Source organism: Garra rufa, chromosome 13 (genome assembly GCF_049309525.1).
Source record: "Garra rufa chromosome 13, GarRuf1.0, whole genome shotgun sequence".
In the NCBI taxonomy this organism is placed as follows: domain Eukaryota; kingdom Metazoa; phylum Chordata; class Actinopteri; order Cypriniformes; family Cyprinidae; genus Garra; species Garra rufa.
The window spans coordinates 20,927,825-21,071,460 of record NC_133373.1 but is presented as its reverse complement, the minus strand read 5'-3'; the positions used below and the strand labels follow the sequence as shown (position 1 = coordinate 21,071,460).

The following is a 143,636-nucleotide window of genomic DNA, read 5'->3' as shown; positions in this document are numbered from 1 at the left end:
ATGAGTTTCGGCAGACCGATTATACTACAGCACCAACTAGCGTTCAGACAAAAACAAACCACAGTGAACATGGACAAAGAAGCTGATGAGACTGCTTTGGTTGGCCCTGTGGATGGGAAATTTTGTTATAAAAAACGAATGTATGGAAGCGTTGATAAGAGCATGGTTGTGTGCAAGCTATGCAACAAGGAATTCGCATATCACCGTAGCACATCGAGCCTATTGCTACACTTAATGGCAATATTGCACTGGTCTGTTGGACTTGGTTGAACAAAAATAAACAATATTTTGTTGCTTAAGCTTATGTATTCAGTCATTATTCAATGGTATACTAAAAATCCATATGAAAAAAAAACTTACTTCTCACTGTTCTCAGGTCAAATATTTATATGCAATTAAAATGCAATTAATTTCGATTTATTAATTACAAAGCCTCTAATCAATTAGATTAATTTTTTTAATCGAGTCCCGGCCCTAATGTATATTTAAGTCTGAAGGGCGTTGTTAGGCATGGCGCGAAGCGGAGTGCCTGCAACCCCTTCAGCCGTGATTTATTCATGATACAGCACGGCCTCAAGTACCTTATTGCTTTTATAAAACGGTTACCACACAATAAAAATATTAAAATCAAAAATATATATTAATTTATATATATTAAGTTGTACGTTTTCATAAACTGCCTTCCGCTGTAAAAAGTAGTCCCTAACTGCTGCAGCTGTGTTTACGTTGCCAAGGGTGGTTGCTAAGGGGGTTCAATGATACACAAAACCGTTGAGTGAAGCGGTCATAGCAGTGCCGTATCATGAATACGACACAGCTGCTGACCAATCAGAATTGAGGAATGGAACTAACCGTTTTATAAATATATATACAGTCATGTGAAAAAGACATTATTTCCGTTTCAGGACATCATAAAAAAATGGTCCTTGGCTGCTCTTAAAACAACAACACATGACAAATTGCACAGTGTCATTATTTATTGAACAAAAATAAAGCCAAAATGGAAAAGCCGTGTGTGGCAAAGTTAGGACATCCTTACTGTTAACATTGGAATTAAGAGGGTAAATAACACTCAAGTACTGCTAATCAAATACCTTTGATTAACTGAGCGCCTCTATAAAAGCAAAAGCTTTGGCAGTTCGCTGGCCTGGAGCCTTCAGGTGTGTGTTAACACAATGCCAAGGATGTAAGACATCAACAATTATCTTAGAGAAGCAATTAGAAGAGTAATATGACCATTTCCAAACAATTTGAAGTTTATTGACAAGTGGAAGACATTTAAAACAGACACCTTTCCTTCCAGGAGTGGATGTTCCATAAAATTCACCCCAAGGTCAAACCGTGTAATGCTCAGAGAAATGGCAGACAACTCAAGAACTACACCCCAGACTCTACGGGTCTCAGTTAACATGTTAAATGATCAAGTTCATAACAATACCATTAGAGAAATATGGGACAAAAATGGCATGTTTGGAAGGCTTGGCAGAAGAAAGCCTCTTCTAAAAAAAACAAAAAAAACATTGCAGCATAGTTTAGGTCTGCAAAGTTGCATCTGAACAAGACATAAGTCTTCTAGAATAATGTCTTTTGAACAGACGAGACCGTAGTGGTGATGTTTGGCCATAATGCACAGTGCCAAGTTTGGTGAAAATCTCACCACAAATATCACCACAACAACCTCATACCAAAAGACAAGCATGCTGGAGGAGGGCTTATAATTTTAGGCTTGTTTTGTAGACACAGGACCTGGGCAACTCACAGTCATTGAGTTGGCCATGAACTCCTCTGTATATCAAAGTATTCTAGAGTCAAATGTAAGGGCATCTGTCCGACATCTAAAGTTGGGTCAAAATTGGGTCATGCAACAGGACAATGATCCCAAGCACACCGGCAAATCTACAACAGAATGGCTGAAAAGCAAAGAATCAAGTTCTTGCAATAGCCCAGTCAAAGTCCAGAGCTCATCCTGACTCAAATGCTGTGGTGAGAGCTGTGCATAAGCAAATGCCCACAAACCTCAATAAACTGGAGCAACGTTGAAAAGAAGAATGGTCCTAAATTTCTCCAGAACAATATGAGAGATTGATAAAGTCAAATAGAAAATGAATGCATCAATTTATTGCTGCTTAATGTGGATCTACAGGCAATTGACTCATAGTGTGTCCTAACTTTGTCACACATGGTTTTCCCTCTTGGCTGTATTTTTCTTAAAGGTGCCATAGAATGGAAAACTGAATTTACCTTGGCATAGTTAAATAATAACAGTTCAGTATATGGACATGACATACCATGAGTCTCAAACACCATCGTTTCCTCCTTCTTTTATAAATCTAGTATTTGCAAAAGACCACCGAAAAATAGGTCAATTCCAACATAACAGGTCTGTTACGCAACTTCCCCGGGATCGTTAATAGTTACGCCTAGGGATGCACCGATACGAATCGGCCGATCATGCTTGCGCGTTTTGTCAGTAAAGCCGGTTCTGTAATCAGCGGTAAATGCCATCAGGTGCGTGATTTCACGTTGAGCCGTATATACTACACACAGCCGTTGTTTACCAAATCAATGTTCATTATCAGTGTGAATGTGCGCAGCTCGTCAGTGAACAACGGCTGTGTGTAGTATATATGGCTCAACGTGAAATCACGCACCTGATGGCATTTACCGCTGATTACAGAACCGGCTTTACTGACAAAACGCGCAAGTGATCGGCCGATACGGATCGGTGCATCCCTAGTTACGCCTCCAACATTTACATCGCCCAATCATCAGTAACATCAGCACCTCAGTTAAACAAGGCGAGTCACTCAAGGGACACGGTTAGCTTAATGCTAGCCTGTTGCATTGCTATACATAGGATTTCACTTACCACATAAACAGAGAGATGACTGCGCTGATGAAGGTGAATGATGGAGAAATAACTGCGTTGATGATGGCGAATGATTTACAGATCTGGAGAATCACTGACGAGCTGCTCAACTTGTGTGGTAAGAAGCACTCCCTCTGCATTGTAACTTTACACAGGACACATGCATCACAGTAATCAGACTAATATATCCGCGATTCAAAACGGCAGATTCAACAAACCGCATATTAAAAGCGGCTAGAGCTCCTAATTAAATTTGTATATTTTTATCCATGTGCGAGCTATTGAGCTTTATGAAACAGCCAATCAGAGCATAGCTCATTAATATTCATGAAGCTTCCAAATAACAGAGCATTTCATTCTGGGGCAAATCCTAGGGTTGTAAATGGACCTGTAAAACCATTTCTGGAGATTTTTTGCCCTTTCCTATGCCATATACTTTCTATGTAGATATCAGAGAACAATTTAAAAATATTGTATAAATGCATTCTATGGCACCTTTAAATAAATAATGACACTGTGTGATATGTTATGTGATGTTTATCTGAGGATTTATTTTCCACATTTTAAGGACTAGATAATTTCTTTCATAATGTCATTATAATTTTTTTTTATTATGTCCTGAAATGTAAATGTAATTAAAAAGTAATGGAGGCTGTCTGAGTTATGTATGTAAACCTGGTTCCCCTTCAGTCGTTTACTACGATGTTACATAGGGGAACTCGCTAGAGAGACCTATCACCTCTGAGCTAAAGAGAAAAAAACAATGGGAATTGGCGAGTGAGATTTGCATGCACAGCCACTCCCCCGTACATACGGGTATATAAGATGGCGGCGTGCGTTCACTCATTCAGAATTTTCTGCTTCAGAGCCTCGCCTCTTTTTGCTTTGATCTAAAAATACTACTGAGAAACAACACTCTCTATTACCCGCTGCTGTTGTTGCTGCTGCACCGCTGTGTGGGAGGAGTTTCCACCGCCGCCACTGCCACCACCACCACCAGCCGATCAGCCTGCGAGCCTTTTTAAAGGATTTTCACTTTCCAGCGAGCCACCTGAGTGCACAGTTGTGCCGCTGCTTCATAAAAGAGCAAATTTCTACACGGTCGTTGAGAGATATTCTACGGGATGTCTTTCCGACCTTGTACTTCTTGGTGCGGTAGCTTCCTCACCTCCCTCAATGGCCACGATCGCTGCCTTACGCATGACCATGGCTACGCTGAGCTCCCCCCTCCCCCTCCCCTCGACGTCTACCCGGGTCAGTTCGGCGAGCCGTAAAGGCTTCTTGGCTGCCTTGGCTAGGCACTTGGGGGACCTCACGGTAACCGTTCGGAATGCTCCGCCGGGTAAAACCCCATGGACTTCCGTGTTACCACGTAGCCCCGTGGTGTTTCCAGAGCAGACTGCTCCCCCGCCTGGCGGACCTAGCGTCTCCTTTGGGGCACCCGAGGAGGACAGGATGTCCATCGCAGCATCAGTGGGGGAGTGATCGGCAGCAGAGTAGGAAGCCCTGGCTGGACAGCACCCGTTCGCGGTTGCTGCCCCGTCCGAGGCAGACCCCGAACTGTCGGCTATGCTCTTCTGGGCCGCCAAGGGGATCCTAAGGCCCAAGGCGCCTTCGCCCGATCTCTCAAGGCTGGACGATTGGTTTCTGGGGGTCGAAAAACACCCGCCGCGCTGCAAAGCATCCCTGACACGGGCGATCCGGAGGAGGGCCGGGAGCTCCTGTGCACTCAACTGCCACCTTTTCACATAAAGAGCAATTTCCAAAATCTCTGGGCCTAAGGCCCTGGGATCTGTTCCTGAGCGACGCTGCGCCTCCTCGGATTCAGTCTCGGAGCCTCCAATCGCCAGCGCGGGAACCAGGGATGAAGGTAAGCGCTGTCCCGTGCAGCCTGACTTTTCTCCAGAACTCTCCTTCTTCTGGGACCAGTCCCTTCTCCCTTCCCCCCCTGGGCTGCCCCACCGTGGTCACGTCGGTCAACGTCCAGTTGATCCCACTAGCACGTCGGCTGGGGCCTGGTTAGAGCTCCTCAGCCCGTCTTGGTGGTTGATCCGGATGGTACGTCTCGGCTATGCGATTCAGTTTGCCAGGCGTCCACCCAGGTTCAAGGGCATCCTCTTCACAACTGTCCGCTCGGACTCGGATGCCTCTGTCCTGCCTGCGTGCGGACGCCTCTGTCCTGCGTGAAGGACACGATCGAGCCAGTCCCTGAGCACATTCTTTCATGCATTCGTCACCAGGATTGGTTTGCAGCCATCGACCTGAAGGACGCGTACTTGTCTCGATTCTCCCTCGACACAGACCGTTTCTTCGGTTTGCTTTCGAGGGTCGGGCTTATCAGTACAAAGTCCTCCCATTTGGCCTGTCCCTATCTCCCCGTGCCTTCACAAAGGTCGCAGAGGGTGCCCTGACCCCTCTTTGGCGGAAGGGCATCCGCATCCTCAACTATCTCGATGACTGGCTCCTCATAGCTCACTCGCGAGATCTGTTGTGCTAACACAGGGACCTGGTGCATCAGCACCTCAGCCATCTGGGGCTTCAGGTCAACCAAGAGAAGAGCAAACTCTCCCGTCAACTTGCTGCGCCACTCCTCACGGATCCGTGCGCCGTTTTTCCAGTTGTTCCCCCCTGTGTGAACTCTGGCTCCTCCATGCCCCGCAGTCTGGACTAGACGGAGTAGTCTGGTCTGTGTGCCAGCTGGGTCTCCTTCGCACAGCCGGTTGTGGCACTATGTCTCAGTATCCATGGTCATCACGAGACCGTGTTCTCTCATATGTCTATAGCCAGAATAGATGTAATTTCCCGCTATTCCACATGCCTAACCACATGTGCTCCACCCCCCCGACGATCTGCTTCAGTTCCAAAGTAACTGGCACCCCTGGTGGGCCCCTGTCCGACCTACAGGGCGTCGGGCAGGTTACGTGTTGAGCCCATTTGTTCTGACACGCTTGCCTGCCAGCATTTGGTCCTCATGCGTAATGCGGCTTCAGGATTGTGGCATTTTCAATGGGTCAGTTCCCATATGTAACGTCGTAGTAAACGACTGAATGGGAACGTCTAGGTTACGTAGGTAACCCACGTTCCCTGAAGGAGGTGAACGGAGACGTTACATCCCCTTGCCACAGTCCTGAGCTGTGCTGTACGCTGGGCTCCGGCTCGGCTCTTCAGCAAAAAAAACCTAAATGAGTGAGTGCACGCCGCCATCTTATATACCCGTATGTACGGGGGAGTGGCTGTGCATGCAAATCTCACTCGCCAATTCCCATTGGCTTTTTCTCTTTAGCTCAGAGGTGATAGGTCTCTCTAGCAAGTTCCTATATGTGTTCAGGGAACGTGGGTTACCTAAGTAACCTAGACGTTCCCTGAGTAGGATTCATTGCAAAATTATTAACTGATGGTGCAAGTGCCCCCTTCAGAGATGCCATATCACCAGTGAATTAAAAAGACACGCACTTCCGAATTTTCTATGTAGGATTCATAGCAGTAACAAAGGAGTATGGCAGAGCTGAGCAGCATCTCCTTCTTTATAGAACCAGGGTTACATACATAACAGAAACTTTCCTTTATATAGCGTGGTGGGAGGAGCAAACAACAGACAGAGTGGTTGTGGTGTCAGGCCTTGGAGAGGTTTTATTAAACATAAAATAAACATAAAATGTCCAAAAAGGGGAAAAAGTTTCCAAAATGAACAGGGGATCTGGTGTTCTTGTCATGCTAGGGATATCGTGAAGGAGGGGCAGTGTTTGAAAAGGAAGGGTCCAAGTAAGGGGTGGACTCGGACGGCCCCACGCGCTCCCCTTTTGGGTCCAGGGCGCGAGGAGCGGTGGCTTCTTCCAGCGGCTTCGTCCTTCTTGGCTTGCCGGTATAAACGGCCCTGCAACCTGGCATGTTAGCCTTATCACGGGTGCGGTTAAGGAATAAAGTGTCCCATATTTGTTCAGTCCATAAATTGTCATTTAACGCAAAAGGCATGGCAACAGACAAAAAAAAAAAAAAAAAAAAAACAGATTGCAGAACAGGTACAGCTTCACAGTAAATGAATAAATAAATAAATATTAATAATAATCATAAAAGAACTAGAATTATTGGTAATAGACACAGATATACATACATAAATATATACACAAACCTAAATATTTGAATAAATATTAAACTTTAAGAAAGGAAAAAGGAAAGAAAAAGGGAGATAATTATGAAAACACGGAGAGGTTGAGGATGACTACTCCATCTTAAAGGCCAGGAAGTTCTTCAAAGTATTTAATAAAGGGGGACCATTTGTCTCGAAACTTACGTTTCGAACATCGAATCGTATATTTAATCTTTTCCAATTGAATGTAAGACATTACTTCTTTCATCCAACCACCATGTGTTGGAGGGTCTGCTCTTTTCCACTTAAATAATATTAAGCGCCTTGCTAGTAGTGTAGTGAAGGCAATAACAGAATGTATATCATTCCTGAGATCTATACCCTCAGGCACCACACCAAAAATGCCCATCAAGGGATCAGGGTCAATCTGGATGCCGTATATCTGTTTATATGATTTAAAGATCCCCTTCCAAAACTCCTCTAGCTTGGGACACAACCAGAACATATGAGCAGTGGTAGCAGGTGTTTGTGAACACCTACCACATATAGGGCTAACATTTGGGTAAATCTTGGCTAGTTTGGAGTTAGTAAAATGAAGCCTATGGAGAACCTTAAATTGAACTAAGCCATGCCTCGCACATGGCGAGGAGGAATGCACCTGTTTTAAAGCATCTTCCCATTCTTCATCTGTAAATTCTCTGCCCAAATCATTTTGCCAAGCTTTAAGAATATAATCCAGGTTTTGTGGATCTATAGATATTATAATAGAGTATATACTTGAAATGAGTCCCCTGCCGTGTGGGTCTAATGCCGAGTTCAGACTGCATGATTTTAGCCCCGATTTTGACTCGCCGACAGGTTTTGAGAAATCGCCGACAAATGCTCGAAATCATAGGCAAATCGGTGCTCGTTCACGCGAGTGACAATCACACAGTGTGAACTATCAAAGACGCGATCTGAGAGAATCGCCGACGTGTCGCAGACACCCGTGAGATATTTGGCATGCTAAATATCTGGACCTGTCGGCGATTCAAAATCATGCCGTGTGAAAGGTGATCTGACTGAAAATCACATCGGCGATTACCTACAGCCAATGAGACAGCAACATCCAGGCCAGCGGGAAGGTGGGGGAGGAGTTACGAAGGTATAGACCACAATATCAACAATAGCTTCGGCTTATTTTCTATTCGCTGCAAATGAGTGCACATGCAATTGTATGACAAGCTTCTTGCGGGCTACCATTTTTTTTAATAATAATATCCTATTGTAAAGTCATGCAGTGTGAAACCCCCTGTCGCCGATCCATCGTGCAGTGTGAACACAGCAGTGACGGAATGCTACCCCAGATAGTCATGCAGTGTGGAAACATCTGTGACGCGATTGCTTTGAAAATCGTGCAGTCTGAACTCGGCTTAAGTCGAGCAATTTCTCAATAGGTGATGTAGGAGGCAAACTTGGGAAGGAGACAAAAACCTTCTTAATAAAACTCCTTATCTGCAAATATCTAAAAAAATGAAATCTAGATAAAGCAAAATGATGACTAAGATCTTCAAAAGAGCAGAAAGTATTCTCTAAATATAAATTTTTTAGAAGCCTAATCCCCCTCTCCTCCCAAACACAAAAAGCTGAATCCATGTAAGATGGTGGAAATAAACAGTTAGAGACAATAGGACCCAAAATGGAAGCTGACTGTAAACCAAAATATCTTCTAAATTGGGCCCACATTTTTAAAGTGTGAGTCAATACAAGATTAGGGAAGGAGACATAACTTTTTCCCACCAGAGGGAGTGACGTGCAAACTAGGGAGCTAAGTTTGAAATTAGAACATGATTGTTCCAGTTGTACCCACAAAATAGTATTTTGGGGACCTACATTAGATAACCAATAGATTATTTTCTGAATGTTACTTGCCCAGTAATAAAATAAAAAATTAGGAAGTGCCATCCCTCCGTGACATTTAAGTCTCTGTAAAAAAGACTTCCTAATGCAAGGGGTCTTATTACCCCACAAAAAGGATGTAATTAGACTATCCAGCTTAGTGAAAAAATTCTTCCTGATAAAAATGGGTATATTGGAAAATAAATACAGAAACCATTGTAAAACAGACATCTTAATTAGATTAGCACGACCTGCTAAAGACAAGGGCAAAGAGGACCATTTTGCAAAGTCTTTTTTACATCGATCCAGTAGTGGACAAAAATTGGATTTAAACAAGTTATTAAATGACCTAGTGACTTGTACACCTAAGTATTTGAAACCGTCACAAACTACTCTAAAGGGGATAAGAGAAGAGTCTCTATGGGAGGTTGGAGTGATGGAAAAAAAAACTCACTTTTATTCATGTTTAGCTTATAGCCAGAAAAATTGCCAAACTCCTTTAGTAATGAAATAATTTGAGGTTTTGAGGAGGTTGAGTTTGATACATAAAGCAAAACGTCATCTGCATATAATGAAATTTTATTCTCTATACCATGCTGTATGATACCTTTAAAGTCAGAGGATTGACGGAGTGCAGCAGCCAATGGTTTAATTGATATCGCAAATAACCAATGAGAGAGGGGGCACCCTTGCCTGGTGCCCCGGTGTAAAGGGAAATATTCAGAGTATACATTGTTTGTGCACACTGAAGCGACCGGAGAAGCAAATAACAATATGACCCATGAAATTAAATCTGCCAGAAATCCAAACTGTTTAAGAGTGTAAAAGAGGTATTCCCACTCTACTCTATCCAACGTCTTTTCAGCGTCAAGGGATATGACTGCTTCATGTTCGCCTGGGGAAGAATTTGTATACATTACATTATATAGACGTTGCAAATTATTAAAGGGGTTACAACCTCAAATAAATCCTGTTTGGTCATTTGAGATAATAGTAGGAAGAATGTGTTCTAGGCGTAATGCGATCATTTTAGATAAAATTTTAAAATCCACATTCAGAATCGCGATTGGCCTATATGATTCACACAAAGTAGGATCTTTGCCTTCCTTTGGCAGAAGGGAGATTGAGGCCTGCGTGGGTGTTGAGGGGAGAGTTCCTGTATAGAAGGACTTATAAACTGCTACAAGAAGTGGCCCCAGTAAGGTTGCAAACTTCTTGTAAAACTCTATCGGGAACCTGTCTGGTCCCGGAACCTTACTGCTCTGCATTGCTGCAGTGGCCTCAGCAACCTCTGATTCAACCATATGTCTGCCCAGATCAGAGTTAAGGTCAAGATTTATAGTTGGTAAATCTATTTTTTTTTTTAAAAAGCAGTCTAAAATTGCAGGATCATTAGGATACTCTGAAGTGTATAGGGAAGAGTAAAAATGAACAAAGCTCTCATTAATATCTTGAAAAGTATATGCCATAGATCCAGATGGGGCTTCAATGTGAGTTATTTTCTTTGAATTATTTAATTGACGAGATTGGAAAGCCAGTAATTTGCTGGCTTTATCCCCAAATTCATAAAATGTATGCTGAGTTTTTAACAACCTCTTTTCTTCATGTGAAGTTGACAGCAAGTTATATTCAGACTGAAGACTTATTCTTTCTTTATATAAGCGAGGACAAGGAGTGATGGCATACTGTTCATCCAGCTTATTGATAGCTTCAGAAATATACCTGAGCTTAGAAAGTTCTTGCTTTTTAACATAAGAAGAGAAAGAGATTATTTTGTCACGCAGATATGGTTTCAATGCCTCCCATAATATAGATCTAGATATATTGTGCGTGTCATTTAACTCTAGATAAATCTTAATCTCATTGGTTAGATAATTAATGAATTGGGGCATAAATATTAACGAGAATAACTTGTTTGTTCAGCAGGCGGTCTACAACAATCACATAGCGACCATAGGTGTCACTAATACAGTTTTCGCTAGTAAAAGAAATGTTTTTCCTGATGAGAATAGCCGTACCTCTGCCTTTTGCTTTAAAGCTCGAATGAAAAACCTGTCCTCCCCAACTCCGCCTAAGTTTAATTATATCTGAGTTAAGAATATGGGTTTCTTGCAGAAAAATAATGTCTGCGTTTAATTGCCGTAAATAAGAAAATTTTACTTCTTTTAATAACATTGTTCATGCCTTTCACATTCTACGTTATGAAATTAACGTCACATTTATTAAACTTGGACATGTTATCAAGAAATAACTGTAAATGAACAACGAAAAAATACAGGTTTCATTATAACAAGCCACACAAGCATCTTGACTCCGATCAACAGATCAATACATAACAAAAACTGAGAGAAGAGAAAAAGAAAAAAAAAATTGTAATTGCAATTGTACCCTCACCACCACCCTTGTCGCAAACGACATTAACAACCTTGAACAAACATCCGCTGGTATACTAAGAACCATAACTCACCAGCTTGTTTTCCTGCTCCATTGGAACTAAATACGGATAGCAGAAACAAGTGACATTTTTATTTTAAATCAAAGAGTGTGGATTAGACCAAACCTAAATTAGTCTCTTCAGTTCTCCGTCCTTTCGAATCATAAGGTTCCCCGACTTCAGCGGAGAGCTGTATGAAGCAAGAATAGAGACACGTTCTTTGCCGTAATGTGTATCCTACTCACTCGCGGAAGGGGGGAAAATTCCCCTCACAAATTCCAGAGCTCATTGCGGACAATCAAAAAAATGTTTTGTTCCATCAGGATTGATCCGTAGGCGTGCAGGGAAAAGCAAGCCGAATTCAATGCCCGCTCCTCTCAATTGGGCCTTAGCCTGATTAAAGGCCGCTCTCCGCTTCGCGACCTTAGCGCTGACATCCGGGTAGAAGTGTATACGCGCTCCTTTGTATAACACCTGTCCCTTTTCCCTTGCCAGACGGAGAATCAGTTCCCTCATCTGGTAGTGATGCATTTGAATGATGAACGGTCTGGGGGCTTGATTAGGTTTCGGCGGGGGTGCTAGGGAACGGTGAGCCCTGTCCACCTCAGGCTTTTTGGCGAAGCTTTGCTCCCCGAATACCTCGAGTAACAGTGTTTCAATAAATGCAGAAGGACGAGATCCCTCGGAGCCTTCGGGAATGCCGATCACACGGATGTTGTTCCTCCTGGACCGATTTTCCAAATCATCTAGTTTGGCCCTCAGTTTTTTGTTATCTTTCGACAGCGCTGAGCACGTAGACTCTAGGGCCGTGACACGGCAATCTACGTCGGTAAGGGATTCCCCCACATCTATCAGTTTCTGTTCTTGCTCTAGCATTTAAGTTCTGCAAGGATCTCCACTCTAAGTGCGGCTACCTCCCATCTAATACCGCCAAGGAGTTCTCTGATATCTCCCTGGCCCGAGACCGCGCCATCCCCGCTCTGCGTATCATCAGTATCCTCAGTAATATCAGCGTTTTTTGTTTTTTTTGTATTGTTTCTCAGCATGTTGTTTTATTAAGGTTCGCAAACAGTATTCTCAAACTATGTCACTCAATAAGTGATAAATAAGGCGTAGGTAATAAGAAATGTGCGGAGCAGAAAACTTTATGACTTCTCACGCCGCCATCTTTTTCTCCGGATCCCTGGGCATTTAAACAGCGGCAGTGGTGAGGCTCCATTCAGTTCAGGTGCGCCTCATCACACACCGCCAGACCTACCTGTTTCGGCGCCCCTCTCTCCTCTCTCACACACCCACTCCTGTCGGGAGCCTGGTGAAAGACGGCGATTCAGGGATAGGGTGATGATAATAATTAGGGGGGAGGCAGCCGACTCGTCACAATAGGTTCACATAGTGCTATGTCAGTAGCTTATGCTGTGGGGACACCTTTCCACAATGGCATACTACAAAGTATCTGCCAGTTTTTCAGCCTGTGAGGATTATGTACTGAAACAGAATATACCATTGAACAGATGAATGTCAAAATCCAATTTCTATAATCTAAGAGACCCATTCAACCACCACACCAGTGTCCTCTAAAAATGTACCAAAGACAAAACAACACTTCTAGTAGAGTGAGCTCAAATGCCATGAGGCAAACTTAACCCATGTACCTCATAAACAACAACAATCACATATTTCATCCAATGCTGATCCATTTCTTCCAAAACAATCAGATCAAATTGAATAATTATAGCTTCCAAAACAAGCAGATCAGATCAGTCTTTGCATCTGTAACACCCTCACAGTGCAAAGACTGTGCAGCCTCTTGCGACTTGAGGTTGGAATGAGTGCTTGTTTAAAGGGGCTAAATGCGACCCGCAACTAGTAAATAAATACAAATACATTTTAATGAGTTATAACCTCTAGAGAGTGAGAGTGCACAAACTTAACATGAAAGATGAAACTTTTTAATCTGCATCTATCAAATAAAGTATACTTAGTGGCCATGTATGTTATGGATTGGATTATAAGCCATAATATATATATATATATATATATATATATATAGTCACGATTTGAGCCTCCGTCGTCCTGTCATCACAAACTCTTGCACTACACATCATGGACTTCATCCCCCACAAGCCACTGCACCAATCACTGCTCACACCTGCTCCTCGTGACCCACTGCACTGATTGCTGCACGCATCTGTTTCTCATCACACTGACTGTTCATAAACCACTCACACACACAGCTTCTTCGCAAAGTCTTGTATTGCCCCAGCTGCATTTTTGAGCGTTTCTTTCCGTGTTTGTTTTCCCGTGTTTTGATTCCTGGACTCCTTCCCGTGTTTGATTCTCGCTGCCTGCCCCGACCATTCTGCCTGTGTTTGACTACGATTTCTGCCTGCCCCTTTGTGTTTGTTTGCCTGTACAATTAAATGCTGCATATGGATCCTCTCGTCTCAGACCATCCTTGTGACATATATATAATATTTATTTTATTCATATATTTTTTCTGGTCTGCATTCAATCACTTTGATTAGTAGGAACAAACTCTAACTCAAAGACATGCCCAAATAGAGGGGGATCTAAGATGATAAATTTCATAATGCAAATTAAACTAATGATATACTTCTCAGATGAGGATTTAGGTTATAAGGAATAATAATGAGGGCTTTAACATGACCAACAATATGCCAATAGTGATCACACATCAGTTTATTATTCAAATGCATTTGAATTCATTTGATTGTGTTCACATTATTTTATTTTATTTTTACAAAATAATGCATGCTAAATCCTTTATGTTGGCTTGAAACATATGAAGTGTTTCATTCTCTCATGCCTTCAGTAACTATAGATACATTTTGTCATAATGGTTTAACAATAAAACGTTTTTCTTTGCACCAGAAGTGCTGCCTACTTTATCATCATCAAGTTGATGAGCGTGAAGAAATTGTTGATTTGTGTCTGTGCAGGCAGTCTTGTGCTGATGTATTATTGATCTCTATTACGTAGTATAAAGGAGTAAAATCACTCATTTTGGCAGCTTGGTTTCAATAAAAGCCGTTTTTGGACTAACAAGGAAGCTTCGGTATGTTTTTACTGTACAACCACATTAATGAACCTAGTCAATTTTTGCAAGTCAAGCCTAGCATAACAACCTCACTTGCATAGACTTTTTATGCCATTGATACGACTGGAGTCTTTATCTCTTTGGGTGCAAAAATTAATGAGGTAAAGTAGTCATTGCTAAATGAGGCATGTCTGACTAGCATGCTAATTTGAGTTCTTGATGATACTGATGCATAGAGATGTGAGGTAGAATGCTATATAAAACCATATATTCGGAACAGGGCCCGTGTGTATAAAACTTCTCAGAAATGTTCTTAAGAATAGTCTTAGGCTCAATCCCAATTCTACCCCTTACCCCTACACTTTGCCCTACCCCTCCGTTTGGCACGCTCATGTGAAGGGGTAGGGGTGTCTCATTTCTCTTTTGGTTGGAGGGGTAGGGGGAAGGGGAGGGGGAAGGGGAAGGGCTAGATAGCCCTCCAAATGAAGATTTTTCGGGACCTCACTTCAAACGAAGGGCTAAGATAAATTTACAACATGGCTGCTCACTCGAGCAAGCAGACCCCAAATTGCAAGTAATTTTTGCCTTTAATAAGCATTTTTATGACAATGTTTCATTATATGTATATTACCTTCAATCCTATGTTTGTGTTTTTGGTGTTGTTTTGTAAATAAACGTTTGCAAAAAAATTGCTAAAGTTTGCTAGCAGATAGCACTGATTGCATGATATTACAAAATATATTTTTATGTCATATACATTTGACTGCATGTTAGAAACCAGTTAAAAGACCAGTTAAGGCAATTTGCAACGGTGGTGTAGTGGAGGGTATACGCAGGTAACGTTATACAGTGTTTACCCACTTCTTTATCAGGCTGCTTTGCGTATACCCACTTTTTAAATCCCCTCTGATACGCATTATTCAGTAGTGTCCTGCATTCGCCAAAATCATGGCAGTCCACCACATCCAGTCATATGTGAATAAATGTAAATATTCGCTAAAAACACCCAATAAAGACAGTGATGATGCAGTCAGGACCGTGGCACCGGCTTGCTTTGAAATGTATTTGATGATTGCGCCTAATGCACTTGCGCCCGCTCCGTCTCCCGCACCCCAGTAATCTGAATCAGTACATATGAAAACAATACCTTACAAATAAAACGAAGCAGATTTTTACAATCAGAAATTTCTTAAACCAGTGAACCCCTGTAAACATGTCAGTTCAAGGATCCAGTAAATGAATGCATTCAAATAGAAAGTTCAAAACGAAATTCACAAATGAAGCATATACCCACTTCTCCCGGTATCGTACACCACTGATTTGCAATTTGCCGCGCATGTGATAACGCATTGTTTGTTTTGCTTACGGCCATATGTGTACATGTAAATGAACGGTGCGTACACCGTACATTTGTACTTTTTGCAACATGACAACATTTTTGACATCTTGAAATGTGTGATAAACATCTGCGCATGTCCTCTGACTTTTTTATAAAGAAGCTAAAAGCAGCTTACAATAAAGTCTAAGACCGATTCTTAAGTGTTGACTGTGGTGACACTTAAGTGTTAAGTGTACCTAAGGACTACAATGATGTCAACCCAAAATGGCTGCCCTTTGACCTCTGAAAAAGCCAATAGTAAGCTTGCTCATGTGAAGTCACAGAAGCACTACGCCAATCATTTAATAAAACTACAATAAAATAATTTGATTAAGACACTATTTAATATTTCAATGTATTTTTTTAAATGCTTTGCATTGTGCAAAATTATCACTAACAATTATTGATGTTTTAAAATCCTTTTCTATTGGTATATCTGCTTGTTTACAGTTGGAGCAATGATGTGAAAATGAGTTCCATCAACTGCTCCAATATAACTCCAAGAAAGCCCACAATCCTCATAAAAGTGGCTTGTTTTTGCAGCATGGTTTGACGGTCAGTTGGAAAGTCAATGAACTGCCATATAGTAGTGGCCGAGGAAAAAAAAAAACTTAAGACTAAAATTTTACTCTGAGCAGCTTTATACATACAGCTCCAGATGTTTATGCTTTAGCCAGATAAAAATCATTTGTCTAGAACACAAGAATACCTTGTTAAGAAAAATATTTATTCCCTCTTTTATGAGATGGCTATGGCCTCGTTTAGACATTGTAAGATGTTTTAGTTGGTGGACAATGCTAAAGATGGTTGTAAACAAGGTCTAAAATGATTTGAGCGTGTTCACTTTTAACCATATTGGGTCAAAACATGTGATCACACTGCATTTTAGATTTGTAGCTTATAAGCTCAAGTAGTCAATGCAACTTTTCGAGTCAGCTACTGTAGTAAAACAAGGCTTTAAACTTTTAAAGCCAAAAAATGTCATCTTAATAAGGAGGCTGGGCTGACCCAGGGGTATTTCTGCGTTCACGCAAGTGTCATAATTCCGAGATGAGAACACGTGACATTCTACTCAAACTGAATTAAGTGTTTCTATGGCAAAACTATCAACGACAAAGCCTTCACGTGTTACTGAACTCGTAATTAAACTGGGCCTATGTTACTATTCCTCACGTGGTTGACACACCCCTGTATTTTAATACTTCAGAAGCTCCTGACAGCCTCCAGGCATGTTACTGAACAGTCACACTTTATAGTTCTTGACTGTTTAAGTGGTTTTCCATGTATCAGTGCACAAGGTCAATTGCTTGTCATTTTAAACAGATATTCAGAAACTTTTATTTTGATTGAAATGACACCAGCCAGTCATAGCCTAAGGCCAAAGTTGAGTCAAACAGATTCAGACATTGTCATGTTGGCTTGCAGTTGTAGTGTTAAAAAACAAACTTCTGTTCACCAAAATCATAAAAGGTTTTAATGTTAAAGGGCCATTCCACCGAATGGGTGCCATTTATGTTCCCAGGACATTATATACAAATATGCATTAAAATTAACTATTAAATACATTAGATTATTTAGCAAAGTGTTCTGCACATTAATCTAATTGCAAAATATATATATTTTTTAACTACCTAAAACACTGAAAATATAGTATTATATAGTATAAAAAAAATGGGAAAATTCTACATTTTTAACTGGATATTGCCACATCTGGATCTTCTGAAGGCAATGAAATGATCAAAAGCATGCGTCCCTTTTTTCTTTTCTGTATATTTGATAATATTGTAATGGTGGTTGTGAGCATCATTATAAACATACTGTCCTGTTACCTAAATTATTAAGTTGGCTTGGGAAAGCCAACTTACTGAAATCCTATACGCCTTATTCAGCCAGCCGCCATTTTGAATCGAAAACGAGGCTGTGAGGGATAGCAGTCCAGCAGCGCCCACTGTGGCGTATTGTTGCGTACCGGTATGTAGATTGTATAACCGTAAAATAATACGTCATTTCACATTTTTCCACAGGACAAAGAACTCCAGAAAACGTGGATTGTTCGACAGGACATATAACCTAACTTTCAGGTAACAATATTGCATTTATTTAAGAAAATGACTGTGGAAAGACTGCTAATTTCTAATGTGAGCATGTTTATCTTCCTTTAAACGCTTATACAGAGTTTTTCAAATGATGTTATATAGATTAAAATGCTTAATGGTTTGTGTTAAGAGTCTGCAGCTAGGTCATAAGCGTCTTCCCGACCTTTATTATGAAATTACGATAAACATGATGTTTTCCTTGTCTAAAGCAAAACAGAAACAAAAAATAATGTTCTGAATATCATTTTGCGATTTTAAAAGGGGTTGACCCCAAACTCTACACGGCAAACTAATTAATAAATGTTATCTTTTGATCGCTTTGCATAAAAATAAACTTTCTACCCACTGTTTTTTGTATGACTTAACATGTTCTCTGAAAGAGGCTTACGATCTAACTGCAGGCTCTTAACACAAACTATTAAGCATGTTAATTTTTAAAACATCATAAAAATAATATCTTTTTCATTTACGATCGCAAGGTTTTCTTTTCGTGAGGTCTTTGAGTTCAGGTAAACACAGACGGAGCTGAACCCTCCTTAAGCTTCCTAATTCCAGTCAGTGTTTTTGAAAAACAATCCTGAGTAAAATGTTAGGAGCACACTCTTGTGTTCTTTGTAATCTATACAAAATGTAGATATTTAGTTTAGTTGTTGTAGTAAAACATAACATTTTAGCTCTGCGTAAACTTTTAAAGGAAGATAAACATGCTCACATTATAAATTAGCAATTAGCCAACCGGCTAGTTTCCACAGTCATTTTCTTAAATAAATGCAATGTTGTTACCTGAAAGTTAGGTCCTATGTCCTGTCGAACTTTAATAATACACATTTTCTGAAGTTCTTTGTCCTGTGGAAATTAGTGAAATTATATTTTCTCTTTATTTTTATGACTAAACAATCTACGTCCCGGTACGCAACAATATGCCACAGTGGGCGCTGCTGGACTGCTATCCCTCACAGCCTCGTTTTCGATTCAAAATGGCGGCGGGCTGAATAAGGCGTATTTAAACTTATTCTTCTTCTTCTTCTTCTTCTTTTTCTGAGCGGAAAATATTTAGACACCTACTCCTCCTAGACCGTTCAAGCTACATACTCCAAACTCGGGTCAGATCTTCATACTGTTCTAACTTAGATTGCTATATCTTTTCAGACTGTTTTGAGTTATGGTTTTCTTAAAAATTAATATTAAAAATCATAAAAAGGTCCCATAGACTTTCATTGACCAAAAGTCCATGTCTGTTTGAACTACGTGTAATGTAAACTGCTTGAAGCCATTGATACTCAATTAAGCTTTAAGCTATCTATCTATCTATCTATCTATCTATCTATCTATCTATCTATCTATCTATCTATCTATCTATCTATCTATCTATCTATCTATCTATCTATCTATCTATCTATCTATCTTCAAACCTTATCTATCTATCTATCTATCTATCTATCATCTATCTATCTATCTATCTATCTATCTATCTATCTTCAAACCTTATCTATCTATCTATCTATCTATCTATCTATCTATCTATCTATCTATCTATCTATCTATCTATCTATCTATCTATCTATCTATCTATCTATCTATCTATCTATCTATCTTCAAACCTTATCTATCTATCTATCTATCTATCTATCTATCTATCTATCTATCTATCTATCTATCTATCTATCTATCTATCTATCTATCTATCTATCTATCTATCTATCTATCTATCTATCTATCTATCTATCTATCTATCTATCTATCTATCTATCTATCTTCAAACCTTATCTATCTATCTATCTATCTATCTATCTATCTATCTATCTATCTATCTATCTATCTGCTAAAATCATGCTAGCGACTTCCTAGTAATGTTAAAATCATGCTAGCGACTTGCTAGTCATTGCTAAATAATGCTAAAATCATGCTAGCGACTTGCTAGTCATGTTAAATTCATGCTAGCGACTTGCTAGTCATTGCTAAATAATGCTAAAATCATGCTAGCGACTTGCTAGTCATGCTAAATTCATGCTAGCGACTTGCTAGTCATGCTAAATAATGCTAAAATCATGCTAGCGACTTGCTAGTCGTGCTAAAATCATGCTAGCGACTTGCTAGTAATGCTAAAATCATGCTAGCGACTTGCTAGTCGTGCTAAAATCATGCTAGTGACTTGCTAGTCATGCTAAAAATCATGCTAACGACTTGCTAGTCTTGCTAAAATCATGCTAGCGACTTGCTAGTCTTGCTAAAATCATGCTAGCGACTTGCTAGTCTTGCTAAAATTATGCTAGCGACTTGCTAGTTTTGGTAAAATCATGCTAGCGATTTGCTAGTCATGCTAAAATAATGCTAGCGACTTGCTAGTCATGTTAAAATAATGCTAAAATCATGCTAGCAACTTGCTAGTCATGCTAAAATCATGCTAGCGACTTGCTAGTCGTGCTAAAATCATGCTAGCGACTTGCTAGTCGTGCTAAAATCATGCTAGCGACTTGCTAGTCGTGCTAAAATCATGCTAGCGACTTGCTAGTCATACTACAATCATGCTAACGACTTGCTAATCTTGGTAAAATCATGCTAGTGACTTGCTAGTCTAGCTAAAATTATGCTAGTGACTTGCTAGTTTTGCTAAAATCATGCTAGCGACTTGCTAGTCAGGCTAAAATAATGTTAGCGACTTGCTAGTCATGTTAAAATAATGCTAAAATAATGCTAGCAACTTGCTAGTCATGCTAAAATAATGTTAAAATCATGCTATCGACTTGCTAGTCGTGCTAAAATCATGCTAGCGACTTGCTAGTCGTGCTAAAATCATGCTAGCGACTTGCTTGTCATGCTAAAATCATGCTAGTGACTTGCTAGTCATGCTAAAAATCATGCTAACGACTTGCTAGTCATGTTATAATCATGCTAGGGACTTGCTAGTCATGCTAAAATCATGTTAGCGACTTGCTAATCATGGTAAATCATGCTAGCGACTTGCTAGTCATGCTAAAATCATGTTAGCGACTTGCTAGTCTTACTAAAATCATGCTAGCAACTAGCTAATCATGCTACCACCCTGGGTACCCTAGTAACCTCATATCTATCTATTCACATTCAAACTATATCTTCTAACTATTTATATCTATAAATCTTTCTATTTTCAAACTATTTATATATATCTAGCCTATCTATCTTCAAACTTTATCAATCAAACTAAAACTATTTCAAACTGAAAACCTTTAAACTTTCTTTAAACTAAAAGCTTTTAAAACTACTTAAAACTTACTGGCTAGGCTTTCTCAAGCCAACTTAAAGTTTGCTAACAAACTTTTTATCTAGTTTCTTAGATGTTACTTGTTTATTTTAATAATAGAAATCTTTTGTGAATCACTATAATTTGCCGAGTATCCTCATAATATTAGCATGTACTTCATGTGGCTAGATTATATGTATTTGCTAATTTTATCCTAAAATCTTAGCCCTGTTACTCATATACTCGTATATCCTATACTTATCTATAGTAACTGAGCAATAGTAACAGGAGTGAGTAGTGTCATCTGATTTATTAATGGGAAAATTAAGGAAGTTGTTGACATATTTTTAAACATGATTTTTAAAAGACATAAGAGTTTTGGTAACAGGACTAAGAAACGATGTCTTCCTCTTAAATAAAGTTACCTGAAATGGACCAATAAAGATTTTGAATAGTTAAATATATGTATTACTAGATTCAGTCTTAAAAAAAGGTAGAAAATGTTTGTTTGTTTGTTTGTTTGTTTGTTTGTTTGTTTTTTTGGAAAATTTTCATAAGCAAATGGCACCCATTCGGTGGAATGGCCCTAAACTTGGTTATTAACTTTTAAAACAAATACATGCTAAACCTAGTTAATAAACTGTCACATTTTTATGCATCAATTGTTTATACTTAAATACATTTGTAGATCTTTATAAGATGACACTGTTTTTAATTGCCCTGTTCCAAAAACTGTTGAGCTGTCTGCTCAGGTAGCATTTAATTCATGTACTGTAGACTGATGTAAAATTTTATTATAACAAATGATTAGTTCCAGTTTTCCAAGGGTTCTGATTTTTAATATGTATCCTATTCTTTAGTTAATGACAGAATATTTTTGGTTATGCATTGGTGTTTTTTTGACTGTTATTCAGTGCCTGGTAATGTGATTCGTCTATGACTCTCAGGGCAGTCGGGCATCACACATATGGCTTGGCCTACAGAGAGCAGATTGTGGATCAGGTTCGCAAGGCTGCAGAACACTGTGATTGCCTTCAGTGCTTCTTCCTCATTCATTCTATGGGAGGAGGTAAGCTTTTGATGTCTGTCATGTTATCCATGTTGGTGGTTGAGAAATATGGGCTGACCTAAGGATACATTTGTGTGTTCAGGTACTGGTTCGGGGTTAGGCACTTTTGTGTTGAAGCTTCTAGAAGACGAATTCCCAGAGGTGTATCGGATAGTGACCTCAGTTTACCCGACAACAGAAGATGATGTCATCACCTCTCCTTACAACAGTATCCTAGCCATGAAAGAACTCACAGAACACGCAGACTGTGTCTTGCCGGTCGATAACCAGGTATCCCTACTGTTGGCATCATAGCTCTCAAATCCTAATTGCGGTCATGTATATTCTGATAAAGCATGTGAAGATACTTTACACCACATTTGACGTCAATGATGCTAAGCAACATTGCTCACATGTCTCATTACCAAACTAGACAGACTGGATGGAAAGATTTAAATAATGTCTTAAATATCAATCTGTTTATCATACAAAGCTATTGTATTGTGCCTTAGGGAAAATTGGAACAGAACATACAAGTCACATGGACTGCTTTTATTATGCTTTTTAATCTGTTTAAAACTTAACAGACCTTGTCACTGCTGCTTTTCCTGTTTGGAGAAGAGCTGTATCAACATACTCTAATAATGATTCCTTTTGTGTTACCAGTGTCTCCCACAGACTTGCACTCTATGGTGGGAATTACAGTTACAAGTTATAATACGGACGGTCTTCAGATTTTTTCGGTCACTGCAAAAAAAAATTCTGTATATAACAGGACATTTTCGGTTGACGAACAATATCACACAAGTAGACACCTGTGCTTCGGCCACAGGCCGAGTCCCATAGGTAGTCACAGCGTGTCGATATACAGCCATATCTTACGTCTACAAGTGTGAAAATGCATTTATGCAACAGTTCAACAGCACGATTGTGTAAATACATAAAAACAACAACGGAGTGTCTTTAAAAACCCTCTTTTGTATAGAACTACTTCCGCCACGAATTCAAAACGGTTCAAATTGGTGGCCCGCCAATCATCTTCATCCAGGTCGCACATAAACCTTAAATTGTTTTTGCAGTAATTAGTTTGTCCACAAGGTGGCAATACTAGCCTGGCCAGCCGAAAAAAAGAGACTCAGCAACAATGTACCGGAGACCGCAACATCAATAGACGGCAGCACTGACAAGTGCTTGTGTCAGTGAGTTATGAGATATCTAGTATAAATCGTGTTATCGGTCATAATGTCTGATGAGAAATAATGCAAAAACTGGACGAAGATTATTATCAATTACATCTTACAATCTTTTCACTCTGCGTTGCATTTCGGGAAGGTGCTGTCATGTTAGCAGGATACGCTATTTGTTCCCATTATTACTTCTCATTCTCTGTAGGGATAACTTCTTATCTTTTGTTTCGTATTTGTATTTTTGTTATATTTCTCAGAGCCTATTAAATGTTAATAATAATGGCATTTAATTATACTGCAGTGTTAAATGGCTATAATTAATAGCTAAAATTGAAAAATGCATTTAATAGAGACACCAATAGCATTGGTATCAATGATACTTGTCTTCATTAATAATAGGCTACTTAGTAAAAAGTGGCCATTAATTACATAAAATATAACATTTTTATTTTGTTTCTACATTAATTTGGAGACTACTATCCTTTTATAGATGTTGGTAATATTAGTTAATTTTACTGCTGAATATGCATTTCAATTTAATTTTTAATTTTAAAGTCTCCCCAGAAAGAAATCAGGATGGCCCCCACCCCCCTTGGCCCCCTTCAATTTTTTTATTTGGACTAGAGGTCGACCGATTGATCAGCCGGCTGAGGTGATTTTTGGAATTTTTTAATGAATTGGCCGATTGTGCTGCAAATTAGGTTGATTAATAGGCAGGCGTATCTGCGGGCAGCTAAGCATTGTTGTGGAACTGACTGATGTCAAAATACACCTGTGCATTAAAGGATAACTGTTGCCAAAATGCAACCTGGGATGTTTTTTTTACTGTAAACGAGACAAACTTATATCTAAAAGCATAATTACGACAAACGAGCCGTTTTTGAGATTGACCGTGATTTAGTTTTGTGGTCAGTGGCCGGTGAATGGGAGTACTAGGGGCATACATTTGAGCGCATCAAAATCGATATTCTTACAACACTAAGAAGGCTCGACCCACCATGACACTTTGCTTGAATTATCGCCTTGGTCTCTACACATTAACTCGAGCATTGAGAACATTGTTTGTGTACACAGAGTTTACGAAAAAGAAAGTTTTTGAACAACTCACTTACACTGTTTGGGTTTCCGCTCGCAGCCATCTTGCCAGTCAAGAGGTGTCGATCTCAGAATGCGAATGAATGGACTCCGTAGGATGAAATATTAGGCTTATATGAGGCTCTTTTTACAATTAGAAGTTTAAAGGTTGTATCAGCGATTTCTAGCCTAAAACATAAAGTGTCGATTTCAGCTTACCTTTCATCACGATCCGCTCGCTGCCTGCCCCATAAATTGTCTGTGAAAAAACCGCGTCTCTCTGGTCAGCCTAGGGTCCGAGATATGCCAAAAAAAACAATCGGCGCTATCAACACACCACAGATAACCAAACAGTGTTCCAACCAATCAGCGTCAGGGGTTTGGTGTTGTGGACTTTCCTACTGGTGCAGGGATGTGAGGGAGGCGGAGCGAACGTCCACAACACCAAATCCCTGACGCTGATTGGTTGGAACACTGTTTGTTTTTGTGTGGAAAGGTTGGTAGTACCGATTGTTTTTTTGGCATATCTCGGACCCTAGGCTGACCAGAGAGACGCGGTTTTTTCACAGACAATTTATGGGGCAGTCAGCGAGCGGATCCTGAAGAAAGGTAAGCTGAAATTGACACTTATGTTTTAGGCTAGAAATCGCTGATACAGCCTTTAATATTGTTTTTCGCTTGCGACAAAACAATGAATTAGCCGTGCATTTATATGGAAATATGCTTTAGGAGCTATCCATCCTCGCACTCGGAGATTGACACCTCTTGACTGGCAAGACGGCCGCGAGCGGAAACTCAAACAGTGAAAGTAAGTTGTTCAAAACCTTTCTTTTTAGTAAACTGTGTGTACACGAACAATGTTCTCAATGCTCGAGTTCATTTGTAGAGACCCAGGCAATACTTTGAGCAAAGTGTCATGGTGTGTCGAGCCTTCTTAGTGTTGTAAAAATATCGATTTTGATGCGCTCAAATGTATGCCCCTAATATTCCCATTCACTGGCCACTGACCACAAAACTAAATCACGGTCAATCTCAAAAACGGCTCGTTTGTTGTAATTATGCTTTTAGATATAAGTTTGTCTCGTTTACAGTAAAAAAAAAAAAAAAAAAAACAGCCCAGGTTGCATTTTGGCAACAGTTATCCTTAAATTCAGAGTAACAAATCTACAGCAGCAACAAGTCTATGTTAGCTGAATATATAGCAGCTTTTACAGTTATGGTAAAACTTAAGGCAGTGTTTAAAAATATAGTTTTTAAATTAAATCTCATACTATACTATACTTTACTGCTGACTCGTAAAAGTTTCTACAACAATGTAACTAAAATCACCATCATAAACACCCACCAATACTAAACACTATTATTAATACTATTATATTTTAATACTATTATTATTATATACTACTTTTATTTATATAGATTATTATTTATTGAATGATAAAGTTTAAAAAACAGCAACAACCATCATAAAAGTTGCTAGGCAGTTCAGTCAAAAGTACACAGGCGTGCTGATATACAGCACTGAGTTTACGTAAACATGATGAGATTTTGTCAAATCTGTTTGCCCTGGAACACATAATAGATGAATGAGACCAAAGACTGCTCGTTAGATTTACCCAAAATGAATTATATCTCATTTTTAACCACTATAGAGACATAAGAGCGAGCGGTAAATTCCTCAAGATCTGGCCGAGGTGAGACTTCTCTTGGCAGATTCATTAGCACTGAACAGCCGCTGATGCCCTGGAGCTCACAATTTTCAAAATTATCTTTATAAACAAACTGCATATTTTAACTATAAAAAATTACATTCTTGCCTGAAAACCTCTTAAAAATACATTCCATGACGCAGAAACTGTAATAATAATATTGATAATTATAGCGGATTTAGGGGTCCGCCATGACACTCGCTGTCAAGTCAAGTTAAGTCACCTTTATCTATATAGCGCTTTTAACAATACAGATTGTGTCAAAGCAGCATTACAGTATTACATAGGAAAATTACAAAAGTCAATAATGCAAAAGAACAACAGTAAACACACAATTTTCTGTTAAAAGCAGTTCATCATTGAATTTGTGAGAAGTACCGCAAACGGAGTGATACAGTTACAAACGGCTGTTGAAGTTTTGTTGGACTCTAATATCGATTGAAAATGCAAATGAATTCTTTGCCAGGAGGAGGCGCTTTTGGAATGGCAGAAATAGTTGTTTTTCACGGTAATGGCTGTACACAAAGCAGCACTGTGCTCACTAACAATAGTTTATCAGGAATTAAAAGGAAAAATGAAATGAAAATGACATCAAAGCTTTCTCTTCAAAGATACATTTATATAAACCTACTTTCCCCTTTTTGATTTTGAAGCGTGCAGTGCTCATGTTTATACAACGAAGTCAAAGCCTAAAATATATTTTCAGTGGCCAGTTTTTATATCGTGGCGGACCGCCACAAATAAACAAATATATGGGAAACACTGGTTTCACATGAGGAGGACCGTCATACAATTTTGGCATGGAATGGCATGAGGGTCGATATATCATTAGTTTCAATTTCAGTTACCATTCTGTACCATTATTCTAGTCTCTGGTGGATATTGTTGGTAAGATACAGCATATGTCCAACACTGGCAAACCAGGCTGTACCGTTAAGAAGGACTGTACCATTATCTCGGGACAAGGAAGGGTGGTGAAGGTCGAGAAACCATTTGATGCCATGAACAACATTGTGGCCAATCTACTTCTTAATATTACCAGGTACTAAATTATCTGCTGAGCTGTTTTGCTCTGGTTTATAGTCTCTGATTGGTGGATAAATTGTAATATTGTTATGACGTTAATTAATTCGAAAGTGTAAAAGTATAGAAAACAATGCTAGAAAACTAGACATCTGGTGTCTTTGACTCTTTTAAAAAATGTAAGACATTTGATCACTAATTAAATTATATTTTCTCACTAATTAAATTATATTTAATTAATTTCTCCTCTTGTAGTTCAGCACGGTTTGAGGGCTCTCTCAACATGGATCTGAATGAGATAGCCATGAACCTGGTTCCGTTTCCACGGTTACACTACCTTTTGTCCAGTCTAACTCCTCTATACACACTTGCCGATGTCAACGTACCACCACGCAGGTTTGTCATTATACATTTGCAGAAATTTTTACCCATTTTTTTTATTGTCTGCTCTTATACCTGCCTCAAATATCCTGAGATTGTATTATATCTAGACAACAAATTATTTATGTGTAGTTCAAGTAGGTTTATGAATATTGTTATTTTGTAGCTTTTCCAGAGAAGTCATGTAAATTAATAAAATCTGAAAATGCCATGGGCATTTTTATAGTGAATAAATACACTGATCAGCCACAACATTAAAACCACTGATCGGTGAAGTGAATAGCATTGATTATATAGTTACAGTGGCACCTGTAAAGGGGTGGCATATGTTAGGCAGCAAGTGAATAGTCAGTTTGTGAATTTCATGTGTTGGAAGCAAAAAATCAGCAAGCGAAAAGATCTGAGTGACTTTGACAAAGGCCAGATAGTGATGTCTAGATGACTGGGTCAGAGCATCTCCAAAACAGCAAGTCTTGCAGGGTTTTGCAGATTTTTTTCAGGTATGCAGTTGTTAGCTACTGAAAGTGGTGCAAGGAAGAACAACCAAATAATTAATCCATCAGTTAAGTAGATCATTAATTAAGGAATCTTTGATTGTATTTATTCAAATTACAGGAGGGCAAAAATTACTTTAACATAATGATGCCATTTTTCTATTTTTACACAGATATTGGTAGGTCTATTAGTAAAGTCTGTTCACTTTAGCAATCTTTGTTGCATTACATGGGAAAAAGCACCCTTCAAGTTTTTTTGTTCTCCAAAGTTTGCATGCCAATAACTCAAGAACATAACAAAGAATGCTTTTATATTTTTTCCTTTTGGTATCTTCATTTTTAAGGCTATATATGGTTCCATTCCAGTGATATTGTAATGTTAATATGGCTTGAAAAGTAAACTGGTAAACTGTACACATTCAGTGGCCAGAAACCAAATGTGGGTCACTTTGAATACAGATGATACTTTATTTTTTAAAAAGAATATCTGACGAACAAATTATGTTTAAACTAGAAATGTATCTTGTTTCCCTCTATCAAAGCAATTGTATAGAACAGGGGTTTTCAAACCTGTCCTGGAGCCTCCCCTGCCCTGCACATTTTGCTTGTCTCTCTCATCTAATACACCTGATTCAAATCATCAGCTCATTAGTAGAGACTGCAAGACCTGAATTGGGTGTGCCTAATAAGGGAGACATACAAAATGTGCAGGGCAGGGGAGGCTCCAGGACAGGTTTGAAAACCCCTGGTATAGAACATACCTGAGTGCCATAAATATTATCTTTCCAAAATTTGCAGACCTGTAACTCAGAAAGTAACATATCTCAATATAATTTGAAATATTATATAAGATGCATTAGGACTAGCTTTTTAGACACCCTAAACTCTAATAAAGTTAGATTACGGCCATTCCTTGCCATTGTAACCTTTTGGCTTGCTTAGTTGGGGTCTGAAAGGTTCAGTAATTTAACTGTGTTGACTGACAGTACTGAGCTTAATTATGTTGGATGATGGCACTATTGTCTTCTGTAAAGCTGATTTACATTTTAGTTTTGTCTTGCAACATTGACACTGCTCTGAGCTGAATTGATTCAACATTGGACTGACTCGAGCTGAATAATGTAAATGCTTCCTTTTGTAGAACTGTTTATAGCGGACCAATTAACTTTACACGGTTACTGATCTGAACCAAAGTCCCTTTAAGACGAGTCATGTCACTCTTTGAAACACCTCTCGGGCAGGCAAGTGCAGCTCCTATCTCTTTGAACGGGTAATCATCAAATTCTCCAAAACTGTTCACCAAGCTTACAGTTAAATTTCATATTTTAAATCACCAAATAAATTTGACAAGAACTGCCTCATAGATATGGTTCCTTGTGCTCCAATAGCATTAAAAACGCTTATTTTTCAGGCTAGATCAGCCAGTGTGCATGTGCAGTACTGAATGCACGTCTTAGAGTGCCGATTGTTTCTATAGCAACCGGGACGACTGCTGCAGTGACGCGCTGACTTTACTAATCAACGATTGGCTCTTTCATTAAGAAGGTGGGGCTTCGTGGCCATAATGAGCGTTGCATTTTTCCCCATTCAAAACTATACACGTCTTGGGTATTCTATAGTCTTTGTCTGAACTGAATAAATAATGACACAGTTGTCTTTCTGAATCTGAACTGTGCAATAGTTGAGCTTCCATAATTGCTTCTGCTGTCTCTATGAAGCAGCTTTGACACAATCTGTATTGTATGAAATGCTATAGAAATGAAGGCGACTTGACTTCAGGTGTGTTTGAGACTGTGCAGGTGTGTTTGAGAATGTGCACTGTTGGAGGTGCTCCAGGAACAGGGTTGAAATCCACTGGTTTGGGGAATGCACTTTAGGGACTCCAGATCTGCAGCATCTTTCTTTAAAGACATACATTTGTAATAATATTATACAAAATACACTACTGTTTTGTTTCATGCAGCACGTTATGTTTCTGGTCTTCCACATGTGCATGCATATGAAAGCAAGTCAGTGAAACAAAAAGTGCAATGTGCTTCCCTTTAAAGCTAAACTCTGCAGGACAGTGACCTTCCAGGATTGAAGTTTATAGCTCTGCCACAGAGAACCTTAGAGGGTGCCTGCTCATTACAAGTCCTTCCCTCCTCATTTGTGTTTTGTCATCACCAAATGGATGCTGTGCTGTATTCTGTAGGCTGGATCAGATGTTCTCAGACGCATTTAGTAAGGAGCATCAGCTAATCAGAGCTGACCCCAGGCACAACCTGTATCTGGCCTGTGCTCTTATGCTGCGTGGAAATGTTCAGTTGTCAGATCTGCGCCGGAATATTGAACGGTTTGTCTCTCCCTTATTTTGATTTACTCTTGTTTAGTCTTCATTTTTTTCCATTCTAATTCACATTATTCTAACTCTGTGGCTCTGTCCAATCCCTAGTAAGCTGCCTTGTATACATGCCTCGTACTGCATGATCTCATGAAAGGGATGTATAGTGCAAGGATTAAAGCTGTTTGTTTCTACGATGGATTTACATCGTAGCATCGTGGATGCATGATAGAGACCATGTATCAAATCATTAATGGGGGCTTGCAGCAAATTCAAGATATGGGGGAACAGAAAATCTCAGCATAATTAAACTAATTTGAAAATAAATCAAAATAATTAATATAAATGTAATATTTAGAGAGTCATTGGCCACTTCAGTGATTTGAATAGTTTGTAATATTCTTATTGTTTTTATTCTGTTAAGATATAAGAACCAAGTTTCACTTCAGAGTTTCGCTTAAAACATTGTTTGGTGTTACAAGATTAAAAAAAGTGTTAACTGTTGCAAAAAGTATCAGTTTTATTTTTTAGAGATTGAAAGCTTTAAAATTACACAAACATACTTCTACCGGTAAAAGAAAAGCTTCTAAAATAGAAAAGTTTAGAAATAGAATAAGGTAATGGAATGGTTAGTTTACCCAAAAACAAAATGCTGTTATCAGTTGCCCTTACAGATTAGGCTATTTCATTTTTAAGTTAATTGTCCCCTTTAATACCAGGTGTAAATGATAATGTGTCTCGTTTGACCACTTATGATCGGATCACTGAAGACTTATGCTGCATTCACGCCATGTCATAATTCCGAGATGACAACACGTGACATTCTAATCTTAATTATGTGTTTCTATGGCAAGACTATTAACACCAAAGCCCTCACGTGCTTCTGAACTCATAATTACACAACTTGTAAACTCTGAATCTTTCTGAGAGTTACGACTTGGACCAGTGACAGTTGTACTACGTGACCGCCGCCAAGTTCATTTTATTCACTAAGGTGCTACCTCTGGGTCTGACAACATGAAAAGCTGTGAGTAAAATGTCACGTGTTGTCATCTTGGAATTACGGTAATTACGACATGGCGTGAAGGCAGCATTAGTGCCAGGTGTAAACGTGTTTATAGAATGTGGGTGAAATGGCCATTATTTAAACTATATAGATCATTTTTGTACTGCTAATTTTTATGCTTTTGCCTTGCATTTCTTTAGAGATTTCCTAAGCATTTAAGGAGCACTCCTGTGATACTATAAAATGCTAAATAGGCAGCTTGCAAGGTTTTGTAACAGCTTATCTCTGCATGTAATATAAATATATGATCTGTAAATGATCCATGATGACGTATTTGAGTCTCTCTTCACTTTCAAATTTAGAATAATCTGTTCTGTTTATTTTGTTTTGTTTTTTCCTTAGGCTAAGGCCCACCCTTCCATTTGTCCCATGGAATCAGGAAGGATGGAAGACTAGTCTGTGCTCAGTCCCTCCTGTGTGTCACTCACATTCTCTGTTGGCCTTAGCCAACAACACTTGCGTGAAATCCACCTTCTTTGAACTAAAAGAGCGTTTTGTAAAGCTGTATCGCAGAAAGGTTCGTCTGAAAGCACCACTGCACAGCATATCACAAGGAAAATAACATTACATTTAGATAATTTTTAATGCACAGACATACACTGGTTCTCTCAACAGTGACAGAGTTTAGGGGAGAGTAAAGGTTTCATGTTATTGGGCTTTTAATAAGTTTAAAGTGAAGTGTGTAAACTGAGCAGCATTAATCTTACCAAGCATAGTTTAGGGACATAATTCTTAAATATAACCAAACATTTTTTTTATATATATTAAGAGGCCTAAATTTAGGTAAGGAAAACAGACATACAAGAATACCTCACAAACCTTAGCTATGTTTCAATAAAAGCTAGATGGTTTGTAGGTCTAGATGTATGTTTGGATAACACTTCACAATATCTGCACACTATGAACCATAAGTTAAGCATTAGTAAATAGTCAATTAATCATTTATAAATAATTATATCTACATTAATAGACAGTAGTAAGCAGTTTATAAATGCAGCTAATAATGGTTTGTTCTTGATTTTTAAGCATATCTATAATGTGTTTAATAATTGTATTTTCATACTTTAATTTATCATTTCTAAATTAAGTATTACATTTACAAACCAGTTATTTAGTTGTCATCAGTGGTTGATGAAATCATTTAGAAAGTGTAAGTAAATGATTAATAAACTATTTAAGTGTACATTTATACATATTATTTAGAAATATAATAATAATGTTAATAAATGCTTTATTAACACATGTTCCTACAGTAATTTATGATTAGTTCAGGTAGTTATAAAACATTTAGTAGTTGTCAGTTTTCTGTTTTTGTGAGCTCATAAAGTGAAGACTATTTATACTTAGTAAAGCTTTTACAAAGAAGATTTTAAGGCTCTGTTATCTTCTAAAGAGAAAAAGATAACAAACACAACACGGAGTAATACAGAACACACACATACATCTGAATTATACCTGCAGTAATAATTACAGTAAGAGTAGGTGTTAATAAACACACTGAGTTACTATTACTGTATGTCTAAATAATATGTATAAACGTACATTTAAAGTTTATTAATCATTTAGTTACTCTTTCTTAATGATCTTATGCATTGCTGACAACTCCTAAATAACTGGTCTGTTAATAATATAATAATTAATTTAGAAATTATTAATTGATTATTAATCAATTATGAAAATACAATTACATTATGCCTAAATCAATAACAAAACATTTATAGCTGCATTTCAAACTGCTTACTACTGTCTGTTAATGTGGGGATAATCTTTTATAAATTATGAATTGACTATTTACTAATGCTTAAGTAATGAGTCATAGCATGCAGTTATTATAAAGTGTTACCGTGGTGGGTATGAACATAGCGTTGTAGATATTTGTGGGCACTCTATGCTAATGGTGTTTGTCGTGCTTCTTACAGGCTCACTTGCATCACTATCTAGCAGTTGATGGCATGGAGTTGGCTGGATTCAATGAAGCACTGTTATCTATCTCAGATCTAATTGAAGAATACACACATTTGGAAAGCCCTCTTATGCCCAACGCACCCAGGCTCACCATTGCCACCTGAATTGTGTGTATAATAGACTAAGTGATCAAACATTTCTACATGTACATAAAATGAATCTTTAATATATTTGTTTTCTTGATGTAAAATCTCTCTCTTTTTTAGAGGCATAGAAACATTAGCTCAGCCAGTGGTGTGAATTTAGAGTGGATCTGGTAGTACTACCTATAGTATAATAGACTATTCTGTTTGGTCACACCAGTGTTGAGATGGGCAGGGTTGAGCTCTATCACTTATCAAACATACCTGCCTGTAATTATCAAGTAAGTCTGAAGATTTTTTTTCCCCACTGGGGCACAGAGATTATACACTTCACCTGTAAAATGTTATTAAATGTATTTTTTCATATAAAAAATAAATAAAAAATAAAATAGTCATAATATAAAACAGGGCCTGGTTAATGTAGTTTTAATAGGGGAAAAAAAGCACAGATTCATTTGTCATTACATATGAGTAAAACAAGTAATTCCATGTTATCTGAAACTACTGCAAATTAACACACACTCAGTTCTATAGTCTTGGCACTGGCACAGTCAGCACAAATCTTAAACGCTTGTCCTCATTTAATATGGCTCTGCATTGACCTGTTGACAGAAAATTTGTTTGTGAGTTTCAGTAGATGTATTTTTGCTTTAACTGATCCCTTTGTAATCAGTTGGTGCAAGACATCCATAGATCACAAAAATATTATTGTCCAGCTCTTGCCTAAGACTCAATGATTTTTGGATTAACTGTAATAATCGTAATAAGTGTGCACACTATTTTTGTTGCAACTGACTTAACGGAAGTTCAGCACTCAAGAGTTGCCTTTTTTTCTAATTTGAATAATTATTTGCATTCATTTGCATTCCATTTTTTGCACTCTTTCTATAGTGTCCTGTACTGTGTGCGTATGACTGTGTGAATGTTCATGACTGAATCAATGTCAGCACTGATTCAATCAATATGATTGTCACTTCAGGTTGCATGTAATGTCTGTAGTAGTAATGTAGTAGTAGTATGTATGTATTATACACTATCCTGCCAAAAGTATTGGGACATCCCGTTCTAATGAACAGGTTTGACTACTTTAGTACTTTCCATGGGTACAAATCCTAATGTTTAAGCATTTAATGATATTCTTGTTGTTGTGTTCTTCTTATTTGATAGCAACAGCTTTGACAGGACCCTTTTCTATTTTAACATGACAATGTCCCTGAATCAATAATTTCTTTTTGAACCTTGCCTTATACACAGTCACTGTGGAAGAACTTTGACTGGAAAGCAAAGTCATAATCCCAGCTAAACATCTCTGTAGTGACTTTAAATGCAAACTTTGAGCAAAAAACTCATCAGCAAACACCAGTGACTTGTAACTATGGGTAAAGTCATTTTTGACACTTCCAAAATGGTTGCAACAGAGATGGAAATACAATTTATAAATATACCATTTATTTTCCATCTTTGCCACCGTTTTGAAAGTGCTCTTTTCAGTTCTAAAGGAAGGGTGTCCCAATACTTTTGGTGATGAGTTTTTGGCTCAAGGTCTGCATTTAAAGTCGCACCAGAGGTGTTCAGCTAAGATTAGGACTTTGCTTTCTGCAGACCAGTCAAGTTCTTTCACACTGACTGAATCAATCATTTCTTTTTAAACCTTGCATTATACACAAAGACATTGTCATGTTAGAATTGAAGAGGGTCCTGTCAAAACTGTTGCTGTAAAATTAGAAGCACACAATCCCCTAGAATATCATTAAATGCTTAAACATTACGATTTGTACTAAATTAGTAAATTACTAAATTAGTCAAACCTGTTCATTAGAAGGGGGTGTCCCAATACTTTTAGCAATATAATGTATGTAGCTAGTGTTATGTTGTAATGTTTACAAAAATTAAATAATAAAAAAATGAATCAGAAACAATGCAATGCTTTTATTAAACATTTTACTTTTTTGGATTTATTACATGTTGGAAGTCATTCATTTTCAATGAGAGTTGACAATTTGTTGCAAGTTCAGGAGAGTTCAGCTTCATGCAAATGCACAGCAATGTGCCAGCTAACAATGGGAGTTCAGACTCTCTAAGTTCATATGACTTCTGATACAGTTTGTCTCTAGATATATTATTTATATTGATATTAACTTTCCCATACTGCACCACATTAATGCTCTCATTTGTTGATTCCTTCTACAGTTAGCAAAAATATATTCATTCTTCATGAATATTCTTATTATAGTGATCTAGTTGGTTAAGCTTTGCTCAAGAATAATGGTTAGCATACACTTACTTAAAAACCCTTTGCTTAACCTCTGAGCTCATAGTAAATCTGTCTTAAATGTCAGTTTTCTTCAAAATCTCTACAGGTTCTTCACACCCATGTGAGTACCTGTGACCTGAGAATTTGCTATAAACAAGTCAGAGGAATGTGAGACATGTATTAACATGACATTGCTTCATTTAATTGTGTACAATAATATCTCCCATGTTCTTTACTTGCTGTTTTCCAAACAGAGTAAAACACTGGTTTTAATTTGTTTATACAGTTGTGCGTTTAGGCCCAAATCATACTCTACTCAAATATGTAAACGCAGACGTATCTACACTTGGACGAATTCATATGGCAAAACAAGTACACACTGCATTCTCTGCTTTGGTGCATCCCAATTCAGATACATATGCACTATTCTATGCCATTTTGTAGTATAAATAGTGTGAGTATGCATAGTGCACACTTAAAATTCTAAAAAAGTTTACTTCAGAGGATGCGCACTTGTTGGACACTTCATGCATTCAACTGTCGCAGCTTTAATTACTCAGCAGAGGAGGAGGGGCTATCATTATAAATGACAAAATAAACTTAATACACTAAAATAAAATTCATAGAGAGTTCATAGTGCATAAGTACATAGTTTGTACTTTGTAATGTGGGACGCTGCTATTGTCTGTCCTTTTGAAACTACAGTTTGAACCTTGCCATTAGATTTTATAAAAGCATACAGTTACCTGAATAACAACACCTTTGATTTAATGGCACAGACAGTCGAATTTAGCTCGGCCTCACTCAAGTACTGAGGTTTATTGGTGGAATAGCGCATGAACAGTCATTAGGAATTTACTACAGCCCCGTAGTGAAGTTTTTTGACTTTGTTCATATACTTGCATAGAGTATTTCTGGCCATACCTGGATATATGCTATAGCTTACATTAAGCATTGTGCACTTCCTGTTTGTCTGTGTTTTATATTAAGTGCAGCTCTGAGAACATGTCATTGGCATCATTACACTTCCTCTGACACACACAGGAAGTGATCCACTGCATCTTCCAGCGTACGTTAGATCCCCCTTTGCAGTGGAACTCTATGTTTACCATTTTGGACTTATTAGGTACGCAGCAGCGCTTGTCTGTGCAGATGCCGCAGTATGTCGGGCGGTGTTTCTTAACGCTGGTACAGCCAGATAATGAGAGCTTCTCTGCTTTACTGGACTGGAATTTCGGTTTGCAGGTTTTCCCCCTTGGTATCTATGTATGAATGAGGAACAAAAAAACTTTAGAAAAGTTACAGCTTCATTGATTTCATTCTAAAATATCTGCTACTATTTATTTTTTATTTTATTTTTTTTTACATATGAAATATTCAAGCCTGGGTCATTCTAAACCCTGTGTAAACAGGATTTTTTTTACACTGCTCATACAATATCCAGAATTATTTCAGGGTATTCATAAGGTGATGCTTCACACTGTACATTCCTAGACACTGGTTTAAAAGTTCTGATTTGCGGTGTAAATTCAGTATACATGAAGAGACTGTCCAAAGCACATAAATATGGCACATGTGATAAGTTATCAGTTTGTTGCTAAGCATGTAACCAAAACATTTAACCAACACCCTGCTTCTTTGGTGCATGGTTTTATAACCTTCCAATTCACACGTGGGAAATGTTTCTTTAACTGCAGGCTAAAAAGCATTAAGAAAGATAATAACCCATGGTTAAGCACGTTTCCATTCACCTTTATGCATATTTTGGGATATCGCATGAACGCTGAATGGAAATGCCAAGATGCACATAAATTTTACAAATGTGCATTCAAAAAACGTATGCACTCAACTAGTCAGTGGTGCGGCATAACCGTACCAGCGGATCAGTCACGCAGCACAACATCTGAATATTGTTTTGGTCATTATACACAACCCACTGTGACCCACAGTGGCTTCTTCTACTGCAGCAAATTACCTTTTTTTAGTAGTATTTTGCGCCAGTTTATTAGGAAATGATGATCAGGATTTCTCTTTGTCTCGCTGGATAAAAAGGGTGCTTTATTTGCAAATGTTTATGCAATATTCCAATTTTGCGAATTGCACTAAATTTGCAGCTTTGGATGGAAGCATAATGTGAAAAGCCCCTTTGTGTACAGAAATTGATTTCAGCATCCTATTATGCACTGTCTGCCAGTGGGTTGATAGCACGACAAAAAGGATGACATGCCAGTGTGAGAGAGTTTCCATCCAGTTGATGGAATTGTCAATTGATTCTGTGTTCTTTTTCAACTGAAAATACTGAAATATTTGTAGATTTTTGTACAAACCTTTATTTATTTTTTTTAAATTTAAACGTTTATTGTTTTCTGTAAGATAGATAGATCAGTGACATTTTTCTTTTGTGTGCATCTTCCTTGGGGAAAGTATTAATAAAAGGAAGTTAAATTTAAAGGTAAAAATATTTATAATAGGTGGTAAAAAAAATCCTGCTAGGTTAATTTTAAATCAGATTAGTTTATCTACCATATCTAATAGTTTTAACACACAAAAATGTGATTTGTCACTTATGTTTTTACAGATAGTTCAGTAGTGCCTCGTTTGTGTCAAGTGCTTATTAACATCAGGATATGACGGTTTTATTTTCAGTTGAGACTTCTGTCAGGCCCACACATGCCCGTTCTTGACTGATTGTTTCTATAAAATCTCACCGCAAGATCCTCATGTAAGTAATTTTCCTCCTTAAGGAATGCTGTAATAATGTTCCGTGATTCATCTTACATCAGTTCTGACACCTAACACTAAAGTTCATCAACTGTTCTCTCTCTCTCTGACTCTCTCTCTCTCTCTGTGTGTCTTTTTAGGGACATCTGACTTCCTTTTTTTTCTTGCTGTATCACAGCCAGATTTTAGTTTCTGTCTATCAGATATGAGAGATCTTGGTAACACTTTATTTTAAGGATCAGGAATTAGACAGTAATCAATGACTAATAACTGCATTTGTAAGTGACTAGTTATGGACTTGTATGCCATTACAAGCTATTTATAAGGCCTTTATTGGTTGTTGTCTTATTTTTGTCTTATAGACCCTTTATACTTGTTTCTGTCCTAACAGTGTATTAATTAGCTAAACATAAAACAAACTAATAGCTTGTATTGTGTGAATTACACACTTTATAAGTTCTCAATACACTATGTGAATGTGTAGCTTATAAGTATAAAATAAATATAGATTAGGCATTTCATCACAGACATTTCAATTAACAGAAAAACACTTTTACACAAAAGCACAGTCTTTCTAGCAGTTGTTCCATACTAACAAATTATTTAAAAACTAAATATTCCCCATTCCCTGAATTTATTAATAGCTAACAAGCAAATTTCTCACTAATACATTCAGTATTACTTCAGATTATGTTCTCTATTCTAAAGTAGAAAAGCGACATGAAAGTTTGCAGATGTGTCTCATCTGTAGTTTGTTCTCTTGTTGAACCATCAAACAATAAAGACAGAATTCTTCACTGCAATCTTTCATGTCTCTTTTCTACTTTAGAATAGGGAACATAATCTGAAGTAATATAGCATTTATTAGTGAGAAATGTGCTTATTAGCTGTTAATAAATTAAGGGAATGGGGAATATTTTGTTTATTAATCATTTGTTAGTATGGAACAACTGCTAGAAGACTGCTTTTGTGTAACTATTTTTCAGCTAATTTAAATGTCTGATGAAATGCCTATTCTATATTTATTTCATACTTATAAGCTACACATTCGCATAGTGTACTGAGAACTTATAAAGTTTGTAATTCGCACAATACAAGCTATTAGTTTGTTTTACAGGGTTTCCGCGGGGCATTAAAAAGCATTCAAAGTCATTAAATTGATTTTGCGAAAATTAAGGCCTTAAATGGCATTAAAAAGCATTAAATTGTTTTATACGGGCATTAAAACTTTAGATAGTGTTGAAGAAACACATATTACCAATTTATCTTGAATGTAGCCTTTAGGCTAAAAAGGCTTAATTATACAGTGTATAATTAATAACTTTGATTCACTGTGGCGAAGTATGATAAACACAGAACCAGTTTTGGTAATTGCTTCCGGCCGGTCCAAAATTGTGTGACACATTCTTTAAGAGCAGCCAGTTTTAGCCTCTAAATAGTTTGAAGATTCTGAATTTTTTTTCTGTTCAGACTTGATATTTGAAATTTTGGAATCTGCAAATAAACGCTGACATTTTAAGCTGTCTCCTGATCCATTTCTAATTATGTTCAGCAGAGATACACACGCATTCATACACTGCCGTGTTAGTTCAGGGTTCGAAATTGCTACCGTTTTGGGCGCATATGCTCCCAAACTTTAATCTGCGCAACCTCAAATTATATTTGGGAGCATTTGTGCGAATGCGAGAAATTGTTGTCTTGCGACTTGGTTTCATTTCTTTACAAAACTTTTGCTAGCCTAACTACTGCACAGACTGTTGTGAGCTAATATAGAGACAGGTTCTCTCTTTTGATTGTGGACAATTAAAAGGTCTCCACAATCTGCTTTTGAAGAAATCTACTATAATTCGTGCTACAGCGTACATTCTGTCAGATACAATTCTGCCGCCTCCGTCTTAATATACTGTACAACGCAGCATTCATTCACATCAAATGATAACTCAGCGGCAGAGTTCCACTCACGCAGGAGCATAATTTCCACTCGGGACACACTTTTCAAAATCCCGTTTGTGTCCTCCCACTTTCAAATGGTTTTGTTAAAGTAATCTCTTGTATTGTAGAATGCACGCTCCGGGCCGTCGAGAGTTTCGTGCAATCATTAAAACGAAACCAAAAGTAAAAAGCGCACGCGCATTCAAAAGCAATTTTAATACCCCGCGTTTAGAGAGCGACTCCCCATTGCACGCAAATTAGGCTACATAAAATATCTAGACTGTTATTAATATGTGGGCTGTATTAAGTTTTATAGTTGTCTATAACTGTATCATGCGTGAAAAATTCGGTTTCTATTTGCACTTTGAATATTAAAAGAGTAGCCTACTTTGATCATGCTTGCATTTATTGTCTATACAGTACGACTAAGAAAGAAGTGTCGTTTATTTTTTGTTCATACAAAATGCAGTGGTTGCCTCTAATTTAAATGGCTGTACCTATAATAGAGAAAATAAGCATCTTGTTCATGTACTCATTTTTTCATTCATTCTTGTCCCTTGCTTAAGGCGTAAAATAAATATATAAAAAAGTCTTTCAGAATCAGCCAATTTGCTTGTAAAGCATCTGCAATCAGAATCAATCATGAAGAATTAAGATCAGCGCATTACTAAAAAGAAATTAGGTGCTTCTAAAAAAAAAATTGGTGCTCCTAACTTTTTGAAGTTGCGAGCACCAGTGTAGTTATTGGTTGCGTATGGCATTAAAAACATTAATTACTGTCTAATTCCTGATCCTTAAAATAAAGTGTTAGATCTTATTACTGTGAGAACTTGTCCTCTTGATATTCAACTACCAACACAATTAGAAACAGCCAGTTTAAGTATGCAGATTTAACTTTATAACACAATGACAGATACCGCTTCCTCAAAATCTTTGACTCTTAAAATATCATTCTAGATAATATATCACAGTGAATAGCACCTTTAAACAAATGATGCTAGACCTCTCAGAACTCAAATGGAGTAAATCTGCACAATTAATCTTATTAATCAAAACATTTAATTGATTTTATAATTGAAATGTCAGTATTTTTTAGGAAATACTGACCTTCATCTCCATCTCTTGCAAATAACATCACTTTTCTGAGCCAGATTTCAAAGCTATTTTAGTAGATGTTCACCAATAATTTACTGTCTACATTTACAACACAATATGTACTGTATATTCTAAACATGTTATTTCTAATTAACAAATATTTGTCATTGTAATTCCCCATGTTTTACCCAAAAACAAAAAGTATATAGTGCTTTATCAGTGATCAAACTAAACCTGTTTAGCTGCCTGTTATTTGGACCCTCACCACCAAACTTGACATGAGTTGTTGCTGTTTAATATATAAAAAAATACCTAAATTTTAATATTTAATATGTATGTATATTATTTAATATGCAATGTACAGGTGCATCTCAATAAATTAGAATGTCGTGGAAAAGTTCATTTATTTCAGTAATCCAGCTCAAATTGTTAAACTCGTATATTAAATAAATTCAATGCACACAGACTGAAAAGTTTATGGTTCTTTTAATTGTGATGGTTTGGCTCACATTTAACAAAAACCCACCAATTCTCAACAAATTGGAATATGGTGACATGCCAATCAGCTAATCAACTCAAAAGACCTGCAAAGGTTTCCTGAGTCTCTCAGTTTGGTTCACTAGGCTACACAGTCATGGGGAAGACTGTTGATCTGACAGTTGTCCAGAAGACATCATTGACACCCTTGAAGCGCCTGGACCAATCAGACATAGTTATTTGTTACATTTAACAAATTATCCTTAAAACCAACAAGCCAACTTTAGGTTGCCGTTCTAGAAACAACCCCCAATTCGACCAACATTAAGGCAACTGGGCCTTAAGGGCTCAGTTGCCAGGGCAACTATCTGATAACACCAGTTTTACGATCTAAAGGAATGCAGCAACTATAGGAAAAACATTTGGCCTACTGAAATAGACTCTTCCCTAATTCATAGGAAAACCTTCCTATGAATGAACACACAAATCCTCCAATCATTGTGTATATTATTGTGGTTTATGTACCTTGTCTTTTGTATTGTGTAATGTTTTTATGCATGTGTTACTATAGATATAGATAGATATATTATGTAGTATAACCACACGGTCATGTTTGGTATCTCTGAATTCGTATTTTGATGATCTAAAAGATGATGCATATTATATGTTGATACACATGTAACATATTACAGTTTCAAGAATCTGTAGTGGTTTGCATGAATACCCAATCCTGGCACACATGCAAATTGCCTTGCTTTCAGACAAAGAGTCATAAAAGTTCACATTATCTCCAAATCTCCCGCTTGGAATTCAGCCTCTCTCATTGGTCAAGTCCACTCTGAGAGGCGTGACTCTTCCCAGATGTTAAAAGGGCTCACACACAGTTCCGCCTTAGGTTCTTCAAAAAACCCTTGATTGCTGCCTGTGGGGAGGGCCTCCACAGGCCCAGGCCCAGAGGGGGGCCTCAACATATGGAGCTGTGTGGACTCTCCCCAGTCTAGAAGATGGCTCTCAACCACACAGAGTCAGACTACTACCACTGGAGTTCATTTCACCCAACCATGGAACTTATCATCATGAAAATGACCACGATCAGACATCTCTCTTCACTCCTGGCCGTCTCTGTATCCCCAGCTCTGAAGTGCGGCCTGCAGTTCCTCAGGACTGCTTACTCAGGAGAGAGACCTCTCCTAACCTCAACAGAGTCAAGAACAACCTTGGAGTTTCAAGAAATTGCAACTTCGGCCATCAAATGGAACCATCCAGGACTTCTTCAGAGGCTCCATGAGACTCTTGTTCGGATGCAAGTATCGTTTCTTCCACTAAACAGAGGTTTAGTGTAAAGCTATCGTATGCTATGTTTTCGATTAGAAACTGATGGTTCTTTTAGATGGTCAGCTCAGCCTCACGCCCTTTTCCTGTACTGTTCTAACCATCCTCCTACCCTACCCTGTATGAGTGAGTATATGTTTGTTTGTTTAGATTAGTTATATGTTAGTCGTTAGTTCCCTATCAGTCGGTCTCTTCGACGTCTCGTCGAGACCGACGAATTGGGATATCGCCTGGATAGACCAATCTACTTTGTGTGTATACAAACGAGCCAATGAATATTGGCATGCATGATTGCAGCCAGCTGCGGCTGATCACAGCGTGAGCATATAATGCGCAGCAGGTGCATGCATCATCAAGCTTTCGCTTCGGAGCTGGACCATTCTGTGTGGGACGAGTCAGAAGCAACACTTACCTCCTTTTCTTCTCTTTTGTGTTGGCGGCACGGCGCTTCAGCGGCGTGGTCTTCCGTGTCGAGTGGAAGCACACAGCTGGTTTTCACCATCCACCTTCTGTGTTGCTGCGGCCATTTCCCCTGTGCGCCTCAGCACTAAAAGAGCAAATTCCTATAAGAGCAATTTCCTTAAAGAGTGAATTTCTAAAGGAGCTCCGCGGGTTGAGCGTCTTTTTAAAGACGAGGCGTCATGCCTTTCTCCCCGTGCGTTTCTGGATGCGGCCGTTTCCTGCCGCCGGGTGATGGCCACGCACACTGCCTCACGTGTCTGGGCTTTCAACACGCTGAGGCAGCGTTCATGGATGAGTCATGTCCCCATTGTGGGAAAATGACCATCGCGGAGTTGCAGACCAGACTCCGTTTCCTGCAAAGGGGCGGGGTTCCAGTCCCTCTGCCCAGAACGAACGTTCCTCCAGGCAAACGCCGGGGGGGCGTTGTCGCTGGAAGCAGGGGGCTGCCCGGTCTGACGGTGACGGTGAGGAACTCCCCGCCCACTCCATCGGCGGGGGCTCCTCCTTCCACCGACGCTTCGTCGCCACCGGGGCTCTCAGGGGAGCGGGTTGGACCTCCCTTAGGGGTACCGCCCGTTACCTTTGGGGCCCCCCCCCCCCCCCCCGACGAACAGATGTCAGTCGCAGCATCGGGGGGAGAGCCAGACCTCTCTGAGGAGGAGGACGGCACACTGTCGTCCACTGGGCGGTCAGCGGTGCCCGATACTGACCCGGAGATGATGGCTATGCTTGCCCGGGCCGCCGAGAGGGTAGGGCTTGAATGGAATCCTCCATCACGTCCCGATTCCTCCCGGCTGGATGACTGGTATCTCGGGGTGGCCCGCGCTGGTTCTCAGCGTCCCACCCCGGTGCCATTCTTCCCGGAAGTGCATGAAGAACTCACCCGAACGTGGACGGCACCTTTTACTGCCCAAAACCGCTCGAGTGGGACTTCCTCCCTAACCACCCTCGATGGCGGACCAGCGTGGGGATACACGGCAGTCCCGCCGGTGGAGCGTGCGGTTGCGATGCAACTGTGTCCGGGCGCCGCTTCCACTTGGCGGGGCAACAATCCGTCGCTCCCGTCCCGGGCCTGTAGGCACTCGTCGGCTCTGATCGGCAGTGCCTATGTGGCCTGTGGCTCCGCTGGTTCCGCCCTTCACGCTATGGCGTTGCTACAGGTGCATCAGGCCCAGGCACTGAAAGACCTGTACGAGGGTGGTCACGACCCAGAAGTTCTTCGTGAACTCCGTATCGCCACGGACCTCGCGCTACGTGCGACGAAGGTGACCGCGCGGTCTCTGGGTCGTGCCATGTCCACCATGGTGGTCCAGGAACGCCATCTCTGGCTGTGTCTGGCTGATATGAGGGACTGTGATAAGACCAGGTTCCTCGACGCTCCGGTGTCCCAGACCGGCCTCTTCGGCGACGCTGTGGAGAGCTTTGCCCAGCAGTTTTCCGCAGCCAAGAAGCAGACTGAGGCCATCAGTCACATCCTGCCCCGGCGTACAGCTGCTGCCTGCACCCGTCCGCCGGCGGCACCCCAGTCTGCTCGTCGCCGAGGGCGGCCCCCAGCTTCCGCCTCCGCTCCACAGCAGCCACCGCAGCAGCCTTCACAACGGCGCCGTGGAGCCGGTCGCCGGGCAGCCGCCCAGCCCGTCCAGGCCCCCACAAAGACCAGTGGGAAGCGTAAGAACAAGAGACCCTGAGACGGGCGACCCAGAGATGGAGGATGCTGCTCTTCGGGAGATCAGGTCATCCCTGCGCCTCACCCGTCCTCCCCCCTCGCCAGCGAGCGACGATGGGCGGTTCGAGAGTACGGCGAGACGGACTACTCACGCACCATCGGCTCATGCGCAGGTAAGCGTGTCACACATTCAACATACAGACGCTCTGATCCCGCCCCGGTCCGGCAACGAGACTGCGAGGCGGGGCCCCTGCCCCCCCTTTCGCTGCTCCCCCGCGGGTACGCCGGTGGTCCCCCTTGTGCCGCTTGTTCACTTTCTGGGAGCCTGGAAAGAGCTTCCCAGCCCATCTTGCTGGCTCCTTCGGACCATCACTTCCGGCTATGCGATTCAGTTCGCCCGGCGCCCTCCCAAGTTCAGAGGTATCCACTTCACCTCTGTCAGGGCCGCAGATGCTCCCATCTTGCGTGCAGAGATGGACGAAGGAAGCGATACAGCCGGTCCCTCCAGCCGATATGAGGACAGGCTTTTACAGCCCGTACTTCATAGTACCCAAGAAAAGCGGCGGGCTTCGACCGATCTTGGATCTGCGCATCTTGAACCGGGCCCTTCACAGGCTACCGTTCAAAATGCTCACTCAGAAACACATTTTCAGATGTGTCCGTCCCCAAGATTGGTTTGCAGCGATCGACCTGAAGGACGCGTACTTTCATGTCTCAATCCTTCCGCGCCACAGACCCTTTTTGCGGTTCGCGTTCGAAGGCAGGGCATATCAGTACACGGTCCTGCCCTTCGGGCTGTCCCTCTCCCCCCGTGTCTTCACGAAGGTCGCGGAGGCGGCCCTTGTTCCCCTCAGAGAACAGGGCATTCGCATTCTCAACTACCTCGACGACTGGCTCATCCTAGCACAGTCTCGGGTTCAGTTATGCGAACACAGGGACCTGGTGCTCGCACACCTCAGCCAGTTGGGTCTTCGGGTCAACTGGGAAAAGAGCAAACTCTCTCCAACACAGAGAATCTCTTTTCTCGGTATGGAACTGGACTCGGTCAGCCAGACAGCACGCCTCACGCAGGAACGTGCTCAGTCAGTGTTGAACTGCCTAGACACGTTCAAGAGCAGGACAGCGGTCCCACTGAAACAATTTCAGAGGCTCCTGGGGCATATGGCAGCAGCATATGGTTACACCGCTGGGGCTGCTCCATATGAGACCGCTTCAACACTGGCTTCATGGCCGAGTCCCAAGGAGAGCGTGGCTTCGCGGCTCTCACCGGGTTCAAATAACACCGGTTTGCCGCCAGACTTTCACCCCGTGGTCAGACCTCTCATTTCTACGGGCAGGAGTACCCATGGAACAGGTCTCCAGGCATGCTGTGCTACACACAGATGCCTCCGCCACCGGGTGGGGAGCCACGTACGACGGACGGGCAGTTTCATGGGTTTGGACGGGCCCCCAGCTGACTTGGCACATCAACTGCCTCGAGTTGCTTGCAGTACGTCTCGCCCTGCTCCGCCTTGTAGGATTACAAATTTAAGAAATGTTGATCATATGTTCTGACATAGCTTCACAGGAAAATCTAAAGTGAAGTATATTCTATTTAGCTTCTAAAGGTACAGATGATGACATTCTAAGAAGATCAAATCAGGCAGCCCAGGTGTCTGAGACATTAACCTTTTGTTCTCAAGCTACAGCGATGCCTTTGTCTCTATGATAATGTGAAGGTATGGGCAATACTGTCAGACTGATTGGATTAGCACCTATGCCTTTGAATGACACTGTTATGATAATGAGATCAGGGCTGGGGAACTCTGGTAACGGGCTGATTCCTGTACTGCATTTGCATGCTTTGTTTAGATTGACTCCACCTCTATGTAATCCTCCCCCTGGAAATATATTTAAACTGTATTGTATCTGACATTAGTCAGACGACTTTTGATGACTGCAGCGAACGAACAGCTAGGATCTCAATAAAGAGAAACTTCTGCTTCAAGATACCCAAAAACGTCTCCTGGTCTCTGAGAAAAGTTCACAACAGTTTTGGTGCCGTGACCCGGATAGAGCTTCTTACCAGACATCGTTCCTGACTGAAATCCAGAACCTTTTTTCAGCTCAACAACGATTTTGTGAGTATAACTCTATCGAAAATAACCGCTAAAGACCAGTACATATAGTAATCCTCTGCGCCACCAGAGAAGTGTTAACAAACAAGCTGCAGGGTTTGGTTAGCAAACTAGTTTATCCTCTGTTTATTCAGGGAAGGTTAACTACAGCTATTACAGTTTAGTTAACTAAGTTACCCTCTAAAGTTGTTCTTTTAGAGAAGAGTTGTTTATCCTCTGTTCACCCAGGGAAGTTTAGCATTACGTGCTAATATCTGTTATCCTCTGTTTTAAGCAGGGAAGTTTAGCCTTAAAATGCTAAAATTTGTTATCCTCTGTTTTGGCAGAGAAGTTTAGCATTAAGTGCTAGTAGTTTGTGTTGTCCTCTGTTAATTCAGGGAAGGTTAACAATAGTTGATCTGTGTTAACAAGCGTACCCTCTGTTGATCAGAGAAGTTTTAGTGTTGTGATTGCGTGGTAGCAAGGAAACTCGCAAAATGGTTAGAAAAAATGCTAGGCTAATTCCAACCACAGAGAAAGGTGGACTAGCTACGCCATTATGGACAGACGATGAGTTTAAATCATTGTTAGGAGAGCATATGGACTCAATAGTGACTGAGTCAGTAAAATTTGATTTGAAAAAGAAATTTGGTATTGATCCAGATAAAGTTTGGTCAATTGAAGAATGCAAAAAGGTACTCGGAACATGTATCCGAAAGAAAAACCTAAAAGGCATTATCTGCTGCCACAGAGAATTTACACTATCGTTAGCACAAGAACAGGCTCAGTGTATCACTAAGTTGAAAGAACAAAACCAACAGCTGCACACTAGATTGTCCCGTTTCACTAAAAAGGTGGGCTATAACCAGGCCTCAACCAAAAGTGATTCAAAAGACCAACAGTCAGATGAAAGCTATCCTGACTTACAGTCTTCATGTAGACCAGAAGACAGTGGCAGTACTGTAACAATGGAGAAAGATGCAGTGAATTCAGTGAAGGTATGTGGTGCTAGGAGAAGAACTCAGGGAATTGAGAAAATTGAAGGTATTTCTCCAAACTCTTCTGTTGTCTCAGTACAAATGGTTGCCAAAGAGCTAAGACCTAAAGACATAGAGAGATTGTCCCAGAGCTTACCTTCAGCACACACACATTTTTCAGAATTTAGAAGAACATTGAACAGCAAAATGCGTCTTTATGACATGTCGTTAGCAGAAGTCACACAGCTGATGTCACAAATTCTAACTGAATCTGAATTCAACAGTTTTGAGTCTGCTGTTACTTCTGAACTGCAACATGCCAATAAAGGCGATTTGAGAGAAGGTGTTTTAAAAATTCTAAAGAATATCATTGGACCCAAAACAGACTGGTCCAGAATCACTAACTGTGTGCAAAAGAAGGATGAAACTGTAAGTGAGTACACTGAAAGGTTTTGTCAGTCAGCTGCAGCATACAGTGGAATAGCTGACACTCCAGAGAAGGTGCTAGATGATAAAGGACCACTAGCTCGTACATGGTTTGATGGTCTTTTAACAGAATATAGAAATGCACTGCCTTTCTTAGATCTCACATGGTCCAATAGAACCCTGCAAAGCAACTTGGACAGGTTAGCTATTTGGGAAAGAAACTCTGATGTTAAAGCCAGAGTAAAGATTGCAGCAGCTTCCTTTAAGTTGAAAACAGAGAACCGACAGGAAAGTAAATGTCCTAAGAGAGAGGGTAGTTGTCATTACTGCGGTAAACCTGGACACTTGATGAAAGAATGCAGGAAAAACAAAAAATACGTAAAAGAAATGAACAATGTAAATCAGCTTTTACACAGTCTGCTAGCAATGCTAAAACAGCACCTCCCCACTACACCAAACTCACTGGGCAGCTTGCTGAGGTGCTAACTGCTAAGGCTGTGAATTCTTAATTACCCCAGTAATCTACAACAAAGATGAAAGACTCTTTGTTAACAGAACAAAGGGAAGTTGAATATCACTCCCCCCCAAACTTGGGGACACTTGGTTAAGAACACTCACAGCCATACCAGAATATTTTATTCAGTAACCCATCCTCTGTTATGATGTCTACCAGGACTGATGTTTAATTAGAGGACTGAAATGTAGTGATTGCATTGTTTTGGAAATACATGTATTTTTGTTCTGCATTAGGAACTTATGTCTCACACTATACAGTGTGCACAACACTTAAAGGGACAGATTAGGACACACAAACCAGTGAGGAGCCCAGGAAAGAACTGAAGTGCAATAAGCCTCGGGGGCCAATCCTGCGGTGAACATTTCCTGATAGGTTTTTCCCCTTTAGTACTTTTAATCCCCACCTCACTGGTCTATAGGTGTCAAATTAAGATTAGGTTAAGAAAAAAAAACACTATACGATCACTAGAATTTTAATGTAATAATTAAAACCACTATACGATCAACAAAAGTCTAAAAACGTCTATGCATGAATACTGCTGGTCTGCTGTTTCTTTGTTTTCTTGTGTTTCAGGTGTGTATATACCAAGTCATCTTCATACGCGAAACCCTGGTGTGAAGCATCACTTCAGACATCCATGAACAAGCTTCATGAGGACAAAGAGTCATCTGAGTGAATCTACGTGGGAAACAGACTACAGAAAACAGACTTCACAGCTATTCAGGCGCCATAGACTTCAAGACTTCCACTCTTATGCTACATGATTTTCTGTGACATCATGTAGTTTGTACGACATTTTACCATCCCATTGTCGCACGTGTCAACAATTATGGTTCTGAAAAGAACTATTACACCTAAGTAAATCTAGGACAAGACACAGGATAATGTTATATGTGCCTGTAACTTTTACAAGTTACATGACTGCAAGATGGGGCTTATGTTAACCAACATAGGCTACAGAATGGACTTATGGAGGTTTAAATTTGTTTTATGTGAGAGTTATTAGAACTCTCAAAGAGGGGATTGTAGGATTACAAATTTAAGAAATGTTGATCATATGTTCTGACATAGCTTCACAGGAAAATCTAAAGTGAAGTATATTCTATTTAGCTTCTAAAGGTACAGATGATGACATTCTAAGAAGATCAAATCAGGCAGCCCAGGTGTCTGAGACATTAACCTTTTGTTCTCAAGCTACAGCGATGCCTTTGTCTCTATGATAATGTGAAGGTATGGGTAATACTGTCAGACTGATTGGATTAGCACCTATGCCTTTGAATGACACTGTTATGATAATGAGATCAGGGCTGGGGAACTCTGGTAACGGGCTGATTCCTGTACTGCATTTGCATGCTTTGTTTAGATTGACTCCACCTCTATGTAATCCTCCCCCTGGAAATATATTTAAACTGTATTGTATCTGACATTAGTCAGACGACTTTTGATGACTGCAGCGAACGAACAGCTAGGATCTCAATAAAGAGAAACTTCTGCTTCAAGATACCCAAAAACGTCTCCTGGTCTCTGAGAAAAGTTCACAACAGCCTCAAGGGGCACCTACGTGGCAAACACGTGCTGGTCCGTACGGACAATATTGCGACCGTTGCGTACATCAACCGGCAAGGCGGTCTACGCTCCCGTCGCATGTCGCAACTCGCCCGTCATCTCCTCTTGTGGAGTCAGAAGCATCTGAGGTCGCTTCGTGCCATTCACATTCCCGGGTTGCTCAACCGTGCGGCCGACGAGCTCTCACGAGCTGCGCTTCCCGGAGAGTGGAGACTCCACCCCCAGTCGGTTCAGCTGATTTGGAGGCGCTTCGGCGAGGCTCAAGTAGATCTGTTCGCCTCCCAGCTCTTTTTCTCCCTGACCGAGGGCACTCTCGGCACGGACGCACTGGCATGCAGCTGGCCGCGGGGCCTCCGCAAATATGCGTTTCCCCCAGTGAGCCTTCTCGCACAGACATTGTGCAAGATCAGGGAGGACGAGGAGCAGGTCCTTCAGGTAGCCCCTTACTGGCCCACTCGGACCTGGTTCCCCGAACTCATGCTCCTCACGACAGCCCCCCCCTGGCAAATCCCTCAGAGGAAGGATCTTCTGACTCAGAGACGGGGCACCTTATGGCACCCGCGTCCAGACCTCTGGAAATTACATGTCTGGTCCCTGGACGGGACGCGGAGGTTCTAAGTGACCTACCCCAAGGGGTAGTTGACACTATTACTTCGGCGCGAGCGCAGTCTACTAGGCATGCCTACGCCCTTAAATGGAACCTGTTCGTTGATTGGTGTTCCTCCCGGGGAGAGGACCCCCGAAGATGCCCGATCAGAGCCGTGCTCTCCTTTTTGCAGCAAGGGTTGGAGTGTAGGCTGTCCCCCTCAACCCTTAAAGTCTATGTGGCTGCTATATCCGCTCACCATGACCTCATAGAGGGAAGGTCGGTAGGGAAGCACGACCTGATCACCAGGTTTCTTAGGGGCGCCAGGAAGTTGAATCCCACTAGGCCCCCTTCCGTGCCCTCTTGGGACCTGTCGATAGTGCTCACAGCACTGCAGCAGGCTCCCTTTGAGCCCTTGCAGTCAATAGAGCTGAAGTTTCTCTCGATGAAAACTCTGCTCCTGCTCGCATTGGCTTCCATCAAGAGGGTAGGAGACCTGCACGCATTTTCGGTCGACGATTCGTGCCTAGAGTTTGGCCCGGCGGATTCCCAGGTAACACTGAGGCCCCGGCCTGGTTATGTGCCCAAGGTTCCCACGACTCCCTTCAGGGACCAAGTGGTGAGCCTGCAAGCGCTGCCCTCGGAGGAGGCAGACCCAGCCCTGGCTTTGCTTTGCCCCGTCCGAGCACTAAGATGCTACGTTGACCGGACACAAAGCTTCAGGACCTCAGACCAGCTCTTTGTGTGTCATGGAGGCAGGCAGAAGGGGAATGCCGTCTCCAAGCAGAGGATGGCCCACTGGATAGTGGATGCCATTACCCTGGCCTATCAGGTTCAGGGTGTGCCCTGCCCCCTCAGGCTGAGAGCACACTCGACTAGGAGTGTTGCATCCTCCTGGGCATTGGCTCGTGGCGCCTCGCTAAATGACATTTGTAGAGCGGCGGGCTGGGCGACCCCTAACACGTTCACAAGGTTCTATAGCCTTCGTGTAGACACAGTTTCCTCCTGTGTTCTCACCTCAAACGGGTAGGCACAGAGAGGCCTCGGGTCGGCTTGCTATATTGCTCCAGAGTAACCTAAGAGTAGCTCTGTCGAGCTCCTCCGCCGAGCTTGACAGCCGACGTAGCGGAACGTCAGGCGTCAGGCCCTCACTCGATGAATCCTTCAGAACCGGTAGAGGGCTAGGCTCTACGTAGAGACTTAATTGCATCTCTTACAATTCCACATTGCGCCCTAGAGGCTGTGTGTTTCCCCGGTAGTACTTCTACCAGTATACGAGGGTTCAATCACCTCCAATCTTCCATATAAACCTGAATTGAGTGATTGATGTGTATTGCTCCGAACCTCCTATCGGAAGGACGTGAGCTCCGCATATTCCCAGTGCTCCAGTTTCACTGAAATGGATGGTGCTGAGTTATACAGTGACTGGCTCTCCTTGATGCGAGCCCCTGGCCAAAGCCAGTAACGGGACCCAGGGGGGCCCGCTCAGGACACTGGAAGGGACAGCAGCCACGGCGCTTTGTTAGGGATCCCAATTCGTCGGTCTCAACGAGACGTCGAAGAGACCGACTGATAGGGAACGTCTCGGTTACGTATTGTAACCCTCGTTCCCTGAAGGAGGGAACGGAGACGTCTCGTCCCGTCGCCGCGGCTCCTGTACCACCGCTGTACGGCCGGGCCTGTCCCAGCTCCTCAGCGAAACCTTGATGATGCATGCACCTGCTGCTCATTATATGCTCACGCTGTGATCAGCCGCAGCTGGCTGCAATCATGCATGCCAATATTCATTGGCTCGTTTGTAAACACACGAAGTAGATTGGTCTATCCAGGCGATATCCCAATTCGTCGGTCTCGACGAGACGTCTCCGTTCCCTCCTTCAGGGAACGAGGGTTACAATACGTAACCGAGACGTTAATAAAACTCTTGTGCACAAATTACATGAGTCTCTGATTCTGCCTTGCAAATGAATGTCCCTTTACGATTTCCAATCAAGCTACATGCTCTAATGCATTATTACTGTAAGAATGTTATTTTTCTGTGGCCAAGAAAATATCATTGCTTAGGGTTGATATGAAATTACCCTGTATGTTCGCTAGACGAACAGATTAATTGATGGCGATTCAATTCCGCTACAGTTACTACTGGCGGCTGATATAAATAATGGTAATTAATCAAAATTAATTGTAATTATTTATATACATTTCCCTTTTGAGCTAAATTCGCTACACCCTTCACAAGGAGGGTAAGCCACAAACATTCATTGCCCAAGAAGCTGGCTGTTCACAGAGTGCTGTATCCAAGCATGTTAACAGAAAGTTGAATGGAAGAAAACAGCGTGGAAGAAAAAGATGCACAACCAACTGAGAGAACTGCAGCCTTGAGAGGCTTGTCTCATAGCCCAAGTTGCTTGAAGTCCAATGTTAAGTTTCCACAGTCTGTGATGATTTGGAGTGCAATGTCATCTGCTGGTGTTGGTCCACTGTGTTTTTTGAAAGCCAAAGTCACTGCACCCGTTTACCAATCAATTTTAGAGCACTTCATGCTTCCTTCTGCTGACCAGCTTTTTAAAGATGCTGATTTCATTTTCCAGCAGGATTTATCACCTGCCCACACTGCCAAAAGCACCAAAAGTTGGTTAAATGAACTTGTGGTGTTGGTGTGCTTGACTGGCCAGCAAACTCACCAGACCTGAACCCCATAGAGAATCTATAGGTTATTGTCAAGAGGAAAATGAGAAACAAGAGACCAAAAAATGCAGATGAGCTGAAAGCCACTGTCAAAGAAACCTGGGCATCCATACCACCTCGGCAGTGCCACAGACTGATCACATCCATGCCACGCAGAATTGAGGCAGTAATTAAAGCAAAAGGAGCCCCTACCAAGTATTGAGTACATACAGTAAATGCTGGAAAGTAAACATACTTTCCAGAAGGCCAACAATTCACTAAAAATGTTTTTTTATTGGTCTTATGAAGTATTCTAATTTGTTGAGAGTGAATTGGTGGGTTTTTTGTTAAATGTGAGCCAAATCATCACAATTAAAAGAACCAAAGACTTAAACTACTTCAGTCTGTGTGCATTGAATTTATTTAAAACACGAGTTTCACAATTTTAGTGTCAGTAATTTGTCCTGTCCTGTTCTGTTTTCCTAGTGTTTTTCCCCACTATGTTTCATAGTCCTTTTGGTTTAGTCCTTGTCTCCCCTTTTGGTTTAGTCTAGTTGGTTTAGTCATGCCCATATTTGTATTTCCCCCTTGTTAGCCTTGTTAGCTTGTTTGTAACCACGCCCTGTCTTCAGTGTATTTAAGTCTGTTGCTGTTCACTCCCTGTTGTCCGTCGTTAAAGTTACATGGTTTCTGTTTGCTCTGTGTTCATCTTTTACGTTCTTAATAAATATTAGTGTTTATCATTTATTCCGGTTCCTGCTCCTCCTTCATCTGCACTCATCATCCTGCTAATCGTGACAGAACGACGGACCAAACAAGAAAATGAACTGGGCTGAGGACAAACTTTGAAACCTCCAGCAAGGTGAGCGTTCGCTGGAGGAATATGTGGAGGAGTTCTTGAGTGTTTACCATCTGGTGAGATGGAGTGACAAGATGGTGAACGCATGTTTCCAGATGGGACTAAAAGATGATTCTTTGTTTCAATTGATAAGTCCTAATGATTGCTACCGTCCCGTAGCAGATTTCGTAAATTTTGTTCTCGATTTGTGTGGTTCCTCGTTCCAAGTCATGGTGGAGGATGGTAATCCTCCTCCCATCTGGAAACATGCAGCAGTCACCCCATCTCACCAAAAGTCAGACCCCTCCGCATATCACTCCAGCGACCTCACTCCCTCCTTGCCTCCCTCGTGTCCCCAAGTCCTCCTAAGCCCCACGATGGTCCTCAGCCCAGTACCTCAGGCTTCCTCTCCGCGTTCAAGCCCGTCAGCCGCCAAGCCAGCGTCAGCTCTCAAGATAGCCGCCACGGCTTCACGCAAGATGGCTGCCATGCCAGAGTTTGCAAGCAAGATGGCTTCCACACCAGAGTCTGCAAGCAAGATGGCTGCCACGCCAGAGTCTGCAAGCAAGATGGCTGCCACGCCAGAGTCTACAAGCAAGATGGCTGCCATGTCAGAGTCTGCACGCAAGATGGCCTCCGTTCCTGGGTTCCCGGCCAAGATGGCCTCCGTTCCTGAGTTCCCGGCCAAGATGGCCGCCGTTCCTGAGTTCCCGGCCAAGATGGCGCCGTTCCTGAGTTCCCGGCCAAGATGGCCACCATTCCTGAGTTCCTGGCCAAGATGGCCGCCGTTCCTGAGTTCCCGGCCAAGATGGCCGCCAAGCCTGAGTTCCCGGTCAAGATGGCCGCCGTTCCTGAGTTCCCGGTCAAGATGGCCGCCGTTCCTGAGTTCGCGGCCAAGATGGCCGCCAAGCCTGAATCCCTAGCCAAGATGGCCGCCAAGCCTGAGTCCCGGGCCAAGATGGCCGCCAAGCTTGAATCTGCACCCAAGATGGCTACCGCCAAGTCAGAGTCTCCGCTGGTTCCGCCCAGCCTCCGTGAGTCTCCGCTGGGTCCGCCCAGCCTCCCTGAATCTCTGCTGGTTCCGCCCAGCCTCCCAGAGTCTCCGCTGGTTCCGCCCAGTCCTCAAGTGACCGCGCCGCCAGAGCGCCCTCCAGTGACCGCGCCGCGAGAGTGCCTTCCAGTGACCGTGCCGCCGGAGCGCCTTCCAGTGACCGTGCCGCCGGAGTGCCCTCGAGTGACCGCTCGCCCAGAGCCTGCTCTCCCAAAGTCGCTGCTGGAGACGCCTAGCCCTCCAGAGTCTCCGCTGGGGTCGTCCAGTCCTCCAGAGCCCGCTCGCCCTGAGCGCCATCAAGATCCCTGACTCCCCTGATTGACCATGGCCACCTGGACTGTTTACTCGGCCATGGCCTCCTGAGCCCCCAGATCTGCCATGGCCACCTGGACTGTTTACCCGGCCATGGCCCCCTGAGCTCCCAGACCCACCATGGCCTCCTGGACTGGTTACCCGGCCATGGCCTCCGGAGCTCCCTGATCCGCCCTGGAGACCACCCCTGTATCCTGTGTTTCCTGTATCCCTGTCTAGTGTTCTCCAGGGTGCCCACCCTCCCTCCCCTATGGATGTTAGACGGCGCGAGACGCGCCTTTTGGGGAGGGGGGTGTAATGTCAGTAATTTGTCCTATCCTGTTCTGTTTTCCTAGTGTTTTCCCCCCCTATGTTTCATAGTCCTTTTGGTTTAGTCCTTGTCTCCCCTTTTGGTTTAGTCTAGTTGGTTTAGTCATGCCCATATTTGTATTTCCCCCTCGTTAGCCTTGTTAGCTTGTTCGTAACCAAGCCCTGTCTTCAGTGTATTTAAGTCTGTTGCTGTTCACTCCCTGTTGTCTGTCGTTAAAGTTACATGGTTTCTGTTTGCTCTGTGTTCATCTTTTACATTCTTAAATATTAGTGTTTATCATTTATTCCGGTTCCTGCTCCTCCTTCATCTGCACTCCTCATCCTGCTAATCGTGACATTTAGTTGAATTACTGAAATAAATTAACTTTTCTATGATGTTCTAATTTATTGAGATGCACCTGTAAATTAATATATAATATAGTTCAGTCAAGTGTTAACTGTTGATTTTTTTCTACAGTATTAATGTCACAATAAGTGATCAATGATTGTTCGTCAAAAGTTGAACAATGATTAGATTTAATTGACTTTTTGATCTGCTCATCATGCATACAGTATGATCATTTTATCCTCTGAATATTCTGATTAAACCACTGGAGTTGTATGGAAGTTTAGAGTGGCATGAAGTGTGTGTAGATGAAGAATTTCTAGTTTAACCTTGCCCAGCTTGTGAAGTTCAAGCAGGACGATCTCTTACCTTCAGTCCCTTCAGAGCATTTTTATCACATGGTCGAAGCAGACAGAGTCGGCGCTCTTTTCTCATCTCACACTTGCTGTTGTCGTTGTTGACTCGTACAGAGATGCCAATGCCGCAGGTGCGTGAACAGGGTGACCAGGGTGTGGTCTGGACCAAACAGTTCTTCTTCCAGGCTAAGGGAGGATCCCTGTAAGCTTTCAGTGTTACAGTCACAAAGCACTATGTCATCCCACCGCATACATTCAAACATCAGCCCTCACCCCAGGCTTTACTTTCTGACAGGAACAATGAGTCTATGAATACGGTGTAGTTATTGATCTGTCACAGCTACCTGGGTGCTGTTTAGTTATGACGTCAATTAGTAGAAGAACCCAGAAGGCATATTCACCATGTGTTCTCTCTGGAGTTTCTACAAAGATTTAAAATGGCTGTTTTTTTAGTTATGAACAGTCTTGCTCTTCAAAAATAGGCCGCAAATTGAAAGTGGTTTATTTTTAATATGAATGTTTGTAAACAATGTTTTTGTGATTGATGAATTACATTTGTTTACAGTAAGTAAACAAAAATTTGTCCTCATAAGGCAACTTGTGTTTGAGGCATAAGTGCATGTAATTTATTTCATGAAAGTCTCTTCAGACTTGCAACTGCTATTCTAAAAGATCCCTAAGAAATTCCAGAGTAAACCCATGACTACAAAATGTTAAAGGAGAAGTTTACTTCCAGAACAAAAATTTACATATAATTTACTCACCCCATTGTCTTCCAAGATGTTTTACTTTCTTTCTTCAGTCGTAAAGAAATTGTTTCTTTAGGAAAACATTTCAGGATTTCTCTCCGTATAGTGGACGTCTATGGTGCCCCCGAATTTGAACTTCCAAAATGCAGTTTAAATGCAGCTTCAAAGGGCTCTAAATGATCCCAGCTGAGGAAGAATGGTCTGATGTAGAGAAACAATCAGTTATTTAAAAAAAAAAGACAATTTATATACTTTTTAACCTGAAATGCTCGTCTTGTTTAGCTCTGCATCAACTGTGTGTATTTTGGTTCATAAGTTAGGGTAGGTGGAGAAAATGAGATGGGAGTTTTTGGACCTACAGTGAGGGAAAATTTTGATCACTTGCTGATTTTGTATGTTTGCCCACTGACAAAGAAATTATCAGTCTATAATTTTAATGGTAGGTTTATTTTAACAGTGAGACACAGAAAACCAACAACAACAAAACAAACAAACAAAAAAAAAAACAGAAAATTTTAAAAATGACTGAAATAAGTATTTGAATTCCTATCAATCAGCAAGATTTCTGGCTTCCAGGTGTCTTTTATACACAAACTGAGATTAAGAGCATTCATAAAAGACACCTGTCCACAGAATCAATCAATCAATCAATCAGATTCTAAACTCTCTACCATGGCCAAGACCAAAGAGCTGTCAATGCATGTCAGGGACAAGATTGTAGACCTACACATAGCTGGAATGGGCTACAAGACCATCGGCAAGCAGCTTGGTGAAAATGTGACAGCAGTTGGTGCGATTATTCGCAAATGGGAGGAACACAAAGTAACATGCAAGATCTCACCTTGTGGAGTTTCAATGATCACTGAACAGAGAGGAATCAGCCCAGAACTACACATGAAGATCTTGTCAATGATCTCAAGACAGCTGGGACCATAGTCACCAAGAAAACAATTGGTGACACACTACGTCTTGAAGGACTGAAATCCTGCAGTGCCCGCAAGGTCCCCCTGCTTAAGAAAGCACATGTACAGGCCTGTCTAAAGCTTGCCAATGAACATCTGATGATGTTGATTCAGAGGAGAACTAGGTGAAAGTGTTGTGGTCAGATGAGACCAAAATTGAGATCTTTGGCACCAACTCAACTCAAAGTGTTTGGAGGAGGAGGAATGCTGCCTATGACCCCAAGAACATTATCCCCACCGTGAAACATGAAGGTGGAAACATGCTTTGGGGGTGTTTTTCTGCTAAGCGGACAGGACAACTGCACCGGACAGGGCCATGTACTGCCAGGGCCAGGGCACTGAAGCCAGCCAGGGCATTGAAAATGGGTCGTGGATGGGTATGACCCAAAACACACAGCCAAGGCAACAAAGGAGTGGCTCAACAAGAAGCACATTAAGGTCTTGAAGTGGCCTAGCCAGTCTTCAGACCTTAATCCTATAGAAAATCTGTGGAGGGAGCTGAAGGTTTGAGTTACTAAACATAAGCCTCGAAACCTTAATGACTTCAATTGCTTAATGATCTGCAAAGAGGAGTGGGAAAAAATTCCTCCTACAAGAAACGGCTGACCTCTGTGATTGCCAACAAGGGTTTTGCTAAGTCATGTTTTGCGAATACTTATTTCACTCATTAAAATGTGAATCAATGTATAACTTTTTTTAAATGTTTTTTTTTTCTGGATTTTAAAAAAAAATGTTTTCTGTCACTTTGTCAGTGGAGAAAAAAACAAAATCAGCAGGGGATTAAATATTTTTTTCCTCACTGTACCCTGCCTTGAACCGGAATACACAGAGTTAAGGCAGAGCTAGTCAAGACAAGCATTTGAGGTTAAAATGTATATAAATTGTATAAATTTTTTTTTAGAAAATAACTGATCATTTCCGATCGATTTCCTTCTTGGCTGGGATCATTTAGAGCTCTTTGAAGCTGCATTTAAACTGCATTTTGGGAGTTTAAACTCGGGAGCACCACAGAAGTCCACTACATGGAAAGAAATACTGAATGAGAAATACTGAATGTTTTCCTCAAAAAACTATTTCTTTACGACTGAAGAAAGAAAGACATGAACATCTTGGATGACAAGGTGGTGAGTAAATTATCTGTAATATCTGGAAGTGAACTTTTTCACTCACACTTTAGTTTAGGACCAATTCTCATAACTAATAGTTAAATTGTTAAGTTTAGGTATGGGATTAAGGGATCTAAAATATGGTCATGCAGAATAAGGAATTAATATGTTTTTATAAGTACTAATAAACAGCATATACTAGTAATATGGATACTGATAAGCAATTGGTTCATAGAACATGAATAGCTCTAATGGTTAAAAGTACAACTCTGCTGTAACATATCTCATTTCCATCATGTAAGTATTTCCAACATACTTTTAAAGGAGTGATTGTTTCAAATTCAATACAAGTAAAGCTCTATTAACAGAATTTGTGACATGTTGTACATTTAATTACCACTGTAGGATTTTAGTTACGCAAAACAACAAGTAACGAATCAAATCTCCATACTCCAAGGAAGTTCAAAGATTCTCTTATCTGAACCATTTGCCAAAACGGCGCGAAGCCACTGGGTGCCACTTTGTCTACGCCAAACCTCCGTCTGCTGATCGCCCAGGAAACGAAGCAGCAATAAAAGATAATCCTATCAAATGAACAACTAGCTATTTGTGCTGAGAGACCCATTAAAACAAATGGAGATTTGTCACCTTCACCGAACACATGACTAAGAATTCGCTGACACAGGAAGAGGGAAATCTGCGGGATCATCTCCCCCCCTTTCTGAGACCCTCCAAAGAACGGACCGTTTGTCCACTTGTGACTTGAGTTAACAAATTAAGTTAAGAAAAATTATGGATCACAGGATAGCCTTCCTGCTGTGAAACCCCCCCTCAGAATTCCCTTCACACATCACGAAACTGAACCCCCGCTACGTGCGTTACCTGCTAACAAATATGATACAGAAAAAAAAAGAAACCAAGAACGCTATTCCAATCAATCGAACTTACTATGTAAAGGGATAGGATACCCTCCTTCCTTTATGTTCAATGTGTGCCGTGTAATCGTGTACTTTACTATGCCTTGTGTGCCTTAATTAACCCAGTATTAAGTATGTATTCCATGTGTAACCTTATAATCCTATGTTTGAACGATCATGACAAATGCAGGTTGTCTGAGTGAATGAGAATTTCATATTGTATGCATTGCAGTAGTTTATGATAATCGATAACCAAATTGAAGATAAATCTGTGTCCTAATAAGTCACATGCCAGAAGGAATTGCATCAAACATGACCCCGCCCCCGTGGCAACGCCATTGGTCTTCAAGCCCCAGGGTCGTGTCTAACAGACCCCTTAAAACCTAATGGCCCGAACCAGAACATTGGCTTGAATTGTGCTTGAAGCGCGGGCTTGAATTGTGCTTGAAGCGCGGGCTTGAATTGTGCTTGAAGCGCGGGCTTGAATTGTGCTTGAAGCGCGGGCTTGAATTGTGCTTGAAGCGCGGGCTTGAATTGTGCTTGAAGCGCGGGCTTGAATTGTGCTTGAAGCGCGGACTTGAATTGTGCTTGAAGTGCCGACTTGAACTGATTGAACTGAGCGAGAAGAGCCCTGAAACATCCTGAAAGACTCTAAACTTTCTCTGCCGAAGATCGCCTGCTCGTTCCAACTACAAGGCATTCTTGCCCTCCAGAACTCACAAGAAACTGCAAAAGACTTCCGCATCCCGGTTTGAATCTTCAGAGCCTACGCGCCTTGCAACCCAAGCGCCAATCGAACTCTGAGAACAACTCACGTTGCCCAACTCTAAGCTCCTGAGGAATTCCCGAAGACGTCATCCGAAAGACCGACTAGCACGCAGCCAACCAGGGCATCCGCTGAGACGAGCCTCCAGCCAGGACGGAATCCCCATTCCGGCCAAGAGCAAGTAAACAAGGTCTCCCATTTCTTGTTGAAATCTGGTGCGTTTTGTTTAAGTTAGATCTCTGCTTGATGGTTTTCTGAGGTTGCGATTTGAGAAGCTAGTAACAGTAATATAACAAGTCTTGGGTTTTCTCAAAATTCATAAAATCCCATCTCTGAAACTGTATGAGTGTGCGTGTGAATGTGTGTGTATGTGTTCGTGTTTTGAGTAGTTTAGTTTTGTAATCCTAGTGTAGTTTTCAATAAATCATTGTTTTCATTGAGAGAAATGTCTTGCCTTTTGTGTTCACAAAGTACTATTTTGCCTAGATCAAGCTACCTGGCTTTAGTTTCCCAAATTAATATTTAAGTTTATTTACGCTCCTGCCAATGAGCGTGTTACGTGACAGACGTGCTGGATGAACGAGACGAAGTCGAGAATCAACAATTAACACTATATTTAATATCTTCTTCAAGGAACAGACAGGAACAGGCAGGATAATCCACACACATGAAACGGTAACATCAAATAAAGACCGACATTGAACTCATGAAACAGACAGACTTATAAGGACACACTAATCAACAGACACAGGTGACACAGATGACTAATGATACGAGGACAGGTGCTAGAAATAATGATGAGGGCTAAACCAAATGACACAGATCAACGGGGGGAAAACAAATGGGATAAACCAAAGACATGAACTGACAGAACTGTGACATTACGCCCCCCTCCGAATAGGCGCGTCCTCGCGCCGTAGAAAAAGAAAAACAAAACAGAAAAGAGGGGCGAAAAAAAAGGAAAATGTCCATGGTGGCTTCGGCGGAGGACGCCACCCCAGGAGGGGGACCAAAACAAAAGTCCAGGTAAAAGACAGTACAGTCCAGAGGGGCGACGACGGAGGGAGGAGCCAGGGAGGACATGGGTGGGGCGTAAGGCAGGAGGAACTGACCCAGACCGCAGCCATGATGACGGCCCACTGTGGAGCCGACGGAGGGAGGAACCATGGTGGATGAAGGCGTGCCGACTCCATGGGGCCGACCGACAGAGGCGGAGCAGATGGAGAAGGAGCCCGAGGCGAAGACGGAGAGCCGATGATCCGGGGTGACGCCGAGGATCCGGAGGGCCAAGGTGGAACAGGCTCTGGCGCCCGAGGCGGAGGCGGAGTCCCGGAGATCCGCGGCGGAGCCGGAGCGACAGAGGATGGAGGCTGTGCCCGCAGGAAGGAGGAGTCCCAAGGAGCCGGTGGGACGGCGCGACGAGGCACAGCCGGAGGAGCAGAGTCCTGAGGTGACGATGGGGTGACGACTGACCAGGGCGGAGCCGAAAAGACGATGGAGCCCGGTGGAGCTGGTGGATCGACGGGCGACGGTGTAGAGGAGGGCGTCGAGAGCCGTGGTGGAACCGCGGGGTCGAAGGGCCGAGGCGGAGTCCTGGACTCGGAGGCTGGAGGCGGAGCTGAGGGATCCTCCAGCCGAGACGCCGATGGAAGCTGGCAGCCCCGCGGCGAGCCCACTGCACAGGTGGTGGGCTGAGGGTGAGCTGAGGGGCTGTCAGGGGACAGCGGCGGCCAGACAAACATGGCATCAGATGACAGAGGGTGGGTGGGTGGGAATTCCGGGCAGACAGGACAGACGGATATTTCCATATCAAAGTCAATTAAGTTACCAGAGTTATCTTCGATGAGATCCGAAAAAAAATCTATTAAGTCCCCAGAATTAGGTCCAAGCTCACCCTCAGTGGTGGTGCAGTGGGCAGGGCTCTCTATCGCCCTCTCTCGCTCCACGTAGTAATCCACCGTCGCCGATGTTGCAGTCGGCTCTCGCACCTGGTCAGATGGGTCAGGCTTTGGCTCTGTCGCTCTCGGCTCTGGCTCTCCATCTGCGGTGGGCTCGGGCTGCAACTCCGCATGTCGGGGTGATGTTTGGCTGGGTTCTGGGTCTGGAGTGGGGCTGACGTCCTCCTTGACGATGTCGACAGTCCAGGATGATCGGCAGGACGCCAACACCCACTCGATGACATCCGGCAGGCTCTCTTGAGGACCCTCCCCGGATAGCAGCGCCTTGGTGGTGGAATTCAGTCCTAACTTGTAGTGGACGCATAGGCTGCTATCCGGGAAGTGTGACTGGTTTGCCAGGAAGAGAAACTCACGTGTGTGGTCCTCAAGAGAGCGTTCCCCCTGCCTCAGGAGGATCAGGAGAACGGTGGGGTCCATGAAGAAAAATCAAAACCAAAAAACAAAACACTGAGGCTAACAAAACGAAAAAATAAACGTAGGGGAAGGTGCCGGAAAAAACTGTTTCGGTCGGTCTTTCTGTTACCTGACAGACGTGCTGGATGAACGAGACGAAGTCGAGAATCAACAATTAACACTATATTTAATATCTACTTCAAGGAACAGACAGGAACAGGCAGGATAATCCACACACATGTAACAATAACATCAAATAAAGACCGACCTTGAACTCATGAAACAGACAGACTTATAAGGACACACTAATCAACAGACACAGGTGACACAGATGACTAATGATACGAGGACAGGTGCTAGAAATAATGATGAGGGCTAAACCAAATGACACAGACCAACGGGGGGAAAACAAATGGGATAAACCAAAGACATGAACTGACAGAACTGTGACAGAGCGTGAATAGACTTTGGAATTGATAAAGTGTATTGGTTTGACCGATTCGGTGGACGACCGGTCAGGAAATATAAACTATTAATTCTAAATTGATTTCCCTGAAGTTTAGATTCGATTCTATATCCGAATCAACATTAAATTTGAGTTAATTTCTACATATGGTGGAGTGAATGTAGCGGGCATATTGTACTTTGTGATATAAAATTCAAGTCATTCTGTATGTATTTGTGCTATTTTTATCCGGAAAGAAATAGACCAGATAGTGAAACAGTTATTGTGTTAACAAGTTTTATTGTGGCTACAGTTTGGATTGAGTGAAAAGTGTGCCTCGAGTTGTCTTCTAAAGAATTTAAACTACAGATTAAACGACAAAAGAATAGGAAAGTAAGCGAATTCCTTGTTTTTCTGTTAAATAGAGCTCTGTAGCCTGGCAACGCGGTGCGTGTTCCACTGTTGTTTTCAACTAGGCTAACGTTACACACCTCCCACGTTTAAGATCGCTAGAATAGCTAACTAACGTTCTTTTACCAAATATTTGCTTAAAACTAGTAAACTTGAGACGCGCCGCGTAAAGCGAGCACACAAGCGTCAGTTCTATGGGAGTACTGTGAAACCTTAATCAAATAGAATTAAATGGTTCAGGCCACATGTGCTGTGTGTTGTTTAAAACGGCACACAATTTGTGTATTTTTTCGCAGTAAAGCTGTGGATAAATGTGCCTCACTCTAACGAGCTGAGATGATCCAGTGCCATAAGATGAGAATCTAAATAGTGCTTATTTGTTGTGCAAATCCGAAATGCGCTGCCATTTCATGCATGGTATTTAAAACTGCTGAACTTCATGCTGACTGTATCTCCGCAGCCATAGAAACGGCCCGGAAGTCCTAACAAACCTTTTCCGGGTAAAGTCTCGGTGCGCAGGCGCAGTTCGCCCTTGCACATTGTAAACAGCTAAGCTAGCTAAAGCTAATTCAAGCCGATGTAACAGTCATTAGCTTTGAGGAATAGCAGTTAGCACATAGCGATTGTTTTGGATCCGTAACAGTTGAAGCAGTGTGTGTGACGCTTTCTGAGTGACTTAATCTCAAGCTGCTGAACGTTCTGTCTAACTGTCTGGCTCTCACTTCTCAAAGTTCATAACTTCATATCACTGCACAGTGATTCCCTTTGGTCTTTGCTCTCCCCATCTGACAGGAATACTGACGATTTCATTTTAAATTTAAGTCCCTTCTTGATGCGACTGTAACCAGCCATCAGAATCATTATCATTACTATATCATATTATTATAGAATCTCGAAATTACATTATAGTTTGTGGTTTGTCTATTTGCATGTATTTGATTTTAAAGCTCCATTCCCTGCTGTGTGCGTATTTGTCCCAAATACCCCAAGCGGAGAGCTTTGCAATCAAATACCAGGTTAAAGCCGATTAATTTGGTTACTTTGATCAATACTAATAAATAACAACATCTCCTTGCTACAGTACATTTCTTTGATTTGATTTGATGTTGATCATTAGTAATCAAGTTAATGAGACATTATTAAGGTTTGGTCACCACCTGTCATCTCCAAGTGGAAAACTTATGTAAGATTAATTTCTTGTTATGTTTCCTTCTTTTCTTTTAAATCTTACATCTTGAACTTTAAATTTTGGACTGCGATTGCAAAATTTTAATTCCTAATTTTAAGATTATTAATCTTTAATTCTGAAATTGATGCTTACGTTAGGTTTTAAATTAATTAATCAAGTAATTGATTTAATTTATAATTTTTAACACTTTTGATTTTTAAGTTTAATCACAATAAAAAAAAAATTTTTGTTTTTATAATAAAACTTTTTTTTTTAAATTTTTATTTTTGTTGTTCTTCCACTCTCATATCATATGTCATATGATGCACATTTGAGCAGTAACATGACGGTGGCTTGACTGATTTTGATGAGATCTTCAAAATTGTAAAACAGAAACAGTCGTTTAGTGATTTGAAACAAGAACTAAGTATTTCTCAATCAATAGTCACTTCTTATCCTTAACTTCAATTGTTTGTACTGATTAATTGATCACAACCACTGATTAAAACACTAACAAGTATTACACAATCGAGTCTTATAACCATCACTATTGAATGTAAACATAAATCTATTCGGTGAAGCAAAGCTCCCTGGTGGGACCGGTCACATTTCTAGACGGGCGGGAGCAAAACCACACTCTCTGATTGGATAACTCTCCCCTCACTCCCTCCTTTCTCTCTCTCCTTCTAACCGTTCTCCTCTGGGATGGACCTGTTGTTTCCTCAATTGTGCCTGTGAAAATCATGCAAGCAGAGAATTTGGACTGTTAAAAGACAATTAATCGATACCCAGTCAACCAAAGGTTGTCATTTAAACTCGTGTTTAACTCTCCCTTCTCTTCCCCATCTGAACTACCACAGATAAGGCCCCACTGTGCACAGCAAAGGTCGATAGGCACCGGTCGTGAAGCCGTCAGCAGAAACTCTCTGTTTGGTGTACAGTGTCACTTCTACCAGCTGCAAGGCCGACACTGTCATTGTTATCGTACGCTTTCTCCCCCGGAGGCAGCTGCAATAGCGATCATAGTCCAGGCGTGGCGAAGCCCCACTCTCTCTCTCTCCTACTGCCTTTCCCTAAGTGCACAGTTTGTGTTTTGTTTTGTCTCCTCTCTCTCTTGTCTTAGGAAAAGGAGGAGCAGCCGACCACGCCGGCCCTGCTGTGTGTTCTTTTCTGTTTCTTTTCTCTTTTTCAGTTACAACACCCGTGACACCTCCCCTCACCTTCGTCCAAGCGACACTAGCTGGAGGCTACACACTAGAGGTCTTCACGGGTCCAAAAATTCGTACCCGAATCCGAAGAGACCCGTAAATGTCCTGGACGGAACCGACCCGGACCCGTATTTTATTTTAAAGTGGGACCCGAACCCGTGAAGACCCGAAATATACCTTAAATGTACTAGTTGGACCCGAACTCGGCTGGGAAGACACAGACCCGACTGTACCCGATCGGCACATATTGCACAGCAAACTGTTATTAACTATAAATAAGTTGCGAAGGAAAAAAACAAAACTATTTTGGCGTAAACTACTGTTAGTAGCGTTGCATACAGACCTCCTTCAGTACATTTACATGTTAGGCTGTTCTTCTCTCTTGCCGACAGAAAGACCCTTTTTAATCCACTATTCCAGCTTTAATTTAGGGCAGGCTACTCGCGGTCACGGTCGGTGACGAATGACCATTGAACTACAATAACGATACTTTTGCAGATTGTAATAAAGACTCGGCGCAAGTGTTTTATTTATTAGTTAATTTATTATTAATTAATATTATTAATTTATAATTAAACACTTTTTTTTTTTCCAAAAAGGCACAAAACAATGAATGCGGTAAACTTTACTGCGTGCATCTTCAATAACAGTATCTTCTTCAGTAAGATAAAGCAATACAAAACATATGTTTAGAGCTCCACCTAGTGGTCATCTTATGAAACTTAAAGGAGGAATTCGCACGTATAGCACGAGACAGCTTGATAGCGTAAATAGCTTATTCTGAAAAGAGTGTATTTTTTCCACCATATTTTCTATTATCACTGTGCTCTCTGAGCCGAGCCTGACCAAAAAATTAAAATATAACAAGATGGTTCTTCCGTATTATTATAAACGTAAGAAAGAATGCTATGAGTACTATGGCAGAGTAAAAGCAAAGTCCCTTTAAGGCCTTAAAGGTATTCTATAGTATTTGGCAGAGTTTCTCTATGGCTCTGGTCTTTGGTAAAATTCGCCAGCTCTGGTTGCCATAGAAACATTTCATGCGCGTTATTTTAATGCAGTGTAAACATCACAGACAACATTAATGTGACTGTTCATTTTCGATCTCATATTTTGTTGCTCATGTGAAATAAATAAATGTGCAAGGCTTTTTATTTCACATCACTCATGAAGGAATCCATGATCACCGACCGCCCGTTTACGTTAACTCCTCCTGCGCTCTGCTTCTCGCTGCTGCGGTCACGCGACACGCGTTTTTATTTATTTATTTAATCTTCTTCTTTTTTTTTTATTTCCTTCTCACACTTTTCTTATCATAATTTTAAAAGATGCAAGTTACAAAACACGTGCAAAGTGGTGACTGACACTGGAAGGTGCGATGTTCTCCGATCGACTCGGGTATTACACACAAGTTAAACATACCCGGGACCCGAAGTAATAGATTTGGACCCGACCCGGACCCGGCTAACCATTTAAAATATAGACCCGAACCCGTACGGGTCCCGGGTCGGGTCCCGGGTCCTCGGGTCTCGGGTCCTCTGTGAAGAGCTCTACTACACACCAGCGAACCACCTGTGGGGAGAAACACGCTCACCTCCATACCACGCGCCCAGACCCCACTTACACCTGACACCACTTACATCTGACATCACTACACTCACACCCCTGTTCCAGTTTTGTCTGTTTGTTTCTCTTTTTGTTTTTTTGTTTTTTTGTTTGTTCTTTCTCCTTCAGGTCTGTGTCAGTCAGTGGTTTGGTCTCCCCTCGCGGCATCAAAACATGTCTCGCACCGCAGACCCCGTTGGCCACTGGGAGGACTTGGAAATCTGGCTAAGCGCCATGACGGACAGCCTCTTACCCAAAGCCGCCGAAGCTGTCAAATATCAGACACAAGACCAACTGGACAACAACATAACAGGCATCATGGAGAATGATCCCAGCCAAAGCTATGGACACAAAGAGCTAGCCAAGATCACCGGTTCCTTGAGTCACACCCTCATCGCTTCCCTCAAACTGAGTGACAGGCAAACCGCCCATCTCCAGCAGGAGCTGAAAAGCGCACAACAACGCATCGGACAGCTTGAACTGGAGGCTCAAGACCATCAGGAATGGTCCGACGGAACGAACCCCAGAACTACTGAGGAGATCAACAAACTGAAAGAAACTCTGGCGACCACCGCCCAAGAAATGGAACATGCAAAGGCAGCCTACACGGAAGTCAGCGACAAGCTCCAGTACGCCGAACAACTACTAGAAAAGGCACAACTGGACTTCAAAGACAAGAACAGCAGAATTAAAGCCCTCGAAACTCATTTGAACGAGGCAAGGACTGAACTAAGTTACCTCACTCAACAGCTGGACGACATAAAGGAAGAAGCTGAAAGTGTCAGAGATGAACTCAAACACGCTTATGAGCTGCGTCCTGAGCCAACCAGGACCCGACTGGCCCCGGCCTCACCCCTACCAAGCAGGCCCGGGTCCCCCGTCCCTGGAACCTCACGTGGACAAAAGGGGGAGGGAGCAACTTCAAAACCCTCACCAGCTCCCTCCGAAGAGACCTACCTCACACCCAAGCTACGAGAACTTCCACGGGCCGGCCTGCAAGCATCGCACGGACTGGACCTAAAAGACCTCGACAAGCTGGCTCGAAACATAAGCAAGTTTTCCCCGAGTGCTCAAGGTTTTCAAGACGTCCACGCCTACTTGAAAGACTTAGAATTTCATCTAGAAATGAGACCCAATGTTACGGACAAAGACAGACTTTATCTTCTGCGATCGACTTCGAGCCCTGAGGTACGGAGCTTTTTGGACCGACAGCCTTCACACACAAAGACTGATTTCCATCTGCTCCGCCAAGCCCTCATCAAAGAGTTCGCAGACCCTGAATCAGAGCAAGGACTGGTGGCCGCCCTGGAGACCAAGCAGGGTCGTCACGAAACGCCCCAAGCTTATTACAACCGACTGAGACGATCTTACTTCGGAGCTCGCAATGAGCCGGGCATGGAAGAGGACCAGAATTTCAGAACTCTCTTCCTCAGAAATCTCCATCCTGGGGTAAGCCACCACCTTGGCGTCCTAGCATGCCCACGAACAATGACATCTCAGCAACTGCGAGACTTGGCACACAAAGCCTACGCCAAGCAAAAAATGGCTTCAGAAAAGGGCTCCAAACCTGCCGCAATTCTTGACATCAACACGCAAAGTCAAGGGATGGCACTGGAGGGCGCCGGTCCCCAAGACAGCGTCAAGCCACGACTCAAAGAATGGAAGTCATCCTCACTTAACAAGGAACGGAACCTCCAAAGTGGCACCCGACCAAAACAAAAAAACGACCGCTGGGATGGACAGTCATCAACTGGACAACGCTGGGAGAGATCGCGGAACCAGCCACGGCAGCAGGAAAGTCGATGGGAAAAATCATGGAACTCGCAACACTCAGGCAGAGGATCTTGGGACTCTAACAGAGGGTCCAACGGGACACGACAGTCACGCTCTGGAGCCACCAGCCCAAGAAACCGTCGGAAAAACCCACCGAGATTCCATACTGAAAGAACCCAAACAGAAACTGTACAAGAGCAAAAGACATCAACTAGTCTTGACTCTCAAGAGCTGTTAAAATTGATGATGAAAGAGTTCTTCCAGAGCAGAGAGCAGGATCGGAAATGGGAAAAGAAAGAAAAACCAGATTCGGCCTGACTAGCGGCAGAACAACAAGACAGCACCCACCTGACACAACAAACCTCAGACCAAAGCACCCATGCACCTCACCCTCAAAATGTTGCAACTATCTCAACCACAGGTGAACAGGGAAGCCACCCTGAACACCCCGCTCCAGCGGTTGACACCGACCTAACACCTAGCACGGGGGATGTTAGCAGCTGCCCATCACCACCTGCTGACGATACCACCACAGTGCCCGAAAGTGCCGTTCTGGTTGTCTGCCATGCCTCTGAAGAAACCCAAACCAGTTTCCATAGTCTACCCATTTCATCCCACACTCCAGTGCCTCAACTTCTGGGTGACCTCATCGAGAAGGGTATAGCTAAAAAGTTCTACCTCTCCATCATCATCGAACGCCACATCAAAGTGGAAGCCCTCTTGGACACAGGGGCAGACATCACTCTAATGTCAACTGAACTCCTGGAAGAAATCCAAGAGAGAAACAGGAGAGCAAACAGCACCCTCAAGCTCCAAAGGTGTGAACTAAACCTCCAAGCATACTCACACACGGGCCTGCAACTCAAACACGTGGCCCCGATCCAGCTAACTGTAGGACCAATGGATCTCATCCACCCAGTTTACATTTCACCACTAAACACCTACCCACTTCTCATCGGGAAAGACCTGCTAAATCGCTTTGAACCTCTAATTGACTTTAAACACCTGAAGATGTGGACACAGGTCCGCGAGCCCCTCCCGTTACAATCAGTAAACCCACAAGCACCGCAGTGTCAAACCACAGACACCGACCATCGTCTACGACAGGACGAAGCAAGGTCAAGGTCAGAGCCAAGCCCAAGTCCAGCTGCAACTAACAAAGCTCTCGACCCTTTTCTCTGCGCACTACAGACGTGGGACTCAACCTCAGGTCCTCCCCAAATCAGAACTGCTGTAAACATCCAGGACCTTCCTGTGTCCGATGCAGTATTGGCTCTCTGGACAGAGATCTCAGCCATCAGTCTAAGCCTTTTCAAAACGCTGAAGCAGAGACAAAAGCACCTGCCACATGTTTCCAAGCATAGCCGCTTCCCTCTCAGCCCCGAATCAACAACAATGGCTACCTCCAAAATAATCTGTGCAGCAGACATACAGTGGAACAACCGGCTGCTAAGCCACTACTTCCTGGTAATCCCTGATCTGCCTCACGAACTATATGTTGGAGCCGACATCATTGTCAGACTCAACGCCTGCATCGACACGGTGAATGACATCATCTGGGCCCCGGCGTCACACCGACTGAACCCCACTGTCAACCTACAAAACCTTCAATCTGGTCAGACAGTGCCGGACGCCTGTGCCATGATTAACGAACAGGAAGTCACCATACCTGCCTACAGAAAGAGCGTCAGCGTCCGCCTGAACATGCGACCAGGACAAGCTCTGAACAGCAAACTAGGTTTCTTCCATCCTTCCAGGACCTACCTAAGGCTAGGTCTGACCCTGGAAGCCACGCCCCTCATGGAAGTGTCATCCCGCTCCGTATACGTCTTGGTCAACAACTGCACGGCTCAAGACATCAAACTCTCTAAAGCCAGCCACGTGGGATGGCTCATCAGCCAAGAATTCCATGACTTTGAGCTAACAGTACCTATCATAGGCCCCATACCAGCCCAGCTGCTGACAGACGAAGAGGACGATGCCGTAGTCTTCACTAAACCGCATGGAACTATCTCCATCACATCTGTGCTGCCTGTATCCAAAGAAAGCGTCTGTCGTTCAGAGCTGACCGATGACACACACCTGGCAGTCTACGCTGTCTCCTCCCAACCTCTGACAGCACAAGCAGAACAAGTGACCCTCATGGCTCAGAACTCTTTAAACACACAACCCACAGATGAACCCTACCCCGGGTTCAACGCACAGATCCAACAGATCTTGGAGGAAGCAGACGCCCTCCACTGCGACGCTGAGCGCCAGGGACTCAAAGAAGTCCTACATAAATACAAAGACTCCTTTGCTAAGGACTCTCTGGACTGTGGCCTAACCAACATCCACACCGTGCGCATTCCGACAAACCCAAGTGCACCACCCACATATGTGCGCCAGTACAAAATTCCTATCGCATCATATGAGTCGGTACAAGAAATCATCGACTCCATGCTAGAAAAGGGAATCATCCGCCCCTGCAACAGCACATACTCTGCACCTATTTGGCCAGTTCTCAAGCCTAACGGCAAATGGCGGCCTACTATTGACTATCGTAAACTGAACAAACAGGTACCCCTGTCACGATGGCCCATGACACAACTGGACCAAGAAATACCCAAAATCAAAGGCTCCACGATCCTATCCACTATGGACGTTGCCTCCGGATTTTGGACCATTCCCGTACATCCAGACGACCAACACAAGCTGGCATTCAATTTTGGCAACCGACAATATACCTTCACGCGGTGTCCTTTCGGCTATGCCAACTCACCAGCTGAATTCAACATCTTTCTAAACAAAGCCTGCCCTGATGCCAGAGCCAGAGGCAACATAATCTATGTTGATGATGTGCTCTTGCAGAACACCAACGCGGCAGACCATCTAAAGGAAATCGACCACGTCCTAAATCAGCTGACTACAGCAGGTGCCAAAATTGCACTCCACAAAGGCCAATGGTGCAAAACCAAAGTGAACTATGTCGGCCTCCTTGTTGGACGAGAAGGAATCGAACCGCAATCCAGCCGCACTCAATCAATCCAAACCATAAAACCCCCCACTAATATCACTGAGCTGCGAAGCTTCCTGGGAGTCTGCAACTATTCGAGACAATTCATTGAAAATTATTCTGACATTGCACGACCACTCACATCTCTCCTCAAGAAAGATGAACCCTTCATTTGGAGGAAAGGATCAAGGTAGAAGGATTGCAACTAATTGATTTAACTCCCGTTAACACGGCTTTGGAAGCCATCGCTCGCCTTCCACCCGCCGGTCCCCCAATTATTCGGTCTTGGTCCGCCGCCGACACGGCATTGTGCATCTCAACCATCGTCGGATACGCTGTAACTCTAACCCTCGCCTTCCTCCTCCACAAACGAGTAAGCGCGGTCCAAGAGTCTCTCAATAAATGTACCTCCGGCGTTCCACGCATTTTTCGCCGCGAAAAACCCACACCAGAATCCGAACTCGAGCCCGAGAACGCGACGAATCTAATTGAGATCATGCCCATGCCGCCCCGTCGATCCACTGACTATTAAAACTGACCAAAGAAAAACGCCCCATTCATACTGCCTTCGCCAACGATCCCATATACCGTTTTGAAATAACCGTGACCCTACCAGTCAATAGCTACAGCCCTGCACCAGAGTTCAGCGAGTGATGGAGATGTTGTTTGTGTTTTGTGAGTGCCTTGCTCCCTCTCTCTCTCTCTCTCTCTCTCTGCCTTCTTGTTCCAGTGTCTGCCGATGTTTGCACCAGGAACATCGCCAGCCAAGAGGGGGATTATGTAGGATTTTAGTTACGCAAAACAACAAGTAACGAATCAAATCTCCATACTCCAAGGAAGTTCAAAGATTCTCTTATCTGAACCATTTGCCAAAACGGCGCGAAGCCACTGGGTGCCACTTTGTCTACGCCAAACCTCCGTCTGCTGATCGCCCAGGAAACGAAGCAGCAATAAAAGATAATCCTATCAAATGAACAACTAGCTATTTGTGCTGAGAGACCCATTAAAACAAATGGAGATTTGTCACCTTCACCGAACACATGACTAAGAATTCGCTGACACAGGAAGAGGGAAATCTGCGGGATCATCTCCCCCCCTTTCTGAGACCCTCCAAAGAACGGACCGTTTGTCCACTTGTGACTTGAGTTAACAAATTAAGTTAAGAAAAATTATGGATCACAGGATAGCCTTCCTGCTGTGAAACCCCCCCTCAGAATTCCCTTCACACATCACGAAACTGAACCCCCGCTACGTGCGTTACCTGCTAACAAATATGATACAGAAAAAAAAAAGAAACCAAGAACGCTATTCCAATCAATCGAACTTACTATGTAAAGGGATAGGATACCCTCCTTCCTTTATGTTCAATGTGTGCCGTGTAATCGTGTACTTTACTATGCCTTGTGTGCCTTAATTAACCCAGTATTAAGTATGTATTCCATGTGTAACCTTATAATCCTATGTTTGAACGATCATGACAAATGCAGGTTGTCTGAGTGAATGAGAATTTCATATTGTATGCATTGCAGTAGTTTATGATAATCGATAACCAAATTGAAGATAAATCTGTGTCCTAATAAGTCACATGCCAGAAGGAATTGCATCAAACATGACCCCGCCCCCGTGGCAACGCCATTGGTCTTCAAGCCCCAGGGTCGTGTCTAACAGACCCCTTAAAACCTAATGGCCCGAACCAGAACATTGGCTTGAATTGTGCTTGAAGCGCGGGCTTGAATTGTGCTTGAAGCGCGGGCTTGAATTGTGCTTGAAGCGCGGGCTTGAATTGTGCTTGAAGCGCGGGCTTGAATTGTGCTTGAAGCGCGGGCTTGAATTGTGCTTGAAGCGCGGACTTGAATTGTGCTTGAAGTGCCGACTTGAACTGATTGAACTGAGCGAGAAGAGCCCTGAAACATCCTGAAAGACTCTAAACTTTCTCTGCCGAAGATCGCCTGCTCGTTCCAACTACAAGGCATTCTTGCCCTCCAGAACTCACAAGAAACTGCAAAAGACTTCCGCATCCCGGTTTGAATCTTCAGAGCCTACGCGCCTTGCAACCCAAGCGCCAATCGAACTCTGAGAGCAACTCACGTTGCCCAACTCTAAGCTCCTGAGGAATTCCCGAAGACGTCATCCGAAAGACCGACTAGCACGCAGCCAACCAGGGCATCCGCTGAGACGAGCCTCCAGCCAGGACGGAATCCCCATTCCGGCCAAGAGCAAGTAAACAAGGTCTCCCATTTCTTGTTGAAATCTGGTGCGTTTTGTTTAAGTTAGATCTCTGCTTGATGATTTTCTGAGGTTGCGATTTGAGAAGCTAGTAACAGTAATATAACAAGTCTTGGGTTTTCTCAAAATTCATAAAATCCCATCTCTGAAACTGTATGAGTGTGCGTGTGAATGTGTGTGTATGTGTTCGTGTTTTGAGTAGTTTAGTTTTGTAATCCTAGTGTAGTTTTCAATAAATCATTGTTTTCATTGAGAGAATTGTCTTGCCTTTTGTGTTCACAAAGTACTATTTTGCCTAGATCAAGCTACCTGGCTTTAGTTTCCCAAATTAATATTTAAGTTTATTTACGCTCCTGCCAATGAGCGTGAATAGACTTTGGAATTGATAAAGTGTATTGGTTTGACCGATTCGGTGGACGACCGGTCAGGAAATATAAACTATTAATTCTAAATTGATTTCCCTGAAGTTTAGATTCGATTCTATATCCGAATCAACATTAAATTTGAGTTAATTTCTACACCACAAACAGCTTAAATTTCAAATTAAAAATGGTCACAGTAAAGCACTTACAATGAACAAAATTTGGAGCAGGCAGGTTAAATATTACTGCTGAAATGCTGCAAAAATACTGCTGTATTTTGCACAGAATCTACTCTCATGCACTGTTTTAACTTAATAATGTGACAGATCTATTGGCATATCACGACTTCTGGGCTCTTTGTACCATCTGCAACTGCACCCCTACACCAGCCCTAACACTAACAAAACTGAACCTGCTGATCAGTAAAGGTCCTCCAAGGTCCAGGATAGGAACCATGGTTTTAAGCATGGGTAGCAATATTAACTGCACCAGCACCTTAAAAGGGAGTGGCATCATTCCTCAGATTTCTTCTCTTCAGGAAGCAATTTATCTTAGCCAGTGGCTGTGAGTTTTCTTTGTGCATCAGGATTAGATTTCATGTAAAGCACCCTCGTTGAGTGAATAATGCCTCTTGACAGGAACACAATGTTATTTCAGGAGTATGTTCTGTGCTGTGTTCATTTTATAAATGAGGACACGCACGGCAAGTGTGTCAAGTGATTGGGCACTTATCAAGCTCATACTGCACCTAATGGCTCTGCTGCTTGTGTGCACTTTAAAAGTGCTTTAAAAGTATTTAAAAATATTTAGTTCTCTGCCAACTTTTTTAAGAAAAAAGGGAACTGGCCACACCCCTTCACACTCATGGTAAAGCTCTGTGGGTCCTTTTTCTCTCTCTCTCACTGGAGCGTGTTAATTCTATTTCACCGGTTGAATTTGTTCATAAAGATGTTGTTATTATGTCCCAGCCCAGAAGCATGGGATGTGGTCTCTGGGTGACATTCTTATGACCACTGCCTTTTAGCTCTGAGGAGTTCAGCAGCGGTTTAGCTGCTCTCTAGTGGTCAGGAGGCACTGCATTTCTAACCATATCCGGAGCTGCTTTAAGTTGTCTCGCATGCTGTGGAGAGGCTTCACGTACAAGTCATGCAGAGCAGCTTTGGTGCTGATTGGTAAAATCTTGTTTGGCTGCCAGTCAGGCTGGTGCGGCACTGCATACCATGACGGTTCTGCAGGCCTACCAAGCAGATGTCCTTAAGGACATGGTAAATCCTGAGCTGTAGAAGGAGGGAAAGCCTGGTTTTGAGACAGGAGATCTTCTCTCTTTTGAAGAAAGGAGTCATAAAGGAAGTGACTCATTCTAGGAGGGCGTCTGGCTTTAACCACTAGCACTTTCTAGCATTTAAAAAGAATGAGGCCTGCAACCCATTTTAGACTTGCATCAACTGAACTACACTCTGTAGAAGTGTTAAGTACACATATACTGACATTGATGTTGTCTAAACATCATTTAGAAACAAAGGTTTCTCAGGTTCACTTTTGAGGGCAAAGCATACCAATTTTTAGTACTTCCTTGGCTTTGAATTGCACCTTGCACATTTACAAAGTGTATGGACACAAATCTGGCACCTCAGGGAGGGTGGCATCAGCGTCAGCAGATAATAAATTGGTGTGTTTCTATATGGGCTTCAGACAGTCGTCAGCTGCCAACGCATTGTTGCCTGTTAAGGCAACCAAGGTTACATATGTAACTGAGATGTTACTTTTGTAATTCTGTCAGACTCAACCAGAGTTAGAGTAAGTTTTAGAGTTTAAACTTGTGTAAAAAGTGTAAATAGACACTCCATATTTTTGATAACAGACATTATGCCACAAATACTATTCAAATTCTAACTTTAATTGTATCAAACCTGGAACATTCCTTTTAAAGGGGTCATGACTGAGAAACCAAAATTCCCTTGATTATTTGACATGTAAGAGTCATTGTACTATAAAAAACATCTTGTAAGTTTCAGGACTCAAAACTTTGTTGTTAGTCTAAAAACAGCTTATATTATTATATTACCAGAGAGGCGAACGTGAAGGTCTATGCAGAAACCAAACAATAAAGATTGCTCCGAATACAAAACACTTTGCAGTGCCAATTTGTGGGAAAAAACAGTCTTTGCCTTACTGTGATCCCAACGCTAGGAAAGAGTGGATGAAGTTTATTGTTATTGAAGTTTCAGACCGCGTCAGTAAGAACTCGGTACTTTGTTTACTTTATTTTACCACTGATTAATTTACAAACAAGCCACAGTTTGACGCAGTATTTTTAGAAAGATTGAAACTAAAAGACGATGCTGTGCAGACTATTGGATCTGACAGTGATGTCGCAACAAAAGTGTGAGTAACTGTTTTCATTACGTGGTCACTATTGCCTTTTCTGTTATTTCAGATCATTTGATATGTTTTGAGTTATTTATGCGTTTTAAACCTAAATCACAGTGCCGCCCATCTATGAGGAATGAATTTACGCTAATAGCCAATCATAGCAGTAGGCGTTTACATTCGAGTCTACAACCTATACAAACAGAGTGTCTGCAGAGAGAGTTAAAAACAGGACAGCAAATGGTGCATTACTTCTCAGTTATTATAACTGGCCCTCAGAGAACAGTACAAAATAAAAAACAAATCCAGTTCATGACCCCTTTAAGTCAACATGAAATCAAAATGTTACCTACAGCAGTTACTTTCTTAATATCCTCAGTCTTGTTGTTTTCATGACCTTTCATCAAAGTGTAATGACCCTCTTCACCTCTAATTATTTTTAACTAAACTAAACCTGTGTGGGTGGTGAAAAATAATATTAACTAATAAAATCATATGTGTCTCAACACACAGAGTCACACTTACCTGACATGGTCCTGTAGGTAGTGTCCTGCTGGTGTTTGGGGCTTTGATTGCTCTTGAGTCCTGCTGGCAAGCCGCCCTGGAGAGCAGCAGGACTCAACATTCCAGCCGGCTTTTGGATGAAAGCGGGAGTGCAGCCGATGGCTCCAGCAATGCAAGTGCACTTGTAAAGTGGGCTGGGCTGGAAGGCCTGTCCGTTATCATAGTGAGCCCCATTCAGGTCACAACCAACCCCCATCATGTCTGCAAAAATATGCAGGATTGACTATGGCGTACAAAAAATAAAACTTAATTCAAGATATACATTTGTGATAATGAGGAAAAAATAGGCCACAATTTACCTAAAACAAGAGAACAAATTATTTAAATATGGCTACAAAATAAACACATTGGGAATAGATTCTTAATTTGTGGTCAGAATAGTTTTTCAGCATATCATATCATGTCATGTGCAAGGATTCTTATTACTCCAATGTATTCTGTAAAAACAATTTAGCTTCTCAGTTAAATGTTCAGTTACACTTTATTTTAAGGTTAAATTGTCGCTATTAACAAACCATTAAAGGCACAAAATATAAGTTGTCGCTGCTAGAGGGTGCATATTCAAAACATAAGAAACAAAGGCGTAGTTTGATGACGCCGTGATTGAGTGTGGAATCATGGGAGTTGCTGTCTTCATCCCCACAGTCGATGCAATCCAACGGGACTCTGGCAGAAATTATATCCATGGATGTAAGTACTCAAGTCAGCAAAATATATAGCTGTTCTAGTGGTTTTTGGATATTTTAATAAAAAAATCTTACGTATTGTGGCTTTAGCTACAACTTTTGCCTCAATAAATTCCTAATTCCCTACTTGTTAATACTTAGTAAGGTAGTTTAGGTATTGGGTAGGATTAGGAATGTAGAATGTGGTCGTGCAGATTATTTAGGCTATATACATGCTAATAATCTACTAGTTAACAGTGTGAATTGGTCCCTATACTAAAGTGTTACCAAATGTTCTTATTTAAAGTGTTGTGATGTTGATTGTAACAACCACACAGGGTTTTTCATAAAAAGCTCACTCACAAGCACAGATGCCAACTTCAAAACGTGGCTGGTCTTTGGAAAAATCACAGTACATGCTTTTGTGAGGGTCACAGACGTCCCTCTCGTTACATGTTTCCCCAATCTGCCGTGCACAGGTTTTGCAGCAGCCGCAGCCATCCAAGATGGAGCTGACACCAGCGGCACACAGCGGCCGGACACCACATTTACATGGCCAGCTACAGAACTGCCTCCTCTCCACCAGGCCCATCGCTTCCCGCTGCTCCTTTCTACTGTGAGCACCCTGCAATATGCAAAAAGAAAATAAGACCCTGGAATCAAAGATATCATGAAATCGCATAAATATAATAAAGATACTCTGTGAGCTAATTTATTTGTAAAATATTAATTAATATCAAGCTTAATGTGTTTAGAGCATAGCTATTTGATCAATATGGATTTTTGAATGAACAATCTAAATTAGGATGACAAAAATAAACTTAAAGAGTTAAAGATGAATAAATGTAAATAAATCAACCCAGTCTCGTGAAAATACAAACCTCTGGGTACTTTTTAGCTGTACCGTTTTTACATACCTTACTGCACGTTTCACAGCAGTTTCGAAAATAAATGTCCACTGCTAAAAGTTAATGCTCTATCGTGTTGGAAATATGCCCTACACCAAACACAACCCTAAACCTACTCGATAGTAAATGCAAAACCGATATGAAAACTCATTTGGTGATGCCATTTGAATCTCTATTGTATGTAGATTTTAATTCTTTTGTCAAACCTTAGCTCTTTACCCCTCAAGTATATTTCCATACTGCGTGAGCTACCGAACAAACCTACCGCTATGAAATCTGGATAACATTCAAAAGCATCAGTTTTTAAATCACCCAGCATTTTACAATTGTTTTTAAGTCATAATATAATATTCTTCCAGTAACTGTGTGAAAATTAAGCTTTATCAAACTCTGTAAATCATACTTTGTGTAAAAAAAGGAATAAAAGATGCCAGAGTTTTACTGCCTCTAGTGTTCATTTCTTTTTTTTCTTTTTTTTTCTTTTTTTTTTGGAAACTGCAGTGATATGTATTTATGGTATGTATTTCGCATCTCGCGAAAAAGTGCCCCAAGGTACATTTTTGTCATGAGACCAGGTAGAAATAAATAAATAAATAAATAAATAAATAAATAAATAAATAGAACACTACCTAATTTTTGGAACAGAGTTCTATAAAGGTTGGTAGGGACTCGAAACGTGAATCTTTTTGGAATCTGTTCATTTACAAAAACTGCCCAAACCAATTCACTAGAATGATTCTAGCTTTCCATGTGAGAGGATTTATATATAGAGAGAGTTTCACTACGATGAATCAAACTTTCCAAACATATGAGACAGAGACCGGACTGAAATAACAACCTGATTCACTAAAATGAGCTGGACTTGCCAGCGGCACAAACAAATGTTTCAGATTCATAGAAGATTAGGCTATGTCGTAAACCACAAATTCTCTGTTTCACAGAGAGAAGTCAAACAGGTTTAGAATGAAATGAGGTTAAGTAAATGATGACAAAATTTACAGTTTTGGTGGAACTATCCTTTTAAACTGACGTGTTATTGGTTTATAGATTGTAGTGCTCCTTAAAGGGATGGGGATATTATGATTGTATTTTAAATGTGCTTCTTCAGTTTTCATAATTGCTTACCAACAGCTCTAGAATGTTAAAATTATTAGCTATTATTAGCTAAATACTAACTATGACTTTTGCCTCAAACAAACTCCTAATTTACTGCTTATTAAGAATAAGGTAGTTGGTAAGTTTAGGTACAGGGTAGGGTTAAGGGATCTAAAATATGGTGATGCAGAATAAGGCATTAATATGTGCTTTATAAGTACTAATAAACAGTCAATATGGTAGTAATATGCTTGCTAATAACAAATTAGATTTATTCATAATAGTTGTTAGTATTGTCTGATAAAGAAGAGGCTTGAGAGTTTCTTGTCATTGGGTTCTATTTTTAAAACTAAGAAATGCGCCACTTGCATTTCAATACTCAATCACCTCCACCTTCCCACCTTTCATGACACTTTAAGCACTGTGTTACTGTAATTCTCTGGCTTTTTCAGTGATTTTAGCAGCAAATCGTCATGCAAAGGCTGACAGAGGAAAAATCCAACCCCGATGTCAACAAGCGGCCCCTTCACACAGCTCTACTGACTGCGCTTCTGTTATAGCGTCCTATGGAAGAAAAACATCAACCAACCCAGCTGCATTTATAGTGTTGACACAAATAAATAACACCCCTGTCTTTCATTTTCTTGCTTTTAAGTACCACGTGAGCATATCATTTTACTTTTTTCAGTTTATCTTTCTTTACTTTCATTTGGGTAAATTACCCCCAAAAGCCTTGCCAGAGTGTAAGGTTGATTCTTTATTAAATATTACAAACCAGATGAGAAAATGGTATACATTTGGTTGCAGTTTAACAATATTCATTTGAACATTTTAGAGCTTGATGTTTTTTTAAACTATTACCCAACACAGACAGTACTGGCAACGTCAGCGCAAATGACAGTATGTCCACATGCTGTAGGTACTGTAATTTAGTTAACCAGATGGTATGTGGGAACATAATATGTGTATGACATATCATTATTACTATTTTGTAGTCATTTCTAGTAATAGTTCAAAAGCTGTATTTTGAATATTAAGAGACTTGCTCTATATATATATATATATATATATATATACACACACACACACACACAAAACCAGTCATAAGTACCACAGGTATATTTGTAGCAGCAATTCCATGAAGATATTTTGTAAATTTCCTACCGTAAATATATCAAAACTTAATTTTTTGATTAGTAATATGCATTGCTAAGAACTTCATTTGGACAACTTTAAAGGCGATTTTCTTAATATTTGGATTTTTTTGCACCCTCAGATTCCGGATTTTCAAATAGCCAAATATTGTCCTATCCTAACAAACCATACATCAATAGTAAGCTTATTTATTCAGTTTTCAGATTATGTATAAATCTTAGTTTAAAAAAATTTACCCTTATGGTTTTGTGGTCCACGGTCACATATGAATAATTTAATTTCAGTCTGTTCGTCAAAGCTTGATTGATTCCATTTCCATCAATTATATCAATCATTTTATTTTATAACAATGTAATTCATATAATAATTAAAATATATAGTATGACCCAGATGTCAGAGATCTAAACAAAGAGGTTTCAGTGTAGTTAGTTAGGGCTGTTTATCATATGGGCTATATCATTTCTGTACCGTAGGGTTAACTGCAGGCCCATCGCTTTCACACAAGTGCTTCCAGGGTCACCAGAGGTCAAATCAAAAATCTGAAGTCTTTCTGTCAAAATTTACAGAATGTGCTCATTTTGTCAAACTGAAATAACAATAGGAACTTACATGCCAAAGCAAAGTCATGAACATCTCGTAAACCATCTCTGAGGAGGATTTTCTTTAAGAAAATGCTGTATAAAATGCAATTTAACAGGCCACATCATCTCAAGGTTTTAAATAGCAGCTGACTTGCATTACATCACTCAGAAACTAACCTGTCATAAGCACTTTGACAGCTACTTCTAAAATGCTCTTCTCAAGACATGAACTAAAAAGTCTTTACATGCTATACTCTACATGTTAAGAAACAATCAACTACAACAAGTTAACATCCAAAAAAATATAGAAATTCAAAGCCAAGTTAAAACTTTCATTAGCATCAAATTATGAGTGTATATTTAAGGCCAGTCATAATAGACAGACAATGATGCTGTTGGTTATAGTCAAGCTTTGATTGTTAAGAGAGAATGAAATTGGTAGCTCTTACCTGACTCAGAAAGAGCAGCAGAACACAGCACAGTAGTGATAGCATCATATACGGCCTGCAAAAGAGCTCTGTGCACCCCGAATGAAAGAATGAGGGAAAGAAGGAAGGCTGGGAGAGAGAGAGAGGGAGAGGAAGAGAGAGCTGACCTGTCTGAGAGAGGTACACAAAGCTCCCCTCTGTCTGTTCTCCAAACACACCTTTCCTCTACAGAACTCACACAGAACTCTATCTGAAATATTTCACCCTCCCTCTGCTCTCACTCTTGCCTTCTGCTGTTCCTTTCTCTCCTCACACCTTGTAGTATTAGTTTTTTAAAGACAGCAAAAACATTTTCTTTATCAGTATCTATTAAATATTAAAACATGCTTAAAACAAAATAAATTAATCAATTATTTTCAGAGAATATGTCTTAAATAAAGTTTATTTTTCTTACTCCATTGGCAATTTTTTAAGAATAAACACAAAAAGATGCATAACGCAGATAATTTAAAGGAGACATTTTTAATCCACCAAGGAAGATACGCAAGTACAATAAACACTTTCAAACCACTAATACAACATAGTTCACCCAAAAATGAAAATGTGATGTTTATCTGCTTATCCCCAAGGCATCAAAGATGTAGGTGACATTGTTTCTTCAGTCGATCACAAAAATTATTTTTTTAACTCAAACCATTGCAGTCTGTCAGACATATAATGGCAGTCAATGGGATCCACAGCTTTGAGAGTCAAAAAACATACAGACAAAACCAAATTAAATCCTGCGGTTCATGACGATACATTGAGGTGTTAAAACGATTCAGTCGTTTGTGTAAGAAACTGAACAGTATTTATATAATTTTTTACCTCTGATCCACAGCTATGTGCAACTGTCCTAAACGTGTTCACAACAGCCGGCGCGTGAAACTAAAACTAAAAGATTACGTTTGCTTACGCAAACTCTTCCGGGAGTGTTGACTTTTTACCGACTCCTAACTTTTGAGCCTGATCGACTGAAGTTATAGTTGCTTGCTCTTCATCACGCACTGGCTGTTGTGAACGTGCTCAGGACAGTTGGACATTGCGGTGAATCAGAGGTAAAAAATTATATAAATACTGTTCAGTTTCTTGCACAGACCGACCGTTTCATGTGTTAAGACCTCAATGTATCGCCACAAGCCACAGGGTTTCATTAATTTTCAAAGTAGCTTGGCAGGACCAGTCTCCATGAGAACGCAGATCCAATTTTTGCATTCAGGGAATTAAGAAATTGCCCTATAACTGTTCAGATTTGACTTGCATAAATTACCTTCTCTGTGCTGTTTTGCTTCCAGAACAAACTGGTGTGTGCTGCTTTCAGGGCTGGCATTAAGAGGGGCTGTGAGGGGCGACAACTTATCACCCAAACTATTCCTCCTCCTCAGTCAAGATAAATGTGAACAAGGATTTTAATGATGAAATACACTTTAAGAACATTCCAAGTCTTTTATTACTTTTACATGCAGTTCATTTTAAACACTTTACCCACAACATTGACCCCAAACTTTCTATGTATCATTTATAAACTACTTTATTTATATATGTTTTTTACAAGCGATGATGTAGGTGGAGGTTTTGTCAGATTTAGTTCATTTTGGGGTACACACACACACACACACACACACATGTTGGGTTTACATGTTTTATGGGGACATTCCATAGGCGTAATGGTTTTCATACTGTACAAACCATATTTTCTATGGCCCTACACCTACCCTACACCTAAACCTAGCCCTCACAGGAGATTGTGCACACTTTTACTTCCTCAAAAAAACTCTTTGTGCATGATTTATAAGCCTGGTTCCTCATGGGGACCTAAGAAATGTCCCCACAAGGTCAAAATCTACTGGTATTACTATCTTTGTGGGGACATTTGGTCCCCACAACGTGATGAATACCAGGTACACACGCACACACACACACACACACACACACACACACACACACACACACACACACACACACACACACACACACAGTTAGTTTTCTACTTTCTAAGAATTTGCACATTTTGTTGTTGTTGTTGTGTTTTTGGTTAACGCGCCTTTCCGGTGGGTTATTTTGCTGGGCCTCTGTGTATTTGATTTTACATTCCTGTAATGTTTGCACAGAGTAAAGAAGTCATGAACTCAGTATGGGCATTTAGATTAGCTGGTCTTTATATTTGGGCATTAATCTCTCCACAACTCTGGTCATAACTCTTTCAAACACATTAACAAGACTATGGGAACTCCAGGAATTCGTAATTTATATATATAAACTGAGATAGTGTTTGTACAATTATTAGTAATTTTTATGTTTGTCTTCAGTTTTTGAAAGTCACTTTTAGTGTCACTGGTATCATGTATGAAGTTTTGTGGTACAATGCTTGAAAGATGCTTTTTAAAGAAAACAAAATGACATTGTTTTAATATTTATTTTAACACATTTGTGCTAAATACTGTATATTGTCATATAGCGTAGGAACTATATTATTCATGACTCATTTTATCTATTTTTAAAGTGAATTTTTATCATTAACTGAATACATTCTCACAGTCCCATCTAACTACAGTGTCATCATACAGTACATCTGCAACTCTGAAATCAGACTTCTAGAGTTCTGAGTTTCTAAATTACAACTTCAACATCAAGTATAGTTCTATTGCATTTTGTAAGGAACCTCTAGAACCCCTAAACAAAAGAAGAATAAATAATAGTCATTTAAACTTCTAATACCATTGTTTGTCATATCTTAACACTATTTACACTATGTAATTTTTGCCTGTTTCAACTTAAGAATTTAAGTTTTGTGGCTGCCTTAAGTTATTTCAACTTAAAAGCACAAGTTATTTCAACTCACGACTTCAAATCTTGCAACAATCTAGTATTGCTTTATTTAAGTTCATTTGACTTTAAACTTATTAAATTAATTTGAAAAAAGTTTTAACATACGTGTTTTAGTTATGATAATGTAAACCTTATTTTAAATACGAATAAAAAAATACTTCAACATTTGAAAGATTTACTTTTTTTTTTTGCAGAGTTTATAAACAGGTTTTTAATATTAAAAACAGTACACAACCTGCCTGTGCATGCTAATGTGTGAATGTTAGTATATGTATACAACAAGAACACAAAAGTAGCAAAAAACTGCTAAGAAACTGTCAAACAAAGCTGAAAATATACTCATACCTAATAGGAAACAACCACTGAGACTGTCAGAGTTCTACCACAGCAAGATCCACCAACCACGCCCCCTGAAGACACACACACACGTTCACTGTCACCTGATTACTAATTACTCACCTGGATCCAATCAGCTCCCCTATATATACCCGGACAAATTCATTCCTCGTTGTCTGATCTACCGATCACACCTCTGCATGCTCTTCCCGTGGACTCTATGGTTTCCTGGTTCCATAGTTGGATTTACTTACCTAAATGCTGGACATCTCAGATAAGAATTCTTACCTCAATACCTGCTTCAATATACTTACCAAACCTGTTAATAAACTTACCTTTTATCTTATACACTCACCTCCGTCTCTGCCTCCCTCTGTGCTGTGACAGAGACAAGCTTGGAAAAAACATGTCCATTACAGTCCTTTTTTTCTTGATCATTTAAAAGGAGAAATGTGTCCTGCAGTGCATCATAGTCTTTGTATTAGGAGGCCAGCTTGCATGCCCTTCTTGAGTGCAGGCCCTTCACTATGAGCCTTTAAAATCAGAAAACAGGTAAAGTAAAAATTAACAACAGTTGGTTTATTATATATACACTGATAAACTTAAATATACATAAATACTTTGATTTAGAAACCCATTCAATATTCTAAATAACAAAAAAGTGATGGTTTAAAGCAGGGGTGTCCAATCCTGCTCTGAGGATCATTGTCCTGCAGAGTTTAGTTCCATCCTTAACTAAACACATCTGAAACAGTTAAAGGTCTTACTGGGAACACCAGATACTTCAAGGCAGGTGTCTTTCAGGACCAAGTTTGGACTCAACCAAGTTTGGATGCAAATATGTGATGATTCAAGTCAGTTGAGACGTTAAACAAATCGCGATACACATTTTACACAACAAGGGCTGCTTAAGCTGTATACTGTGACCACAGTTTAGAAGCGATATAGCAGCAAAAAAAATTGCCACAATAATGAGTAGTAGCAAACAAGATGGCAGCAGTGGCAGGGTAGATTGTTGATGACCAGTCAAATCAGTTGGTGTGGTATCGGTTTGGCTTTCTGATAACTATAAATAAAAGTGATGATGTGGCAGCAGACCAAAAAAAAAAAAAAACTGTGTGTAGATACATGTACAGTGTTATTAAAAGGTTATTAGTTCAACCCCGAATGAAAATTCTGTCATCAGTTACTCACCATCATATAATTTCAAACCTATATAGACCTTCATTTATCTTCGGAACACAAATGAAGAATTATATTTTTGATGAAATCTGAGAGCTTTCTGACCCTCCACTGGCAGCAACGTAGCTTACACATTCAAGGCACAGAACAGTATAAAGAAATCATTAAAGTAATCCATGTGACTCCTGTGGTTTAACCTCAGTTTTTGAAGCAACATGAGTGCTTTGTTTGCACGCAATAAATAAATAAATAAATAATTTATTTACAATCAAATATTATCCAAAGCTTGTTCACGCTACAATGTCAACTCTTGCGACAAGATCTATCATCAGTCATCTAATGATAGAAATATAGGGAAAAAAAACTTTAAAGTCATTCAAATGTTGGCTCATCTTAATAAGATATAGTTTATACACATTATTTAGTAAAAAAATGCAAAACCTACCCTTTATCAAGGGCCTAACTGTGTGCCTGTAAAAAGAGAAAAACAATTATGTAGGGGACAAAATCTTTTAGTGGTTCAGATATTGATTTATCTTAAAATATAGATACAGAAATGCAAAAAAATGGATCTCTGCAGCTCCAATCGCGGTGACAAATTCTTCATGAAATTCTTCAAATTCTTCAATTCTTCAAACATGTTGTGTGTTGGCAATTTGTGTACACAACCACCCAACAATGATAAAAATCCACCCAGTGGTATTTTTTTAGTCTTTAAAAGTAATATCCCCTTTTTAAAATCAGGTCATTCTCAGCTTCTTGTTGGTCTGATGGCACACTGACAGAGGCCGCTCCCACGATAGTTGATTGACATGAGTGCCTTACCTTAGACCTGCTCTCACCGAGCTGAAACAGTCGAACTCCGATCGCCATTGTGTCGACTCGGGTGCAGGGTAAGACAAGAATGTCTCCGACAGAGCAATTGAGGTGTTCTGCGGTTGGATGTAATAATGAATATAGCAGTAGTCATTTACTCCTGACTTAAGCTTTTAAAAGGAAAGCGCCGATCCCAATCTACATATGCGTCTATGATCGTGCGAATCGTTCCTGATGCAGCTTCACCCACAGCAGAAGTGAATATAAGGGTTTTTTATGCATCTTTGCAAATGGCCTTTCTTAATAATGTGCTTGTTGGCAAGTTTCGCCATTAAATGCGGCTAAATGCGCATTTATGGCTCATCATCCCAGACAGAAAGGGGCTGGGCGAGCAGAGCTCATTTGCATTTAAAGTACTATGCAATAAAATGAGTTGATTTTTTGCAGAGATGATTTTGGCATGGTAAAAAGGTGTTTTTTTACACTACTATTGAGAATTTTTAACCAAAGTATATTATAGACTTTTCATTAAGACCATAAAGAATCATATGAACTTGTGGAAAACGGGCATCCGATGACCCCTTTAATAAGATAAAGTTTATACACAGCTCCAATCACGGTGACAAATTCTTCGTCGTTTCCTCGCTCCTACATCTTCCAGCCCATGACCTGGGAACCAATCGAACTCAGCCATCTAATAATAGAAATATAGGAAAAAAAACTTTAAAGTCATTCAAATGTTGGCTCATCTTAATAAGATATAGTTTATAGACATTATTTAGTACAAAAATGCAAAACCTACCCACCAAAATGCAGAGCCCGCTCAGCAAAGACAACTGGTATGCTTTTTATCGGTAAAACACACCTATAATCACTCAAATTGCCCATTTTAACGATGTTCAGCAGGTGGAGAAACAAATTTGTGTCAAATGGGACTTGTACATTACAACTGCAGCACTAATGTAGCACAGCACAGTTTATATAAAAACTCTTTGCAGCACAGCAGAACGGCCACCGTATCAAATGCAAAACTTGAAAGGTAAACACACTTCAGAAAACTATGACAGAACATAACTAATACTCTGCTCTGCTAAATAAACAATGATCTCCTCAAAATAATGTTACACAATGTTACATAATTTACTCACCTTATCCACGACATGCTGAATATGCTGCTTCTTCACGCCAGCCGCCAGAGCCCAACTGACAGCTTCGTCAAGTTCATGAGGTGTTTGTCTGAAATTCTTCCGTGATTCAGTTAGTTCGCTGTTTATTCTGCCTGTGTCTACTTGATTGGTGTTGCACTGCGATGTTTTTATGTATTAAACATAAGTCTAATGTCTAGATTTGCTAAATAAGTTTTTTCTTGGTTGAAGTTAGTGCCAGTAATTTAGAACTTAAACTGTTAAGTTTATTTTATTAAATTGGGCTCCCCAAATTTCAGTAACATTAAACTGAATTTAAAAATCAAGTTGAATCTAGTATAACTCACAATAAAATTTGAAATTGCTTAAATTATATTTATGAGTTAAAGTAACTTTAAAACATAAGTTGTCATGGCTTTTTCATCATATCATTTTACCTTAAACACTTTCCAGAAACATTATGTGTTTTAGGAAAGACTATGACATTTTCTGCTGCATGACAGATCTGTTTTAAAAGTTTTGAACAGATTTCTGATGCTCTAGAAATTTGATAAGGTTTCCTGAGGGCCGCACATGGCTGGGCAAATTGGAAGGTTTGACTTTGTTATATTTGATGTTTTCACAGTTGCCAGTCAAGTTGCCAATCTATTGACAATTGTCATGATTTCTTCCCCCTAAGGTCAAAGCTTCAAGAAAGCATATCTCTGTGAATTTCTTGAATTCACATCATTCTGTGAATTTTGTCGTCAGTGAGCACTGGAGTTGTCTAACGTGAAAGTTTTAAATTTATGGTCTCTGTTGTCTGACCTGATGCTTATTTCTTAGGCACACACTCAAAATAATCCACACACCTCTGTTTCAAAATTATCTACCAGCATAACCACTATCTAAAATTGTCAGCAGTTGTGCTATTTAGGGAATCCTATTTCGGCAGCTGGAGCGGAGGCAGGATGTGGGCTTTTTGCCATTTTAGGTTGGTCATTTGTGACATTTTTTTTGCATACACTATTTAAACCATGATGTTATAATAGTTCCTAATATTTTATAAACAGGTTAGTTGCAACAGAGGACACTGTCATGTACCACAATAGGACACAACTCCCTCTTACAAGTCATGTTATTTTACATTTTACAAATTCCCGTTTGTATCTTTTTATTTCATAAATATGCTCATAAGCATTTCATTAGTCATTTCTCCAATAACAGTTTTATCCCAGAGTAAACACACACAATCCAATTCATTTTGTTTAAATGTTTTTTATTATTATTATTGTTATACAGTGAGGGAAAATTATTATTTTATCCCCTGGTGATTTTGTACGTTTGCTATTATTGTACGTCAATAATGTTAATGGTAGGTTTATTTAAACAGTTTGAGACAGAATAACGACTACAAATCCAGAGAATGCATTTTAAAAAGTTATAAATTGATTTGCATTTTAATGAGTGAAATAAGTATTTGACCCCTTCACAAAACATGACTTAGTACTTGGTGGCAAAACCCTTGGTGGCAATCACAGAGGTCAGATGTTACTTGTAGTTGGCCACCAGGTTCGCACACATCTCAGGAGGGATTTTTCCCACTTTTTGCAGATCCTTTCCAAGTCATTAAGGTCTCGAGGTTGGCGTTTGGCAACTCGAACCTTCAGTTCCCTCCACAGATTATCTATGGGATTAAGGTCTGGAGACTGGCTTGGCCACTCGAGGACCTTATTGTTCTTCTTCTTGAGCCACTCCTTTGTTGCCTTGGCCGTGTGTTTTGGATCATTGTCTTGCTGGAATATCCATCCACGACCCATTTTTAATGCCTTGGCTGAGGGAAGGAGGTTCTCACCCAATATTTGACGGTACATTGTCCCTTTGATGCTGTGCAGTTGTCCTGTCCCCTTAGCAGAAAAACACCCCCAAAGCATAATGTTTTCACCTCCATGTTTGACGGTGGGGATAGTGTTCTTGGGGTCATAGGCATCATTCCTCCGCCTCCAAACACAGCGAGTTGAGTTGATGCCAAAGGGCTCGATTTTGGTCTCATCTGACAACACTTTTACCCAGTTTTCCTCTTAATCATTTAGATGTTCAATGGCTTCCAACAGGCCTGTACCTGTGCTTTCTTGAGAAGGGGGACCTTGCGAGTGCTGCAGGATTTCAGTCCTTCACAGCGTTGTGTATTATCAGTTGTTATTTTGGTGACTATGGTCCCAGCTGCTTTGAGATCCTCCCATGTAGTTCTTGGCTGATTCCTCACTGTTCTCATGATCACTGAAACTCCAGGAGGTGAAATCTTGCATGGAGCCCCAGACCGAGGGAGATTGACAGTTATTTTGTGTTTCTTGCATTTGCAAATAATAGGACCAACTGTTGTCACCTTCTCACCAAGCTGCTTTGCATAGTGAAGAGTTTTGAATCTGATTGATTGCTTCTGTGGACAAGTGTCTTTTATAAAGGTAACAAACTGAGATAAGGAGAAGTCCCTTTAAGAGAGTGCTCCTAATCTCAGCTCATTACCTGTATAAAAGACACCTGGGAGCCACTGTCAGTGTCTACATTGGACCACCTGTCTGTGTCAAACAGTCAGGAGATTTTCAACAGCAACTAACCAGTTCCTACTCAGAGGGTGTTCTGTAAAATTGCCACAAGTGGCCTGTGAAAAACAAGGCATGTCATCTGGTGCCCTTTCTGTCCAGTGCAGGATGCCTACATAGCAATGGATGAGGAGAAGGCAGACTGCCAAGCTGACATTTCACCTAAGACTTCAGAGCAACAATAACTTCATCTGATAAAACCCCTACTGAAACTCACACCGTCTCCAAGGCCTCTACAGACACTGGGTCCAATCTGAAAACTGTACCAACAAAGGGATTGGCAGTCATTGGAGGCACCTTGGGACCTAAAGCAGTGGGTAGAAAAGACAATGATTTTTATGTTGTGGGAAAAGGATACATTTATCATTGTCAACAGTCAGGGCAAAAATGAGTGTCATGTTACAGACAGTACAGTAGATAACAGTCAAACCACAAATGTTCTACTATGTGTACATGGGGATCACAGATTATATATTTTGCAAAGGTTACTGTATTGATCCAATAATATTTTTGGCCATCCATTTGGCTTCACTTCCCACTTAATGAAGTTGTTTCATCTGGTGGAAGTTGTCATCTTGACCATTAAAACCACCCCATATCATGGCGTGTCATATAACATATATGTCATATGTCACATATCATCCTGATTGTAATCACTTGCATGACCTTTCAAGCTCAATACTGTCTCTCAAATGCCTAGTCCATGCCACATAGAAGAACTTGTTTACGTTACTACATTAGACCTGTGTAAGGAAAGTCCCATTAGAATTTCTTCTGAGTTGTACCCTAAAACACTAAGCTCTCCAGTCTTATAAACAGTGACTACGGTCCTGCTGGAATATGCTATATCTTTACCATTTTGGGGCCAACATCTTTACCTTTTTTTAGGGATGCACGGTATGAAAAATTCTAACCGATACCGATAGCCGATAATTAAGTCCTTCTTTTGGCCGATGCCGATACCGATACCAATAACAAATACATTCATATTTTTATATGATAATTTTGTGCACACAGGAGAATACAAAATCTAAGATAAACTAATGAAATTTATATTATATATCTGGGTCTAACAATCATAGCAAACAGTCCTGACTCTTCAAAAATGTTTTTATTTTTTTGTGTAAGGCACAATTCTAAATAAAATAAAATGCTTTGACTTTTTGTCAACCTGGAAAAAATGAAAAGTGCATCATGGAGTAAAGTCAGATGTCCAAATGTCTGTGGTAAAGCTTACATGTAGTCCATTCTTATTGATCATATCATGAATGTGTGCAACAGCCAAATCGTACAAGGCGGGGAATAAAACATCAGAATCGAGATAAAAACATCTCAACTCTTCAGAATGCCGCAAGGGCAACGCAGGTCGTGTGACTTGAACCAACCAATCAGCTTCATCCTTTCCCTTAATAACACTGAAAGCACTGGCAAGGTGGAGAAACAGCTTATCAAAGTTGTACAGGAATAAACATTTTTAAATAAATTTGATAACAGAGCTACTGCAAGCGATTTTTAATGCTGAAAATCTATTTATTCTTTGCTGAAACTATTGCGTCTTTATGGAGAGCGCATGTCATGGCTGCTTAGCAACGGCAGACGCCACTGGAGCTCAAACTACAGAGCGGTTTGGCAAAGACTTTGGGTTTGGAAAGAAAGAGAAGGCGGCGCTTCAGCGTTTTCCACGCGTTTTTAGGCGCGACATGTGAACGGCCCCTAAAACAGATTCACCGCGATGACGACCTCTGAAGTGAGATATAAGATTGTTAAAACTTAACGGCTTTTTACCTCCTCTCGGAATCCTTGCTAAACATGTGTTGCAAATAGCAGTAGCATTGTCCTCCTCTGTCACCATGAAAAACTTCCAGACCTGCACTGTAAAATCCAATAGTTTACCTTACTTAGATATAATTAGTTATCTTTACTTAGTTGCTATACTTACTAGGTTGTATTAAGTTACAGCTACTTTCAATGCAAGTAAAACAATTTACTTACTGCTTTGAGTGACGCTTAGGCCCAATCCCAATTCTATTTTCTACCCCTTCGCCTACCCCTCGCCCCTTCCCCTTGTCCCTTGAAACAAAGTGTAAAGGGGAAGGGCTAAAATATTTCCCCTAAGAAATGGGACACCACTACAACACTGTTATACGTCATCATAGGTTGTCGCTAGTTCCTAATGTTACGTCAGAGGACATGCGCAGATGTTTATCACTCATTCCAAGATGTCAAAATGTTGTCATGTTTCAAAAAGTACAAATGTACGGTGAACGTACCGTTCATTCACATGTGGCCGTAAGCAAAACAAACAATGCATTATCACATGTGCGGCAAATTGTTAATCAGTGTAGTGGTGCCTGGAGAAGTATATATGCTTCATTTGTGAATTTCGTTTTCAACTTTCTATTTGAACGCGTTCGTTTTCTGGATCCTTGGACTAAAATGTTTACAGGGGTTCACTGGTTTAAGAAATTTCTGATCGTAAAAATCATCAACTCAATCATCAAATACATTTCAAAGCAAGCCGGCTCCACGGTCCTGACTGCATCATCACTGCCTTTATTGGGTGTTTTTATCGAATTTTTACATTTATTCACATGACTGGATGTGGTGGACTGCCATGATTTTGGCGAATGCAGGACACTACTGAATAATGCGCATCAGAGGGGATTTAAAAAGTGGAAGTGTGTATACACCGTATACTTGCGTACACCCTCCATTACACCACCGTTGCATATTGCCGTGCCACTGGTCTTTCATGTTTCTAACATGCAGTCAAGTGTATATGACATAAAAATATATTTTGTAATATCAGTGCAATCAGTGCTATCTGCTAGCAAACTTTAGCGATTTTTTTGCAAACGTTTATTTACAAAACAACACCATAAACACAAACACAAGATTGAAGGTAATATACATATAATGAAACATTGTCATCAAAATCCTTATTAAAGGCAAAAATTACTTATATTTACGAGTCTGCTTGCTCGAGTGAGCAGCCATGTTGGAAATTTCTCTTAGCCCTTCGTTTGAAGTGAGGTCCTGAAAAATCTTCGTTTGGAGGGCTATCTGGCCCTTCCCCTTACCCCTACCCCTCCAACCAAAAGAGAAATGAGACACCCCTACCCCTTCACGTGAACGCGCCAAACGGAGGGGTAGGGCTAAGTGTAGGGGTAAGGGGTAGAATTGGGATTGAGCCTTACTTAAAATATTCAAGTAGCCACAAAGGAACCAATGACATTAATAAACCAGTGAGAGGCAGCAGTGCACTAATATGTTGCTAATTTGCAAAATAAAAAAAAAGAAGAGGAAAATAAAAGAGGTGGGTAAATAGTTAATCTGCAGTTATTTTTCAGAAGTTACATTCACTAATTTCCCAAAGTCATCTTGAATGTTTTTTTAATACAACTGAAATGTTTGAAAGAACATCACATAACCTGACTTCATAAACTGATGTTGATTTTCATAAAATGTCTGTTTGTTTTTTACCTACCATTGTAGTGATTAATGTTCCCTTTGGTTGGGCACTTGGAACTTTGTTTGTTTTATTGTAGTTTTGTTCCTATTGATGCAGTAATGCAACATGGAATCATAATTTTTGATTTCAAGGGACAGAAAGTAATATGCAGGTTGCTTTTAGAAGGTAACCTATTTAACTAAATCATTAGCTGATATATTTTTAATATTTATTAATGACCTTTTTCATTGTTCTTCATAAACACCTTGAGGAAACTAATTGGGTTGAGAAATTTTTTTACAATTTAATATTTGTGGTAATGTACTCAAGTCACAGACAGACTTCATCTGTCACAAACGGGACGACTGAGAGTAGGGATCCATTAGCAAGGCTTTATTGAGAAGTGTCGACAGGCAAGAATAATCACCAGAAAACAGGAACAACGTAGGTAATCCGGGAAACAGTTCAATAGACAGGCAATGGTCGCAGTGGCAGGCAGCAGGAATCAATAACGGGGTACACAGTCCAGAGTCATACACAGAGAATCCAACACAGAGATAAACGCTTAGAATTACGACCATAGGAACAATAAGACTTCGCCCGGTGGCTGTGTGTGTGAGTGGCTTAAATGCAGTCAGAGTGATGAGGTGCAGCTGTGAGAACTAATCAGAGCAGTGAGAAACAAGGGCCAGGTGAATGCAGTGATTAGTGCAGTGGCTTATGGGGAATGAAGTCCATGAAGTGTGGTGCAAGAGTTTATGATGACAGGGAAGACCAGATACGTGACAGAGCCCCTCCACAAGGAGCGGCTTCCAGACGCTCTAACCACCTTATACAATCTTGAGGGTGGTGGAGCGGAGGCGGAACAGGAGGAGGGATGGAGGGCCAGGTCCATGTAGGGGTACTGGAACCACGAAATGAGGCGGAGCCGACGGAGGGAGAAGCCATGGTGGAGGAAGGGTTGGCTCCTGCATGGGGCCGACCGACGGAGGTGGAGCCGGTGGAGCCCGAGGCGGAACCGGAGAGTCGATGGTCCTGGGCGACACAGAGGATCCGGAGGACCAAGGCGGAACCCAAGGCTCTGGCGACCCCGGCGGAGATGGAGGTCCGGAGGTACGCAGCGGAGCCGGAGTGACAGAGGATCGAGGCTGTGCCCACGGGAGGGAGGAGGTCCACAGAGCCGGCAGGACGGAGTGACGAGGCGCAGCCGGAGGAGTAGAGTCCAGAGGCGAAGGTGGGGCGACGACTGACCGGGGCGGAGCCGCAGAGACGATGGAGCCCGGAGGAGCTGGTGGGCCGATGGCCGACAACGGAGACGAGGGAGCACAGAGCCGGGGTGGAGCCGCAGGGTCGGAGGGCCGAGGTGGAGCACAGGACTCGGAGACTGGAGGTGATGGTGAGGGATCCTTCAGTCTGGACACCGATGGCGACTGGCAGTCCCACGGCAAGTCCTCTGCACCGAAGGTGGGATGTGGGTGAGTAGAGGGACTGTCAGGAGACAGAGGTGGCGGGACTGGAGCAGCAGGGAGGGTGGGTGGGAAACCACACAGTCCATGCATGGCCTCCGTGACCCGAACCGGGCAGACAGGAACCTCAGGACGACTGGATGGAACCAGCGGAGGCTCTGGAAGGCTGGGCGGGACCAGCGGAGATTCTGGAAGGCTGGGCGGGACCAGCGGAGATTCTGGAAGGCTGGGCGGGACCAGCGGAGACTCTAGAAGGCCGGGCGGGACCAGCTGAGACTCTGGAAGGCTGGGCGGGACCAGCGGAGACTCTGGAAGGCCGGGCGGGACCAGCGGAGACTCTGGAAGGCCGGGCGGGACCAGCGGAGACTCTGGAAGGCCGGGCGGGACCAGTCGAGACTCTGGAAGGTCGGGCAGGACCAGTCGAGACTTTGGAAGGCTGGGCGGAACCAGCGGAGACTCTGGAAGGCCGGGCAAGACCAGCGGAGATTCTGGAAGGCTGGGCGGGACCAGCGGAGATTCTGGAAGGCTGGGCGGGACCAGCGGAGACTCTAGAAGGCCGGGCAGGACCAGTGGAGACTCTGGAAGGTCGGGCATAACCAGTGGAGACTCTGGAAGGCCGGGCAGGACCAGTGAAGACTCTGGAAGGCCGGGCAGGACCAGTGGAGACTCTGGAAGGCCGGGCGGAACCAGTGGAGACTCTGGAAGGCTGGTAGATATCTTACGCTGTGGCTCTGAGCAAGCAGACATCTTATGCTGTGGCCCTGGGCTAGCAGACATCTTGTGCTGTGGCTCAGGGCTAGCAGACATCTTGTGCTGAGGCTCTAGGCTGGCAGACATTCTGTGCTGTGGCTCTGTGAGTTCCATCATACACGGAGAACCAGATAACAACAGTGCATATTCAAAAAAGTCCTTCAGTGTACAGCTGAATTCCCCTCCAGGTAGCATTGATTTAATTGGTTCATTCAGTCCTATACGGAATAAGTCCTTGAAGTAAACCTCATCAAAAAATTGTATTCCATACAACAACTCACTGAAACGGTGAATATATTCCTCGACGGGGCGATCTTCTTGTCGGAGGAGCAGAAGTTGGTCGAACGGGTCCATGTTGAGATGCTGGTGAATAAAGCCGCTGGATCCGGGGAGCGGCGAAGTCTTCTGTCACAAACGGGACGACTGAGAGTAGGGATCCATTAGCAAGGCTTTATTGAGAAGTGTCGACAGGCAAGAATAATCACCAGAAAACAGGAACAACGTAGGTAATCCGGGAAACAGTTCAATAGACAGGCAATGGTCGCAATGGCAGGCAGCAGGAATCAATAACGGGGTACACAGTCCAGAGTCATACACAGAGAATCCAACACAGAGATAAACGCTTAGAATTACGACCATAGGAACAATAAGACTTCGCCCGGTGGCTGTGTGTGTGAGTGGCTTAAATGCAGTCAGAGTGATGAGGTGCAGCTGTGAGAACTAATCAGAGCAGTGAGAAACAAGGGCCAGGTGAATGCAGTGATTAGTGCAGTGGCTTATGGGGAATGAAGTCCATGAAGTGTGGTGCAAGAGTTTATGATGACAGGGAAGACCAGATACGTGACATCAACATTCAGCACGCGAACCACAACAATGGTAACAATTCAATATTATTCATTTTTATTAATTGTGACAATAACCATTTTATTATTTTATTTGCTCTTTTTGTTGTGCCACTACTGACACAAGACAGTAAATAAAATTAGCAAATAAAAACAACAACAGTAAAACAAACCAATTGCATAATATATGCATGCTGCAATGCACTCTGGGAGTCAGTGAGTAGGGTAGCTATACTAAGTCAAGAGTAAACCTTAAGGATCAAGTAGCCCCTACAGTCCTTTTTTAGTTGCTAGAACTCTCATGTAAAGTAAACTATACTAACTAAGCATTTGTCAGTACAACATATTATTTCTATTTCACTTTACTTAGTTTTTTTAAGGCAATCGGTTTGCATGCTTTTTTTAAGTAAGCCCAACTAATTAGATTTTACAGTGTAGATGAATAGACGAAGCCAAAAGGAAGCCAGCTGGCTGTGGTATCACTTCATAAATCAGAGTGTGTTTTATGTTATTTCTTTACCGTTTCTGCCCCTTGGGGTTCTTCACACAAACCTGCTTCTTGTGTAACAGTGAGACATGCACGTGAGAGAGCATTATGGGTTTGTGTAAGTGTTTGTGTAATGTTCACAATTTGCTCTCATGTTATTGAGCGTCATTCAAAAGGCATTTGCTTTGCACACATTTCTCATTTAGCCACTGGCTCCTGGTGGAGCCTTTCATCTCACGTCTCGTACATGAAATATGAGATCGCAGGCGAAGGGCCTTCTTTAGAAACCATTACATATCAGTGCTGCCAATTGAATATCTCAGTGCAGTATGATGTAGTGTACCTATTAAATAAACAGCAAAATGTCTGAGAACAAAAACAGACAGGAGATTAATAAAATATATATATATATATATATATATATATATATATATATATATATATTTTCATAGCAAAATACAAAAATACAAATTTAAGGGAGTGGCTAATATTACTTGTTTTTCTTCTAGTTGCTTGTTGACCCAAGTCAAAAGAAGCCACCTCAATTTCTCCGTAGATATTGCTTTAAGATTTTTGTCCATCTTTTTATCTTCCACCAAGTCTAAAACTGTGAGTCAGATTGTTTAGAAAAGTAAGAGCACTCTCCTTAACAGCAGTTATATCCCCTGAAAAATACTGGCATTACTCATGGTTGAGTAACATGGATAAATGGGAGTTGACAGTGTTATCCAACGCTTTACATCATCCTAGTGACTTTATGAAAGAGGGCAGGCTGCATTACATGAGGATTTATAAAACTTGTATTATTTTGTACATTGTACATTTTGTAGATTAAGGTGGCATATCTAGAACTAAAACAATCACATTTTTTCTTCTCTATGATGTTGAGAAAAATTCTAGTTAGCATTCCCATTCATCTCAGTGGCAGCTGCTACCTCAAAAAATTGTAACAAAAAAGACCCCAACTGGAGAAGACTAAATCCTTGTCTACACTACTTAATCTTAAAACAAACTCTGACTCACAACCAAATACAAAGCTAAGGTTCCTTCTCACTATTCATTCAGTTGGACTCACTTTACATTAGGTATGTGTACTCACTGTACATATAAAATACCTGCATGTAATTACATATGTAATTACACCACTTACTGTTGATTGACTGATTAGGTATAGTTTACTCAAAATTTATTTTACTCATAATTTACTTACCCTTATGTTGTTTCAAACCTATATGTTATCTTTCTGTGAAACAAAAAAGGAGAATTTATACACAGCTCTTTATTCGTACAGTTCATTGTTTTCATGTCCATAAAGCTTCAAAGAGTAAATGTATTGCAAAAGCAGTTCATTCAAGTCTTCTGAAGCTATATGATAGCTTTCTGTGAGGAATGTTTTTTTTTTTAATTCACTGAAAATCTACTTCTCACTATATATAACATTCAGTTTGCATTATCCAGTGTCCAGATTAAAAAAAAATGTTCTATAGTGTTTATGTATGTGAGAATCCATAACATTATGACGTAAATTACACAGACTAGAGGTTCTGCAAATTGTTTGATTATCAGTAAATAGCAACTGAAATTTCAGATTGTTCATCCTCACACAAAGCAAATTTATAGCTACGGACGACAACTGTACCATCATCATGGTGCTTTATGGGATTAAAAAAGATATTTTTAAAAATAGCATATGGGTTTTTTTTTTTTTTTTTTTTTGGAAGATCTGAAGGTATTATTATATGATAGTAAATAATGACAGCATTATCATTTTGGGTTGAACCGTGCCTTTATGTGTCAAGAAAGAACACCAAATCAGCCTGTGTCTATGTGTTAGTATTAGTAATGTCTAAATTCCTTTATATGGCCAGCCCACATAATCCCCTCTTGGAAATATGATCATGTGTATACTGCTTACATACTCATTATAGCTGTTTTGTAACTCTTGCATAAAGTTGAATCTTGCCACATGGGGGCAGCTTGAACCTCATTGTGTAATCCAGCTCATTTCATGACAAGAGCTTTTATTTTATGATATAGAATAACTGTTTGAAAACTCAATCAAAGTGTTTGGTTCTGACTAAGTATTTTGATCTTTTAAACATTGTACTAATTTGTATATTATAATATGAAATAAATTTCCTGATATAAATGTATGATTATATCATGATATTTGCAATAAACTTTTTTAAGTATTAGCCTAAATCTAAACCTGTTATATGTACCAATCAATGCAGAAACTTGGCAAAATCTGTATAGGGCAAAGACACAACCAATCCTTTCTTCTAGTACTGATGGTGAAGTTTGTTCTATTATCAGTGTTTTTTTTTTGTTTTGTTTTTTTTTTTTTCAGTAACAAATGTGTAAGGAATGATTTATGAAAGTCTATTGAATAAATGGTCCAGAATTATGTGCCTTATGTGCAACTAATATGTAGTTCCAAGAATTTGAGACAATGTTCATTCGACACAATGTTGCTGCTATTAGGGTTTGGAAACCGGTAGTGTTGTTCATGGGTAAGTTATACTATTATATTATTGTGAAAATAAAGTATAAAGATCAATTCTAAGAAGTTTGTGAGAATGTTCCTAATTCTTAAAATAGTGATATTAAAATCTTTAATATTTAAATGACACGCCTTGGTGTTGCCTTATATATTATCCACGAGGATGCCTTGTTTTCTGAAGAAAAGAAAAAGAAAGAAAAGAAACTTTACACTATATACAGTATCTTACAAAAGTGAGTACACCCCTCACATTTCAGCAACCATTTTAGTATCTTCTCAAGGGACAAAACTATAGAAATAAAACTTGGATACATTTTAGAGTAATCAATATGCAGCTTGTATAGCAGTAAAGATTTACTGTGCTCTGAAAATAACTCAACATACAGCCATTATGTTGCCACATGTCCTATTCATCATGTTTATGTATTTGTCTGCTTGACAGGACCATACAAAGTTGTATATCTTGTATTAGAGCAATTAAAATGGGGTGCTTTAAGTACAACTCTCTCAATATGGCATCTGATGACAAAGAATTCTCTGAGGATTTGAGAATTAGAATTGTTGCTCTTCACAAAGGTGGCCAAGGCTATTAAAGGTTCAGTAACACCCTAAAACCGAGTTACACTATCACTCAAAAAAATGATTCTTTAAACTAACTCAATTCAATTATGGACAGTGGTTCCAAACAACCAAATTGTTTTTTATTAACATATAAGGATTTTTTTCAATCTATTCAAAATTATTCTGTTAAGACAACACAATTGAATTAGGAAAATCAATGTGAAATAGTAATGTCCAACCAAATCAATGTAATCAATGTCCTTTAACTTAAAACCATTAAGTTTAGTCAGCTTGTTTTGGTTTACTAAAAAATAGGCCAAACAGCTCATAATTTATCCATGTCGCAATGCATGATGGGAGTCATGGATGAGTTCTGATTGGCTACAACATGGTTTTTTGGTGGTCACCGTTGTTGTGATTCTCACACTGATACTTCATATCTGTGTGTCTAAAAGCAAAAAAAGCTTTTTTTTCTTTCTTCATCTGTCTTAAAAAGCCAAAACTGACAGATCTTTTGATCTATTCTATTCTATTGTAATCTGTAAGGAAACCCTAAGTCAAGTGTTTAAGTCACTATATGATGATTGCTATTTTAAGTACAGTCAATGCTACTTGATGACTTTTGTTCTTTTGTGCTATACTTACTAGGTTGTATTAAGTTACAGCTACTTTCAATGCAATTAAAACAATTTACTTACTGCTTGGAGTAACGCTTACTTAAAATATTCAAGTAGCCACAAAGGAACCAATGACATTAATAAACCAGAGAGAGACAGCAGTGCACTAATATGTTGCTAATTTGCAAAATAAAAAAAGAAGAGGAAAATAAAAGTTTTTGAGGAGGGTCGATAGTTAATCTACAGTTATTTTTCACTCACAAGTTACATTTACTAATTTCCCAAAAGTCATCTTGAATGTTGTTTCAATACAACTGAAATATTTGAAAGAATATCACATAACCTGACTTCATAAATTGATGTTGATTTTCATAAAATGTTGTTTGTTTTTTACCTACCATTATAGTGATTAATGTTCCCTTTGGTTGGGCACTTGGAACTTTGTTTATTTTATTGTAATTTTGTTCCTATTGATGCAGCAACGCAAAATGGAATCATAATTTTCATAATAAACACCTTAAAAAACCTAATTGGGTTGAGACAATCATTTAAACATTTATGGTAATGTGCTCAAGTCACAGACAGACTTCAACATTCAGCACGCGAATCACAACAATGGTAACAATTCATTATTTTTTCTTTATTAATTGTGACAATAACCATTTTATTATTTTATTTGCTCTTTTTGTTGTGCTACTACTGACACAAGACAATAAATAAAATTAGCAAATAAAACAACAACAGTAAAACAAACCAATTGCATAATGTATGCATGCTGCAATGCACTCTGGGAGTCAGTGTCACGTATTGGTCGTCTTGTCATCATTAACTCTTGCACTACACATCATGGACTTCATTCCCCACAAGCCACTGCACTAATCACTGCATTCACCTGCTCCTTGTTTCTCACTGCACTGATTACCGCTCACAGCTGCACCTCATCACACTGACTGCATTTAAGCTTCTCACACACACAGCCACCTTGCGAAGTCTTATTGTTCCATCTGGTCATTATTTCCGAGCGTTTCTTTCCGTGTTTGTTTTCTCTGTGTTTGATTCCTGGACTCCTCCCTGTGTTTTGATTCTCGCTGCCAGCCCCGACATTCTGCCTGTGTTTGACCACGATTTCTGCTTGCCCCTTTGTGTTTGTTTGTTTAAATAAATGCTGCAAATGGATCCGCACGTCTCAGTCTGACTCCTTGTGACAGTCAGTGAGTAGGCTAGCTATACTAAGTCAAGAGTAAACCTTAAGGATCAAGTAGTAAGTAAACATTTGTCAGTACAACATATTATTTCTATTTCACTTTACCTAGTTATTTGAAGGAAATCGGTTTGCATGCTTTTTTTAAGTAAGCCCAACTAATTCGATTTTACAGTGAAGGTTGCAGGTTTGAGTCTCGTTACCGGCAGGGATTGTAGGTGGAGGGAGTGAATGTACAGTACCACAACTTGAGCAAGGCACTGAACCCCCAACTGCACTTGGATGGGAAAAATGCAGAGCAAAAATTCCAAGTTTGGGTCATGTAATTTTTATGCTCAGGAACATTATGAATGGTAAAGACAAAAAGAACATAAAGACTCATCTCAGTTTTGCCAGAAAACATCTTGATGATCCCCAAGACTTTTGGGGAAATGCTCTGGACTGACGTGGACTGACGAGACAAAACTTTTTGGAAGGTGTGTGTCCTATTACATCTGGCGTAAAAGTAACACAGCATTTCAGAAAAAGAACATCATACCAACAGTAAAATATGATGGTGGTAGTGTAATGGGCTGTTTGCTGCTTCTGGACCTGGAAGACTTGCTGTGATAAATGGAACCATGAATTTTGCTGTGTACCAGAAAATCCTGAAGGACAATGTTCAGCCATCTGTTCGTGACCTCAAGCTGAAGCAAACAGGAGGACAATGATCCAAAACAAACCAGGAAATCCACCTCTGAATGGCTGAAGAAAAACAAAATGAAGACTTTGGAGTGGCCTAGTCAAAGTCCTGATCTGAATCCTATTGAGATGTTGTGGCATGACCTTAAAAAGGCGGTTCATGCTCGAAAACCCTCCAATTTGGCTGAGTTACAACAATTCTGCCAAGATGAGTGGGCCAAAATTCCTCCACAGCGCTGTAACAGACTCATTGCAAGTTATCGCAAATGCTTGATTGCAGTTGTTGTTGCTACAATTTATTATTAGTATTAATATTCCAAGTCTTCCGATGCAAAACAATTGATTTGTGAAAGGGAATAGACGCGATCGTCGTCTCTGTCCACTGTACAGCTCATCCTGTGTGTAGTCTGTGTGTATTGCCACTAGAAGCATTACAGCAGCTTTGGTTGTGAAATGCCGTTGGCTCTTGTGTGTCTCGTGACCGATTACATCATGTTAAACAAGTTCAGGAGTGTCTTTTTGAATGTGATGTGTGCGGGAGCTAGATCATCTTCTGCGATTAAAACATTATGATTTACTCTGTTTTTCGCATAAAGATATCGCAGGACTTTGAATGCAAAACGACTTGTCTGTAATACTTTTATACGCCTTTTTATGATCAGTTTTTGCAATAAATACCTGTCACTGTACTTTTATTTGCCTGTTGCGTATTTTATATTGTTCAGAAAGGGGTAGGTTTAGGGTAGGGGTGGGGTTAGGTGCTCTAAAATATCTATGAAAGTATAAATTTATATACATTTTTGCAGTTCTATATTTTCTATTCTATTTTTGACCCTGCACGTCCAAAAGTGACACTAAAGGGGTACCCTGAGCGTCAAAAAGTCCTGACCAATCATCAGTATGTGACGAGTTGGGAGTAGGAACGTGCTGGGAAATGGAGTTGGGGAGCAACTGCTTATTTGCCTTTTTTTTTTTTTTTAATCACATGAAAACAGCATGTTTTTTCTTTCACCCATAAAGGGACACTTGTAACCCCCCCCCCCCCCACACACACACACACACACACACACACACACAATTTTATGTACCCAGCCACAGAACTAAATGTGTCCAAGAGCAAAGGCAGCAGAATCACTTACTTCCGGCCACTGTATACAACAAGAAATGCTAATGCATAGCTTTCTCCAGTTGTTAAGCAGATATTTGCTATACAAATTGCTGTGTGAGCATGCCTTAAAAGACGACTTCTGCTTTTAAAAAAGTGATACCCTCTGAGAGGTGCCAAATGTTATGATTTTTATTGCATTTTGTGCTATTCTCTGGCATTCTATCTAGTGATGGCCATGAACAAACTGTTCTTTTGTAAACCCATTGAACCAGTTACCAAAACAAACTGTTGTTCGAAATAGTTTGATCCACAAGATCTGCTCAGTCAGAAAGAAAGAAAGAAGAAATTGATTAGTGCATGTAAATTCCTACTTTTCTGTGTTTGTGCACCAGTTTTTATTCAGCTTAGGAATGTAATTAAATGTAACATAGATAACCATAAATAAAATGATATGATGACATTAAAAAAACTGATGAGCTGTTTTTTTTCAAGCTGGTTCACAAAAAAAAAAAAAAAACTTTTTTTATTATTATTATTTTTAGAGAGCATTACATATTTTTGTTTTAATGAGTCAAAAAGTAAGTCAGTTGGAAACATCTCTCTCATTACATTCAGTTTGGCATTTAATCAGAAAGGTCTTACCTGCTTTGAAACAGCTCTAAGCTGTGTCACAACTGCAAGTCTTAACAACTTCTTGTTCTGTTTAGCAACAAAAGAGGCTACAAACCTCACAATTTTGATTAGATAAGCCTCAGGGGGGATTCCAAAACTTCCACCTTCTTTTACCTTTAAGTAGCTACTAGAATTTGCAGAGGTTCAAAGCAGAACATATATAACCAAATTATAAATATATAGTAAATGATATTAACCAAATTATCCAAATAATAAATAATCCAAAATTACCATTAAGCCTGAAGCCATTTCAAAAAACTTTTTTAGTAGAAGACAACAACTACTACACTTGCTTTGAAGAAGCCAGACACCAATAGACTGAGCTTAGGAACCTGTAATCTAATAACAAACATTTTTAAACTCCATTGATTCAGCTGTTTTTAATCAATGCAATTACAAAATACTTTGGGTTTATGACAGAATACAAATCTGTCTTATGTACATTTGTCAGACACTTTTATCTTAACCATTGTGCGCATTCAAACAATGCATTTTATCAGTACAGCATTTTATCAATCAGCATTCCTCACCAGTACATGCATTCCTTAAAATTACCCTTCACACAGCACATTCACACACAGACACACACATATTTGAATTCTGGCTAAATTAGGATTATATCACTGGGAACATACATTGGCAGATTTTACAAATAAATAAAAAAGATGATACATAAAAAATATGAATGTGAAATGTAATTTAAATAAAGTACATGGGACTGGCCCTTGCTGTGGACTTTATTTTAAAAACCCAAAAAAATTATCAGATAAATAAAAATGACATTGAACAAATATTCTGTCATGACAAATGTACTAATGTTTTTGTGACAGTGAAAAAAAAGACATTTGAGCAAGAAAGGAAAAGCAAAAACATTTACTCTTCATTGTCTTTCTTTCTAAAAAAAAAAATTAAATTTGAGAAAAAAAGACCTTTTTTAAACCTAAGGTGCTGCAAAGAGCCACAAAAAGAGAATGACTGCAAATAAAGTGCATCAACACCTCAAGCATTGTCTTAAATTTGTCAGTCTCAGTGTTTAATTTACAGTGTCATACTTATCTCTTAGTGACTCACTATGAGTCACTTACTCTTGTGATTATATGATAAGATCAGAACAGAGTTTCACAAGAGCTGCACCTTTATACAGTCTATTGATGTGCCTTTTATAATTGTCTAGTAGCTGAGTAGTTGGTGATCATAACTGACAGATTTTTGTGGTTAAACAAATAAACTATCAATACAAAATCCTCAAAGAAAACTCTCCAATACAGAGGGGTACAACATAAATGATGCATATCCTGAATACAGAATGATTCATTTTAATACAGAGGCCCTGCTCCTGGATACCCTCTACCCTGGACAGTTTTTATTTGCAACCTGCTTTATACCTTTCTGTGATTTTTAAGCAGTCCTGAAGACCTTGATTAGCTTGTTCAGGTCCTAAAAAGAAGAAGGGCTGCAGGGGGGTTGGCTGCTTTGAAAGCACAGTGGTTAAAACTCACTCAGACAAGTCAGTTGTTTGACTAGTTCTGGCCCACCTAGGCCCATCCCTATATGACCATTGTATTTTTATTTTATTTTTTTTTTTTTGTCTTCAGGCTGAATTCTGAGCATTTTTTCTCCAATCCCAAAGAAAAACCTTTTTGTGACTTGCTCACTTTCATTCGGTCCGATTAGAATGAACACCATACGTTAATTCACAGCATCTGTTCCTCATTCTGCATTCTTTTTTTTTTTTTTAACAAACTTTTTATGGTTACAAAAACATGGTTAGATACCACATTAGTACGTTGTTTGGTTTAATTAAGGAATTAATTCTTTGATGTGTGTGTGACAACACTTTGAAATTCTCCGTGGCATCACCTCAAACTTTTTTCTTTGGCTTCTTTCATAGTCACAATTGGAATTCTACTTGATAAGTGTTTTACCCTAAAATATAAATTCAGAAACAAACTCAGGAATTCTAGTAAACTGACTAAAATGTTCCCCATGAGTACTTTGTATTTATTCTCTATTTACAAATTCTCTGCATTTACAGCCATTCTGTAAATTATAATTACTATAGCCTGTAAAAATGAATGCAGACACTGTATGTCTGTGCATGCTGTACTCTCGATAGAAGCTGCTGTGTCGACCAACCTACGACAGAAAAGGTCTGTTTAAATACTCTGAACACAGGAGTATAAGGAAGTATTTCAACCCTGCTGAGAGGGGCTACAGTGCGGTTCCTGTTGACCGGCATTCCAGTTCTCCTATGTCATTCGATTGTAATTCACAACCATTTTAAAAGGGTTATATAATATAAATTAAATTTGATATGTTATAAAAACATTCACTAATGGTTAGAAATGAGAACTGTCTCCGTTTAAAAAGGATATTTCATAAAAATAACCTGAGAAAACAACTTGTTCTGAACTTCAGTAAATGTTTGACATCCGACTACATAAATACATGACTGCCAACATTTACACATGCCTACAACATTCTGTGTTCAGAAACTTGGCCTACCCAGTCAAAAGAAAGACATTGGTTAGAGTTTATTATTCCTGACAACCAGATGCAATTGCAAAAAGTTTTTTTTTTTGAAAGTTTGTCAAAACTTATGCTTCTTGTCAACAAGAGCCCTGATCATTCATTTCAGTCTAAGTGCATTGTTATCTAGGTTTTTTCCAAAAGCCTGTTATTAAAGGATGGTGCCGTAAAAAACTATATTTTTAACCCTAATAACAAATCCACAAATTGCTAGTGATCGCTGGACTTCATTTTACATTTGAAGAGACTGCTTACACAGAAACTTTGGAAAGACATGAGTAAATGAAGATAATATTTTGAATCAGAAATTACAAAAATTGAAAGTATTGTTTTCACTCGCGACATTGATCATACTGATTTTTTTTTTTAACATTACATCTTTTATATTTATCTTATCTTACCTTTGCTCTTGATTGACACATCACCTTGGAAAATGTAAAAATGTATGTCAGAAGTTGGTCAAAATTGATATTATTTTAATTGATAATTGATGAATTGGGTCTGGGACAACGATTAAAAGACATATAACAATATGAATGTGTTTATACATCAAAAAAAAACTAAAATCAGTTTTTTTTTCCTTGCATAATTGAAGAAACACCCTTTCATTGAGTCAGTGTGGATGGGTGTGTGGCTAATCCCACATGCACGCTTCTCTGAAGAATGCTGAAAAACAGCAGCAACATTACTCCCCCTTAATTTATTTCATCTCCACCTCTATGATCCTGCTAGCCTTTCATCCTTCGCATTTTTCTCAACATTATCTGTCCAATTGACCTATTTCATCCTCAAACTCCTGACTCTAGCCACAAAGAAGTGATGAAAGAAAGGCAAAGACATAGACAGAGGGACAGAGAGACAAAGAGCGGTCGATTATTACAGGGGAGCAGGTTGTCTGTCTCAGTTTTGTCATCTGTTTGCTTGGTTCTGAACTGGCCCCTATCATGGCTCTGGTAATTAATATAGAATAGTTTGCCCTTTATCAGAATAAATGCACAGATAGCGCTAAAATACCTCACTAAAGAAGAAAAGTTTGTTGATCAGATGTTGCTCTTTCATAGCTCAGAAAATTCTGTAACACTTTAGTTTAGGGACCAGTTGTCACTATTAAGTAGTTGCTTATTAGTATGCATATTACTAGCATATTGGCTGTTTATTAGTACTTAAAAAGCACATATTAATGCCTATTTCTGCATCACCATATTTTAGATCCCTTAATCCTACACCATACCTCAACTTAACAATTACTAACTATATAACTATTAATAAGCAGCAAATTAGGAGTTTATTAAGGCATAGTTAATAATAAGTTATTAGTGAGAACAGGTCCCAAAACTAAAGTGTGACCCTAAATTGTTGTGTGTAAAGTAGTGAAAAAGAAACCATTTATGTTAGAGAGAGATGACAATGCAACATTCAAACCTCCTTTACTTTCTCTTACACTTCCTCTGCTTTCTCGCCCACAGATGCTTGTGAATGAAATGAAAATTGAAAAGACTGGAGAAAATGAAACAAGTGCAGGGGGAGGCTGTTCAGAAGAGGAATGAAACAGTGTATTTGAGTTTGCAATGCAGATAGAGAAAGAGTGTGAAAGTAATTCTTCCCTCTTGTCATAGATAATCTCCACCCCTTCACTCAATTGTCCCTCCCCCTCATGCTCACTGGCTCATTTCAGATATCTGGGTCACTCCCAGCCCTCCCCTGCTTATATTTCCCTCAAACAACCCAAACAGTCAGAACTCCGCTGCGGTGCTCTCTGTCTCTCCTTCTCCGTCCCTCCCTCTCTCTGCTACAGGTGTGAGGAGACCTACACCGGCCATTCACACGCGCTTGTCCCTCCTAGCTGTACCCAGAGCTCCACTTCATAGCATTGATAATATCACAATATACTGACCTGACATCATCTAGAGCATTACGCACATGTACACTTACACACCAACTTCTGTTGTGTCCTAAGACTCGTGGGCCCTGTCATCATCTGAATAGATGCTGTGTAAGTTTACATGAAGTGAAGTGACAAGGAAAGGCAGGATGAATTTTGACGAAGTCCTGGACCGGATTGGAGGGTTTGGACGCTTCCAGAAGACGCTTTATGTGTGGATCTGCCTGCCACAGATCTTCTTGGCCTTTCACATGTTGGTGTCTGTCTTCACTGGGGCCGTACCCCCTCACCTGTGCAGATCCGCCTGGCCAACGGGTGATGGGGGTGGCCCCAGGCTGGGCTTCAACTTCAGCATTGCTCCTGGGGAGTCCTGCATGTCCTTTCAGGATAGTCCTCTGTCCCAGCTTAATCATAGTCCACCAATTACTGAGCACTCGTCCGCCTCTAATGGCTGCACAGGAGGATGGGAATTCAGCAAGGAAGTCTTTCTCAGTACTATTGTCACAGAGGTGAGTGCTAATCTCTAAACATCATGGTTGTATAACAGGATGTGGTGGTTTTGTGATGTAACATGCAAAGCGTTGCTCTTTCTTAATGCATCTCTCTTTCTGGTACTATTGGAGCCAGTCATGTATTGTGGTTTAGAAGATTTGGGTGCAGACTGCATTAAGAATTTCTGGCCTCCCGTGCTTCATTAAAGAGGTGTAACTCACAGGACCTCAAAACAGACCAATGGAACTGTGCTCCTTTTGTGACGTGACCAGAGAGATGGGTTGCTCACAGCAGGACATCCTGGCAGAACCTGCTTTGATTTACAAACACTCGATCTTTGACCAACCTCACAACGGGGCTGACTATCTGATACTGCTGTTTGCTGTCCAGCTGCTGGGCTGAGGTGGAAGAAAGTTTGGTGTGTGTTTTAGGGGGGTATTTTTAGTCCAGGTGTATAGGCCTCTAGGACAGTTTCTGGAACAAACTACTTCTAAGATCCTACCAAACGTATTTTTGTGGTGAAGAAAGACTAAAAATGTGATACTGAAATAATTATGTGTAATCATTTAGAAAAACAGGTTGTCACTATGGCAGTACTTTCAAATTGGACATTTCTATTCTCTATTTACCACTAAATAGTAATACCTAAGGGTATATATACAACACTAAGGTACTAAAATTAATCTTATAGGGGGAGGTACAAAATTATCCCTTTAAATATATTGCAACCATGACAAGCTGTTGTACCTCTGAAGGCACAATACTAGCACTTTTTTATGAGAGTGGGCTCATGAAATCCCTGCTGAAACTAAAGACAGTTTCCAGTAACAGCTGATTATATTAATACGTTTGTCATTAGTTAGTCTAGATGGACTTTGGGGGATAGGAAAGGCCATCTTGACCTAGCTGATTAGGACTGATAAACCACCTGGACTGACAACAACTACCCATAATGTTCCACAAACCACCTTGTATAACCAGATTATGAAGTATAACACTGATTTATTTTATTTTATTTTTACCTTGTGACCTTATTTTACAGTGGGATCTTGTGTGTGAAGATGCCACTTTGAACAACATAGGATCTTCTATCTATATGTTTGGGCTGCTGGTTGGTGCTGTTATGTTTGGTGCCCTTGCTGATAAGTAAGTAGAAGAACCTCAAGGTAACTTTAAATGCATACAATCTCTTTCACACATCCAAAACATTTTCCACTCCAGTGGAAAAACCGGGATCTGAAATTCAAGGACTAATATCAAGTTAGAACACTTCTGATTGACATAAGATGATTGGCGAACTGCACGGGCCTGGACAAGTGCTTAAATACCAGGAAGTTTTGGATATTTTTAAACAGGTCTCAGAAAAACTCTGAACACACCCATTCAGCAAGCTGACAAGTGTGACTCTGTCTATGAGAAAAACAGTTTATGCTCTGTCACACTTTCGAGATGGCTGGGAAGGCTTCTGTCCTGTGTGCACACCTATTTATGGTTTTATTTAATGATATTTATAGAGAGAAGTGGTGATTTGACTAGTAATGTCTTGTGCTATAGCCAAATCAGAAGGTTTCTGCAGTATTGTAAATGTAATGGTTTTAGAGAGCGGATCTAATAAGCAGCACATGTTCACATTTCAGAGTTGAACAGACAATAGCAGCACTGTAGTGTGAAAACATTTACTGCTGAATGAACTGAAGTCAGAATGTGAAATGGAATGCTCTAAAATACTGGAAATACTACAGATGTTTACATGAGACTGAGCAACATCTACAGTATGTGGTTCTCAAAAGGTTTTGCCTTAGGACAAAGATTGTACACTGGATCCAATATAGTACCAAAATAGTTTATTGCTTAAAATTGAACTTTGGGAGGATGGTTTCATTTTCTTGGCAGCCAACAATTCACCACACAAACAATATTGTGGTTGGCATGTTTATCCTCAAAGCAAGTAAACACATATTTAATGTAGTCTGGGTCATATGTTTTATGTCAAAATATTACAAGTACTCCTTGTTACATACACAATGTACATTTGTTTATGTGCACGTTAAAAACGAACTAATCTGCCATGAAAATCCTCTTTATCAGCATGCTGCAGTCTACATAGAGCACTCTCTCAATTATTAGGAAGTTTAATTAGATACATTGAAGGTGTTAATTTTACTCAAAGCAACATTGCATCCAGGAGGTATTCATTTGATCAGTCCAGACCAAACCAAACTCACGATTGAAACAGAAATACTACTTTTTATTTTTACATTTATTTTGAATGCAATTACTTAGGAGTGTTTTTGTTGTTGTTGTTGTTTATATATATATATACATTCATAAGTGCACACTCAGTAGTTCTTTTTCACAAGGAGACACCCATACAAACCTCTTTTCTAGGAAACATATTAGTAATTGAGCTTAATCATACAGTAGTGTATCTCTGAAATGACCTATGGCTCTATTCTGTATTTTAGGTATGGCCGCAGAATGATCATATTAATTGGTTTAGCAGTACAGGCCATCTTTGGAGTGGGGGTAGCTTTCGCCCCAAATTTCTACATATATGTCCTGCTTCGCTTTGTGGTGGGCATGACTATTTCTGCAGTGATAATGAATGCATTTGTGTTGGGTAAGTAAGAGATCCACTAAAGTCTTCAACATTTTAAAATAGTCTCTCTCTCTCTCTCTCTCTCTCTCTCTCTCTCTCTCTCTCTCTCTCTCTCTCAAAAAAAAATAGTATTAAGCATTATCATTGTAGTAGCAAAAGCATTTTCTTAATAATAATAAGAATATATATATATATATATATATATATATATATATATATATATATATATATTCTTTCAAATTGTACTGTGGTTAAAGACAAGACGCAGTCTTCGATTATAGGCTTAACACGATGTCTGCTGGCACTGGGACCTTCTGGTTTACTGTGAGTGTAGCTTATTGTCCAATGTGTGCATTTTATCTTTTCATTCTGCAGGCACTGAGTGGACAGGCCCAAAGAAGCGCATGTTGGCAGGTGTCATTACAGACTACTTCTTCGGTTTTGGCTACATTTTGCTTGCAGGTGTGGCCTACCTCATCCGAGACTGGCGCAAGCTGCAGTTGGCCATATCTGCCCCAGGCTTCCTCTTCCTGTTCTACGTCTGGTGAGTTGCACATGAAACACAAAAAGGCCACAACGTGACTTGTGACTTAAGTGTCCAAAATGTTACAGTTACGTTTGAGGCCACTGTAGCCCTTGTTCTTGCATGTATTCTCGTTATTCATGTATGTTTTCTGCATTCTTAGGGTGCTTCCTAAATCTGCCCGCTGGTTAATGGCCAATAACAAGCATGAAGAGGCAGTGGATCTGATTCGTAAGGCAGCACTTATTAATGGCAAACCTCTGGTAGACGATGACATTGAGCTCTGTCAGGTATGGCATACTCTTAGCCTGCCATAGTCAGACTTTTGACTATAAGCATAAAAACTAGTCCCTATTGCAGCTTATTCTGGGCCAGATAGGAAGAGACTGTTTACAACGAACAAACCAAAGACTGTATAAAACTTGTTTTCAAAGAAGAATTGTAGCGTCTGTTCCGCTTTACTCCTCCTGGGTTTCAGGCACTGCCCACAGGCAAAGACACAAACAAGTCTAGGAGCCTCATCAACACTGCACATTTTCGATCTCTCTTATTTACCACGGCTGAATAACCTCTTGATCTGATTAGTAGGGTACTTCATGACCTGAGCTGATTGTGTCCAATAAGGAAAACATTCAAAATGTGCCAAAATGTGTCATGATGTAACAAAAGTAGAAACTAGAAACCTGTTGTAAGTTTTGAAGTTTTACATGTTGTAAAACAGTTACTACGTCAAACTAAATTTCCCGATAGGGCTATGCAGTTGTATTTGCATTTTATCTGCCGTTGCAGCTCTCTTTTGTCACACATTCAAAAGAGTCTCAATCTCCAGCTTGTATTACAGAAGGATCTAGTCCAAGAATACTTGAAATGTGTTTTTTTGTTTTACAGAGCCCTAAAAACTCTGAGAAAATGCAAGACCTGAGGAAGTACACTGTCATCGATTTGGTCCGAACGCCCAAAATGAGGAAACAGTCCCTTATTCTCTTTTACTTGTGGTAAATATGCAGAGTTAACCACAAATAACCCAACTTCAATTTAAAATGAAAGATTTACAGTAACAGTCTCAGACAAAATCAGGTCTAGAATTCTCAAGCTAAAAATAAAAGAAAATATTTGTGGAAAAAAATGTGATGTGAAAAGTGAGAGCTTAAAAGAGCTATCAATAACATCTTGTCTTCACTGGACCTGCAAATTACTTTATGAATTTGCGATTTATGAACTTTATTAAGAGATAACTCTGAAACTGTTAATCAAAGAACATGTCTTTGTTTTTTATTTAGAGGTAATGACAGTTGCATGACTACCTCTTAATAAATGAGAAATGACAGTAGAGTAACCCTACAATATATTAAAACACAGGAAAGTCATATTTTCCAGCATTTCCTGCTGTCACTCTCATTTCCCTTAAGTTTTACATGTTTCCCTTTTATGTTTCATAACAACTACATGTTTTCCTTTTATGTTTTATAATAATTAATAACAAAAACGTTTGCTATCTTAAGTTGTGTCATTCCTATATTCATTTTTAGAACTTACAGTGTTTTAAGGGTGCTACAAAACAGGAATGCCCTATAGTTTCCTTTGTCACAAGATACAGTAGTAATATTTGATTTTGTTGATTTTGTTTGTTACAGGTTTGTAAATGTCCTAGTGTACTATGGGCTTTCACTCAATATTTCAGACTTTGGTATGAATATCTACCTGACACAGATGATCTTTGGTTTGGTGGAGATGCCGGCACGTACCATTACTCTCTTCACCCTAAACCGCTCACGCAGGATATCCCAGTTAGCATTCTTGGCAGTAGGCGGCCTGGCCTGCCTTCTCACCATATTCATTCCAGATGGTAGGTGAAAAACCAAACCTTTACTTAACTACAGATCTCAAATCACTTGAACTTTTTGCTGATTATAATTGAGCTAATTTTGTGCTATGTATTTTCGTTTTGCGTCAATATTACCAGACTTACTTATATTACAATTTTATCAATCTTACTTATCAAGTTGTTATTCTTCTGAAAACATTAGTTACCAGACATCATGCCTTTTATATTAGTGTTCACTAGTTTGAGGTCAGCAAGTATTAGAGGACAATGCAGTGCCTTTTTTCCCAGCCAGATCCACCTTTGCACACTGTTGGTGGGGAAGTAGCATGAAAGAAGAGCATCAACATGTTTCACTAGGCTCTTTCAGATACTGTTACGGGTGTATGCAGGACTAGACGAGACGATAGACGATATTCACAAATACAATATATTTAATATAATTCTCCAAGAGGAACAAGGCAGGAACACGAAGAGCTTTCACACACATCAAAACGTTAAGGACCGACAATACACTGAACTCAAAGACAGACTCTTAAAGACAAACTAATCAAGAAACACAGGTGACATTGATGACTGATAATAAAACACAGGTGTAACAGATGACGGTGACGAGGGCTAAACCAAATGACAGATCAACGGGGGGAAGACAAATGGGAAAAACCAATGACAATACAGACAGAACTGTGACATTACGCCCCCCTCCGGAAAGGCGCGTCCTCGCGCCGTGGAAAAAACGAAAAAACGAGAGGGGCGGAAAACCAGGAAACCAAAGTCAATGAGGGAGGGGGCTCCGGCGGAGGACGCAACCCCCGGAGGAGGACCAGAACAAAAGTCCAGGTAACACAGAAGACAGTCCATGGGGGCGACGACGGAGGGAGGAGCCAGGGAAGACACAGGAGGGACCTGAAGCAGGAGGAAATCCACAGGACCCAGACCACAGCCATGATGACGGCCCACGGTGGAGCCGACGGAGGGAGGAGCCATGGTGGAGGGAGGACCGCCGACTCCATGGGGCCGACCGACAGAGGCGGAGCAGATGGAGGAGGAGCCCGAGGCGGAGACGGAGAGCCGATGATCCGGGGTGACGCCGAGGATGCGGAGGGCCAAGGTGGAACAGGCTCTGGCGCCCGAGGCGGAGGCGGAGTCCCGGAGATCCGCGGCGGAGCCAGAGCGACAGAGGATGGAGGCTGTGCCCGCAGGAAGGAGGAGTCCCAAGGAGCCGGTGGGACGGCGCGACGAGGCACAGCCGGAGGAGCAGAGTCCTGAGGAGCCGATGGGGTGACGACTGACCAGGGCGGAGCCGGAAAGACGATGGAGCCCGGTGGAGCTGGTGGATCGACGGGTGACGGTGTAGAGGAGGGCGTCGAGAGCCGTGGTGGAACCGCGGGGTCGAAGGGCCGAGGCGGAGTCCAGGACTCGGAGGCTGGAGGCGGAGCTGAGGGATCCTCCAGCCGAGACGCCGTTGGAAACTGGCAGCCCCGCGGCGAGCCCACTGCACAGATGTTGGGCTGAGGGTGAGCTGAGGGGCTGTCAGGGGACAGCGGTGGCCAGACAGACATGGCAGTGGATGACAGAGGGTGGGTGGGTGGGAATTGCGGGCAGACAGGACAGACGGGTATTTCCATATTAAAGTCAATTAAGTTACCAGAGTTATCTTCGACGAGATCCGAGAAAAAGTCTATTAAATCCCCAGAATTTTGTCCAAGCTCACCCTCAGTGGTGGTGCAGTGGGCAGGGCTCTCTGTAGCCCTCTCTTGCTCCACGTCATACTCCACCGTCGCGGATGTTGCAGTCGGCTCTCGCACCTGGTCCGATGTGTCCGGCTCTGGCTCTGTCGCTCTTGGCTCTGGCTCTCCATCGTCGGTGGGCTCGGGCTGCAACTCCGCTTGTCGGGGTGATGTTGGGCTGGGTTCTGGGTCAGGTGTGGGGCTGGTGTCATCCTCCGCGTTCGACGAAGATCTGCTGGACACCAGCACCCACACGATGAAATCAGCGAAGCTCTCTCGAGGACCTTCCCCGGACAACTGCCTCTTGATGGTGTTGTTCAGTCCCTTACGGAAGAAGGTACATAGGCAGTAGTCCGGGTAGTGCGTGTAAGGCACGAGGTGGATAAAGTCTCTGGTGTAGTCCTCGAGAGAGCGATCCCCCTGCTCCAGGAGAATGATGCTCACAGCAGGGTCCATGATAAAAACCAAAAAATAAACACTGAGAAAAACGAAAAATAAAGCAGGGGAAACACGCTGGGGAACTGTTTAGGTCGGTCCTTCTGTTACGGGTGTATGCAGGACTAGACGAGACGATAGACGATATTCACAAATACAATATATTTAATATAATTCTACAAGAGGAACAAGGCAGGAACACGAAGAGCTTTCACACACATCAAAACGTTAAGGACCGACAATACACTGAACTCAAAGACAGACTCTTAAAGACAAACTAATCAAGAAACACAGGTGACATTGATGACTGATAATAAAACACAGGTGTAACAGATGACGGTGACGAGGGCTAAACCAAATGACAGATCAACGGGGGGAAGACAAATGGGAAAAACCAATGACAAGACAGACAGAACTGTGACAGATACTCTCTCTAGAAATTTCCAACTTTTCAAATAACTTTTTTTTTAAACAAAGCAAGCATGTAATGTAATAAAGCGCCGCAGTGTACCACTGGTTGTACGTGATACATAATAATAATTCTATCCAATAAACAGACCACAGGCTTTATTTGATGTAATGATGTCATAGCTCCTCAATATGCTTGCCATTGTGTACTACTGTTGATGAAACAGAAGCCTTCTGAGCCACATTTAAAAACTATGACTTTTTTTATAAACAAATTGTTTATATAACTCACTAACTAAAATCATCAAGATTTGTGTGTGCCACTGTCCCTTTAGGCAATTGGGAAATAAAACCAGAGACTCCACAGATCTTTTTCTGTCATAACAAACATCCTCCATTCATAATTTCTGTCTTCATAGATCTGTCTGTTGTTCGTACTGTACTTGCCATGGTGGGCAAGTTTGGCATCACCGCATCACTGTCCATTGTGTACATTTACTCAGCAGAGGTCTTCCCAACAGTCATCAGGTAAGCAAGGACAAGAGTTTTACAAAGTGAGAACTTATTTCTTATTATTATTTTCATTCTTCGTATTATTATTTTCTTATTCTTCTTATTATTTTATCTTTACTGTTTCATACAGCTTGCATTAGAAACCTATTTATATTGACCTATATTAATGTTACTAGAGTTTGAAAAAAAAGCCTGTTTGGCTTGGTGCAATGTAAGCCATTGGCACGGCACACTAACTGCTTAACAGCACAGAATTCAGGAAATTATGCAGTTTATGACTACAATTTGAGGTTTCTATTAAGTGTAGATTGTTATTTTGATGTAAATGTGACAGCCATTTAAATCAGATTTTAAGACAATGAAGCTGGTCATAGATCTGAATAGACCACTCCTGCTAACAACTTTGTAATTTATAGCCAAATATCAAAAGAAATACATGTTATAACCCACAAACCCCATTGGATGCCTCTACTGTGGTTCAGTTGGTAGTGCTCATCCAAAACTTTCCCCACCACTATCAAGTTACAAATAACTGTATAAAATGTTGTGACTGGTGTTTAGTTTACTCTGATGCACAGCCTTGTTCATTTACAGTGTGAACAGACAAAATACTTCTACTGTAATTGTGTTGCATCAGGCCTGGTTAGGACACAGAGTTACATTACACTTCTCCATATTCAAACACTTCCTAGTGTTAAGTTGAGATGTGAGATACAGAAACATGTCTTTCTTTTTCTTAGACAAAATGGCATAGGTATGGGCTCGATGTGTGCACGGGCAGGAGGAGTTATTGCACCCATCATCTACCTCTTGAGAAATATCAGCCGTCACGCCCCCATGGTGGTATTCGGCCTGTGCCCGCTCATAGGTGCTGCCCTTACTATGTTTCTGCCTGAGACAGCCCATAAGCCCCTGCCAGACACTATAGAGGATGTGGAGCACACCGGAGTAAGGTGAGATACCGCACACCCATGAGTGCTAGGTCAAATATATTTCTGTCATGACAACCCTCTGAAAAGTTTAGCATGGTAATGGATATGACAATGTTAATGTATTTGGTCTTGGCGGAATAGATCTGCTATGCTGCTTCTGCTGAATTGCTGCTGCTGTTGGTTATTGCTGTAGTTGTGGATTATTGCTGCTGCAAGCAAGTACAGAACTTGCTACAGCCAAAGAATATGGTGAAACAGTACTGTGAGTATTTAAGACATACTGCTGCAGCACGAATAGCATAAAATAACCTGTAGCAGATCTATACAGGTGGAGCTGGGGAAGGTGAAGGGTTTCAGAGGAACTCTAAAAGCACGCTGCAAAATGCCCAAGTGAATGCTACCAGCTATTTAAATAGCTGCAAGCTCATTGGTTACGTTTGCGACATTATCAGCTTGAGCCAAATCGTATAACTCTGTGATATCATCATTTAAGTTAACAACCCGTCAGCCTGCGTCATCTAGAGTTTCATGGCAGAACTAGGTATTACAGTTTTTTACAGACGCTAGGACACATTTCTCAATACTTAGGTCACTTTTGCAAAACTCTTCACACAATTCTCCTAACCGACTTTCAGCTTGGCAAAGCAGTTCATTTCACATTCAAAATGCACTACAACTACCAAAACACTTTATTCAGGTCTCAAATAAACTCATTCTTCCAGAACACTAGCAAAGGTTGACAGTCGACAAACACACTTTGTCACCCACAAAACAATGACCTAAAAACACTAACAACATGTAGCATTACACAGTGTTTTCTTGTGTAAAACAAGGACACATATCTGTTTATAATTGCAATATTTATTGTTTATAACTACAATATATGTTACTGGAATGAATCAGACATGATGCAGAATTCGTCAATATTTTGTAGTTTATTTATTTTTATTTTTTTGCACTAAGTAATTCCAAAATACAAGAATTTGTATACACACCATCCACTGATACAGATTCAATAGTAATGCTAATCTACTCACATTTTTAGATTTGAAATATGTTTCAATAAAATATTGCTGTTGAACTTTGCTGTTGTCACACACAGACGAAGACAGAGACGGAGGTAAGTATAATATAAAAATGGTACGTTTATTTGAATAGCAGGTAGGTAGCAAACAGCAATATGGTTGGTTGTAACGAAGGGTAATCTTATCTGAACAGTCCTTGTGCACAGGTAGCAATGTCCGTGGAAACAGATGGGAGAAACAGAGTCCATAGGGCTCGAGGAGAACCAGCAGAACCGGGGAGTGCGATCTGTAGACCAGACGATGGGTGAATGAGCGGACTGGGTATATATAGGGTGTGGTAAGTGAAGTCAGGTGAGTGATCAGAAGTCAGGTGATCCGGAACGAGTGGGTGGTTCTTCAGAGGGTGTGTCCTGTGTGGGTGACTGGGGTGATACTCTGACATTACCCCCTCCTCCAGGGGCGGCTCCTGACGCCCTACTCCGACGTCGAGGGTGACCGCGAGGGGCAGGACAATCCGGGTGGCTCCGATGAAAGTCAGATAGGAGTTGGGGATCTAGGACATCGTCTCTGGCCACCCATGATCGTTCTTCCAGTCCATACCCCTCCCAGTCTATCAGATATTCCAGGTGTCCACCTCGACGTCGGGAATCCAGGATCTCACGCACAGAGTAGACAGATGGTTGATCCAGGATCTCCGGAGGAGGAGGTTCAGCTTCAGCTCCGGTGGACTCTGTGGCAGAGGGGAAAAAGGGTTTTAGAAGGGACACGTGAAAAGTGAGATGAATTCTGTACCTGGGTGGGAGCTGAAGCTGATATGTCACTTCGTTGATCTGCCTCAGGATCTCGAATGGACCAATGTAGCGGGGACTCAGCTTACGACTAGGTAGCCTTAGCCGGATGTCCTTCGTGGAGAGCCAGACTTTATCTCCAGGTTGGTACGATGGAGTTGCTCTCCTACGAGCATCAGCAAAGTCCTTGTGTCGTCTGATGGCTCTTTGGATGTGACGGTGAGCTGAGTCCCACACTCTCTCGCTCTCTCGAAACCAGTAGTCGACAGCTGGAACATTTGTGGGTTCCTCCGTCCAGGTAAACAGCGGAGGCTGAAAACCAAGTACGCATTGGAAAGGTGTTAAGCCGGTAGTGTCCTGGCGCAGGGAGTTCTGTGCGTACTCGGCCCACGGGAGGAACCTGCTTCAGCTGTGTTGGTCCTCAGAACAGTATGCCCGGAGGTAGCGTCCAAGCTCCTGGATCTTCCTCTCACTCCGGCCGTTGGTTTGCGGGTGGTACCCTGAGGAGAGATTACAGTTTTTTACAGACCTTAGGACACATTTCTCAATACTTAGGTCACTTTTGTAAAACTCTTCACACAATTCTCCTAACCGACTTTCAGCTTGGCAAAGCAGTTCATTTCACGTTCAAAATGCACTACAACTACCAAAACACTTTATTCAGGTCTCAAATAAACTCATTCTTCCAGAACACTAGCAAAGGTTGACAGTCGACAAACACACTTTGTCACCCACAAAACAATGACCTAAAAACACTAACAACATGTAGCATTACACAGTGTTTTCTTGTGTAAAACAAGGACACATATCTGTTTATAATTGCAATATTTATTGTTTATAACTACAATATATGTTACTGGAATGAATCAGACATGATGCAGAATTCGTCAATATTTTGTCGTTTATTTATTTTTATTTTTTTGCACTAAGTAATTCCAAAATACAAGAATTTGTATACACACCATCCACTGATACAGATTCAATAGTAATGCTAATCTACTCACATTTTTAGATTTGAAATATGTTTCAATAAAATATTGCTGTTGAACTTTGCTGTTGTCACACACAGACGAAGACAGAGACGGAGGTAAGTATAATATAAAAATGGTACGTTTATTTGAATAGCAGGTAGGTAGCAAACAGCAATATGGTTGGTTGTAACGAAGGGTAATCTTATCTGAACAGTCCTTGTGCACAGGTAGCAATGTCCGTGGAAACAGATGGGAGAAACAGAGTCCATAGGGCTCGAGGAGAACCAGCAGAACCGGGGAGTGCGATCTGTAGACCAGACGATGGGTGAATGAGCGGACTGGGTATATATAGGGTGTGGTAAGTGAAGTCAGGTGAGTGATCAGAAGTCAGGTGATCCGGAACGAGTGGGTGGTTCTTCAGAGGGTGTGTCCTGTGTGGGTGACTGGGGTGATACTCTGACATTACCCCCTCCTCCAGGGGCGGCTCCTGACGCCCTACTCCGACGTCGAGGGTGACCGCGAGGGGCAGGACAATCCGGGTGGCTCCGATGAAAGTCAGATAGGAGTTGGGGATCTAGGACATCGTCTCTGGCCACCCATGATCGTTCTTCCAGTCCATACCCCTCCCAGTCTATCAGATATTCCAGGTGTCCACCTCGACGTCGGGAATCCAGGATCTCACGCACAGAGTAGACAGATGGTTGATCCAGGATCTCCGGAGGAGGAGGTTCAGCTTCAGCTCCGGTGGACTCTGTGGCAGAGGGGAAAAAGGGTTTTAGAAGGGACACGTGAAAAGTGAGATGAATTCTGTACCTGGGTGGGAGCTGAAGCTGATATGTCACTTCGTTGATCTGCCTCAGGATCTCGAATGGACCAATGTAGCGGGGACTCAGCTTACGACAAGGTAGCCTTAGCCGGATGTCCTTCGTGGAGAGCCAGACTTTATCTCCAGGTTGGTACGATGGAGTTGCTCTCCTACGAGCATCAGCAAAGTCCTTGTGTCGTCTGATGGCTCTTTGGATGTGACGGTGAGCTGAGTCCCACACTCTCTCGCTCTCTCGAAACCAGTAGTCGACAGCTGGAACATTTGTGGGTTCCTCCGTCCAGGTAAACAGCGGAGGCTGAAAACCGAGTACGCATTGGAAAGGTGTTAAGCCGGTAGTGTCCTGGCGCAGGGAGTTCTGTGCGTACTCGGCCCACGGGAGGAACCTGCTTCAGCTGTGTTGGTCCTCAGAACAGTATGCCCGGAGGTAGCGTCCAAGCTCCTGGATCTTCCTCTCACTCCGGCCGTTGGTTTGCGGGTGGTACCCTGAGGAGAGATTACAGTTTTTTACAGACCTTAGGACACATTTCTCAATACTTAGGTCACTTTTGTAAAACTCTTCACACAATTCTCCTAACCGACTTTCAGCTTGGCAAAGCAGTTCATTTCACGTTCAAAATGCACTACAACTACCAAAACACTTTATTCAGGTCTCAAATAAACTCATTCTTCCAGAACACTAGCAAAGGTTGACAGTCGACAAACACACTTTGTCACCCACAAAACAATGACCTAAAAAACACTAACAACATGTAGCATTACACAGTGTTTTCTTGTGTAAAACAAGGACACATCTCTGTTTATAATTGCAATATATATTGTTTATAACTACAATATATGTTACTGGAATGAATCAGACATAATGCAGAATTCGTCAATATTTTATGTCGTTTATTTATTTTTATTTTTTTGCACTAAGTAATTCCAAAATACAAGAATTTGTATACACACCATCCACTGATACAATAGTAATGCTAATCTACTCACATTTTTAGATTTGAAATATGTTTCAATAAAATATTGCTGTTGAACTTTGCTGTCTTATTCAGTTTTGCATTATGTTATTGTTTTGAACAAAAGTTTAACAGTTTTGAAAACAGTATGTAAGCACGTGCAAAATGTCCTGTACGTACAAAGATTTTTGGCAGTTGTTGTGTCTGAGTGAGAAAAGAATGCATGAAATTTGAGAGATGTAGTTATTGAATGCATTTTGTGCCAAAACAATGATAATTGATCTTCAGTTTAGCCCACATAGACTTCTGTTGTGCTCACTGTGTGAAGAGTTTTGCAAAAGTGACCTAAGTATTGAGAAATGTGTCCTAGCGTCTGTAAAAAACTGTAACAGAGATTCCGAGTGATTTGAAAAAGGCTTTCCAGACATGTGAAATGAATTGCGGCCCCCGGTCCGACACTATCTCCTCGGGGAGACCAAAGTGACGGAAGACTTGCTGGAAGAGGAGTTCAGCGGTCTCCATAGCCGTGGGGAGGCCTGGCAAAGGTAGTAGTTTGCAGGCCTTGGAGAATCTGTCCACAATGACTAGCACGCAGGTGTTGCCCTCTGAATTCGGGAGATCCGTCACGAAGTCAACCCCGAGATGGGACCAGGGCCGCTGTGGAACGGGGAGTGGTACCAGTTTTCCTGTAGGCAGATGACGAGGAGTGTTAGTAGTGGCACAGACTGAGCAGCTTTGGACGTACCTGTTGACATCTCGGGTCATACTGGACCACCAGTATCGAGGTTGGAGATGCGAGAGGGTCCTTCTGCTACCTGGGTGTCCAGAGCCCGGAGATTGATGGACAGTGTCCAAAAGGTGTTGACGTTGGGTGCTAGGGACTGTGGCGGGAGGGACGAACGACAGACACAGTGGGTGTGGCGTCAGGCCTCGGAGAGGCTTTTATTAAACAGAAAATAAAAAGGGAAAGTGTCCAAACGGGAAATAATAGTGTCCAAAATAAACAGGGGAATCTGGTGTCCTCGTGTGAAGGGATATCGTGAAGGAAGGAGGGCAGTGTTCGGTAGGGAAGGGTCCAGGAAAGGGGCGGAGTCTGGCGGCCGCACACGCTCCCCCGCTTGGGACCGGGGTGCTAGGGGGCGGCTGCATCTCCTGCGGCTTCAACCTCCTTCTGAGCTTTCACGGTGCTTCTTGGGGGGAATTCGGCCCGGCATCCTGGCCCGTCGGCCATCAGTAGTGCGGTTCTCGGCCGGACCGCGAGTCCAGCGGCTTATCCTCGGCAGCGCTGGTTCCATCTTCACCCCTTCCTGGACCCGCGAGGACACCAGCGTGCATGCACGGGGGAAGAGACCGGTCTCCTGAGGAGAGGCGCGCTCGGCATTTAAACAGCGGCGGTGATGAGGCTTCATTCCATTCAGGTGCCCTCATCACACGCTGCCAGGCCGAGACGATTACTCGCCCCTCCTCTCCCCTACACACCCACTCCCGTCGGGAGCCTGGAGAAGGGCGGCGAATAAGGGACGGGGTGGTGATGATAATTAGGGGGGAGGCAGCCGACTCGTCACAGGACGTAGATCTTTCCCTCTGGACACTCCGGCGGAGCAGGCTCTTGGAGGGTGGCCTCTTGGATCCAGGTGTCAATATCCCACTGGATGGGGCTAACAATCAGTTTGGGTGGTATGATGGGTCTGGTTCGGTGGAGGAGTCACTGGAGAATTGACGGGATAGGGCATCAGCTGGTATGTTCTTAGATCCGGGACGGTAGGTAATCTTGAACTGGAACCGGGTGAAGAACAGAGCCCATCTGGCTTGTCTCGGATTGAGACGTTTGGCTTCTCGGAGGTATTGAAGGTTCTTGTGGTAGGTGATGATCAGAAATGGATGTTTAGCCCCTTCCAGCCAATGACACCACTCCTCCAAGGCGAGCTTGATGGCTAAGAGCTCCCGGTTGCCTACGTCATAATTCTGCTCCGCCGGGGATAGTTTTTTGGAAAAGTAGGCACAGGGATGGAGGAGAGTGGAGTCACCAGCCTCTTGCGACAGCACCGCTCCGACGCCGATGGTAGATGCATCAACCTCAACTACGAATGGAAGATCAGGATCCGGATGACGTAGGAGAGGAGCAGTGCTGAAGATCTTCTTCAGTTGTTGAAATGCTTCGTGGGCAGAGGTATTCCAGCCGAGATGTTTGGGTTGGCCTCGAAGGAGGGAGGTCAGTGGTGTGGTGATTGAACTGTAATCCTTGATGAATCGGCGGTAGAAGTTGGTAAATCCCAGAAACTTCTTTAGTTCTTTGATTGTGCTGGGTTGAGGCCAGTTCTGGATAGCGAGAACTTTGTTCTGATCCATCTGCACACCCTCGGGGCTGATGTTATAGCCCAGGAACTGCACCGCCGTCTTGTGGAACTCACACTTCTCCAGCTTCAGGAATAGGTGGTTTTGACGTAGGACTTGGAGGACCTGACGGACGTGATGGCGATGTTCGGCCTGGTTCCGGGAATAAATCAAAATATCATCAATATAGACAACAACAAATTGATGTAAAAATTCCCGGAACACCTCGTTCATAAATGTTTGGAAGACTGAGGGACTGATGGACAAACCGTAGGGCATAACGAGATATTCATAGTGGCCATTGGGTGTTATAAAGGCCGTCTTCCACTCGTCTCCCTCACGAATACGAACGAGGTTGTAAGCACTCCGCAGGTCCAGCTTGGAGAAGATGCGAGCTCCACGGAGTTCCTCGAGGGTGGCAGGGACGAGTGGAAGTGGGTAAGGCTGTTGAATTATTTGAGAGTTGAGCTGACGGTAATCAATACAGGGACGGAGACCTCCATCCCTCTTACCCACGAAGAAGAAGCTGGAAGCGGCTGGTGAGGTAGATGGTCGAATGAATCCCTGTGCGAGAGCCTCCTGGATGTACTCCTCCATCGCCTGGCGCTCCGGGTTGGACAGTGGATATACCCGTCCCTTTGGTAGTTGAGCCCCAGGTAGCAGATCGATAGCGCAGTCCCATGGCCGATGTGGAGGAAGGTGAATGACAGCTTGTTTACTGAATACATCCTCGAAGTCAATGTACTCCGCTGGGATTTCGATCGATGTAGTGATGTCAGGACTCTCAATTCTGGCTGATGCTAGGGACAGAGGGACAGAGGGACAGAGGTAGATGGTAGTTCGGATGACATACAGTTCTTAAAACAATGCTTACTCCAGCTGATGATGTCACATGGATCCCAGCGGAGTTCAGGATGGTGGAAATGAAGCCAGGGACGTCCGAGAATGATATCGACGGGGGAATTCTCCAGTACCAGAAGTTTAATCCTTTCCTGGTGAAACAGACCAATTTGAAGGGTGATAACCGGTGAAGAGTAACGAATCCGCCCTCGTCCCAGTGGTTTTCCCTGAATAGTCCTTACAGCATATTCCGGATGGTGACGTTGGCGAGGTAACTGCAGGCGATCTAGACAGTCTTGGGAGATGAAATTTCCCAAGGCGCCTGAGTCAATCAGAGCAGAAAAACATAAAGTACGTTCAGCAGTATGAATTGTTACTGGAATCAAAGTAAGTTGGGCGGTTTCGATATCAGATTGGATGGTACTCACCACAGGACGTGGGGGTCTGACTGGGCAGTTGCGGAGTAAATGACCAGGTTTGCCACAATATAAACAGAGTCCAGAAGTGAGACGGCGTTGACGTTCCATCCGAGAAAGCCTTGTTGAATCGATTATCATTGGTTCTGGTACTGGAACGCAAGCTGCCACCGTAGCAGGCTGAGGAGCGGTTTGTGGGGGCTGGCAGGCGGCTAGTCGCTGGGATACCCGAGTAGTCCGTTGTAGGAAGGTCTCCAAGCCGATGGAATCATCATACAGCGCCATAGCAGCACGAATGTCTGGGTGGAGACCTTGCCTGTAGGCACCCAGCAGCGCGATCTCATTCCAGCCACTAGCCGCCGCCAGCGTGCGGAAGTGGAGTGTGTATTCCTGCACCGAAGAAGATCCTTGTTGTAACCGGAACAGTTGATCAGAAACGATGAGTACGCTGGTGGTTGTGCTGAATACTTCAGAGAAATGACTGGTAAATTGATCAAACGAATGAATAATGGGATTGTCGGCGTTCCATATGGCTTTCGCCCATTGTAAAGCTTTACCGGATAATAGAGACATCAGAAATGCTACCTTGGAATCCTCTGTAGTAAACTGTTGTGGTTGCATCCGGATGTATAATTCAACCTGTAGCAGGAAACCGCTGCACTCAGCCGCTTCTCCAGCGAACGTGGTAGGTAAGGCCATGGGACTTCCTGAGGCAGATGGCGGCGGTGATGGTGTGAGAGCCGCCTTGAAAGCATTGATGAGTTCGGTAAAAGGTTTTGGTGCAGTGGTTTCTTCAGTGTTCATTTTTGTAGGTCTGGTCTTCTGTCACACACAGACGAAGACAGAGACGGAGGTAAGTATAATATAAAAATGGTAAGTTTATTTGAACAGCAGGTAGGTAGCAAACAGCAATATGGTTGGTTGTAACGAAGGGTAATCTTATCTGAACAGTCCTTGTGCACAGGTAGCAATGTCCGTGGAAACAGATGGGAGAAACAGAGTCCATAGGGCTCGAGGAGAACCAGCAGAACCGGGGAGTGCGATCTGTAGACCAGACGATGGGTGAATGAGCGGACTGGGTATATATAGGGTGTGGTAAGTGAAGTCAGGTGAGTGATCAGAAGTCAGGTGATCCGGAACGAGTGGGTGGTTCTTCAGAGGGTGTGTCCTGTGTAGGTGACTGAGGTGATACTCTGACAGCTGTCTTATTCAGTTTTGCATTATGTTATTGTTTTGAACATAAGTTTAACAGTTTTGAAAACAGTATGTAAGCACGTGCAAAATGTCCTGTACGTACACAGATTTTTGGCAGTTGTTGTGTCTGAGTGAGAAAAGAATGCATGAAATTTGAGAGATGTAGTCATTGAATGCATTTTGTGCCAAAACAATGATAATTGATCCTCAGTTTAGCCCACATAGACTTCTGTTGTGCTCACTGTCTGAAGAGTTTTGCATAAGTGACCTAAGTATTGAGAAATGTGTCCTAGCGTCTGTAAAAAACTGTAATGTGATCACACCTTTGTTTGGGCACCAATTCTCACCATTAACTATTAACTATGATTTTTTTAAATTAATGTATACTAGTTCACAGTAGAATAATGTAAATTCAGTCAAAATTGCAGTAATGTAAGAAGTACTGTGAGTGCCACAGTAACTTCCAAAGTATTGTAGAAAACACAAAAAGCAATTATGTACTGTAGAAAATTACAGTAACCAACAATGTGCTGTTGACTTGAACTTGAATGTGTTGTGTTGAATTGTTTGGCTTCTGGTATCATTCACTTCCAGTTATTTTACCTGTACAAAAACAGCCCATTATACTGCTTTTTACATACTTTTAATACTTATCATATTATTTTAACTTTAGTATCATAATCATAAATTCACCCCAGAATGTGATTTCTATGTACTACCATACACTAGGGTTTTCTGAAACACTGCCATTGGGATAGAGAAGGAAAACACAGTGAATGAAGCAAATGAAGCAATTGTAGTCTTTAATAAAAAATAAATAAATAAAAAAAAAAGTAAATAAATAAAATGACCAGCATTGGTTACGACACATCTAGCAATAAGGGAAGATTTAATGAAGCTTGTTATAATGATGAGCTGTTAATTGTGACTGTTGATAAATAATATTTGTATTTGAATCATGCAACATGCATGGTTTATTTCATTTATTTATTTATTTATTTTGGGCTGAATCAAATAAACAGCAATGGAACCTGTTGGTACCGATCTAGTGGTTAGCACACTGACATATAGTGCAACTGTGTCTCTGGTGACCTGTGATCGATTCCTGGCTTGAGGTGCTTTGCTGATCACATTCCCCTCTCTTCACCCCACACCAATTGCTACGCTGTACTGCGTAATAAGCACCAAAAGGGAAAAGAAAGTTGCGCTTGCAAATGAGTGAGTTCTACTTTACAGTTTTATGGTTGCTACTGTAAATGAAAACAGCAAAAATATAAATATAATTCTTCTACAGTAAGTTACGTGACAATCGCAGCTAGTCAATTACTGAAAATTCTTTTTATAGTAAGTTACTAAGTTACTTGAATTTTAACTTTGAACTGTTACTTAAATGTTAATTAAGCTCATAACTTAATTTTCTCATACAGTACTTCAAAGGTTTAATCTCTCATAAAACATTAACATTATGATAATATAGATAGACACAATCAATAGCTTTCAGTCACAACAGCTTCAACACGGTGCCACTTCTTTTAATAGGCTACTAAAAATTCACTTAAATTAACAATTAGGTCATTAAATATACTATATTCAATTATAAATACTTTAACTAGATATCTCCAGCAAGGCAACAGTTACTTTTCAATGCAGTTTATGCCTCTCGTGTCTTTAATGTATCACACATGGCAGGATAGTTTGTTTTTCATAAAATATTTGCACACTTGTGCTTCTTCAATTTGGCTCCATGCATGCCTTGAAAGATACAGCGATGTGATGTCAAAGCACATCATTGCAGGACCTGATCTTAGTTTCCATCCAAGCTTGCAGTTTGTACCATTGTTCAGTTATCAAAAAGTTTTCACAAAGTGAAAATGCATTAACACTGTTTGTGGAATTTGCTCATTTCCATCCAATTGGTCTTTCACTGATAAAAACCTATACATTTATGAGCTTATTTTTATGACAAAATTGCTTATCCTTTTGAGTCAAAATCAGCTAATAGCTAATTAAGTAACAAATCACGTAAAAATGTATAATCTTTTATTAGAAAATTTGATCAACTATTGATAATTGCCTTAATCTTTTAAACAACTGAGAAAATACTGTAGTGATCTATATTTTATAAAATCACCTGTCAGATTCAGCAAGTGAAAAGCAAAGTTATTCTCATGTGCGTTATGTATTATGCACGTTATGGTCTCTGACAGCATGTTGAAGTTGCTCAGGCCTCCATTTTCTCTTTCTTGGAAAGCTATGACGTAGTCCTAACATCCAGTTGTGTGGGTTTTCCAGGAAATACATGTACTCTACATGCATGTATTACCTTTTTTTTGGCAAAGAAAGGAGTGGATTTGTTGCTTCAAGTTTTTTTTGTCACTAACAGCAGAAATCTTTCATTTAAACCCCATGACATGCTTTCAAACCAACCACAATTTGACTTGTCAGAGAAATGCTGCCCTGAAATGACTTGGCTCATTCAACTGTAATATGCAACATAAAGTTTATGAGACCATAAAAATACTGATAGTGAATATTAAGAATTTACATTTTTTAAACATTCCACTATATGAAGTCTGAACAGATTTAACACAACAAGTGCTAAAGTTAAACCAAATGTGAGCACAGGTAGTGTGCTCACATTTGTTGAAAAAATATTTAAAAAAATATTGTCAACACTTATTGATAATTAGCATTTCTCTCAGCTATAGTGATAAACATTTTGATGTGCTAAACCTGTGCTAAAATAAAATAAATAAATAATGGTGTTCAGCCCTAATCCATTCTGCAGATTCTCCGCCCAAATCCACACAGAAATGCTGAAAACATCAGCAGATTCCATTTGGGCCTTGTTTTCATTTACCCTTGGAGATTTCATAAATGTGCATTCCTGCAGTTTACAATGTTTTATTAAGGTTTGAACACGTATTGGGATACTGTTGATTAATTTCTTGTTGTTTTGAGTACTTTATTTGGACTGGTTGTGGTTAGTCATTGACACTTACAGTAGGATGCCAACATGTTGCCAGCACCCTCACAAGAGACATGTTAAAAATTCTTTTCTCTCTGGGGATTTGGATTTTTTTCCCCCTTTCCATTTTTTTAATAAGAAAGGCTGGATAGAACATAAACCACGAATCAAAACAACTAAGCTCTTTAACCGCCTCAAGAAAGCCACACTGTTTTATTAAGAACATATTTTATTAAGAGCAGATCGCAGTTAAACCTGATACACATGAAATGTGGTTAATCTTTGCCCTCATTTGCCTTACAGCACTACGGCTGGGAAGTCACAACATGCTTTGTATGAAGAGTGTCCCAAACAGAACCCAGACGTCATCCTCTGAACAGTGAGCCTACAGTAGACTGTCACCAAACAACCATTTCAGAAGGAAAGACTTTTCATGTGTCCTTTCCAACTTTTCTTTCCAGGAGTACTTGAACGTAAAGTGCGCTCTTAGAAAAAAAAAAGTATAAAGCTTAAAACAATAAAAGTAACAAAAACTAAAAGGTGCATATTTGTACCTTATTTACCCTTAAATGGTACATATTACTGCCTTAAAGGTACATATTAGTACCTACTGTGAACATATTCGTATCTTTTGAAAGGGTACTGCCCCAGTGCCTTGTACCTTTTAAGAGTGTGGTTTGGAATGCAGCAAAATGCAGTGCTGCTAGCATGAAAGCAAGAGATACACATTTCTGATCTTGGATTGGAAGCAGTTTTATCACAATTTTAAAATAATATACATTGATATGAGGGCATTTTATGTTGTTTTTTATTATTGTTGGGCTGAGGTTTTTTTTTTTTTAATCGATAAATGGATACATTTGAAGTCTTGCATTTTAAGAGACCAGTTGATCTCCAGCTGTGTTTTACTTTGCTTGCCAGGTTTGTGAATTTTTGGATATCTGTAGCTATAGGCTGCATCATTTATTAATGTGACTCACTCATTTTAATTTGTTTTGTAAATGTGAGAGCTAGTAGTGCTGCACACACACACACACACACACACACACACACACACACACACACACACACATGTTGGGTTTACATGTTTTATGGGGACATTCCATAGGCGTAATGGTTTTTATACTGTACAAACCGTACTTTCTATCGCCCTACACCTACCCTACACCTAAACCTAGCCCTCACAGGAGATTGTGCATACTTTTACTTCATCAAAAAAACTCATTGTGCATGATTTATAAGCCTGTTTCCTCATGGGGACCTGAGAAATGTCCCCACAAGGTCAAAATCTACTGGTATTCCTATCATTGTGGAATGTGGGGACATTTGGTCCCCACAACGTGATGAATACCAGGTACACACACACACACACACACACACGCACGCACACACACACTGGTATTTTTATGGAGACATTCCTTAGGCATTATTGTTTTTTATACTGTACAAACTGTATTTACTATCCCTTACCCTAACCCTACACCTAAACTTCATTCTGTATTATTTATTGCTTGTTTCCTCACAGCAACCTAAAAATGTTCCCACAAGGTATTGCTACACTTGTGGAGACATTTGGTCCCCATAATGTAGTTAATACCAGTACACACAAACACATATGTGACCCTGGACCACAAAACCAGTCATAAGTAGCACGGGTAGATTTGTAGCAATAGCCAAAAATACAAAGTATAGGTTGAAATTATCGATTTTTCTTTTATGTCAAAAATCACTACGATAATAAGTAAAGATCCATGTTCCATGAAGATATTTTGTAAATTTCCTACCCTAAATATTTTAAAACTTATTTTTTGAATAGTAATATGCATTGCTAAGAACTTCATTTGGACAACTTTAAAGGCGATTTTCTCAGTATTTTGATTTTTTTTGCACCCTCAGATTCCAGATTTTCAAATAGTTGTATCTCAAACAAATATTGTCCTATCCTAACAAACCATACATTAATGGAAAGCTTATTCATTTAGCTTTCAGATTATGTATAAATCTCAATTTTGAAAAATTGACGCTTATGACTGGTTTTGTGGTCCAGGGTCACATATATTCACTACGCACTGATTTCTTCATACATTTTTTGCCTCTTTCTCAAAAAGCCCATTCAGGCTACAGGAATGCACTGAAATACTCCTCACAAACTCATACAAACTTTTTTGTCTGTGACCCATCAATAGTTTACCAGTTTTCACTGGGTGGAAGAACCAATAATACCTGCTGGAATTCAAATGTTTTAAGTGCCAAACTAAAAAAAGTCCAAAAATCTCTGTGCATTTCAGTGTTAAGTGATTTAGCTGATAATGTTCACCTACTGCTAATAGATGCTATAACTATAATGCCATCAGTTAACCTCCATCAGTGAAATTGGTCACCTGGTATTTACAACTCGATTAACTGGCTCAAAAATGGACCTCCTCTGCATGAATGCCAACCTCAATAGAGCCTGTTTATATGGCTATAAATACTTTACTAACTACTGCTTCCAAACTTCTTAAAGTATTTTACAATTACCAAAGCTCACAGTCAGCTTTAAAATAAAGGAGAGAATAGAAACAGAAAATAAACTACTGGACACTTTTTTTTTTTTTTTTTACATGTTTTACATGCTTTTTTTCCCGCATGCCATCTCGGAATGGTAAAGCAGTTTGCAGGCCAGATTCAACATTCAGTTTCTCATATTAAAGATGTAGCCTTTAACAGAATTGCAAAAATAATGATGTAGTGCCAAACAAGCAGTCCCACCCCAAGTTCAGAACCACTGGTTCAGAAAATGCTGTACCTATGAGCCACAGACTGAATTTTTTAAATTATTTTCATCTTACTATCACCACCTTCTGGAGAAAAATGGTACTGCTGATTATTTTTGCAGAACCTGTTTTCCAAATTCTTAAATGGCCTTACTGGGGTCTTCTGTATTTCTAAAATATTGTGTCTTTTGAAAGTGTATTTACCAAATCATTTCATTTTATACATATGCATTACTTTGTTTTGTATATTTTTATAAAACTGAAAGTGGGTTTAGCATGAAGGGGTTGATGCCCAAACTATACATTACAGTAATAGTAAATATGATTTTTTTGTTTTTGTTTTTGTCTCTTTTCTTTGTTACCTGGCATGTATTAAATATATGTTTTACAAATGTAAGATTTATGTCAAACATTGCTACATATTTTTAACCAAGGCCACCAAAGTAAAGTACCTGGCTAACATGAGCTTTTGTGGAAACTGTCAGAATTGTGATAATCTTGGAATCAAGTTATTGTGTCCTGTAGTCATAGATTGTTTTATGATGAGCTGCCATTTGCAAGCACACATACATTGCATGTCTCTGGTCATGAAACACTATCCAAGGACTCAAGACTACAACTGGCATTTCAATGAGTGTGTGATAGCAGCTGCAGCCGTCCCATCCGTGTGACACTAAACCAGTGTGTTCTCAGACTGAAAGCCTTTATACAGTGCCAGCTGTCTGAAAACCACACAAGAAGGTCATTTATGACCGAAAACACAATTGTACTGGACACAAGCACAAATTTACAAGACACAAGACTAATTAACAGGTTTGTCTTCCTCATTCTAACATATGAGTGGTCCTGTTAACTGATCTTTATTGTTGTGGGTTTTTTGAAGGAAGCCCATTTCCCCATATATTTGACATTTTTTACTTTTTTTCCTCAGAAATGCAAAAAACAAACTAAGAATAGCAAGATAAAAGTCTGTATAGTAAGATAATAATAATAGTATTGTGGGATAAATAAAAAATATCCAATGGCGGAAACAGGCCTCCATAGTTTTGGCTAGTACCAAATCCCCCCACAAAACTTTTAAGTGCAGAAAAAAATACTTGTTCTTGTTGTTTGATGTTAGCATTGATCAGTAGAGGGCAGTAGTGGCAAATGGGTAATTGTTGCGATGTAGAAGACATCAATGACTTAAAGGTTGTATCAGCGATTTCAAGCCTGAAACATAAAGTGTCACTTTCAGCTGACCTTTCTTCACGATCCGCTCGCTGCCTTCCCCATAAATTGTCTGTAAAAAAAAAAATGCGTCTCTTTGGTCAGCCTAGGGTCCTAGATATGCCAAAAAAACAATCGGTGCTACCAACGATTCCACAGCAAAACAAACAGTGTTCCAACCAATCACCGTCAGGGGGTTGGTGTTGTGGACTTTCGCTCTGCCTCCCTCACATCCCTGCACCAGTACGAAAGTCCACAACACCAATCCCCTGACGGTGATTGGTTGGAACACTGTTTGTTTTGCTGTGGAATCGTTGGTAGCACCGATAAGCAGTGATGACCAAAAAAAAAGAGAAAAGAAGCTCTCTAGGAATAGACTCCATGCAATGACAGTGTATAGTGACTACATCTGTCAGACTTCAGAAGGAATAATAATAGTGTTCCTACATCCTACACTCTTAAAAATAAAGGTGCTTCACAATGCCTTTTTTGTCTAAATGGTTCCATAAAGAACCTTTAACATCTGAAGAACCTTTCTGTTTCACAAAAGGTTCTTTGTGGCGAAAGAAGGTTCTTCAGATTATAAAAAGGTAAGAAAGAGATGGTTCTTTAAAGAACCTTTGACTGAATGGTTTTTTGTGGAACCAAAAATGGTTCTTCTATGGCACGTCCCACATGGAAAGAACCTATATGAGGATATATGCGCATATATGAAACCTATATGCAGTATATATGCACATATATGATAATATATATGCGTATATATGCCACATATAGGCAAAATTGAGGTGCATATATGTGCATATACAGGCCATATACTGTAGGTCTCCTGTATTGCTTCTTTATATCCACATATAAGCCCTATATGTACATACAAGATATGTCTCCTATATAGCTCATGGCAGGATCTGGTCATTTTAGCTCATATCTCACTTTGGCAACTGTCATACTGTCAGGAACATGTCTGTGTTTTGTCCTGTTCTGTCTCGGTTCTGTTTTCCCAGTGTTTTTCCCTCATGTTTCTAGTTCTAATGGTTTAGTCCTTGTTCTCCCCCTTTTGGTTTAGTCCTTTTGGTTTAGTCTTGCCCATATTTGTATTTCCCCCTCGTCATCTCGTTATCTTGTTTGTGACCACGCCCATGTTTCAGTATATTTAAGAGTCTGTGTGTGCACTCCCCATTTGTCCGTAAATGATTCTGTTACCTCTGTTTGCTTGTGTTCATGTGCTCATCTTATACTCCCGGTTTTTGTTTGTTTGTATTAGTTACAGTGTTTTATTTTCAATAAACTTTATTCATTCATCTACTCCGGTTCTCCTCATCCATCTCCACTCCTCAACCCCGCCTGGATCGTGACACATACATGATGCCTAGCTCATATTTTCTATTATCAAGGCAATAACTAAGAACTAACTAAAAAAAAATAAAATGCAAAAAACTTATGTGCGAACACGTGAAATTGGTATCACATGTAATTGGCATGTTATGGAATTCAACTATGGCAAATAAGTGAGAGGAAATGGAAAGCTATGATGTCTACACGTTTTCCTGAAACATTTACAAGGTCAATTCTTTCTTGTATGAAAATAGTGGAAAAGAAGGAAATGTATAACAAAATGGTTTGTCGTTTTTTTTTTATTTTGTCAATCAAGACTTTTTTCCAATTTCAAGTCACTTCCAGATTCACATTACAGCTCATACACATCCACACATTCACTGTTATATCCACCAAATGCAATGCAAAATGCAATGTTTTCTGTATTGTCTTAAAGCAGTTTCTAGATGAATATGGCTGAAAGGTCATTACAGTCTAAACCAGGGTTCCTCAATTAGTTTTCACCGAGGGCCAATTTCCACCAACAATACCAAGTCAAGGGCCACCGACCATGTTATGACCAAAATGTTTGCTCTTATTAGTATTATCATTATTATTATTGTTGTTGTTGTTGTTGTTATTGTTGCTACTGCTGCTTTTGTTTTTATGGTTGCTTTTGTTAAGAGTTACAAGATAAATATTCAGATTTTTTTTCCCACAGTAGTCTGTTTTATTCAAACAATTATGAACATTTTTGTATTTAGAAACAGAAAAAAAAAGAACTTTGCCTGTTGAATATTAAAACAAATGAACAAAAAATCTGGACCTTCATGTCTGTCCAAGTCAGAGGTCGCGTTAACCGAAGATTGTCTGTTATTGACAGATTTTTTTAATTAATGACGGAAAAATCTGGAGGCTCTCCATTACTTTGGCAGATTAAACTGAGGAAGTTGTAGTGTAATTTTTGTCCAGTTGGTGGCGAGTGCGCTCCAGTGTGGCAGCAGACAGAGCACGGGATCCAAAACAAAAACGAAACTATCACGAATATTTTGCTATGCATTTGATTACGCGCAGTGTAAACTACTGCAATCTATTAAAAGCCATTACAGAGCACCAAAACGGTATTGCTTGGATTTTCTAATTAAATGAACAACATTTGAAATCTAAGACTTTGTTTCATCTCAAAAGTAGCACAGAACTTAGCCTATTGCGATTTATTGGATAGGAGGTGAATCCGTGTATCATTCGTCCTTTCCATTTTCAATTGATAAATGAAAATTAAAAAATTAAAATCTGATTTGTTTTTTTGTTATTTGATTTTGAATCAGAAACGAAAAATGAAAATTGCCTTGTTTTTCATATTTTAAAATTTCGTTTTGGATCAAAAATACAAAATTGAAAAGGGTCCACACAACAGAATCTGTTTTTAATATTTAATTGCTGGGTTGTGCCTCACCCTATGGAAGCCCGTTTCCGCCACTGAATAAAAAAAATAAAAAAATATTGCAACTTTTTTTATCAGAATTGCGAGTTATATAGTCAGAATTGCCAGTTATAAAGTCAGAATTGCGAGATATAAAGATATAAAAGTCAGAATTCTGACTTTTTTTCTCGCAATTGCGACTTTATATGCAATTCTGAATTTTGTTTCTGTTCATTTGTGACACTTTCTGACAAAGCACAATAGGAAAGGAGATCTTGTCTTGTTAAAACGACATTTTATGTCATAAAAATGATATGATTTCCCGTTATAGAAAATATATGATAACATGTGCATGAGCTAGGCGATCGACCGCGCTGCCTTCGCCACAGTCCTGACATAAAGGAGGATCTGCACGCTGCTGAAGTTATAGAATACACTGTTTTAAGTATTTAATGTAATGGTTTCAGTTGTAGCAGCATGTTTATTAGGATTAATCTGTCTACAACAACTGCACTCAGACCCAGAGGATATGACTAACAGCAAATCCAAATACTAACCGAAAGAGAAAAAAAGAGAAATGACAAACGATTTGATTGTATTATGATGATGATGATGATGATGATGATGAGGAGGAGGAGGATTTCGTTCTGTTTTAAAAATGGGAAAAACATAAGCCAGAATTTTCGTATTTTTTTGTTCATTTTTCGTCTTTACTGTCTGTACCATCATACAGAATAAATGTTCGTCTGATGTACTGCTCTGCAAATTAGTCACAATAACGTTTCTTCATAATGATTGGCTATATTTCTTGCAAATATACATCTCATATAAAGCGCAACACTGCACTTCTCGGGTGGGCGGATTACAGAGGAAATAAATACAAATGTCTTCTTTATACTTCCACATTAACAGCACAACGTTATAAAATGCTTTTGTAAAAATACAGGGTGCGCTGTCGCAACGTCTATAGACAGCTTGAAAGGTCTACTTCAATAAAACAATAGAAAACAAATTGTTCATCTAATTCGTATAAATCCAACAAGAGGTAGTGTACCGTCTTTCTGTCACGTGAAGTCAGGAGGTCAGGGTCCAAATGCAGGGTAAGTAGGATATTTTTAATAAACACAAAATAAACATAAACCAAAAAGCCAACACGGCACAAAAACTAATAACCAGAACACAAAATAACAAAACCAAGAACAAGATCAAAAGGCCAGGGAATCAAGAACACAAAAGTACATAACAGACACAAGACAATGCAGACATGAATGCGGAGTGAGTAGTGGGATCTCTTATAGTCCAGATAGTGATTGTGAACAGGTGTGCGTGTAATCAGTGATAACGACAAGGACAGGTGAATGCTATCAGAAGTGCAGTGCAGGAAAGGGAAAACAGCGACCTCAGGTGGCTGAGGAAAGCCCCACAGCCCAGATCATGACACTTTCTCGTGTTAGTTCATTATCTGTAACCTGTACCATTGTGCTTACACCCAGAGCCAGCGCAGCCTATTTCCACAGTGTAAAGCCTGGAATTTAACCCAGAAGAACAACCCGATGCCGCCGCTTGATTCAGCTAAAGATAAAATGTAATAATATATAATAAATAGTAGGCTATATAATTTAGGCTATATATAATCAGACTAAGTATTTTTTTTTCTTTGTCATTTTTCTTTATTTCTTTTGGATAGTATTTGGATTTGTTGTTAGTCATATCCTCTGGGTCAGTGGTTGTAGTGGTTGTAGACAGATTAATCCTAATAAACATGCTGCTACAACTGAAACCATTACATTACATACTTAAAGTGTATTTCTATAACTTCAGCAGCGTGCAGATCCTCCTTTATGTCAGGACTGTGGCGAAGGCAGCGCAGACAATCGCCTAGCTCGCTCACATTTTATCATATATTTTCTATAACGGGAAATCATATCGTTTTTATTACATAATATGTCGTTTTAACAAGACAAGATCTCCTTTCCTATTGTGCTTTGCCAGAAAGTGTCACAAATGAACAGAAACAAAAGTCAGAATTGCATATAAAGTCACAATTGCGAGAAAAAAAAGTCAGAATTCTGACTTTTATATCTTTATATCTTGCAATTCTGACTTTATAACTCGCAATTGCCACTTTATATCTCGCAATTCTGACTTTATATCTCGCACTTCTGACTATATAACTCGCAATTCTGAGAAAAAAAGTCACAATATATATATATATTTTTTTTTTTATTCAGTGGCGGAAACGGGCTTCCATAGGGTGACGCACAACCCAGCAATTAAATATTAAAAACAGATTCTGTTGTGTGGACCCTTTTCAATTTTGTATTTTTGATCCAAAACGAAATTTTAAAATATGAAAAACAAGGCAATTTTCATTTTTCGTTTCTGATTCAAAATCAAATAACAAAAAAACAAATCAGATTTTCATTTTTTGATTTTCATTTATCAATTGAAAATGGAAAGGACGAATGATACACGGATTGAGGTGCACTATTCATCAACTGAAAACAGCACAGACCAAAAGCTTGAGTGGGATTTAAGAATCGACATTGGTTCTAAAAATGAGAATAGAATAAATGTAACACAAAAATAAATGCAATGAAATGTGTTATTATAATTAAAATATGAAAATTAAAATGACTGATAATAAGATTAGCCTATGTCGGAATTTGTACGACCCTGTCTGTCAAAATGACGGACAGTGTTAAAGTCTAACGGTCCAAGTCAACTGTTCAGTAATTACATCTGTCAGCATTAATATTTTTATACCTATAGATTTTTTGAGGGAATCAAACTGTATCACTGTGTCCCAATCAGACCTGAACCTGGTATCTTTTACATGTAGTTTTTTTTTTTTTTTCCTAACCATGCGTGACAGTGACAAGCGAAAGGGATTCTATTTTCGAAATGGTTTCAATTTTCTGCAACTTTACGGCTGGAACAACATACAAACTAGGCAATGATTATGTGCGTTATTTATTGTCAAATTGGTCTAATATGACTTTGAATATCATATTGTGTGACATTTGCAACAACAGAGTTTACAAATTTTGAAAATAAATTAAAGGAAGCATGTAGCCTACATTAAAACTGCGAACTCAAGATGAACCAAAAGTGTTTCCCATGACAAAGAAGGTATCAGTCACTCAGTATGTAGTTTTAATAATGTAAAAATGTTTAACATTTATCAGATTATAAACTTGCCCATTTCGTTGAGAGTGCAGTGCCATTTGGATGGTTGTGATATTTGAATGAATCAGATACATCGCGTTGTTGCATCGCGTCTGGTTAGGACACGCGACAAGTGCTTTATCTGAGCATTTCACTGTGCTTTTATTTATGTT

The 143,636-nt window shown here is 40.8% G+C and overlaps 3 protein-coding genes across 3 annotated transcripts; 2 read left to right on the top strand and 1 right to left on the bottom strand.

Moving 5' to 3' along the window:
* The first annotated feature begins 21,956 nt into the window (after nt 1-21,956).
* Nucleotides 21,957-35,296, top strand: tube1 (tubulin, epsilon 1). The gene is made up of 7 exons (XM_073852744.1): nt 21,957-22,089; nt 22,172-22,359; nt 26,908-27,080; nt 27,317-27,457; nt 30,131-30,271; nt 31,668-31,842; nt 33,245-35,296. The coding sequence occupies exons 1-7, from the start codon at nt 21,957-21,959 to the stop codon at nt 33,392-33,394; spliced, it is 1,101 nt and encodes a 366-aa protein (XP_073708845.1). The 3' UTR covers nt 33,395-35,296.
* A 4-nt stretch (nt 35,297-35,300) lies between these two features.
* On the bottom strand, nt 35,301-84,217 carry ccn6 (cellular communication network factor 6). The gene is made up of 5 exons (XM_073816446.1): nt 84,170-84,217; nt 80,345-80,606; nt 79,278-79,517; nt 57,352-57,545; nt 35,301-36,889 (listed from the first exon to the last, which is right to left on the bottom strand). The coding sequence occupies exons 1-5, from the start codon at nt 84,215-84,217 to the stop codon at nt 36,608-36,610; spliced, it is 1,026 nt and encodes a 341-aa protein (XP_073672547.1). The 3' UTR covers nt 35,301-36,607.
* A 27,756-nt stretch (nt 84,218-111,973) lies between these two features.
* On the top strand, nt 111,974-138,970 carry LOC141283199 (solute carrier family 22 member 6-A). Its single transcript, XM_073816481.1, has 10 exons — nt 111,974-112,336; nt 113,362-113,465; nt 114,785-114,939; nt 115,294-115,462; nt 115,605-115,731; nt 116,330-116,436; nt 117,076-117,287; nt 120,256-120,364; nt 121,090-121,302; nt 133,897-138,970. Exons 1-10 carry the CDS (start codon nt 111,977-111,979, stop codon nt 133,967-133,969), a joined length of 1,629 nt encoding a protein of 542 aa, XP_073672582.1. The 5' UTR covers nt 111,974-111,976; the 3' UTR covers nt 133,970-138,970.
* The last annotated feature ends 4,666 nt before the right edge of the window (nt 138,971-143,636 follow it).

Excerpts from the sequence above, each read along its gene's own strand:
- ccn6 (XM_073816446.1), bottom strand. The coding sequence starts at position 84,217 with ATGATGCTATCACTACTGTGCTGTGTTCTGCTGCTCTTTCTGAGTCAG. Across the intron at positions 79,518-80,344 it reads TGAAGTTGGCATCTGTGCTT|ACATGATGGGGGTTGGTTGT; the intron begins GTGAGTGAGCTT and ends ATATTTTTGCAG. Across the intron at positions 36,890-57,351 it reads ATGCTCTGAAGGGACTGAAG|ATACCAAGGGGGAAAACCTG; the intron begins GTAAGAGATCGT and ends ATTCATACATAG.
- tube1 (XM_073852744.1), top strand. The coding sequence starts at position 21,957 with ATGACTCTCAGGGCAGTCGGGCATCACACATATGGCTTGGCCTACAGA. Across the intron at positions 27,081-27,316 it reads CTACTTCTTAATATTACCAG|TTCAGCACGGTTTGAGGGCT; the intron begins GTACTAAATTAT and ends CTCCTCTTGTAG. Across the intron at positions 30,272-31,667 it reads CTGCGCCGGAATATTGAACG|GCTAAGGCCCACCCTTCCAT; the intron begins GTTTGTCTCTCC and ends TTTTTTCCTTAG.
- LOC141283199 (XM_073816481.1), top strand. The coding sequence starts at position 111,977 with ATGAATTTTGACGAAGTCCTGGACCGGATTGGAGGGTTTGGACGCTTC. Across the intron at positions 116,437-117,075 it reads CTTATTCTCTTTTACTTGTG|GTTTGTAAATGTCCTAGTGT; the intron begins GTAAATATGCAG and ends TGTTTGTTACAG. Across the intron at positions 117,288-120,255 it reads CACCATATTCATTCCAGATG|ATCTGTCTGTTGTTCGTACT; the intron begins GTAGGTGAAAAA and ends CTGTCTTCATAG.